Consider the following 136,687-nt stretch of genomic DNA (forward strand, 5'->3'; position numbering starts at 1 on the left):
AGACCTACAGGTGGTGTGGCCAAACCAAACTCGGGATAGGCTGCGATTGGGGTTGACTATTCAGGAGTCCTAGGGTGTTGCACTAGAGCACGGATCTCTCGCTTGAATTCGTCATGATCAGCTCGTAAGGCAGCGATTTGTTCCACAAGATCTTGCAGAACTCTAGAATCCATTGTGGCTAAAGGGGTCTTAGAATGAGTGAGAAGGTACTCCCTACCACTACAGGTTGGCATGCAAAGACTATACCGGTTGATGGTATGACATGCAATGCTATTGCCCAGTAGATACAACCCAAGAGGGGGGGTGAATTGGGTCTTTTAAAACTTTTCAACTACTTCTAAACTTTTTAATTAATTAAGCTAAGTTGTATAGATACACAGTGGAATTTAAACTTAGCAACAGTTTGATTCTAATCCGATGAAGATTAAAGCTATTAAGCAGCGGACTTAATAAACAATTAGTCTAGATTTTCCCAAGCAAGCATTTCAATACAATGAATCTTAATGCAGTTTTATTAAATAAAACTTGATTAAACATTTGAATATACTTGCAACTAAAGGATGCGCGGATAAAAGTTAAGCAAGCAATTCAAATAGATATTTATCTAAATAAGTAAGTGAGAAAATTAAACAATGAAAGAAAGCATCACAAACACAACAAACGTATAGTGGTTCGGTGTATCCCAGCACCTACATCCACTCCCCAAGACCTCTTGGGAATTTCACAATAATCCTTCAGATTACAGCCGGTTGTTTTACAAGCTTACAACCTAATTGTTATTTTCACGAGATTACAACGAACTCGGTCGGTTTTCACAGGCTCACTGACTAAAACCAACCGATTGTTTTTCCGGGGTAACAATCAAACCCGGTTGATTTTTCCCGGTTCACCAACCACAACCTTACACCGTTGGTTTTCCCTTTGGCTCACCAACAAATCTTAACCCCTTGATTCAATCCCTTGATTGAATCAAATTACAAGATATTAGAACAAGAGTTTAAAGCAAATACAAGCTTCTTAAACAAGCAGATATTACAAATATAAACAAATAGAGTAAAGAGAAGAAGCCCTCAAACAAGTTTTGTAGATGAAGGAACTCGGCTTTTTCTTTACTTGACCCTCTTCTGATTTCGTACGAGGTAGAGGATCACTGAGGCAGCACACAGTTGGAGAGGAAGCTTTTGGGATTCACTCGGATGCACTTCTTCTCTCTCTTTTGCTTTGAATGGCCCTTTTGTACTTTTGGGAGATTTCTCTTGAAATCTCTTTTCTATATATTTTCTCCCACTTCCTTACCATCTCTCCTTGCTCTTCCCTTGATTTTATAGCTTTCAATGGCGTGGGAGCAAAGATCTAGCCGTTAGAGACAAGAATATAGCCGTTTGACCCGTCTGCACATTCTGACAATATATCTGTTGGGATCAGAGTCGACTTGCACGATCTGGAGTCGACTCAGCTGTTACTGGAGTCGACTCGTGCTTTACTGGAGACGACTCGACCACTGTTCCAAATTTGAATTAAAGTGCATGCCTTGTCCTAGGGTCGACTCGGACCAAACTGGAGTCGACTCGCCAACAGCTGGAGACAACTTGGGCACTTAGGGGTCGGCTCGTTCTCAGGGCTCCAGAAATCCAACTTTATGTATTTTTCTCACGAGTCAACTCGGCCAAACTAGGAGTCGACTCGGGTGACTTGGGAGACGACTCTGGAACACCTGGAGTTGACTCGTTCACAGGGTCCCCGAAACTGATTCTCTGTCTCAGACTGCTTTCCTCCGGGAGTCGACTCGGACAAACTGGGAGTCGACTCGCCAAGCATCGGAGTCGACTCGCTAACAGGATCTAAAATCCATTGTTCTGTCTTTCTGTCTTTTTCTGCGAGAGTCCGCTCGTGAACAGTAAGAGTCGACTCGAGCACTGTTCCTTGAAACTCCAAAATGCCAGAGTCGACTCTGAACTTTCAGGAGTCGACTTGAGGACTGTTCTTTTGAATTTTTCTTGGAGTTTGCTCCTTCAACTTGAATCCTTTGAACTTGAACCTTGGGCCAATGAAGTGTGGCTTTTCTCCAACTTTTCTTGAGAGCTTTTGAGGCGTTCTTGTATTTTTCCAACTTGCTATGTTTCTTTCAAAACAAATTATCTTTTTTTCTTGCAACACAAATATTAGTAATTATACTTCAAGGTTTTGTGATCATCAAAATCAATCTTTGGGTCAGCAAACGCTACTAATGACTCTATCTGACCAACTGTGATGCAGGACAACCTACTAATGCAATCTACTATGAATTCTGAAATCAGCAATTTTTTACAAAAGTAACTTAAAATTAAATGTTACCAATTTGTACTTCGGATATTTCAGAATTAAGGTATGAAATTAGTCACTATAAAAAATTAGGTTGCAAGCACGTATTACGGTCGTTCTAATTCTAAAGTAATCTGATCGATGGATGTTGAGAAATATCCTGTCGCTAGGGTGTGCTAATTTAATATCTAGATTTAGATGGTGAATATGACGGTTGTGGTAGTATATGTTCTAGGTTTTGAAATTTAACAGGAAAGTAAGTTTGCAAATAGGACTGTCATGCAAGAGAACTAGAACATAATTAGATAAACAAGCCCAAAAGAAAGAAGAACCTGTTACCTGTGGTGGATGCAGTCTACCGAAAGCGTCCGTTGTAGAGTCTTGAGCACGAAGTTGGCGCCGGGCGAAACTAGCTGGAGCCGCGGACCTGGATCTGCAGCATAAGAGACTCTTGGGCTTCTGAAATGGACTGAAGAATGTGCTGGATTGGGCCTGAAACAGGGTCTGCGGCCAATTGGACTTGGGCCGCGCTCAAAGAAGCGTGTGTGCGGGCCTGGGCCGAGAGGGAATTGGACTAACAGCCTGCGGAAGACGAGCTGGAGTCGGCCGGTCGGCTCGGGTGTGACCTGATACTTGGCTGGCACACGGGAAAACGGGTATGGTTTCCCTAATCGCGGGTGAGAGGAGAGAGCGGGATGGGATCGGCTTGGACGAGGGCTTGGCGACGGGCACTGCAGGCGGTCCGCTCGGGGGAGGTAGCGCTCGGAGGAAGTCGTGGCCAAAAGGGGCGCTTGATGGGCTCGACAGCAGCAGGGAAGGCTGGCCGGTGTGGCGACACTGCTTGTCGGGGAGAACGACGATGGCTCGGTCACCGGAGGTCGAGCGGCGACGTCTCGGGGTGCTCAGAAGAGGCGGCGAAGCCGGAGGGCGCTCGGAGGAGGTGACGACGTTCCCGATGGGTGGACGGCGCAGCGGAAGAAGAAGCGGCGGCTGATCGGTACGATGAACAGAGGTAAAGGTTTTTCTTTTTTTTATCGCGTGCAAGGCACGTGCTACCCTTTTTTTTTGTGAACCCTCAAGGTTCGGGTTATTGGGTTCGGATTTTCGGTTGCAACCCGCTCCGATACCCGTGAGATCTAACACGTACAGATCACGTGCCTTTTTTTTGAATTTTTGGACCCGGGTTACCGGGTTGTGGGTAACGGGTTTAGGACTTACCCGTTACTTGATTTCGTCTTCAACCTCTCGACCGATTCGGGGGAGCGAGCCGGTCTCCTCGACGGCAGCTGCGGAACCGCCGAACGGAACGGTGACGGAGCAAGTGGCCGCGGTGCTGTGGTTGGCGGCGACAGGCGGCGGCCGAACACAGCGGCGGGTGGACCCTGCTTGTGTTCGGTGGCCAACGGTTGCTACGGCAGTTCCGAGGGACAGGGCCGAAAGAAGGGCGGCGATGCTCCTCTTCTTTTTGGCAACGAGAGTCGCACGTGGCCCATCAACATGCTCCGACGTCCGTGGTCGGGGTACAGCGTAGATCTCGTGCACCCACCGGAATCCTGGGATTCGGCGCTGCTCCGCCATACACCAGTGTGGTGCTTCTGTGGGAAGAGAAACAGCAGCCGGCGGTGAGACAGAGGAGGTGGAGCACGGCGAAGGTACTACGGGTGGTGGTGGCGTCGGCCGCGGTGATGAGTGGAAGGGGGGAGCAGCTGTAGGGGTTTCTTCTTTTTTGCTTTTGATCTTGGTGTTCCTTCCGGTGAGGTCGGAAAAGAGAGGCATGGGAAAGGGGTCTCTTTCCGACCCACAGCAGCCCAGAAAAGAGACGGTTTTGGCACAGAGACAAAACCAGATGCTCTGATACCAAGTTGATGCCGGACTGGGAGGGAGAAGTGGCTGCAACGGTGACGATTCACTCTTGGGATGACTGTTGTGGCTCTAAAATAGGGAACAGAGGAAGAGGGAGGAAGAACAAGAGGAGAAGAAAAGAGGAAGAGCAGCAGAGAGGAGAACAGGGAGAAGAGGAGAGGGTGAAGAGCGAGAAGGAGGTAGAGAGAAGAGGGAGACGTGGGGAAAAAATTCTTAATTCTTCATTAACCCTAATCATCATAAAAGTCCCCTATAAATAGGACCCAAATAAGAACAATTAAAATAAAAGCCCCTTACACAAAAATAATTTTCAATAAACCCAAAATACACAAATAAACTCTAAAACGTAAACAAGCCCAGAAATAAAATAAAATAAAATAAATATGCAAATAAGATGGTGGACTAGGCGGGGACATAATCAGCTCCGATGTTTCCATCATTAAACTTTTAATACAACCCAGTTAGATTCACACTGGATTTTTTTCCATGAGCTCAAACTGCCTATCAAACATGACAAACTCTGATAATATCAGACAAACTGCCTTGGAAGTTGGACAACTCTTAAACTCAAGGTGCCAATGTATTTTAGGCACAGCTGTCTTCTTTTTTTTTTTGTTGCTAAAATAGTTATTTTATACAACACGAGTATGAATACATCCAACAGAATCTACAAATAAAAGATTTCAGAATGCATCGGACAAGTCATCCTCACCAACCCATAGAATGCCTCTTGAGTGGCTCGCAATATACGCCGCCACTCAGTCTGCCGCCTCGTTAGCCTCACGATATACATGCATAGCCCGAAAAGTAATCCTCTCCCTCACCATCAACCATATATCACGAAGCAAAGGATGAAATCCTCCATCGCTGAGAGGGCCCTTCCGGACCCAGCCAATCACCGTGGCCGAATCGCCCTCCAGGAGGATGGAACTCGCTTGAAATACATGTCGCACATACCAAATCCCATCCAAGCCGCCCGCAGCTCTGCTCATAGGACCGAGGTGTCGAAGATCTAACAACCCCCTGCTGCACAGCTGTTTGTTTACCATTCACTGGCAGACCGAGATTCATGCACAAATCTTGGCATGCTGCCATCATAAAGTGCAGATCTCCATGTGCCTTTGAATGATAGATGCAAGATCGCATCCCCAAGACTTATCTTTTGAAGATGCAATGTATTGTGGAAATTTGCATACACCAGAGGTGACCGTAAACAAATGCAGTGAGGTGCATCTAGATGCTGGTGTGTTTCATAAGCAAGGAGCTGATAAGTTTGATCAAGTAAGCAATTGATTCTTTCCAGCTTTGATGATTCTTTTTTGTTGTCCACATAGTATTATTCTAATTTCTTTGTTTAAAATCGTTGTGCACTGAATGAATGAATCACTTTTTTTTTTAATAAAAAGAGATCCTAGATTTAAAAATGTATTAATGGTTGTTGCCGTTATTTAAACCTGGTTCTAGTTGCAATAACAATATAACATGAGACCACTTTGACAGATCCTTTTCAGTCGCACCAAAGAGCATTGGTTACATATGTCTCTTATTTGATCCATCCAGGCGCACCAAAGAGCAAATGAAGCTAATTTCCAGGAGGCTAAGTTTGAGAGCAGTGCGGGCCACAGCTGTAGAGGAAGATATCGTCGCACCAGACGAAGGGGAGGTTCGAACCGAGGCGGCAGCACGACGCAGCTCCTGCAGTTGTCAGGGCATGACTCCCTCCAATAGTCCAACCACCTGCATTCCGATTGGATGCAAAAGCGGTCATCGCAGCACGCCGGCGGCTTCTTCCCAACCCTCTCTCCAAAACCACGACGATAACCTGATCATGTCTTAGCGAAGGATGCAGGCTAATACGGTAATACCTCAAAGAGCTAGCTATTTCTCTCTGCTAAGATATTTTTTTATGTTATATATTTGGTCAATCATCAAAAATTTTATAAAATATTTGTTACGCCCAAAAATACTTTATCTCATTCTATCTAAAAAATTAAAATGTACTTCAGGAAAAAAACTTATCCCAATTTCCAGCCCATTAGAATAAACTTTTTCACGTCCTATATGAATTTATGAAAATTTTATTTTCATAAGAAAACTATTTTTTTTTTGTGTCTCTTTGTTGCTGAAAATTCTAAAAAATTATAAGATATTTCTCGAAATTTTTTATGAATATAATTTCCTCCCTTCTCTTCCTACGAACCCAACAAACAAATTTTAGTCCTTAGTCATAGAAAGGAAATGGTTATTGACGAGTATTAGCTTCCCAGGTACTTCGAAGAGGTCTAGATTGGACTCTTTTTGGGCTAAGGAGAGGCCTGCCTCTAAGACCAGGAGAGCCAGGAGCATCATAAGGTTGATGCACTTCATCACCTCTATGCCGTCCTGCTGTATCAAGTGTGGGGTAAGGTGTTCCATGGTTGAACTCCTTAAATAGGTGCGATGTCCATGGAAACGAAGTCATATCGACACGTGCGCTTCGTCTCTACTACGTTATGATTAACTCGTCGTCAGTCTTGTTACTACTGACTCATAATGAGTGTGCAAAGTTTCCTTTTAACTCGAAGGTGATCAAAAGCTCGCATCTCGTTTCTCCCCATTAAATTCGTATTTAATCCTATCGCTAACGTATCATATTTATGGATTAATCAAAGGCTGTCTTGTAATAAAGTATGTACTTACACTATCTTCTTGCACGCTCATGAATCGTGATATTTAGAAATTGATAACCATTGATTTCATCTCTCTCTCTCTCTCTCTCTCTCTCCCCCTATGTCAATCTAGTCTTTTACTTTCTCTCAGTCATTTCTCCTACAAATTAGATACAATCTCCTCTTTCAGCTGTCTCCCTCCTCCATGAAATTTTAACTAAAATTTGTAATGGCCGACGCCTTATTTTCCCTATGGTACATATCTTCATTGAATTTATCATGCTTTGAGCACTGGTTTATAATTTAAACTTAAAGGTATTATTTTCAAGTCTATACATGTTTGATAAATTCGAACCAAAGTTGTTAACAACACGGATATATAATAGATTTTGCCTAGATTATCTACAGCATGTATGATATTGTGCTTAGTGCCTTTACACTGTTCTGGCGTCGGTGATGTCTCGGTACACATATTCTCTTGGAGTGTGTCCTTTGTTAAGTTTGGATTGGACATCAACCAGTACCAATTTGTTCCTTTGAGTCTTTGGTTTGTAGCGAAGATATTTTTTAACAATATAATGGGCATATTTGAAAGGAAGAAACAAGGGTTCCCATGTTTAATGTTGTCCATAAAAATGTTAACGTACTCTAATTTTAGTTTGTTAACTTAAATCTTTCTAATATGTATGTTGTTGCACGTTCCGTTTAATTTAATAGATTTATTATTTAATTTGGTTTGTGTGAACTTTCCTGTAGGCTAATAACTGGCTAAAAGTTTTAAAAATTTAAAAATTTCAGATAACAGATTTTTTTATTAGAAGATAATATTTAACGGATTTTTTTAACTATTATTCTTAAAGAATAGTATTGTACGCTGGTGGAATTAAAACGTGGGGGCATCTGCGTTGCGTGGTCCACGCGTCGCGCCACGGCGGGGCCTGTGAAACTGGTGCCTGTGAGCTAACTCGCAGCGGCAGGTGTGCATGGGTCAGGCTGGAGTCTTTAATTAGAATTTTAAATATATAAAAATTCTAGTTAAAGACAAAAACTTGAAAAATTATATTTCTGGAGCATTCCAGAACTCAAGTGAGGGTAGAATGGTAAGTAATCTCAAAAAAATCTAAATGGGAAAAGAGAACAAGGAGCACCCATTCGTTTTTTTCATTTTGGATTGGGACGTATAGACGTGGTAATTTATGATCCGATATCTCAATTCGACATAAATGAGTTTGAGCTGTAAAAGGGTCAGCCTATCTAGATCTACTTATAAAAAAATTAAGTTCAAATTTAGATCTTTAACCCATTTAATAATTAAGTCGAATCGTAATTCAACTCATTTAATATATTATAAATCTGTTTAATCTATTTCTGACTTGTTTAACGTGACCAGCTTAATCTGTTTAATCTATTTAAATCTATTTAATTCGCTGAAAATTCATTTAATTTATCTAACCTTACTTGATCTGTTTAATAAATAGGTTATATGGGTCGAGATGGGTTATCTGTTTAATAAATAGATCTGATTCAAATATGAAATTTTGACTTGTTTAACAAATAGACCGGTTCGAGTTGATGAATTTTTGATCTGACGCACATTCAACGGGCACGTAAAGTCGGTCTCAAAATCTTTTTTATTATATATTAGTAAATTAGTAGGCAGTAGACACATATTAATAAAAGAATATAAATAACAAACTCTGTTTTGATATCAAGATGAATAGATATTATGGTCTCAGGAAACATTATGCATTCTCAAAGCCCGAAATAACGGTTAGAAAAAAATGTTTAAGGTGGGAAATGAGAAACAATAATAGAATAAATAAGAAATCTATCGGCAGGGCAGTAGCATTTCAAAAGAGCATGAAAATTATATTTTCATGCACATAGAGGTCTTAGGAGGGACTAGATAAGTCTCATGCACATAGAGGTATTAGGAGGGACTAGATAAGTTTCATGCACATAGAGGTATTAAGAGGGACTATCCCTATCTTTTTATCTCGATTCTCACCCTCACCTCTTCAGAGTGACTCTAACCATTCCCCAAAGTGGCAAGATGTAGGAAGTACCATATGAACCAAAGTTCGATCGTAAAACAAGTACTTGTTGGAACAAGCATCAGATTATAGAGAGTAGTGACGGCTGAATTGAAACGTCAGTTTACAAAGATCAATGATTGAAGTGGCATAAAGAACATCTACGCTAGGATGGAAAGCATCACACTAGCCATCCATCATGAGCATTGTTACGGGGGAATTTAGCCACCATGCCCCACGTGACCGGCACGCGCGCCCAGGAAGACTACGGCAGTCCCTTGATCCAGCAATCCGACCCCGAGTCGGATATCTTCGGCTCCGCAGCCCGACCCCGAGTCGGCTGCCCCTTGATCCAGCAATCCGACCCCGAGTCGGATATCTTCGGCTCCGCAGCCCGACCCCGAGTCGGCTGCCCCTTGATCCAGCAATCCGACCCCGAGTCGGATATCTTCGGCTCCGCAGCCCGACCCCGAGTCGGCTGCCCCTTGATCCAGCAATCCGACCCCGAGTCGGATATCTTCGGCTCCGCAGCCCGACCCCGAGTCGGCTGCCCCCTGATCCAGTCATCCGACCCCGAGTCAGCAATCTCTCGACAACAACAGACTGTTCCTCTGAGGCACGCCGCGGCCCCCTGCTCCACTACTCCCTGCAACGGCCGTATCCGGCGCTGCCCCACGATCCCCTGTAACAGCCGTACAAAGCGGAGCTCCACCATGCCCTGCCAGGGCCGTACCCAGCGCTGCCCCACGACGCCCTGTAACGGCCATGTCAGTGGCAGCCCCATCGTGCCACACGATGACGAATCCCCGGAAAAGCCCCCCAGCCTGATATATATGAGGCTGGGGGGGGAAGGGGGAGGGTAAGCAAAGGTTTTCCAGAGTATTCTCTTATCCGTTACTACTATCTCTCCTTCTCCTTCAATCTCCTCTGACTTGATCGTCGGAGGGCCCCCACTACCCCAGTGGTGGTGCGAGGCTTGCCTGCAGGTTTCCCGGTGGAAGGTGGAGCGCAATCAACCCAACTCCAAGGGAACCCCGTTCACACCGCTGTGCCAATCGTTCTCGGTTTGGACCACCAGCAACAGTTGGCGCTAGAGGAAGGGCCGGATCTCAGAGCGATCGTAATGGCACGACGAGGTGGTCGTGGAGCTTCCAATGCTTCCGGTCGCGGGGCCTCTCGCGCCACTGGCCGGGAGGCCGCTGCATCCCCAACACGCTCTCAGCAACACTCCACCGCCCCACCGCCCATTCAGATGGTCGAAGCCGCCCAGTTCGACCAGCTAACCCAGCAGGTTCGCACCCTCGCGGAGGCGGTGCAGAATCTGCAGGGTGCGATGTCCCGGGCGTCGCAGCAGGCTCAGGAGCCGCCGCTGCCTGAGCGTTCGCCTGTCCTCCTCAACCCGCGTTCCTTCCTCTCCCATGGGGAGGAGCGCCGACGCGAGGAGGATTCTCGAGCACGCTCCATTCTGCCGGGACCTTCCCACCGGAGCTGCGCGGGGTACGAGAGGCGGGCCCGGGCGCGTTCCCAGACCCCCCAGTCCTCGAGGAACCCGCGCTCCAGTCGATCCCCCTCTCGCCGCTCCTTGTCTCCCACCCACCGGTCGCGTTCCCTGGACCGGCGGGTGGACGATCTCCACCGACAACTCCAGGTCCTGAAGGGCCATTCCAAAGATCCCTTCGCCGACTTAGAGATCTCCTCCCAGCCGGCGCTCGCCTCGAGGATCCTGCGGACCCCGAATCCGCCGGGGTTCAAAATGCCGGCGATCGAGCCCTATGACGGGGCGGCGGACCCGCGGGATCACGTCGAGAGTTTCAGGACCCTTATGCTCCTCCACGGAGCATCAGATCCCCTTCTCTGCAAGGCTTTCCCGGCAACCCTCCGTGGCCCGGCGAGGGCATGGTTCGCCGGGCTGGAGGCTGACTCAATCCGGTCCTTCGACCAGTTCACTCGCCTCTTCATCACTCATTTCGCCGTCAGTAGCCGGCGGCGACTGGTCTCCGACTCCCTCTTTGATGTCCGGCAAAACGAGGGAGAAAGCCTGCGGGATTATCTTACCCGCTTCAACAGGGCTACGCTGGAGGTCCGGAACCTGAGTCAGGAGGTAGCTCTTTAGCCCTGAAGCGTGGCTTCCGGAAGGGTAGACTCACCTTCTCCCTGGACAAACGCCTGCCGCGGAGCTTCCCAGAGCTGTTGTCCCGGGCGAACCAGTATGCGGACGCCGAGGAGGCGGCCGCCCACCGGAGCAAGGAGGCCGCCGAGATCCCACAAAAGCTTGGGAAGAAAAGGCGGAAAGAGGCACGCCAGAGGAGGAGCCCGACGCCCCAGCGTCGGCGCAGAAGCCCGTCGCCGGCGAAGAACCACGGCGCCCCACGCCCTCGTTCTCCGCCCCGACGTTTCAACCGGTACACCCCTCTCCTGACTCCCCGGGCCCAGATCCTTATGGAGATCAAGGGGCGGGAGGACCTCCCGGCCCCGAGACAGATACGAAGGATCCCTGGAAAGAGGTCCTCCCGGGCGTACTGTGAGTACCACCGAGACCACGGCCACGACACAGAGGACTGCTTCCAGCTTCGGGACGAGATCGAGGCTCTTATCCGTCGGGGGCGTCTCGGTCGGTATGTGAGCGACCGACGTCCCCCCGCAGACCCGCGTCCGGCCGACCCGGCTCCTCCGGAGCCTCGGGAGCAGAATCGACCCGTTGCGGGCGTGATCCACACTATCACTGGGGGCTGCTTTCGGCCCGTGAGGAACGCAGGGGGCTCGACGGAAGCGTCAGGGACGGCCGTCGTAAAGAGGCAGAGGGTCGGCAATGTAATCACCTTTTCTGATGAGGATGTAAAGGGGGTTCAGACTCCCCACGATGACGCCATGGTGATCTCCCTCACTATGGCAAACTATGATGTAAGGCGTGTTCTTGTGGATAGTGGAAGCTCAGCTGATATTTTGTTTTACGAGGCCTTCCAAAAGATGAGCTTGTCCAGACAGTTGTTGCACAAAATGTCCACCCCCCTCGTAGGATTCACCGGTGACACTGTCCCGGCGGAAGGTGTCGTTGAGCTGCCTGTGACTGCGGGCGTCGCACCCGCAGAAGCCACGGTGCGACTCGGGTTCTTGGTCGTCCGTATCCCCTCGGCCTACAACGCTATCCTCGGGCGACCCGGGCTGAACGCCCTTCGCGCGGTGGTCTCCACGTACCACTTGCTCATGCGGTTCCCCACGGCGGTCGGGATCGGAGAGGTCCGAGGTGACCAACCGACCGCACGGCAATGTTTTCTAGCAACCCTTAAAGGGAAGAAGCCCGTGGAAGCCCTAAGCGTCGAGTCCCTTGATGCCAGAGACGAGGTGGCCTTGCGGCACGGGGAGCCGGCCGAGGGAGTGGTCGAAGTCCCCCTTGAGGAAGGCCGCCCCGACCGGGCGGTCCGGGTCGGCGCCAATCTCGACCCGGGAGCTCGGGCCCGGTTGGTGGAATTCCTCCGAGCCAATGCCGATGTATTTGCCTGGTCGGCGGCCGATGTACGTGGGATCGACCCGGAGGTCATTTCTCACGCCCTCAACGTCGACCCGACCCACCGACCAATAAAGCAGAAGAAGAGACACTGTGCCCCGGATCGGATCCGGGTGGTCGACCAGGAGGTAGACAAGCTCTTGGAGGCAGGATTCATAAGGGAGGTAAGCTACCCCGAGTGGCTGGCAAATGTTGTACTTGTCCGGAAGGCAAGCGGGAAGTGGAGGATGTGCATCGACTATACCGACCTGAACAAGGCGTGCCCGAAGGATAGCTTTCCGCTTTCGCGAATAGACCAACTGGTCGACGCGACTTCCGGATATCAGCTGCTGTCTTTCATGGACGCCTTCTCCGGTTACAACCAGATAATGATGGCCCCACAGGACGAGGAGAAAACTGCCTTTATAACAGACCGGGGGCTGTACTGCTACAAGGTAATGCCCTTCGGTCTGAAGAATGCTGGCGCCACTTACCAGCGCCTCGTCAATAAAATCTTCAAAGAGCAAATCGGCCGGAACATGGAGGTGTACGTGGACGATATGCTGGTGAAGAGCCGCCATGCAGACCAGCACATCGCGGATTTGGAGGAGACTTTCACCACCTTGCGGAAGTTTCGCATGAAGCTGAACCCAGCGAAGTGCGCCTTCGGCGCTTCGGCCGGGAGGTTCCTCGGTTTCATTGTCAACCAGCGGGGTATCGAAGCCAACCCAGACAAAATCAAGGCCATCCAAGGTATGTCCCCTCCGACCAAAGTAAAGGAGGTTCAGGAGCTCGCTGGAAGGGTCGCCGCGCTTGGACGATTTGTGGCAAAATCGGCCGAACGCTGCCAACCATTCTTCAAGGTGTTAAAACGCCCGAAAGACTTCCTCTGGACGGCCGAATGTCAAGCAGCATTCGACCAGCTCAAGGAATACCTGGCGTCTCCTCCCCTACTGTCCAAGCCGCAAGAAGGGGAGATGCTCTACCTCTATCTGGCGGTCTCCCCAACCGCGGTCAGTGCGGTGCTGGTTCGGGAAGAGGCAAAGCTCCAGAAGCCTGTGTACTACATCAGCCGGGTCCTACGGGATGCCGAGACGCGGTACACGAAGGCTGAAAAGATCGCCTTCGCGCTGCTGACCGCGACCAGGAGGCTTCGCCCCTATTTCCAAGCTCATTCGGTCACCCTCTTAACCGATCAACCACTACGGCAGGTCCTCAGCAACCCCGAGAATGCGGGACGACTGGTGAAGTGGGCAGTAGAACTCGGTGAGTTCGACATCCGCTACCAGCCTCGACCCGCCATCAAGGCCCAGGTGCTCGCAGACTTCCTCGCTGAGTGCACGGTGCAGGAGGCGGAACCTAGACCGCCGGAGACGCCCAGCCTCGACCTCCCGATTTGGACGCTTCACATCGATGGGTCGTCGAACCCCGAGGGTGGAGGGGCCGGGCTGGTCCTTACCAGTCCTGATGGAGTGATAGCCGAGTATGCCTTGAGGTTTGGATTTCCAGTGACCAACAACGAGGCGGAGTACGAGGCCCTAGTCACGGGACTCAAACTCACCAGAGAGCTCGGCATTCGGCGTTTGAAGGTCTTCACCGACTCCCAGCTGGTGGTCGGGCAGGTTCGTGGGGAGTTCGAGGCCCGGAGCCCGACCATGCAGAACTACGTCTGGAAGGTGCAAGCACTCATTCCCGACCCCGGCAGTGTCGACATTCAGCAGGTCCCCAGAAGCGAAAATGCCAGGGCCGACAGGTTGTCCCGCTTGGTGGGCACAGAGGCGCACAACTTGTCGAGGGCAATCTACCTGGAGACCCTGGATGCCCCGAGCATCGGCGAGGCTGGAGCGGTGATGGCGATTGATCCGGAGCCGTCTTGGATGGACCCGCTCGTCGCCTACCTCGCCGAAGGGATCCTCCCTGAAGACGAAGATCAAGCTCGGCGACTTGTCAAGAAGTCCGCCCACTACGTACTCTACGAAGGGAGGCTGTATCGGACCTCGTTCACCGCCCCCCTCTTAAGGTGCCTCCGCCCCTCGGAGGCGGCCTACGTCCTCGGCGAAGTCCATGAGGGCGTCTGCGGATCGCACTTGGGGGCTAGGTCCTTAGCGCACAAGATCATGAGGCAAGGCTATTATTGGCCTACCTTGTTGGAGGACTCGAAGGATCACGTACGGAAATGCGACGCCTGCCAGCGCCACGCCAATGTCCAGAGAGTCCCTTCTGTCCCCTTGGCACCAATCACCGCGCCCTGGCCCTTCGCACAGTGGGGAATGGATATCCTCGGACCATTCCCCGTCGCTTCAGCCCAGCGGAAATTTTTGATTGTTGCAATCGACTACTTCACCAAGTGGGTGGAGGCAGAGCCGCTGGCCACTATCACGGAGGCGCAAGTCCGGAAGTTCGTGAAGAAAAACATCATTGTCCGATTTGGGGTACCTCGGGTCCTCATCTCGGATAATGGTCGACAGTTCGACAACAAGCATTTCCGTGACTTCTGCGAGGAGTTCGGGATCGAGCATCGGTTCACATCTGTGTCGTATCCCCAAACCAACGGTGAGGCCGAGGTCACAAATCGGACAATCCTCCAAGGAATTAAGGCGCGAATCGGTCGGACGGGGCAAGCTTGGGTCGAAGAACTCGAGAATGTCCTTTGGGCGTATCGGACCACGCATCGGACCCCTACCGGGGAGACGCCTTTCAGCCTAACCTATGGCACGGAAGCGGTTGTTCCCGTGGAGCTCGGACTCCCCTCGCCCCGGGTCGCCGCGCACCGACCCGAGGCCAATTCGGAGCAACTCCGAGGGAACCTGGACCTCTTGAAAGAAGCAAGAGAAATGGCACAGGTTCGGATGGCGATGTATCAGCGGAGGGTGGCCCGATATTATAACTCCAAAGTCCGACCGAAACTTTTCAGAATCGGAGATCTGGTGCTAAGGCGAGCCAAAGCATCTCAACCCGCGGAAGGTGGGAAGCTGGCGCCAAATTGGAAAGGCCCGTATAGGGTTCGCTGGGTAAACCGACCTGGCTCCTACCAGTTGGAGGCCCTAGATGGTCGAGAAATTCCGAGGAGCTGGAATTCCGCTAACCTGCGGGTGTATCACCAGTAGAGCGACAAAGCCAGGAAGACAGTTCGAAAAATGTACAATTCTTTTCATTTCAATAATTTCTGGTTACAACGGTGTGTTCGTGTGATTACAAAGAATTCCCAGAGGGGAATTGGGGAGTAAAGAAAACAAGGAAGAGGTGGAGACTCCATGGAGCTGAAGATCTGGGACCCCGAACCCTCCATCCGAAGCAGCTGCAATCCCACCGGGCGTGGGTGCTTCTCCCCGGAGGCGCCATCCACGCCTCACGCAAAGGACGAAGAGCCGGCGCGGACGAAGAAGAAGTGGACGAAGGAGGAGTTCCCGCTGCCTCCAGAGAAACGCCACCTCCAAGGGATATTCCGGTCCTCCCCAGGAGAAGGGGAGGGAAGGAATACAAGGGAGAAGAGCGCGAGGAGGCGCGATCCCGGATGAAGCGTCTGGCGCAGAGCTCAATCGGGAGGCGGGGCTGAAAGGAGGGGGGATGTGATCCCGGATGAAACGCCTAGAGCGGAGTTCCGCCGGGGAGAACCTCCTTGTTGATCCCAGATGAAACGGCTAGTTGGCGGAAGTCGCGAGGGGCGCGCCTCCCGTTCCTCCGGCGGGGGTTTTCCAGCCACACGCCGGAGAGGAGGTCCACGATCCATGGTAACCTGAATAGCTCCGGCTTGGCAGGCTCCACCGCGCCTGCACTTATATTTATAGCCAAACTGTGGCCCTCCGGTCGTTCCGATGCGGGTGGCTCCAATAAAGGCGGGCGCACCGAATCCGGAGCCGTTCCAGCTCTCGAGGCGTATCCTCCCACTATCTCCTAAGCGTCGTTCTCCTTAATTGCATTCTTCATGCAGAACACTCCGGACGGTGTGCATCCCACGGCCCACGTATCTCCGCTCGCGCCCAGGCCGAATCCGCCTCGAAGAACGCGCGTATCGCGGCCGCTTAACTGACACTCCTTGCAAGCAGCAACTGGCGATCCGATTTCCCAGGTAACGCTTCAATTAGCATTTAATACCCTTCTGGTGTTCCCCAGACGACGCTTGGAGAAGAGGAGAAACACGATCGTAGCTGGCCACGGAGAAATCTCGTCGAGCGGCAAGCGACAGGCGCGTGACCAACGAGCGGAATTCCCCGAGGCTCGGCCCTCGGATGCCAGGCTAACCTGATGATCATCCCGGGAGCAGACTAGCCTGAAGCCCCGACCGGTCGCCTCGGCTTGCGCCAGCCTTGGCCGACCAACGAGCGGAATTCCCCGAGGCTCGGCCCTCGGATGCCAGGCTAACCCGATGATCATCCCGGGAGCAGACTAGCCTGAAGCCCCGACCGGTCGCCTCGGCTTGCGCCAGCCTTGGCCGACCAACGAGCGGAATTCCCCGAGGCTCGGCCCTCGGATGCCAGGCTAACCCGATGATCATCCCGGGAGCAGACTAGCCTGAAGCCCCGACCGGTCGCCTCGGCTTGCGCCAGCCTTGGCCGACCAACGAGCGGAATCTTCCGAGGCTCGGCCCTCGGATGCCAGGCTAACCCGATGATCATCCCGGGAGCAGACTAGCCTGAAGCCCCGACCGGTCGCCTCGGCTTGCGCCAGCCTTGGCCGACCAACGAGCGGAATTTCCCGAGGCTCGGCCCTCGGATGCCAGGCTAACCCGATGATCATCCCGAGAGCAGACTAGCCTGAAGCCCCGACCGGTCGCCTCGGCTTGCGCCAGCCTTGGCCGACCAACGAGCGGAATTCCCCGAGGCTCGGCCCTCGGATGCCAGGCTAACCCGATGATCATCCCGGGAGCAGACTAGCCTGAAGCCCCGACCGGTCGCCTCGGCTTGTGCCAGCCTTGGCCGACCAACGAGCGGAATTCTCCGAGGCTCGGCCCTCGGATGCCAGGCTAACCCGATGATCATCCCGGGAGCAGACTAGCCTGAAGCCCCGACCGGTCGCCTCGGCTTGCGCCAGCCTTGGCCGACCAACGAGCGGAATCTCCCGAGGCTCGGCCCTCGGATGCCAGGCTAACCCGATGATCATCCCGGGAGCAGACTAGCCTGAAGCCCCAACTGGTCGCCTCGGCTTGCGCCAGCCTTGGCCGACCAACGAGCGGAATTCCCCGAGGCTCGGCCCTCGGATGCCAGGCTAACCCGATAATCATCCCGGGAGCAGACTAGCCTGAAGCCCCGACCGGTCGCCTCGGCTTGCGCCAGCCTTGGCCGACCAACGAGCGGAATCTCCCGAGGCTCGGCCCTCAGATGCCAGGCTAATCCGATGATCATCCCGGGAGCAGACTAGCCTGAAGCCCCGACCGGTCGCCTCGGCTTGCGCCAGCCTTGGCCGACTAACGAGCGGAATTTCCTGAGGCCTAACCCTCGGATGCCTGGCTTAGCGCCGGAAGAATTTCCTGAGGCCTAACCCTCGGATGCCTGGCCTAGCGCCGGAAGAATTTCCTGAGGCCTAGCCCTCGGATGCCTGGCCTAGCGCCGGAGGAATTTCCTGAGGCCTAACCCTCGGATGCCTGGCCTAGCGCCGGAAGAATTTCCTGAGGCCTAACCCTCGGATGCCTGGCCTGGTGCCGGAAGAATTTCCTGAGGCCTAACCCTCGGATGCCTGGCCTAGCGCCGGAAGAATTTCCTGAGGCCTAACCCTCGGATGCCTGGCCTGGTGCCGGAAGAATTTCCTGAGGCCTAACCCTCGGATGCCTGGCCTAGCGCCGGAAGAATTTCCTGAGGCCTAGCCCTCGGATGCCTGGCCTAGCGCCGGAGGAATTTCCTGAGGCCTAACCCTCGGATGCCTGGCCTAGCGCCGGAAGAATTTCCTGAGGCCTAACCCTCGGATGCCTGGCCTAGCGCCGGAAGAATTTCCTGAGGCCTAACCCTCGGATGCCTGGCCTGGTGCCGGAAGAATTTCCTGAGGCCTAACCCTCGGATGCCTGGCCTAGCGCCGGAAGAATTTCCTGAGGCCTAACCCTCGGATGCCTGGCCTGGTGCCGGAAGAATTTCCTGAGGCCTAACCCTCGGATGCCTGGCCTAGCGCCGAAAGAATTTCCTGAGGCCTAGCCCTCGGATCCCTGGCCTAGCGCCGGAGGAATTTTCTGAGGCCTAACCCTCGGATGCCTGGCCTAGCGCCGGAAGAATTTTCTGAGGCCTAACCCTCGGATGCCTGGCCTAGTGCCGGAAGAATTTCCTGAGGCCTAACCCTCGGATGCCTGGCCTAGCGCCGGAAGAACTTCAAGAGTTAGGAGTCGGCGAGACGCTACCAAGAGTTAAAAAGAGGAAGGACGAAAGTGAAATGAAGAAACACTCTATTTGCATTAACTTTCATTGTTTCAGGGCCGAGACCCATACAACTTGGCAAAACGCCAACATACAAAGAAAAGGACAAAGAAAGGTACAGAGGGTCAGCTTGGAGGAACCCCTGGTCGGGAACGCCGGGCACGTCCGCAAGGGGTAGGGAGGCGGTTGGAAAATCAGCAGGCAATGGCGCCGGAGGGGAGTCGAGGAGGGAGACCCCACTCAGGTCAATCCCGGGGTATTTAGCCGACACCCTTGCCAAGCCTTCATCGAAGCCTAAGACAAAGGAGTCGGACCCCGCGTCCGACATGTCACGGACGAACTCATCAGACTGACGATAGGCCTGTACCGCCTCCGACATGTCACGGATGAACTCGGCGGACTGACGATAGGCCTGTACCGCCAGACACCCGATTTTCGCGCTCTTCTCGGCCAGCGCCGCCTCTGCTCGCTCCGTAATCTGAGCTTTTGCCTCCATGACCTTCGCCACAATCCGGTCGTCCGCCTCGGAGGAGACCCTCAGCAGATCAGCCCGAGCCTCCTTGTGCTTCGCCTCGGCAGCAATGCGAGCAGCCTCAGCCTCCTCCAGGCGCGAATGAAGCTCCTGGTCGCTCGCGCGGGACTCCTCCAAGACCGACTCCAATTCGCCCAGCTTGGCTTCAAGAGACCGGGTTCGGTTGCGGGCGTTGTCGGCTGACCGCTGGGCCTTCTCCCACCTCTCCCGGAAGTCGGCAGCCTTCCGGGACTGCTTTTCGGCCCGCTCCTCCGCCTTCCTGACCTCGCTTTCGAGACCAGAGGCAACCTTGAGTTGCTCCTGAGCCTCCAACAGTTGCCTCTCGAGGGCGGCGAAGCCGAGTGCCCGCTCTTCGGCCACCTGGAGCCTCGTCTCGAGGTCCCTGGTCGTCCTCCCCGCCGCAGCCTGACCTCCCTCCTCTACTGCTTTCAGTTGGCTCTCGGCCCTCGCCAGGAGCCTCGCCTGTTCCTCGTGGCTCTCCTCCAGACGAATCATGTACTGGGCGAGCTAAAAGATAGGAAAAATGAGAGCGTCAGACGGGGATCAATAGAGCTTGTGAGTGGCGGAAGCGACCAAAAGAACACTCACCGACATAAGACAGACGCAGCTGGCAGCCCCGACATCAGGGATCCTCATCTGCCGGACCTGCCTACGGTCCTTCTCCAGCTGCACCGTCTCGATGAGGTTTCGGGCGCCGGCGAAAGTGAAGGCCGACCCCGACTTCGCCCCGGAGCCGGACGGTGGTTCTACAGCCTTACACTTACCCATCGCTTGGGCAAGAGTCATGCTGACCGTGCTCGGGGCGGGGGCCGCTCCAGGAATCGACAGGGTCCCGCTCGGCCAGGGCCTCGGCGCGCCCCTCCTTCTCGTGTCATCCGAAGCCGACCGAGTCGAAGGCCGGGTTGGGGACCGATCGCGTCCAACCCGGCCGTCTCGGGCGCGCTCGGATGACACCTCCGGAATAACGGTAGTCTCATCACCGGAGGGCTGATACAGCGCCAACTGTCGGTCCGAGCCCGCGGCATCCCCCTGATCGGTGGGTCCGGACCCGTCTGTCGGCGTCGGAGTCGCCTGCTGGCGGGACTTCTTCGCCGGTGGGACCCCGCTCGGAGGAGTCCGTTTCTTCCTCCGGACCGCTTCCAGTAGGGACGTCCTACCAACAGCCATCGCCTTGTCCGACCGCATGACGTCGTCGATTTCTGCAAAAAGGACGAGATGGTCGGAGACTGAGAAGCTGATGGAAAGAAGAAACGAAAGAGGAGAAAAAAGCTAAAAAAGAAGTGGTGGCGGGCTCACGGTCAGCGGGGACCGAGCTCAGGCCGACGTTCACCAAGGTGTCCTCAGAAATAAGGCGAGACACCGGGAGGAGCCGGCCCTCGGCAACCAACCCCTTCAAGACGGCGACGCCATCGGATTCCTCCCTCGACAACCTCGATAGGTCGATCGGGGACTTCATCGGCGTCTCCGAGGTTGCCCTGATTCCCCAAGAGGGATCTACGTCAATGAAAAAGAAACGCTCCTTCCAGCCGTGAATGGAGGAAGGAGCCTCCTTGACGAGGCCGCACCCTCGCCGCGCCGCAAAGCACCACCACCCCCTGTCCTGGGGGTGGCCGTTCAGGCCGTAGCATTCCCAAAAGACATTCAGGGTGGCGGAAACCTCGTGCATGCGGCAGAGAACCTGGAAGGCCGTCAGGGCGCGCCATGAGTTCGGCACCAGTTGCGTCGGCGCCACTCTTAAACCCCGAAGCACCTGCACAACTAAGTCCGAGGGGGGAAAGCGGAACCCGGCCCGAAGGATGTCCTCGTTGATGGCGACCTTCCCTGGAGGAAGATGGGACATCCTCTCCTCAGGCCCCGGGAGCGTAACGTTGCAGGCTTCGGGAAGGTGGTACCGGGCCACGAACCTATCTAGGTCTTCGGGGACCAGATCCGACTGAATGCGGTCCGCTCTTACTTCGTCCATACCTAATGGCCAGTGGATCTACGGTCAGGACGGGGCCAAGAAGGGGGAAAGGACCGGAACGACTGAAGTACACTAATACGGAAGGAGAAAGTATGGAGAGCCCTAAATTGAAGAATGGGGCAACTCACCGGAAGGGAAGGAAGAACGGCTCCGAGAGCGTCAAAGGAGGAGCGAGCAAACAGTCCGACGGCAACGACAGCAGCGCAAGGGAGAAACTCGAAGATGCCTGCGAAGAGAAAAGCGGACGGGGGAGGGCCCCCGGTTAAATAGGCGGAAAGGCGGGTGACGCCTCGGTGACGCCAGAGGACGCCTGGCTGCCGAAGGATCGCTCGCGCCCCAAAGGCGAATCGACGCCATTAAGGAAGGATGTCCGCCGAAATCCGCAGACTGCCAGATCAGCGACAACCGCTATACGCCATAAAGGAGGCGGGGAGCTCGAAGCGCGCGCGCCTTTCCGAGGGATGGCGGCAATCTCGAAGCATCACTCCCTTCACCCGTTCCCCTCCTAGTTCCAGGCTCGGAAGTGGGGGGCTACTGTTACGGGGGAATTTAGCCACCATGCCCCACGTGACCGGCACGCGCGCCCAGGAAGACTACGGCAGTCCCTTGATCCAGCAATCCGACCCCGAGTCGGATATCTTCGGCTCCGCAGCCCGACCCCGAGTCGGCGCCCCTTGATCCAGCAATCCGACCCCGAGTCGGATATCTTCGGCTCCGCAGCCCGACCCCGAGTCGGCTGCCCCTTGATCCAGCAATCCGACCCCGAGTCGGATATCTTCGGCTCCGCAGCCCGACCCCGAGTCGGCTGCCCCTTGATCCAGCAATCCGACCCCGAGTCGGATATCTTCGGCTCCGCAGCCCGACCCCGAGTCGGCTGCCCCCTGATCCAGTCATCCGACCCCGAGTCAGCAATCTCTCGACAACAACAGACTGTTCCTCTGAGGCACGCCGCGGCCCCCTGCTCCACTACTCCCTGCAACGGCCGTATCCGGCGCTGCCCCACGATCCCCTGTAACAGCCGTACAAAGCGGAGCTCCACTATGCCCTGCCAGGGCCGTACCCAGCGCTGCCCCACGACGCCCTGTAACGGCCATGTCAGTGGCAGCCCCATCGTGCCACACGATGACGAATCCCCGGAAAAGCCCCCCAGCCTGATATATATGAGGCTGGGGGGGAAGGGGGAGGGTAAGCAAAGGTTTTCCAGAGTATTCTCTTATCCGTTACTACTATCTCTCCTTCTCCTTCAATCTCCTCTGACTTGATCGTCGGAGGGCCCCCACTACCCCAGTGGTGGTGCGAGGCTTGCCTGCAGGTTTCCCGGTGGAAGGTGGAGCGCAATCAACCCAACTCCAAGGGAACCCCGTTCACACCGCTGTGCCAATCGTTCTCGGTTTGGACCACCAGCAACAAGCATAATTTGGAGATCCAACCTCCTGCCGCCAAAATTTAACTTGATGGTGATGTTGATATGATAATAGCTGATAGGTCTACTTGGAGAGAAAAAGCTCTAACCTGCACAAAAGGAGAAGAATAGAGGAACGAAGGTTGCTAGAGCCGATCCGATGGGGAGGCCTCCGATGCCTAGGTCAATCAGAATTTTGGTGGAACATGAGAGGAGAAGAAGGTTTGAAGAGCACAGTAGCAAAGTAGAGGTATGTGCGACCTGAGATGCTTACCTAGGGCTACAAATGGGTCGGATCGGGTTGGGTCCCGAGTGACCCCGATCGGACCCATTTTCTTGTTTGGGTCCTAATTTTGGACCTAGATCTGACTCGGTCGAAAATTGGGTCAGGTCGGGTCCATGCTTACAAATTTTGACCCAATGGGTCATTCAGGTCGGGTCGGGTTCATGTATAACCCATACCTGACCCAAAAAATTCGGGTCCGGGCCGGGTCTAGATCAAAGAAGACTTTAGTAGAGAGAATGTTGTGCATATAAAATCTTGAAAACCATGATTAGATCTCAAGAAAAATGTGTAAACTAGATTAACTAAGAAAAATCACAGATTGATAGAAAATAAAATAAGTAGGCCCAAATGATGCTGTCACTCTCTAACTTTCGAGGCCCAAATGATGTTCTCCAAGTGTGGCACGTTGCCGAAAGGGGAAAGGGGGAGATCTACAGGGAACAACGTCCTCACTCCTCACCATCGTTGTCCCTAAGGAGCTCCTCCCCGCCAAGCTCAAGCTCAGGAATTTCGAGGCCCAAACGAGTCAAACCTCACCTCCTCGTCCTCTCCTCCTGGGTTTCTTCTCCCGCCCCTCATCCAAATCTCCCGACTATCCCCAACAACCCCCACCTCTCCCTATGAAAGGCCATCCTAGGTTCTTCGGTGTTTAGCATACTGAATTTTTTTTTTTTTTGAAAACCATGGCTGAACCTGATCGGGTTGCCTATGTACCCCGTCACAAGGGGGATCAAGCCCTACGTAGTTCTTTTTAAGTTTCAAAAACGCAGCGGAAAAATGAATCAAATAATTTAATTCATTCATGCTTACAAGATCAAATCTAGAAATCAGCACATTAAGAACACATAGGATTATGCCGGAATCGTTTAAACAATTATGCTAAAACTTTTATGCATGACTAACTATCAGATCTGAAACTTAAGAACTCTATTCCAATTAATCTCCGAATATCCATCGAATGGATTCTGGAGATATCTCCCTGAGGAGCCCCAAAAGAGGGTAAAACCTCGAAGAATCGGACCTAGACCTTGACACCATAGTAAATAATTAATGCTAGATTAATACCTTTTATGATGGATGAAAGTTGTGGATCTGATTCTTGACTTCGCAGCCATGCACACGAATGGCCTCCACGAGAAGTACACGCGAAGCCCTGAAGGATCTTCTTCCGCAACAGTGCTAGCAGCTGCAGAACACTTGAAAGCTGAAATCTGCTCGCCGGGATTCAATCAACTCTTGATCAATCGTCTTGAAGCAGATGGAGATGAGGTTTGTAAGAGAAGTAGAGGACTCAGATCTGATCTTGAATCTTCTAGATATTCACCCTGAAAATCCTATCTAAAATGGAGAAGAAGAGGAGGAGGAGGCGTGTGAGGAAGAAGGCTGCAATGGATGTATTTTCGGTGCCCATATTTGACCCCTTTTAATGGTCTCCGAATTTTTATTTAAAATTTGAAATTTATCTTCAGAAAATCTCCTTTAGTTGGCGCATGCAAAGAAATAGGAACAACCCAAATCAGATCTCAACCAAATCTGATTTAAATTCAAATTTTAAACACATGTGCAAGAGGGGAGGAATTTGAAATCCATGCAGCAGAATTTTCCTTCCTCTTGTTGCATATATTTCATTTGAAATTCGAATTTAAATGATTCAGAGGTTCACACGCCAGCTAGGAAAGTTATTTGATGTATAAAATCATTTAATATATTGCTTAATGTTTGAATTCAAATTCAAACAACAAACAATGTCGCCATGTGTCAAGCAATGGGTCCAAGCGCCATGCAATAATTTTGGTTCATTTAAAATTCATGAAATTCAGTTCCATGTCACTACTAATTTCCACATCATCTGAGCCTAATCCTCTTGGGTTGCACCTAATCAAATTTGGTCAAACCCAGATTAAAACAAAGCAATTTGGTTGAACCCAATCTAATCAGGTCAGACCCTGATTGAGCTCAAATTGAATCCAATTCAATTTTTGGCTCATCCAAACTCAATCAAATTGAATTAATTAATTTGTGTTGGACCTAATCCAATTAGGTCAATCCCCAATTAAGCGCAAATTAATTTAAAATTAATTTGATCAGCTTAAGTCCTTTTTGGTTCTGACCTAATCCAATCAGGTCAAAACTCTGATTGGGCCCAAAGTTGAATCCAATTCAATTTGGCTCATCCTTAGCACAATTACCCAATCAAATTTAGTTTATTAGTAATCTAATTACTAATTAATCCTCCAACAATTACTTTAATTATTTTATAAGATAATTTGCCAATCAAATTGACCAAATTATCCCTGAATGATTCTTAATCATTCATCAGCCTTCTTGATCAATCAGGAATCTTCTATGCGTGTGACTTCATAGGTTCGAACCTAAGCCGGTAGTATAGGAACGACTTCCTACACTAATCGATGTGACCATCTAGCAATGGTACCCGACGTCTGGATAGGCCGAATATATGCGAAGCAAATATTCTGGAACCCTAAACTATGGTTACTGTATAATTCAATCCCTTTGACTCCTAATGCCAGGATGACTTAGAGCTCACTGTCAACCCTATAATTAGTACATCCATTATGTGATTAACTTTAGATATCCCGTGACTCCTCACTGGGATTACCCTGGCCAAGGTTTTGCTAAATTAATCACAAAACATTATCTCCTGTTTTTAGGAGGGGTCAATTCCATCTTGACTCACAACTGACTACGCAAGTACTTGACTGCACCCAGTGACCTTCCGTCACTGAATTAGAAATTCAGGTAGTCCGGTATCAAAGTACAGTGAGTTGCTTGCTAGTCACAGGTTGCGGTCTCAGGTCAGAGGGCTAAACTTATACCCATATCCACTCGGAATATCTCTCGACAGTAGAGCGTTCCGAAATTGGTCACGTTCAGTGAAATGTACTCCTACACTTCACCTGTGTGGCATACCAGTGTCTCCACACTCCTTGGTTAAGAGGGCAACCAACGTATATGTCACATAACGACCTAATCTCGATAATGCTGTCATCCTAGTAACAACATATCATTTGGTCGCGAACAAGTTTAAGGACTCAAAGATAAATCCTCCTTTATCATAACATAAGTCCTAAGGACTTCATCATATAAGAGTTCATTTGAAGATGAAATGATGAATAATGCCAAATAACATTTTATTAATTTGTCAATTCATTTACAAAATTCAATCATCAATATGCCGACGATTGACATTTAGGATACAAATCCCAACACCCTCTCCCTCTCCCTCAAGTCCGACCTCGTTGCCCTCTTACAAGTTACAAGATAAGCCCCCCTCACTGGAACCTCCTCCCGGCCTATGCTAAAAAAAACTCCGGAGGAGGGACATACCTTAGGACGCCGAAGAATGGGGAGAGGGAGATCTATGGAATGGGATCCCAGGAGTCAGGAGATCTAGGGCACAAAAGCGGTCTTCTCGAGAAGTTCCTCCGCCGCAGCTCAAGATCTAGGGCATGAGAGCGAAAAAGGGATGAATTGAAAGTCGGAAGATATATAAAGCGGGCCTGCCGGCCTGCGGGTCTAAAAAAAAATCTAACCCAAAAAAATGGGTCGGGTCGGATCCAGATCGAGATTGGGTGGACCCCATCCGATCCGAAAAATAGAACGGGTCCAAATTTAGGACCCAAACCCGCGGGTCCTTCGAGTCAGATCGGGTCACGAGTCGACCCGACCCATTTATAGCCCTATGCTTACCTGGATAGGAGGTGGAGTTGTGTTAGGATTGGACACCGAAATTAGAGGAAGAGCTATAATGAATTTTCTTTATCTAGATCCCTAAATTGCGCAAAGCAGTAACTGGCCTTCCTAATCTCAATCCATCTAGAAATCAAATTGGTTTGGAATTGATCATCCAGTGTACCACATGTCAGGCTGTCAATGGGTGTCAGATCCGAACTACCTCACAACCTAATATAAATTAAGTTGGTTTAATGTAAATTGCTACCTCACAACCTAATGTAAATTAAGTTAATTGGTATTGTGTGGCTCATATAACACATTTAGCACCACTCATCATAGTTTAGATGTTAGGACATTAACAATCAATAGTGCTTATCGAACCATTAAATGGTATGGTACAATGCTTGTCCTAGACTATGCATGAACGCAGTGACCCGCAACCATGAGCGATGCATCTCGAAACAACGTAGAAGCCATGGGTCGGGTTATTTGTTTGATTACCCAATTTTAATGACCGTGTAGGCAACCTTATGGCCCCAAGGGAAAATGATGGCAGAGCAATTAACTCCGCTCCGAACAGTCACCTGGAGCTTTAAACTCCAAACTATTATGTATCTGAGAAGCAAATTAAGGCTCTATTGGGAGGAGCTTTTGGAGGGCCAAAAAGCACTTTTTGGCTATCGAAAAGTACTTTTAGATAAAAAATTGTGTTTGGTAAAATTTTCGGAAAGCTGTTTCAGCTTTTGCGGGAAGCTGAAAATAGCTTTTGGGGAGAAGCTCCAATTTGGAGTTTTTTGAAAATGCTGTTTTCAGCTTTGTTGGAAAGCTGTTTTTTGGACCAAAATACCCTCATTTAAATCATACTTTTTTCCCTAAAACCCTCATCCCGTCTCTTCCTCTCTCACTCATCCTCTCCCTCTCCCTCTCTATCTTCTTCTTCCTCTCAGCGTCGCCGCCTATGTTCCTTCTTCTTCTTCTTTTTTTTTGGGGGGGGAGCTCATGGCTGCCCACGGTGGCAGCCACCATTCCGGCCACCACCTATGGCCGGCGACCCCTCTATATTTCAATGAAATAAAATAATAAATAAATAAATAAATAAAATAAATAAATAAAAAAAATAATAAGTGAGTGACAAATAATTTGATCTAAATAAATAAATAAAAATATTAGTAATTATTTAACCAATTTTATCACCTAGCTAGAAAATTTGTTAGAGAGATAAATGGTCATTAGAAGGATAAAAAATTAATTTACACTAATAATTATAATATTTTATATATTTATTATTGTATTATACTATACATATAATATTATATTACATTATATCATAATACATTGATATGTTATGTTAAATAATTTAATATTATATTAAATTATTATTCTAAAATACATAATGTTATAGTACTATGTTATACTAACATTATATTATATTACATTAATATTATACTATATCATATATTTATGTATTAATACATATTATATTTTATTATGCTCTATTATATAATACTGGTAATGTCCTTTATGGTCATTTTATCACACAAAAGTAATTTCTCAGTTTGTCCAAACACATGTTAAAGTGTCACAGCACTTTAGAAATGTAGTTACCAAATAGCAAACAGCTTTTTATAAACGCTCTGCTTCAGACAGCTCTACTTCCAACAGCTCTACTTCCAAAAGCTCTACTACTAACAGCTTTCCCAAATAGGATCTAAGTGAATCATAGCATTCCCATATATATTGCAGACATCCGAATGCAAAACCAAATCAAAACTACTTTCCACGCAGAAAAACAAAGTTACACACACGCACGCACGCATCCTCTCCTCGAAGATCCGACCACATAAAAAACAATAAATAAATCATAGAAATACTATTAGTAATAGTAGTAATAGTAGCCGCAATGTATGTACACTTGCTTCAACTCTTTATAGCGTGAGTGATGAGTATGTATGTGTTGCTGGAAATTAGACCCGGGGGCCGCCGCGAAGCCGGGGAAGGAGGAGCTCCGCTGCTACAGGGGGCGGACGGCGGTGCGCCGGCCGGCGATGTCCTCCTGGAGGGTGTGAGTCCTGCAAAAAGCCGGTGGCCGGGCTCTCCGGCGCCGGCCCTCCGATGCTTAAGTCAGAGGGAGCCAATATGTGGAGAGAGCAGGGAAGAGAGTATATGGAGAAGACAGCAAGAACATTTGGATAAGATAAAGAAGACGAAGAGGATGATGTCCTCAATTGTGTCTGTGCTTCCCGGCGGATTCAGTCCCGGGGATCTGTTTCCGTTTTCGTTGTCCTCCTCCCCTTGGTTCTCCCAGGTTCCCTTTTATAGGAGGGGATTACATTACCTGGGAGGTAACCGGGGGATTTGTCCCTGTCTGTAATAATTGGGCACGATTTGGCCCATTTATGGCGTAGTGGAGAACGGGGCCGAATCAGACCGGAACCAGGGAGTTGTCACGGTCGATCGGACCTGTTGGAGTGGTTGAACCACCGGCCGTAGCGGGCCTGGGGTCTGTGGATGGTAAGTGCATTTATTACCGAATGAACCGGCGGTCAGGTAGAGCCATGCGCTCTGATGGTTCAGTGATCCGGAGATCGTCTTGGGCCGTGTTCATTAAATGCCTGAGTGCATCGGAGACTTGAGGGAGTCTCATGCATTAATGGCAGGTCGTGCCGAACGCCTGCGGAGATCTTATGCCTTGATGGCTTGGAGATAGTGGCAGGTCGCAAGCCGTAGGAGTTGTCAAGTCCCTTGGACTTTAGGCGGAAGTTGAACATTTGGTTAAGGCATCGGCTCGGCAAGGGTGCCGAGCCGAGCTGGTCGCCCAATGGGGCGCCCTGTGGCGGGGCTGCTTTGAGCACTCCTGGTCGGCGCCCTTTAGGCGAGCACCTTCTAGCAGAGCGCCTCGGCGCTGTCTTTGGTCGGCACTTTCTAACCGAGCAGCTTATTTTGGTTGGGCACCTCTTGGCGCGCACTCTGGTCGGCGCCCTCTAGTCGAGCGCCTTCCTGGTCGGCATCCTTTGGCCGAGCAGCTTTCTGGCCGGCACTCCTTGGCCGAGCAGCTTTCCGGTCGGCGCTCTTCGGCCGAGCGGCTTTCCGGTCGGCGTACTTCGGCCGAGCGCCTCCGTGGATGTATGACTTGGGGTTTTTCCCCCAACAGTATGTATATATTAATCATTGCTAGCTCTACCACCTTGGCTTGGGAGGTGAAGATGAGACTCCTTTTGGGGAAGGAAGCTCACTGCCAAGGCCAACAAAAGAGAGGCCACTTTGCTCATTATCAAAATTAGGCTTGAACTCTATTGTGCTTGTGCCTCGCTGCCACATACCGTTACATGCGAGGACTGTTATTTATTTGAAAATATAAAATTAAAACAATTTTTCTTTACAAAATATTAAATAGTATTATAATAAAAAATAAGATGTTATAATAGAAAAAAAAAGTTATCTTTGTATTATTATAAGAATAGTTACTTTTTCAACAAATATTTGCACACATAAATATCTTTAGAAAGGTGCCATAGCTCGGATGGTACCATCTCTCTTCCACTTAGACGAGCCAATGAGTTCAATTTTGATTGGAGCCAATCGTTTAAGAGTGGAATGAGTATAGGGTATACCGAAGATATGAATGTTACCCTCATAATCCAATAAAAAATTCTATTAAAATTTAAATTAAATATTTAAATTTTCAAAAAACAATATATGATGAACGTTGTTTGCATATATGACATAATGGTGTTGCCCCAACGGTTTGAGTTCAACAGTCAAAAAAAAAAAAAAAAAAAAAAAAAAAAGGGAGATACCACTGAGGTAGTAGCCTAGTGATTCCAAGTTCAAAACGCACGGACGTCGATTAAATTGTGGAGACCAGATGCTCCCTGCTCGGACATAGGGTCTGTAAGGGCGTATCACTCTGCTGGTAGCCTCGGTTGTGCCAAGTGTGACGTACTCGCACGTGGTATTCGTGCCGGAGTCCAGAGGGGTAACCGAGCCGAGCCCACGGATCGGAAGGGTATGAGTAAAACCGGCCGGGGCGCCCAACACACGGTCATTTATGCTAGCATCGAACATTCTCTTGATGGGGTAGGAGTCCAGTGGAGGCTGCTACGTGGGAATGGGCTTGTCCCTTCCTTCTCCTTTCCCTTTTTCCTAGCAAAAAAAAAAAGAAAAAAAAAGGAGATAATTTTTCCACATGCTTTTGATGCAATGGATATAGAGTAGTCAACTAACTTTCTTGTACACTTATTTGAATATTTATTCACTTTCTCTGACGATGGATTCCAGAAAAGGTGATTACTATTTTGTGCCGACTTTTCAAAGAGACCCTTTCTCTCGTCTCGGCGAGTCGGCGGTGAGAAGGAGAGCAAAAGTTTTTACTCTTTGACAAGATGGTTTGGAGCATGTGAGGACGAGTGTGTAATTTATGAAATAGTAATATTCTGTGCATGCAAGGCTCATACTATTGGAGGCCACAAAATGACATTCCTTGCACGGTGATGAGACATGAGATTCTAAACTATGAAGGCTTATTTGTTTCGTCCCTCTCAGTTTCTTAGTTGTATCATAGAAATCTAATATTATGGATGCGTCTAGCTACTCAAAATCTTGCACCTGGTGTATGGTATTTGGTATATGCCGTCCATGGATCTGTTACCTAGTCTATAGTAGCTTGGACATATTTTATGGCCATACGATCGTCAGCTATGTGCGCAGTTGATCATGAGCCAGGCTTAAACACAAAAAATATCAATTTTTAAATAGGCTAGATCTGAAGCTCGACTAAAATGAATACAGTTTAGACCCAAGGCTCACCACACAATCAACGCTAGCTAGGTGGGATACCATGTTGGGCCATGTTGTAGCAGTGCCACCTGTCCAATTCTAGCATCAAGAAAAAACACTTTTTTATTTTATTTATACTAGTCTAAGAAAAATACATCCGCATAAATTAAAAAATAAAATATAAAACAATAGAAAAAGATCTGATAATACACTCCAACAAAGTAGTTTACGTATAACTAGCTACACATGTCGCCATCCAATATGGCTACTGTTGTGGTTCAAATTTGGCCTGAGAGTGACCGTGCCGATGGAGTCGAGAAAGCCACCGGTGGTTGGAAGGGGAAGACAGGAGCCACCTCCTGCAGGACAGCCGCGGTGTTTCCGGTGAGGGTCCTCCGACGATCAAGTTAGAGTGGGATAAATTTTGTCCAGCTAAATATCCCTTAGAAGTTACCTGACCGAGCTATTTATAGCCTCGATGGAGTGGCACAGGTGGCAGAGGTACTGTCAGCCCTCATCATGAGGGGGCGTGGTTCTGAGCCGGATGGTGCGCAGCTTAGGCTGGCTGGTGGCGTACCATTTTTTAGAACGGTAGGATGTTGACAGTCACGGCAGGGTATGGCTGGAGTAGTTAAGGTACCGTCTGACTGTTGAAGGCCGGTTATGGAGACGTGATGCGGTAATGTTGTGGAGTACGACCATGTAGGTGGGCGCAGGCCCGCATATGGGCGCAATCGTTGGCGAAGCCGAGCTCGTCAAGTAGTTACGTCATGCATTTGTCGAGGTCGGCTTGGCGGGTGCTGGGAGTAGCTCGGCTTCCGGGCTCCAAGGTGTGTTTGCTGGAGCGCTCCGAGCTCGAGGGTCGGGGCGTACTACTGGGTTGGCGCCCCGAGCTTAATCGGGGCGGTCGACGATTGTCTGGAGGTACCCCGAGCTTGATCGAGGGAGTCGGCGAATATCTGGAGTTGGTGAAGCTTTCGGCGGAGTCCCGAGAATGAGCTAACCTTGGGCCGAAGCGAAGATTCAGCTGACTGTCGTTGATGTTTACTGGGCCGAAACTGGGCGGCTTTTTAGTTGTGGGCAGGACGATCTATTTTTTCCTCTATCATTTGCCCTCCACTTTCGAGGTCGGGCTGCCACGCAACTTGAACGATGGAAGTAGTCAGACTCTTGATCGTTGATCGTCTAGTGCTTCAGTTACATAGGCAAAAAGAGGTATGTGCTGAACCGGGTAAGCCTTGGCACATTCCTTAGCCGAGAGCTTGACGTTGGACTTGTGAGGTCTGAGCTGTCAAATTTTCTTGAGTAGAATCCATTGTGGAAATTTTCCAATGATCCACATGGGTGTTCCTTTTTGGGGGGGAGTACCTAGAGTTGGACGAGAAGGGTTTTGACTATTAATTCTCCATCCCCCGAAGCATTCCATCTGGCAGAACGTGAGAAGCCGGCCATTAATGCTCTTTTCTTCGAAGGGTCTCATCTGGCGGAACGCAAATCATCAATATTTCAAGCTCCGAAGCACCCTCCATAATGATCAGCATTTGTGGGGCGATTTGGGGAGATTTGTTAAGGCCATCTTATGGCTCGCCATGTGGCGAATCCCGGACCGTTTGATCATTTAGGTTGCCTGATCGGAGCCGCTGTGGTGGCCTATATAAGTCTGAAAAAGAGGTCCTAGGGTCGTTACTTGACCCTCCCTCTGCTCCTGATCTTCTTTCTTCTGCCGCCATTACTGGGGTGTTGGAGCTTTCTTCCGAGCATTCTTGGGAGCTTTCTACTGGCTTTTGAGCCACCCGTTGATTTCCTCTTCCGACGGACATTCTTCTTCTCTGCCCGTCCATCTCTTTCCAGCAAGCTTTCGGGTAGGCATTTTATCCCTCCTTTCGGTCGCTCGGAGAGTTTTTCGTCTTCTCCCCCCATTTTCCATAATCTTAAGACTGGGGCAATGGACTCGCCGACAAGGGCATCGATGTTCGATGTAGGTCCATCGCGAGCTCAGGCCTCTTCCGAGGTAGAAGAGGTCGGACTCGAGGTGGGCCCGAGCCCGTATGGAATTGGCTCACTCATGGGCGACGAAGATCTGGGCTCGATTCGAGCCGATTCTTCATTCCTCTGGAGTTCGTCGTCAAACTCCCGGACCTCGGGGGCCGAGTCACTAACCCACCTAACGGTTGGGTCGGAGTGTACGTAGATATACTCCAAGCAGGGCTGAGGTTTCCTCTGCATAGATTTGTGGGTGAGCTTCTGACGACGTATGGCCTGGTGCCTGCGCAGCTTGCCCCGAACTCATGGAGGCTAATTTTCAGCTTCCTCACCCTCTGCCTAGCACAAGGCTTGCCCCCCTTGGTAAATGTCTTCAAGGGTTGCTTCATATTAAAAGGCAACCCTGTAGATAAAGGGTGGTGGTACTTCTCCCCTCGAGGAGGCCGCAAGCTGTTTGGGAGCCTGCCTACTTCCATCCACGGATGGAAGAATAATTTTTTCTTTATCTTCTCTGAGCGGTCATGGGGATTTAATCCGACCTGTAGCTTTCCGCTGGCCTCAGTGAATAATAGCCTCCTATAGTGGTCGCAGTCCAAGCAGAAAATCTTAGATAGTTTGCTCGGACTGAAAGAAACTCCTCGGCTCCCCGACTTGCTCAACGAAGAGGCCTTGGTGAATTTTGGCTTAAGCCCGGCATGTTCCGAGGGTAAGAGTAATTTGATTTTTCCTTCTTTTCTTTTTATGTTGAGGATGCTGACAAGACTTTTTATCTTTAGATATTGCAGGGATGATCTTTAACACCAAGACGTTGATGGCCACATATAGAAGGAAGAGGGCCGCCCCCGAAGGGGTCCGGCCTGATGGGAGGCCGAAGAAGGCGAGAGCTGCACCTGGCCTCGAGATCGAGCGGGAAGAGCCCGAGGTTGCCGCCCCTGCTCTAGCTGGGCCTAGCCGAAGGCCTGCAGAAGCTGAAGTGCCCCAATCGACGGCTGGGGGAGATCTTCCCATCCAAGCAGCAGTCGCTCCGGTTGACCAAGTCCCGGAGATCGCTGCGACAACCCAGCCATCCAGACCAGATTCCAAGCTGGGGTGTGGGCCTGGGACTTCAGTCCCCCCCACAATTTCATTATGCACTAAGGTGGCAACCTTCTCCGAAGTTCCAGCCTTGGCGAGAATCAAGCCGATGCTTTCTGAGTCCGGCCGGGAACAACCACGGCGCCCATCTGAGGGTGATTCGACCCTCGAATCCGAAGAAGTTACTCGCGGGCTCGTGCGTAGCATCATGCTGCCGCGCGACCGTGTATTGATGGAGGAGGACCTTGGCGACCTCGTCCATCACGTTTATTCGGCGAGCATGCGGGCAAGTAATGCCGCTCTTCTATCCCTTGTTTGTTTCTTTTGTGGATGCTCAGTTTTTGCTGATATTTTTCTCTTTCTGTGTCAGTCTCTTCACGTGGTCGACATGTTGATATCAACTATGCTTGCCGACCGAGAGGAGCTAAAGGCGCTCAAGCAGAGGATGGAGCGTGAGCTCCGAGAACAGGAGGCCGAAGCCCGAGCAGCGTCTGCTGCGCAGCGTTAGCAGGAGGCTAAAAATCGAGCGGCCGTCACTGAACAGCAGCGGCGTGAGGCCGAGGAAAAAGCCGCCGCCGCCGCACAATGGCTTCGGAAGACCAAGAAGAAGGTTCGTGCTTCCGAGGCTGTAATAAAGGATAGGCTGGCTCAGATCGAAGTTATGGAGGCTGAGCATTCTCGGGCTCTTTCCTCCTTTGCAAGCTGCATCTCCGAGCTTGAAGCCGCTCTGGTTCGCCTTCAGGGCGAGGCGGAGGAGCGGGAGCTAAAGGTCGGGCGACTCGAGGGTTGGGTGGAATTGTCCGCCCGTGAGGCTGTTGAGAGGTTCCGTCAGTCATAGGAGTACCTCGCTAAGCTGGCGGAAGGGGCTGCTGCCGCTATGGTCCAAGGTTTCGGTTGTCTCCAAGTTCAGCAGTTTTGCTCCGAAGTCGACCTTAGCGGCCTTAAACCATACCTAATCGAAGCTGATGAGGCAGGTGAGGGTGCTGTGGATGCCACTACTGAGGCCAGGCCGGAGATTGCCCTCGAAGCTGCCAATAGGGTGGAATCATCAGTCGTTCTTGACACTGGCGCTGGAGCTAAAGCCGCCGAAGCAGGCAGGGATGGCGCTCCCAGGGTCGCAACCGAGTCGGAGGCCGCAGCTGACACTAATGTGGAGGTCGTCCATCTTGATTAATTTTTATTTTTATTCTTATAAGGTCGGTCGTTTAGGCTCTTTGTAATTCTTCCAACCTCGAGGTCGGGCCCCCCTTATATTCAGCCTTCGGCCTTTTCTATCAATAAAATTTCTTTTCTTTCAGCAAGTATTTGAGTTTGTTCTGCTCCACACTCGGATATCAAGATCTGAATTACGTAACCCAGATTCGGGCCTGTCTCGTATAGCAGGGGTTGCATTTAATACTTGTAGGGATCTCAAGGTTCGGTACACCCCCAATTTGAAAATAGACCTTATGTGAGGCGAGTTCGTAGCTCTTCACTCAATAGTGCGGGCCGCTTTAAACCTTGCCCAGGAGAGCGAGAACGGAGAAAGAAAGACAAACAATCATAAATTATCTTAAGGATAAAAGCCCGCCCGAGGGCTTTCGTTAACTCGGGAGCACGGGTGAGTTCGGGGATAAGCATCTACCTGAGAGCAGAAATCTACTCGAGGGCCGAGGCCGACTCGAGATTTAGAAATCCACCCGAGAGCCGAAGCCAACTCGAGAATAATAAGCTCGGGGATAAACATCTACCTGAGAGTAGAAATCAACTCGAGGGCTGAGGCCAACTCGAAACTTAGAAATCCACCCGAGGGCCGAAGCCAACTCGGGAATAATAAGCTCGGGGATAAGCATTTACCCAAGAGTAGAAATCCACTCCAGGGTCAAGGCCAACTCGAGACTTAGAAATCCACCCGAGGGCCGAAGCCAACTTGGGAATAATAAGCTCAGGGATAAACATCTACTGGATAGTAGAAATCCACTTGAGGGCCGAGGCCAACTCGAGACTTAGAAATCCACCCGAGGGCCGAAGCCAACTCGGAAATAATAAGCTCGGGGATAAACATCTATCCGAGAGTAGAAATTCACTTAAGGGTTGAGGCCAACTCAAGATTTAGAAATCCACCCGGAGGCCGAAGCCAACTCGGGAATAATAAGCTCAGGGATAAACATCTACCCGAGAGTAGAAGTCCACTCAAGGGTCGAGGCCAACTCGAGACTTAGAAATCCATCCAAGGGTCGAAACCAACACGAAAATAATAAACTCGGGGATAAATATCTATCCGAGAGTCTTGCGGACGGGGGTGCTATTCCTCGGCTCCCCATTGACTCCGCAAGGCATCTCGAGCCGAGCTCAAAGGATGACTTTGTAGATGCCCCCCACTCAGATCAGGGGCATGCTTGTAGAATCCTGTAGACGGAGGTGCTCTTCCTCAGCTCTCCGTTGATGCCACAAGGCATCCCGAGTCGAGCTCAAAGGATGACTTTGTAGATGCCCCCCCTCAAATCAGGGGCATGCTTGTAGAAACCTGCGGATGGGGGTGCTCTTCCTCGGCTCCCCGTTGACGCTGCAAGGAATTCCGAGCCGAGCTCAAAGGATGACTTTGTAAATGCCCCCCCACTTAGAACAGGGGCATGCTTGTAGAATCCTACGGATGGGGGTGCTCTTCCATGGCTCCCCATTGACGCCGCAGGGCATCCCGAGCCAAGCTCAAAGGATGACTTTGTAGATGGAACCTGCAGTTGCGAGACCCTTGGGCTCTCGCTAAGTCTTGCAGGGCAGCCCGAGGCAAGCTCCTAGGGCGATTTTATAAAGTCAGCATATAACTCGCGCTGCGAGGACATCAAATGAGCACCGAGCTTCCTAGGACACTTCATAGATGCCTTGGAAAAATTCTGGAAGATAACTTTATAAGATTACGATCTAAGGGAGAAAGCCCCAACCTGAAGAAGGCTAAGGTCTTTCCTCGAGGGAGTAATTTACATCTAGGATCACCAGCCTCGGGCCGGTGAGCGTGGCCTCTTCTCGATCCCTTGGGGCCAGGGCGGCATCAACGTGAGACTCATAGGCAGGGTATTAATAGTGCCCGCACTGGGGCGTTCGTCGTCGGGTCCGTCAGATGGTCCCAAAATCTGCCCATCAAGCTCCGCTCTGTTGGTTGATCCGCCAACGAACCGGCTCAGATGGCCTTGGCGGACGATCACTTCGATCTTATCATGGAGCTGATAGCAATCCTCCGTGTCGTGGCCGTGATCTCTATGGAAGCGGCAGTATTTGCCTAAACGCTTCCGTGACTTGGATGGTCGCATCTTCGGAGGAGATTGGAGGTAGCCGTAACCCTCAATTTCTGTGAGGATTTCGGCCCGGGAAGACGTAAGAGGAGTATACTCCTCAAAACTTCGGCGGGAGAGATATCTCCCAGACTTCCAAGAGGACCTGCTCCTCGACCGATGACACTCCTCACGGAGTTCCGCGACCTGATCCCAAAGCATTTGGATTTGTCGCCCTGCTTCCTCGACCTTCCTGTTGAGTTTAGTGATTGATGAAACTCCAGTTAGATGAAGGGTTTGAATGACCACGGCCAGGGTTTGGACTTGCTAGGCGAGCAAGTAAAACTGCTCTGGCTGGATTTGAGAGGTTTGGTCTGCAGGGATGTGCGATGTAGGAGGTGGGCTTTGGAGAGAGCAGTTGGGTGCTGATTCCCGACTGCTCGACGCGTTTAGGGCCCCTTGGCTCATTATCCTTGTGGCCACGACTCAGTCCCTTCCTCTAGCGTCAGAAATGTTGTGGTTCAAATTTGGCCTGAGGGTGACTGCGACGGTGGAGTCGAGGGAGCCGCCAGTGGTTGGAAGGGGAAGATGGGAGCCACCTCCTGTGCGACGGTCGCGGACCTGCACAAAGCCTCACCGGTGTTTTCGGTAAGGGCCCTCGGGCGATCAAGTTAGAGTAGGATAAATTTTGTCCAGCCAAAAGTCCCTTAGAAGTTACCTGACCGAGCTATTTATAGCCTCGGTGGAGTGGCCCAGGTGGCAAAGGTACTGTTAGCCCTCATTATGAGGGGCGTACCTCTGAGTCGGATGGCGCGCAGCTTAGGCTGGCTGGTGGCGTGTAGTACTGTTCGTTCTTGAGAATAGTAAGGTGTTGACAGTCACGGCAGGGTATGGCTGGAGTAGTCAAGGTGTCGTCTGACTGTGGAAGGCCGGTTATGGAGATGTGATGCGGTAATGTTGTGGAGTACCGCCACGTAGGTGGGCGCAGGCCCGCACATAGGCGCGGTCGTTGACAAAGCCGAGCTCGTCAAGTAGTCGCGTCATGCATTTGTTGAGATCGGCTTGGCGGGTGTTGGGAGTAACTCGGCTTCCGAGCTCCGAGGCGTGTTTGCTAGAGAGCTTCGAGGCGTGTTCGCTGGAGCGCTCCGAGCTCGAGGGTCGGGGCGTACTGCTGGGGTTGGCGCCCCGAGCTTGGTCGGGGCGGGTCAGCGATTGTCTGGAGGTACTCCGAGCTTGGTCGAGGGAGTCGGCGAATATCTGGAGTTGGTGAGCTTTCGGCAGAGTTCCGAGGACGAGCTGACCTTGGGCCGAAGCGAAAATTCAGCTGACTGTCGTTGATGTTTATTGGGCCGAAACTGGGCGGCCTTTTAGTTGTGGGCTGGACGATCCATTTTTTCCTCTATCAACTACCTTTCTCAAAAATATATATCACCTCATAAGAAAATAGAGCAGAAGCTATTCTCCAGCAATTATGTATTAATGGATGGGAAGCTGCATAATTTGTTGGATTTGATAACCACCTAATCACCGTCAACCAGTTCTTTTCAAGAATAATGTGGAAACTTTTTGATGCTTTATTGCACACATTAATCCTTCCTATATAGCCCACAACTCTATCATAGGAACTATTATTTCACAAAGTTCAACTCTATCTGCTGCCATTAATGCACCATTTAGACTTCTGATAACAAAATTGGGCCCCCAAAAATAATTAATGTATCATTTTGGTATGACTCATGAGACTGGCGCAATTCATAGCAGGTCTTGTTATAAGGCGCGGAGTCTTTTATGACATGCAAATTTATTTTTTATTTTTTATTTTTTTGTGCCGTTTAACCAAGATGGGGCATAGAAACGATGGTGTTTGCTGTCTTCAAGGTAAGAACTTGAGATTATTCCCAGAGATACCAGAGATGGCAATTTAATGCACTGCTCCCCTAGTATTTACATTATGAATTCTGACAAAATATGAATGATGGAGGACAGTTCAGTGATTTTTTAAGTAATTTTTCTGCAAGCAATGGAGGACATCAAACATAGTGAGGCTTGTCCAATTGGAGAGGAAAGCTTAACAAGATCAGCACCTAGATAGCTTGGTAAGCCATCGTCAGAAAGGGGCCGATCAGAAAGCCGATCAGAAAACAAATCAAGGTGGTGAATGATATGAAAACAGAAGTGGATAGTGTCATAGCTGATGTGGGTTCACCTGGAAGTTGGCCTGCAGTGGCCAGTGTCAATCGAGGGCTTCTTTTCGAGTTGGATATCCGACAAAGCAAGGCTGGTCGCCAATAATTGAAGAGTAGATAGAGACTGGACGAAGCTTTTTCACAAAGCCAGTCCCTTGGATGCGATGTTGGGTCATGGACAGGACAAGGATTTCTATCTTTGAAGTCAAGAAAATTTGAAAAGCCTCCACAGAAAAATGGCCACTCCTGATATCCCTTTGGTAACTACTGCCTTATCTTGGTAGAGCTAAAATTAGATCGGATACGGACATATCTAAAATTATATTTATTTTATTTAATAAATATAGATATGGATACAGATAGTCAGATGCAAAAATTCATATATATGTTTCTTTTAAATAGATACAAATATAAATCAGATTCCAAAAATATAGATATAAATCGAAGAATTAAACTTTATGATCATAGAATCAAATATATTACTAAGTAGATAGTATATCAAATTAATAGCATGTTATTATAGTCATTTGTTTTTTTAAAAAATTATAAATGCTATATAAAATTAAGTAAGATTACAAATAGAATTGGATATTTGGATACGGATCAGATTTTTTTTTTTATGGATATGGATGCTGAACAAATATGAAAATGGATGCAGATATTAGTCAGATAATCAAATTTCTATCCATATCCGCATTAGATTCGATATGAAAATGGATCCAGATAGATATTATTCAATCCACTTTCATCTCTATATCTTGAGCATGAATATGTATACGAGGTTCGCATGACATAAGTTTAAACTATTAATATAAATAACTACTTGTACAAAGACTAATGGTCAAACGGAAGTCAAAGGAAGGCCTTGTGCTAATTAATTCATACTCGTATCCGATGTACCCGTCAAACTAACGGTCATCAAGATAATTGGAGATACCCTCTCGGACACCTTGATGATTGTGCAGTTAAAATAGACAATTTCTGCATCGAGATTAGCGTTCAGTAAACGATGAAGTCGTTAGCGGGCCCATGTATAAATAATTATTTACGATCTATGCATAAATGCATATTCTCAAAGGAGTGGGATGGAGATAAAAAGGAGGTCAAGAGATTAGCACGGAGGTGAGTCCGATAGTGAAAGAATCAAAGAATTATTGTAGCCCAAGCAGTAGGATAAGAGTTTCTAGGGATATGTTCTGAAATATTTGGGTGTAATTACTTGAGAGATTAGAGATGAGCAAGTCCTCCTTCCTCCATTATCAAGCATGGTTTTCATGAAATTGTGGTTAGCAGCTCATAACCTTCTAATCACAGCTCAAATCAACTGTTAAATGTAATAGTCTGAGATTGTTGCACTACACATGGATAGGCCATAACAATCTGACCTACTTTTTTTTCCATATTTATTCTTTTTACTAGCCAAGTTCATCTTATACATGTATGCCATATTTAATTTTTCTACAATAATATATATATATATATATATATATATATATATATATATATTATTGTTGCGACAGATATAAAGAATAACAAAATAAGAAAAAGGAGGAAAAAAAACAAGAGTACACAATATTTATGTAGTTTGAACTATTGACCTATGTTTATGGACAGAGACAACACAAAAGTTTCACTATATTTAAAAAAAAATGAAGATTACAGAGTATAAAATTACTTCATAAATTCTAGCCCTCCAATATATCCGATATCTTTGATACTCAATTGTCTTCTTTCATTAGGATTATTAAAAATATATAATAGAGTAAATCGATTTAGACTCGAACCAATATTCTCATAAGAAATATATGCTCTTTTTGCTATGTTGATTTCACTCACATGATGTCTGGTTTTGAGTCCCCCATGCTCATTAGTAAGATCAGCCTTTGATGTTCACTCTATTTTTTATAATTTTTGATTATTGACATGTAGGACAGGAAAGATTACAACCAAACGTAGTTGCATCAATATCCAATAAGTATACCGGCTAAACTAGTTAACACTCTGAATATTTACATGTAGAATTAATTGACTTGCGAAACCGTGGGCGAAGATGGTGATTATAACTTTTGCTTTTGTTTTGGGTGATAATCTCTAATGCGTTGTTTAGATTGTCATTGTTTTTAAGTTTCTTAGCCTATAAAATAGAATATTAAACCACCTTCTGCTGTTTGACCTGGAAAAGTAGAGAAACATGACAAACGTGTGAGATCCTACAAACTCTCTTCCTTTCTTTCTACCGTGTCACATCGATTACATCTCTTAGACAAAAGGTCATAGCAAAAGCCATTGTTTTTCTATTATTTTTCTTTTTTCACACATGTATGATATTGTCATGCTGTTGATACTTGCTGCACCTCACCATATGATTGCAAATGTAATCACTCTTGACGTTATGATGATAGCTTGGATCTAAAGTTGTCTACGGTGGCAATCATGAACTTGTCTACGGGACATTTGGCTTGGCAGGGCTTCACCAGAGAACTGGATTTAGTTTTAGAATAACTTTATGGACTCATTTGGTTCAATTTTTTAATTAAAATATTAAAAAAAGAGCTAATATCTGATTATATGATGTCTGAAAAAGTAATTTTTAAATTTTTAATTGATTATGCAAAAGTTATACATTGGGAGAACTGTTGGTTATAGAGCTTTTGGAAGTATAGTTGTTGAAAGTAGAGCTTTTATAAAAAGTTGTTTGCTATTTGGTAACTAAATTTTTAAAGTGTTGTGGTACTTTAACATGTGTTTAATAAATAAACTGAGAAAGTACTTTTATATGACAAAATTATCATAAAGGACATTACATAGTATTATACAACAGAGCATAATAAAATATAACATATATTAATACATAAATATATAATACAGTCTAATATTACTGTAATGTAATATAATATTATTATAATATAGTAATATAACATTATATATTATTGTATAATAATTTAATATAATATTAAATTATTTAACATAACATATGAATGTATTATGATATAATGTAATATAATATTATATTTATAGTATAATACAATAATAAATGAACAAAATATTATAATTATTAGTGTACATTAATTTTTCATAATATAACATAATATTGAATTATTTAACATAACATATTAATGTATTATGATATAATATAATATAACATTATATTTATAATATAAAATAATAATAGAAAACAAGAATAGCTTTTCTTGTACGGAAGGGAATCTGATCCACGGCTAAAGTTCTTTGTTAGAGCTCCAACATATTTTTAAATTTATAAAGGGACAAAATATATAATTATTATATTTTATTATAGATATTTTGGTTAAAAAAAAAAGCTTTCCAACGAAGCTCAAAAATTTTTTTCGGAAAACTCCAAAATAGAGCTTCTCCAAAAAAACTATTTTTAGTTTTCTGAAAAAGCTAAAACAACTTTCCGAAATTTTTACCAAACACACTTTTTCATTCAAAAGTATGTTTCAAAGGCCAGAAAGTGTTTTTTGGGTCTCTAAAAGCTTTCCTAAATGGGACTTTATATTTAGTTGAACATTTACTTTTTGGATAAAATTATTTAAAATATATATTAAAATCATTAATAAAGAAAAAGATCTTACCACTATTTAGATAAAAGTTTAAGTATATTTTTGAAAAAAAAGTTACCTTAGTTTCTAGCCGATAGAACTTATATTTTTTTGTCCCATATGGAGTTTTTTTTATGAAATATAGAAATTTTAAAAAGCTACTTTCAATTTTTTTAAAAAAAACTTCAATCAAATATTAGATATTTTTTTAATTTTTCATTGATCCTCGTACTTCTTATACAATGATTACTTCTTAAAAAAATAATAAGAAAATTGTTGCAATACATGAGATCAACCATCGGTGTTGAGCTTTTGCGGATCTTTCTCCTACAAAGATGGGAGCCCAAGAGCATGTGATACTTGACATTGATCATGCATCTAATTCACCAAATAATTTATAGTTGATAGAAAGAAAGTCGCTATCAAAATCGAAAAGGACGCACTATTTTTTTAATAAACAAATATATTTTATAATACATGCACCACGTGGCCATGTTCGCTCCCAATCACAGCTGTTTGTTTTTTAGTCTATAACTTGGTGCTTGCCTATACCACCGTCGGTTGCGATTGGTGGCATGTACCGTCATGTGACGCGGACAGTGTATGGAATAAATCAAAACCTACCACCTATGGGCAAATTTCAGGTACTGGCGCTTGAGGCCGATACCTTTCCTTGAAAAGCCAATGGCTTTCCGGTTTGAGTCTGGCCTATCAAAATCTGCCACCTTCCGAAGGTTGCCAAGTGTAGTAATGTGTGGTCATTTGGCGAGCATCCATCCGTAGGGCTGTTAGCGAGCCGAGTTGAGCCCGAACCTGGGAGAGCTCGGCTCGGCTCGTTTCATAGAAGCTCGGGCTCGGGCTCAGACTCGAGCTCGGTAACGAGCTCTATATTGGGCTCGAGCTCGGGCTCGCTTGGCAAAGCAAAGGCCCGGACTTGAGCTCGTAGAGCTCGTAAAGCTCGTTTCAATTACAAGCTCCAGAACGAGCTCGAGCTCGGGCTCGTAATCGGGCTCGAGCTCGGGCTCGGGCTCGATAATAGGCTATTTTTCTTTATGTGATCAGATTTTTATGAATTATAGTGCTGAAATAAAATTTTTCAGTGGGAGACTAGAGCTCGTTTGGGCTCGTGAGCTGCTCGGGCTCGGGTGTAAACGAGCCTCATATTGGGCTCGGGCGGTCTAACGAGCCAAGCCCGAGCCGGACTTTTACCGAGCCGAGCCCGAGCCGAGCCCGAGCAGCTCGGCTCATTAACAGCCCTACCATCGGGTGCCAGCTAATTCGTTTCCTTCTTTTTAATTCCGTTAATGACCTGGCAAAATACCAAGATACAATTTTAATTAATCAATCAAGGGTGTTGGGGGCCCAGCACAGCAAATCCCTTGCAGTTTTGGCGTGCGCTGCTTCTGCTGACGCGGAGACGGAGGGTTTCTCCTTGTAGCAAAAGGCCACGATTTCCTCTCAGGTTCCGAACAGCAAACATTCCCGTAAGACAATCTTGACCGTTCATTTAAAATCGTGGGACAGTGTAGCAAAGAAGTTATATGGGGAGTCGCAAACGGCGGCGCCCAGAAATGGTACGGCTCTCTCCCTAATTTTTTTAAAAAATAAATTGATATAAATTATCCCAACACGTGCCGTGTCGTTTGCTTTTCATGATCATTATCTGGGTAACCAAATCTCATTAAACGCACGGTAAGCTTCGTGAAAAGATAAAAGGAAAACGGGGATCGAGGAGGCGTCGGCGTGAAGCGCCTCATGGTTTTGTTGGGAGGCCAATGGATCGTCCCTCTGCGAATGCTCCTGTAATCCTTCAATTCTCTTGATTTCTTGTTTTAGATTCGATTTCGTTGATTTTTTTAATGGGATTTTGGTGTTGTTGTCTATTTTTTTTGGGGGGGTGGGGGTTGCAGAGATCGAGTTTTTTGACGATTGGGGAGAGGCTATGCACGGCGTTCATCCCGTTCATAGCCATCGTGGAGGCGCTCATCTACGTCGTCACGGATTGCTTCGACCACCGTCCCCCGGCCGCCCTCGCCCGCATCTCTCGCAATAAGACCTTCCGCGACCTCGCCCGCCTCGCCGACGACTCCGGTTGCTGTACTTCTCCCCTTCCAATCTCTTCCCTTTGCTTTTCTCGACATCTGGATTCTTGAATCTTTAAAAAGTCGCTGAACTTTTCCGCATAAAATTGTGCGTAGTTACGGTGAACGAGGTGGAAGCGTTGTTCGAGCTGTACAAGAAGTTGAGCAGCTCCATCATTGACGACGGACTCATCCACAAGGCACTTTCTCTCTCTCCGTCTGTTTCGATTCTTACGATTCTTGATGAAATCTTGAATTATTTCGATGGGTTCTTGATCTATTGGGATTTTAAAGCCTTAAAGGCCAGATCTTGGGAAGCATGCTCGTGTTTTACATTTGAATGCGCTGGACCTTTAATCATCATCTCAGACTCAGAGATGAACAGATTCGGATCAAAAAGTGATGTCTTTTGCCTTGAAGGATTGTTGTTCGAAAATTTTGGTGTCTTTGTCCTACATTTTTTTGGGTGTTGATTTTTTACAACCAGAGCATTTTTCTCTGCAAACATTCTCATAAATCTGAAGTAATGCTTGATAGACGGATCTATAATGTGGATCTGGCTTCAGAAAGTTGTTTTCTTCTTATGCATAATGTTGGCTTGGTTCGGTTTTACATTTTCTTCATGGAGTTTGTCCATATTTTCGAGCCTTATACTTTTATAAGGTGCTACTGTCAAAGTATGCAGCGCATGCTTAGTAACATACCGACTGTCACGTACTGGATTTTTCTTTGTAGCTGATTTTTGAATTTGACATGCACTTTTTGGTGTATAGTACAGCGTGCCTAGCGTGCCCGTTTAAATAGAAACATTGCGTTTTTGGCTGAATGTCTATGTACCTTTCAGTGTTAAACAATGGACCTACGGTAGGTGATGCCATTTGTTGTGGATAATGTGGTGTGAAGGTTAACATTGTACAATTATTGTTCAGGCATAATTGTAGTCTTCTTTTTTTTTGCTTGGATTTTATGCAGTTGTTCAAAATGTGTAGGAAAAGATTTATAGTATGAGTATTTTTATACATGGGTTTCGCTGGATCATTCCTTCCATCTGGCTGCAGATAATGGTTTTTGTTATTTAGCAAAGGTGTTCAGATCAAGAAACAGCAACTACTAGAAAGTGTCCAGCCTCTCAGACAATTTGTCATGTATAGAAATATGGCAGTTGAGTTTTCATGTTAAAGATATTCTTAAAAATATTAGTTTCGAGGTTCGCTATCTCGTTATCGAATCCTGTACTGGTGCCATATTAGCACAGTATCGGTGCGGTACGGTACGGTACGAAATTTTTTTGGTATGCCGAGTGTCGGTACGCTACTCATACTGAGTACTGGTACCGAACTGGTAAGGTATGCTTGGTACCATCCGGTTCGGGCCAGCATACCATGATTAGTTCATTTGAAATTTAATCAATGCTATATATAATTAAATTTTCTTTTGAAAGACAAAAAACACATATTTCATTTCAAGAAAATTAGATAGCGATGATTAGAAGCAAAAGTAGACGTGGATGTACTGAAACAAAACATTATATTGACAATCATATATAACTTGCACTGATGCGAGGTTGCATAAGCATATACTAGGTGTTTCTATGTTCTTTATGATAATGCTTTGCAAATATAACTTGCAACTAAGAATTTCTCAAACAAATCAACGTTTTCTCTTGTTTGCTGCCATTATATTGTTCTATACTTTCCTGTAACAATCCTTCAATTGTTTCTGCAGGAAGAACTTCAGCTAGCACTTTTCAAGACTCCATCTGGCGAAAATCTTTTTCTTGATAGAGTAAGTGCGACACTATGGTTTTTACTTTTTGTCCACCATCTTATTTGCATCTGTTCAGGGTGTTAAGTTTATATTTTTTTTTGATCGTCTATTTATTGCCAGAAGTACATGTTCGGTAACCAACAGGATGCCTATACCCGAAACATCTAGTATGCTTTGCAATATAATATCACATAAGAGAGACAGATTCAAACATGATTTTACTCCTTAATATGCTATGGATCCCAAATGAGCAGGAGCAACCTACCAAAAGATTTCTTGCTTAAGTTTCATTTCTGCAACATGAACCATGATAACTTTACTGTAGTATGATGCTAGTATGTAATGTTTTTGTTTCCCCTTTTGCAGGTTTTTGATCTTTTTGATGAAAAGAAAAATGGTGTTATTGAATTTGAGGAGTTTATCCATGCACTCAGTGTCTTCCATCCAAATGCTCCTCTGGATGACAAAATTGACTGTAAGTTCTCATGGGTCCAAGAAGTGAAATTTTGGTGAAAACATGTATACATATATACTTTTTTGACTATGCGGTGCTATTTCCACCTTTTTGTTTCTTTTGCAGTTGTTTTCAGGTTATATGATTTGAGACAAACTGGGTACATTGAGCGTGAAGAAGTAAGCTGATTATTTGATAGAGTCTACAAATGCCTTGTTATTAATATAGATTTATTGTGTCTCATGTATGTCATGTTTTCTGACCATCCCTAGATGGGCAATGGCCTCTTCTTCTCTTTTTCTTGTGAGATTTTTGTTTTTTCATGAGATGATCTCCAACTGATTTTGTTTTCTGATGCATTTTAATGGGCCTGCCAATTAAATGTCTCCTTATTGTAGGGAAGCAGGGGCAGGTATAGCAAGTACTTACATGGAATGCTCAGGTCATTTTTCCTAGGGTTTACAGCATCAAGATCATTGCATTCTAGTGGCATCATTAAAGCGTCATTATTTTCTTGTTTAATGTTTTGGAGCATGCTTGCCACATGCGTTTCTTAACTAGTGATGTAATTTTAGGGAATATTATTGGGACACTAATATGATTAAGAGGAGATTTGGTGCACTGCAAAATCATAGTATTTTAATGACTGTATTTTGATTACAAATTCTGATTCTAAAAATTGGTTTGTGCAATATAAATAGTCGAAAAAGTCATGGAATTGCAAATTTTAGTTTTGAGTAAAATTTTCGAATTCATGTTTTTCTCTCCTTATTGTCTTGTCACTTTTCCATTTTTGAGCCTCCTCTTCTTAACAGCCCAACTTCTTCTGAAAAGCTAATTTCTCAATCTTTGAATAAAGTTGAATCTAGAAAAGGAATTTCTTTATGATTTCAACAAACCAGTTGCTGATATGCATTGCTGGAGACAAAAAGAGGCTAGTCGAAGTTAAGTATGCCCAGTCATTGCCAATATAAATAGTAAGAAAAGCACTGGTTTTCTTAGCCTTCCTCTGTTTCTAAATTGCCGCTACAGAATATTTAATTTTTATCAATATACTATTGAATGCCGTTAATGTATGTTATACACAATAGTAGTTTATTGAACATACGCCTAATTTGCTGACAAATTAAGAGTCCAGGCACTGTATAAAACAAGGACTTTTAGATGCCATAAACTAGTAGGATTTATCAACATGAAAGCCTCTTCAACTTTTAGTTGGTTAAGAATTTGGTGAAGATGTGAGACATATTTATTGCTGTAATCCTACTTATTGGCCTGTTTCCAAACATGTGAGGGTGAACTTGATGCAATTTTCGGATAATTTATTTCTTAAAATGCAAGTCTATGTTAGTGTGTCATATTGCAGTTACATAGAACGAGAATTCCATTAGAAAATTCATCAGTACACCTTGATGGGTAGTACATCTGGTTCCTTCCTATTGTTTATTTAGAGGGTAGTCTTTACCTATTTACTTATGTCAACATATCTAGATGTATGAAGATTACAGAGTTAAATAGAGAGGACGTGCATCTTTTGTTACAGATACTTTGCCATCGTGCTTGCTAAAAAACGTAATTTCTCCTGGCATTGTCATCCAAGGCACGTCTTCATCAAGCTCTCGAGCTCAGAGCCCAGTCCAGGGACTGAAGGGGACTAATAAGACTGAATAGACTGACCCTTCTTGGTTTCTCATGGGGTCAATAATGCGTCTCCCTCTTTTTGTGCTACTCCTATGGGAAGAAGATAAGAAAACGCGAAGCGTTCTCTTGGTTTCCCAAAAGGCAAATTAACGCATTTGAAGGTAACCGCCCTACGTACGTATAGTAGAAATACCCATCGGACCTGAAATTGATGTGAATGAGACATCCTATTCAGTCTTATTAGATATGTCATTGAAAGAAATCTGTTCTGTCGTTGAAAATTCGAGATTCCAATCCAAGCTGTTTTATGCTGATCCATATAAAAAGTATTTGCATTTAATTATTAAATGACTCATTCCTTTCTTCCAGATATTTTCACTTTATTTTGGTTTCCTTCATAGGTTAAGCAAATGGTGATTGCTATCATGATGGAGTCAAATATGAAATTGTCCGATGACCTTCTTGAAGCCATAATAGATAAGGCAAGCTTTTTCTAATTGCAATATTTCCTCTTCCTTTTTGTTTTACTTTCCAACTCTTTTTGAATTGTGACTCATTACTTGCTTCATTCTTGTCCAGACTTTTGCAGATGCTGATGCTGACAGCGATGGTAAAATTAACAAAGAGGAATGGCATGAGTTTGTCCTGCGACACCCTTCTCTTTTGAAGAATATGACTCTTCCTTATTTGAAGTATGAAATTGACTTCAAATGCTGCCTAGATCCGTATACTTTACTCTGAAACCTTTTTTTAACTTCGTATGCCCATTAGACTGGTCACAAGATTGGATTGGCATGTGAACATTCATATCATAGAAGTAGGTTTTTCATTAGTAGGATCAAATGGAAACTGCAGTTAGATTCTTTTGTGCATGCTTAAGATTTCCTTCAATAGAGCACACTGAGAATGAGTAAATATTTTTGCTTGGGTTATTTCAAGTTTCCTGTTTGACAGTTACATAGCTATTCAGTTTGCTGCATTGCTGTGATGTTCATATCCAACTGTTTGGCAACTTTGGTCAATGGATAGATGTGTGAAAATTGGAGTGTGTGAAAACATAGGGAGTCTATGTAACTCACCCAACGCCCCCCTCCCCCACAAAAAATAAAAAAAATTATAGGGAGTCTAGGTTGTCATTTAACTTCACCCTTGTAGTTGAAAAGATAAAGTTGGCGAATTTTGAGTGCCCTTGATGCAGGTTTTTGAAACCAGCTTCTTTGCTTAAAGTCGGTGTCACATAGGACTCTTGCAGTTTTAGGCTAAAATGGATTTCAAAGATTATTTATAATTTTGGTTCTAGTGGCTGCTCTTGAGTTCCAATTCTTGCTACTGTTTCTGCTTCATAGCTAGAATGACTTGGGTATCAGAGAATTTAAATATTTAGACCTTGGATATGTAATGAGCAAATGCTTCTTCCTGCAATTTGTTTAGTATTAAGAGATCATAATGATTTCTGTTCTTTCCAATTGTTACTTATATTCCCAAAATTTTGGTTGATTTTCATCTGCTGCAATAAAAATATGTAGATTTCTATGTATATGTACATAATGTAAATATGTACAAATATGTATCTTCATATATGCATGCATATATACAGCCTGTTTTGGAGATTCAGAGCATCTCTATCCTCAAATTATTCGATAGTGGAGTCCTTAAACTGGCAAACTGCTGTGCCCTTGACCCAATTAAATACAGAAACCATGACACATTTTTCATAGAACTATATCACTTAGAGACAAATTTGTATTTCCCTGCTTCAGAATCAAAATAAAAAGCAAATCCATACTTCAAACAATTGTCATGCTATATCTAAGTTCTCCCAAAAGTTGAGATATCCTCAAGTAGTTTGCAAATTTTTCATCTATGGTATTCTTCCTGATTTTGTCAAAACTTTAATGTGTAAAAATATGCCTTCTCAATCAACTGTGCTTTGTCTTTTGTTAATAATAGAGTAAGGTAACCCGTCAACATCTTATGTCCTTTTTAAAAGAAAATAATCTTAATGTAATTAGGATTTTCTCCGAAAGTTTGGTACAAATTTTTACCCCCAAAGCCGACACAAATCAGCAATTCAATCTGGCATTTAAATTTAATGACTCGTTTGACTGCTCTATTAATGATGTTTTTGAGAGTTATATGCTATACTTCTCATTTACTGTTGTTCCTTTTTCTCTGTCACAATACTGTTATTCCGTTTGCTAATTATGTTTATTCAGAAATGATGGCTGTAAAAGTGCTTTTCGGCATTAACATCATTCGCAACTGTCGGATATTCTTCTTTTTGATAGAACTGTCAGATATTCTTCTAAAGGTGCCTGTTGGTACTGTATGTTGGTTTCTGTTGATTTCTTGGGGAAATAACAATTCATGGCAGAAATGGGTTCATGATTTCATTCAGTATAGGGAACTTTATATTTACTCTAGCCTGGAAATTTGTATGTTTCATTGGCATTGGTACTATCAAGTTTTGCAGTGTAAAATTAGCTCGCCAGTATAAATAAAATGTCATTAATGAAAGAATATTTTACTGATGGTTGATATTTTTCCTCTCAGGGACATCACTACGGTGTTCCCCAGTTTTGTCTTCAACACTGAGGTGGAAGATTAAATCAAGGTTACACAAATCTTGGGTGCAACGAAGAGTATGGCTGACTGTCATGGTGGAAGGCGTTGGACGCCATCGAAGATGGGCTTTCACCCTCGATAAGCTATTAATAATAATCAAAGAACTGCCCTTTGGGAAGAGATATTGATGAGATCGGAGCAACGCACTGCTTATCTGTTCTAACCTGCAAGCTGCATGCGATACCAGCTTGTTTGCGCCACTCAAATTCTCTGGTCATGCACTGCCATGCTTGCGCCATTGGTTCTTCCGTAATGTACAGAATTCTATAATTCGTTGCTGTAATTTACAATTAGATGCCAATTCAATTATCATTGGTACATTATTTTGTTGCCTATTTCGCATAGCAAGGAGCTGAGAAGTTGAGGTAGCATTCGTGATGAGATTGGGGGAAGGTGTATCTGCAGATTGTGCTAGAAGTACTTTTTATTACGGATTTTGAGTTCCTCCAACCTCCCCTACAATCAGAAAAAATAATAATAATAAAAAAGGCTCTCCTGTCTCGGATTCAATTCTGGTGCCCAGGCTTTACGGTTGCCCTTTCCTGGTCATGTGTTTTATTTTCATCGGTTAACCTATGACCCTCGTAATGTGGAAGCATTAAGGGTCGTGGTGCTTGTTGCATCTTAGGAACATTAATCCATACATTAATTAGGAATAAGCTGCTTCTGGATAGAGTCGGATCTATGTTCTACCATTCTTGTTGCCCTTAGTCACTGCACGTCAGCCCATGTACGCTTCTACGTTTGGCATTACATTTTTTCAGGCATGATGGTAAATTCACAGCTCCCTATGTGATCTAAAGCAGTACTCATATTCTTTTCTCTAGTCGGATTTTTTTTTTTTGGTCATAATTTGTGATGGACATGTTTTTACGTTGCATTTATCAGCTTTGACAGAAAGTGAGGGAATGATATTTATCCAGAAATTAATGGAAAAAAGCTCAACTAGACAGGTTAAATATATCCAATCAAAAAATTGAGCTGTTTTGAAGAATAAATGAACAACTTGGGGACAATTCCGGGTTAAATATATCAAATTAGTAGTATCTGGTGACCTAACGATAAGAAAGATTAAGACAAGCTGGAGGGAATCCGGCCCAGCACTACCAACAAATTTATTTAATTGGAAACAAAGAAAGAGGCTTGTGGGTGCACGAATGGGCATTCCACGGCGACCCTGAGCTTTTGTTTTTTTTTAACTCCGAGAGAAAAAGAAAAGCTTGATAGATCTTGGAATTGGATCTTTTGCTGCTGCAACAAAGGAAGTCGAAGCGGGCCTTCTACTCCCCAACCCTTCTGCTCCTCCTCCTCTCATGGCGTCCTCCTCGTCGTCCAAGTCTTCTTCTACTGCTGCCTCCACTCCGCCTCCTCCCCCCCTTCCACCTGCAGCCAAGAAGGGCTTCTTCCGTCGCATCCTGCCGCTTTTCCTCGCCGCCAGTCTCGGCGTCGGAGGTCTGCCTTCCTCTTTTCATCTCCTTCTTTACCCTTTTATTCTTCACCTATTTTCTCGATCCTTTTCTTCTTTTATATTTAAATGATCTGGGCGTTTTTAACGTATCTTGCTCGTGTTTTGTTTTGTGACTCTGATCCATGTGAAAAGTGGGAGCTTTAATCCCTAGTTTTAGGTTACCCTCATCTCTCTGATTTGCATTAGGATCTTGTTAGGAGAGGAAGTATTTATCCTTTCTTCTAATTATTTGCCGTTTAGAACTCCATGATACTGTTTGTAATTTGATAATTTATCAATCTCTGAAGCTCTGATTATGATTCGGGTTTATTGTTGGTTTGGATATCAAAGAAAGTGGGGAGTTTTTTTTTTTTTTTTTGATTTTTCATATAATATATTGCATTGATGACTTACTCCTTTCTATAAATAAGTCATGATGGAGGCGCATGCGAGGGTTTTGAATCAATTTTTGAGAAACGGCAATTTTACAATCATGCAGTGTCAATCAGAACATGGTGCTAATTTGTTAGAACTGCAAAAAAAATCAAGCATGATCTCGAGGTTCAGCATTTCTGGAGCATGTATTTTAATCTGCCAGTGGAAGCTCAGATGTATTGGCAAGAACTTGTAATAAGATTTTAAGATGATGATACTGTTTTCTAAAATTGTGTGATAAATTGTTCCTGCACTTGAAAAGTAAAGAAAATTAATACAAGCGCGCTGTATATTTCTCCACTTTGAGATGAAGATTCTCGATGCGAGTCATCTCTTGAAACTTTTCATATTGTAGCTGTGTTCTGAATTCTAAACTGTAAAAGTTTAAAGCTCTCTTCTTGGAGTTTTTATATTTGGACTTGGTGTGTGGCAATCTTCATGATTTTGAGGTTATTTATATGTGCTTCATGGCATCCAAATAACCACCTCAAGCTTACTTGTGAATATGGAGGATCTTGGATTGTGTTTAAAATGGCTTATCTGATAATTGTGCTAAAAGGTGAAGCTGTTAGACATCACTTTGGGGATCATGAGAGGATCTATATGAAATGAGGCGTGAATTGGAGAGTGAGGCTTGTGCAAGTCATGCATCTAAACTTAGTCCCTGCCATTTATTGGAGGCATAGGCATTTCCCTTTACTTATTTTCACGAGCAAAAGAAGGAAAACATGATGATCTATAAAAAAAGATTATTTTGCATGGAATGAAGTGCAAAACTTTGGCTCAGGAAGATCTACTACTGTATACAGTTCAAGCTTTTCCCAGATTTTGTAACACATGATACTAGAGCCAAGCATAGAATCTTTTAGATTATTTGTTCCAATATTTCTGCAAGGTACAGACTACGGAGTGCTGGAATGTCACTATTTAAGGCTGAGCATGATATTCATGCGTAAACACAAAACTTATATCCTTTATATGTTCCTCTTTCTCATGATGTTTCTTGGTTCCTAAATGAATTTTTGGATCATTATGAATCTTAAAGCTTACTCCATACACCTTGCCTCATTGAAAATCTAAATATCTCACCTTTAAAGTATTGCTAGCATAGCCTTATCTTTCATTGTACGGATGACATTCTCATCTTGTTGTGGATCAGTGGCTCAGCCGCAATAAATTGCACTTTGATGTGTACCTGGATTTGTCTTGTATAAATATTGTGGTGATGGTCAGTATTGTTTGCAGGGCCATCTTTGAGTTAGCTAAGTCAACATGATTGTTTTGGTATTACCCGCGCCTTTCTTGGGCTTGTGCTTACAAGTTAGGGTTAATCATCAAGCAAATTGATATATATTCAGTGGAGTGAAAGTAGTATCTTTTGAATAGGTGAATCCATGCTGGCATAATCTATTCTCCTCTTTCCTACCCATTAATTGTCTCTGCTCTTTCCTTTGCTTCTTTGTCATCTTCTTGAAGCATCAAATATGTACTAGTGGAGTTCCACTCAACTCTGTAGAAAGGGACAAATAGAATGGAAAAATATTATTAGGAAAATCAGGTAATTGTTGGTAAAACCTTTTGCGTGTTCTTATTTGAGGCATCACAAAACTAGCACTTAGTTACAACTATTGATATGGAGCTCATAAGGCTATGCATGTGGATACTTTTAGTAGATTAGGAAGGTATACAAAAGATACAATGTAATAGTTGCAAGATATGTAATACTTGGAGAACATTGATTAGAGGTAAAGGCTCGGTTTATGAGTCAGCTAAGAAACTTCACTTCCCTATTTACTTCATGTTGGACAAACACAAAATTACTCTCTTAGTGATCTTAAGGTTTGAGAATTTGTTCGAAACAAAAATTTTGCCCCCAAAAGGTTCAGTTTTTAGCATATCAATTGAAGAGGAGGACCAAGAATGGGTATATTCCTCTGGTTGTGCTTTGGGATATCTCCATTAAAAAAAAGTAGATTAATCATAACATGTTATAGTAGGTATCAAATTTTATTATTGTGAAAAGGTAAGGTTTTATAGATCCTTAATTAAACTAAAAAAAAACAATATCTAGAATTCTGGACCATGCTTTGACAGGCACCATTTGAAGCTATGCTTATGTTAATATTTGAAAACTAAACCTTAACATTGCAGCATATATTAATATAATATCAATGTAAGTATACTGTCTGAATTTTATATTGTTGGCAGATGCGTAAGCTTGATAATTCAATAAAAGAATTAAATAATTCAAGAATTGTGTAACTTGAAGTGGAAATAGAAAGCAGTAAAAATCATTATTGGTTTTTTAACTTAAATTGTTTATTCATCCTGTCCCACCCAACATTTTTTTGGAAAGATGGGTTGTAATGTAAAACAGTAAAAACTTGTTTTAAATTAATGAAAACTTTAAAGCATAACTTCAAGCGTATACATTGAATTATCACTGGAGGAAATTTTTACTTAAGATCCATCAGAAAGGCTTGGAATTTCAAAGACTCTGCTGAAAACCACAATGTCATTATAAAGTTGGAGGTATAAATACTTTTAGTATCTTCTAAGTATTAGAAGTGGTTTCTGCCTTTTATTTTTTTCATTGGTAGCTGTATTTGTATTTGTTTTATGATGGAGATATATCAAAAATTAGAGTTGACAATCAGATCGCCTACATTCCAAATTGGCATTTTGAACTTGCAAAGTTATTTGGAATTTAATCATGTGACAAATTGGCATTTTTAACCTGCGTTTGGTACTCGCATGAGATTTGCTCGAACTATATATAAGGCTCAGAATGCAGATTTGATCCGACTTTTCAGGTTCCAGTCAAATGGGATTCGAATAGTTTCCAATCTTTTGACATCCGATATCTCATCAAACTTGATTTTGGATATGAGTTAAACTGAGAATATTATGAAATGGTATATTGAGACACCAACAATTTCACAATCTCTACTCCTCTCGCATTGCTCCAACCTACTCGGAGCTTCCTCCCTACCCACCCCCAACTCCTCCGAAAAGGGGGAACAAAGGAAGAACTATCAATCTCCCTCCCTACCTTGTATAGCCTTCTGTGAATTGGAAATCCCAACCCCCTCTTTGCCCTCCTTTGCCTACTCTGATTTTGGAGAGCTCACTTTTAGTCCCGCCCTCATCTTTTTCTCTACTCCCTCTCTTTGCGTTCTTCACCTCAACCTATCACAATTTGGAATTCTACCCATACGCCTGCCTCCCTCGCCTCCTTCCTCACTCATCATCCCTCTTCTACCTAACCCTGACCTGGCTGAATCCTGAACAGCCCCTCAAACCCGGTAAAAAAAAAAAATCAGTCTTCTTCCCCAGTCTCCATCCTACCCTGCTCCAACTTCTCTACCTTTCCCCATGCCCTAGACACAAATTGAAGCCAAATCCAATATGACTTGTTAGTAGAGTAAGATCAAGATTTTGATCGTTTGTTTCTTATTTAATTTGGAGTTTTCAAAGTATACTGGATCCATGTAAGATATGATCCATTGGCACCTATTGCAGGCATAGCCTAGAAAATTTGCTATCTTTGGTTGGTATTTTGGCATATGAAAGCAATGTTTTGATATAGCATAGGTTATGTAGCAGGTGCTTTAGGGGTTTTTGGCTTAATATTGTGGTTTATCTAGACGCATAAAGTGCGAATGCAGCGGGGGCAAGTGCTAAACTGTTTGGCTTATGTGTCATGGTTTTAATTCTTATGCCTGGCACCAAAGTTTAGGTCAGGGGTGACATTAGAAGTACCACCTGCTATTTATTATATAAGGTCAAGATGGCAACTCCAAAAATTAAGGGAATAAAAGTTTGCCTAGGAGATATCAGAGTCTTAGTTTTAGTCCGCTTCAGACCTTGGACTAGTGTTTAGATTCAGTCCTTTAGAGCCCCATAAGCAACAGCTTGAAATGCCTCAAGATGGCAACTCCAAAAATTAAGGGAATAAAAGTTTGGCATCGGAAATATCAGTCTTACTTTTGCTGTGCTTCATACCTCCAAGTAGTATTTGGATTCAGTCCTTTAGAGTCACATAAGCAACCAGTTTGAAATGCATGCCATTGAAAATACCTGGTCCAACCAACCAGGAAAAAAAAGAAGAATTCCTGGTCCGAGTTAAAAAGGGCAGAGAGCTAAGTCTGCTATACATCAGACGACTTCTGAAACTCTGTTCCTGACTCAGGACACCATATTTTAAATTAGCAGTACATGAAAATAGAGTTGCGCAAAATGTCCAATTTAATTCTCCATGGATTTATTGAAGATTAAACTTTCAATGCAACCCAGTTAGACTCACACTGGATTTTTTTTCCTTGAGCTCAAACTGCCTATCAAACATGACAAACTCTGATACATCTTTAAGGTCCATCTTTCTCTTTGTAGGGTGACCTAATTAGAGTGCCTTGGAAGTTGGACAACTCTTAAACTCAAGGTGCCAATGTATCTTAGGCACAGCTGTCTGTTTACCATTCACTGGCAGGCCGAGATTCATGCACAAATCTTGGCATGCTGCCATCATAAAGTGCAGATCTCCACATGCCTTTGAACGATAGATGCATGATCGCATCCCCAAGACTTATCTTTTGAAGCTACAATGTATTGTGGAAATTTACAAACACCAGAGGTGACGGTAAACAGGAATACTTGGTATATGAGGGTCAATACAGCCAATCCTGAAGGGTTGGGATGGTGCTAGGTGATTATGGTTATGGTTATGCATCGTGGAAGAAATGTGGTGAGCTGCATCTAGATGCTGGTGTGTTTCATAAGCAAGGAGATCTGATGAGTTTGATCAAGTAAGCATTGATTCTTTCGAGCTTTGATGATTCTTTTTTGTTGTCCTCATAGTATTATTCTAATTTCTTTGTTTAACATCTCAATACAACATGTACTTTACCTTTTTTTGGCTAATTTTAAAAGAGTGAAAATGAAACTTGTCTTATGCAGTATCAGTGGCAAACCACTCCTGTGACCTTTTAAAAACGTGTGTGAAGAGCTTAATGGATGTTTATCCTCATATCGGATGATCTAAAGTTGCCAATTACATAGTGATAAGTATTTCAAGACTAGCTTTGTTGTATATGAGTATGTGTGAATGTATTATGCATGCAAGTGGTTTTCACACTAGAAGAGCATCATTATTACTTTGAGCCAGATTTTGTTATATAGTTAGAACACAAGATGTCTGCAGGGTGAGGAAACGAACATATAAAATCTTCCTAATTTATTATTTCTGTTTAAGTTCAAGCAGCTTTCAACACTTATCAGCTTTCAACATTTTCGACATTTATCAGCCGAAGAGTTGATATGTGCAAAGTATTATTGTCATCGAAGAAAGTTATCTTTAGTTGGATGTTCTGATGAAAATTTTTTTTTGCTCAAAATTGTTTAGAAACGAACATCAGCTTCCATTATTTCAGATAATGGTGTTACATGTTCTCCAGCTTAACAATCCTGTAACATGCAGTATATGTTCTTGCAAGGACTTCAATGAAACAGCCAGCTGATAAGGATGAGGAAGTTCCTTCTTCTCAAGTAGTCAGCACAGACGCTCCAATTCCGGAGAACAAGTCGTCTGCTGAACCTCTTTTGACGCCCAAAAAGATGCTCCCTCCCATTCCAGAACATGAGCAACACGAGCTCTTCAAGTGGATTCTAGAAGAGAAGAGGAAAGTCAAGCCTAGTGATCCAGCCGAGAAGAAGAAAATTGATGAGGAAAAAGCTCTTCTCAAACAGTTTATTCGATCAAAATCAATCCCAAGCTTATAAGAACCTCATCTGTTAGACTGCATTTAGAGATTGCTGTGCTTGGATTTGATGTGAATGTGGTTTCTGTAGTGTTCAGTCGTCCTTATCTGTTATTTTAGCTATATCTTTACATACATCTAAATGGTTAAATAAGAAATGTATCGTTTAGTTAGATGATATATTCAGCAGGGCTCCGGCTCCTTGCTTTTCATACAAGAAAGTCATGTTCTGGTTGACCATCCTTGCTTTGAACTGTACTTTGTACAAGATTGTTTTCTTCTTGGAAAGTTGTTTAATATGGACGTTTCGATTGATTATTTTTTTGGGGCTTCAAGTTAGAGCTCTCTTCAGGCCATTTGCATCCAAAAGTATGATTGGTTTCTGGAATGAGATGAATTTGTGCAGCATGGAATAGGTGACCAGTTGGGGGTGATTGCTGGTGCTCGTCTCCTTGTGTTCGACTCAGTGGTATCCGACCATTATCTCTGGTTATCTTTTGGAGATCTTTGAAGACCTGTATTAGCAAATCTGTTTTCCTTTTAATTTGAAGTGATGAAAATTGTAAGGGGATCCTCCTTATTCTCTATGCGCTGTACATTGTTCTGACATAGAGTCAACAACTGGCTCTGAATGTAGGGTTATCTGGTGCTTTTCGTGTTGCAGTTTATCCCCTGCTACCATGATCTAATTGGTCGGTCGGTTTGCATGACAAGCCTTTTTCCCAATTTGATGGTTTCAGCAGACCCTCTGCACTCGGTAATGGGCAGACGCATGGTCCCATTGATGAACAGTTGCATGAATTATTCTTCATGGTGGTGGTCCATAAAAAAATAGCAGGAGAGATAAGTCAAGGATAAAAATTAGGGTACAACTTGCAGCATCACTTTGTGGATACTGCCGGCATCTCTGTTTCAACAGATCACTAGATCCAAGAATGGGTTTTTAGAGCAAGATGGACAGCGATTATTTACTTCCTGGGGGATTTCTATTCTACCAGTGCCTCACTAGGTTCCAAAAGGATCATCCTACATGAGAAGAATGATACAAAATTTGTCACGAACGATTCATTTCCTGCTCAAATGATATGGAGATTTTGTTTTTCAATGGTAGAAGCCTAAATAAAAAGAAGGGGGAAGATGAAATCAGTCACAGAAACCCTAGGAGAGGGGAGATCACAAGCAAGATCAGCCATAATTAATGTCTGCTGCTTGGTTACCCTCACCTGGAATATGCCTCAAAATGCCAATCCAGCAGCCTTGAGATGAGGCCCCATGGTTCACAAATAATGCTTGTTAGAGTGTGATGATGAACTGCTTTGCAGAAAAGAGGGGAAAAAATTGAGCTACAATTTTTACAAAGGAAGCTTGTAAAAATTGAGAAACAGTCCAATTTTTCTTCACTGAAAAATGACCTTATAACATTAAATACAAGTTGATGTAGCGACTTACATTTGCCTTGATGGATACGCTGAAAGGAAATGTTTGAGTTGCAACATGCCGGATACTGTCATGTTGCTCATCACTGGTGACTTTGTAAACACCTATGATAAATGAAAAGGATGCGCCACAAATCTAAATTTAGGTGCTGTACATCTAGAGAGGATGTGTTTTTTGAGAGAAAGGAAGGGTGACCCATCCATATCAGAATTAGCTAGGTCCAAAACACCTTGACACCTGAATCTGGACCTCAGCATCCTACATTAAGGGGTGCGACCAATGGATAATTCCTAGTTTCAAAACTTTACATGTATTGAACAGTAGAACTTCCACAGGCCAGATCAACCCTTTGGTATGAGGTCCACTTCAAAACATATATGCACTCAAGAGCAAGAGAACCTAGGACCACCTTATCGATGATGTGAATTCAGTATTTGTATTATTGATGGCAGTGACGACGGCATTTGCTCTTCGGGTATCCTTCTAATATACCAGGTTGTGACTCGGATGGAGCCAAATCTGAGGTGCGATCATAGCAGCACTAACGCACCAGATCCCATCAGGACAAAAACAACAATCTTGACACCAACTGTCAAACTTCAGTCACTTTGACCTGATGTTCCATAGTTAAGGGGGAGAGGGATGCTGAAGTGCAGGATTCAATAATAGAGTGCCCCCAACAAAGTGTAGCTTTCAAAACGGTCCAGGACAAAAGCTACATGACACTGTCCTGTGTAATGGGGGCCCATGCACACCCCCATCCTTCTCTCTCTCTCTCTCTCTCTAATCCAAGATGCCCATGAGTGATTCACACACCTAGTACGTATCTACGCTCGCAAATCATAGAAACCATACGTAGTTTCTTTTTTGATCCAGGAAAATTATTCTGTAACCATCAACAGGTAAGAAGCCAGGGGAAGGCCAGGCCAAAGACATGTCCATTAACTGATTCCTTTGCAATCTCTATGCACACTCTTCTCTGGTTTGTGACTCGACGTCTGGATGCCATTGTTTTAATTGCTACAGGCTATAGTCTTATAGCCCCAAAGGTTTATAGACTGTTTCCTGGATGAAGTAAGCATTAGGAAACTTCTAACTAAAATTTAAGTAAAATTGTTATAATGGAAGGCAAATAATAATGATAATGGTGGCCTTACTAAACGGCTAATTAGCTTCCATGCTTGCCGTGACAGTCAAATTTTTTTGCTATCAGCACTCAGCAGCAGAATAAATGTCAGAATTTCACCTCAGTATTTGCTTTCGGATTTTTTTTTTACCAGAACTCCTAATAAGTGTTTGTCAAACTGTTAACCTTATCAGATTTAATCAAAAGAAAGCATTTTATGTTACAAGTGACTTGGGTTTTGAACCTTGTCTCACCTGAATTTTGCTCGGATTCCTCCAATCCTGGATGTGAGAGAGGGAGTGGGGTTTTAGATCCATATAGGAACATTTGATCTGTGCAACCATGAAGATATTTTTCATAATACCATTACAAGATGAGCTAGCTGAGGACAGAAACTTCCAAAAAAATAAAAAAAAGGCCATGCACATCCACCTTATAGCTCATTAGCTAGTCAGCCACATTAGAAATATTTTCAAACATGAGTTAGGTCTTACATAAAAAGCCATATACTGTAAACATCTAGTGACCTTGTCATAAAAGCCATAGCTCGCCATTGTGTTCAACAAATGTGCATGTGGTTGTGTGAGATCACTCATATTATAACTCATCAAGGAATTTTGGTGGCTGCGTTCTTTGTAATCTCTTCTTTACGTCTTGTACCCTCTTCTTTCTTGAAGAAATTCGGGTGGCTTGCCAAGAAGAAGAAGAAGAAATTCTCTCTTCATCTCTCTCTCTAACCAAGAACTTGTCTTCAAAAGCTTAACACCTTACAAGCCTTCTTACGAAACAAACGTTGGTAAAATCATAGTAATTGGCTCGATTTAGCTTTTTTTCAGGGTTCACGAGAACTCCTCTCCTTCATTTGACTTATCTGCGTGCAGGCATTTGGCTCTTCAAATGATGGTTCCTTTTCAAAAACTTCAATTTCCCAATAGCGCACACATACACACACAGAGAGAGAGAGAGAGAGGACACACACACACACAGAGAGAGAGAGAGAGAGAGGCTGGCCGGTGACCACTCATTTTTGTTGGGACTGTGGAAGGGAAATCTGTAATGGATCGAGCAAAGCCGAGTCATGGGGCCAGTTCCTTTCCGCTAGCCTGCTCAAAGGCAAAGTGTTGGCTGTCCTTCGGCACACACGCGCGTGCACACACACACACACACAGAGAGAGAGAGAGAGAGAGATGCCTGCATGCAGTTCTCCAGTCCCCACGTCTCTACAATCCTCTAAATTTCTTGCCTAGATTTGGTTTTAGAAGACAAAAGAGTTTCTTGGCAACTTGGCACGCCTTCTGTTGTATTGTACCAGTCCCTGTTTTAACCATCCATTTGGTGTTATGCGGCGTCTCTTTCTTGCTGCAGAGAAGCCATGTGAATGCCATCCAACGGCACTCCTCTATTACTCCATTACCGTCTAAAAAGGATTTAGTGATATGCACTGATGTGGTCTCTCCTTCCCCTCTCTCTCTCTCTCTCTGTCTCTCTCTCTCTCTCTCACCCCATACTTCCTTATCTATTGGCTCTTCCTTTGATAGACGGAATCCATTCCCTTCTCCCCTTCCTCTCACATAAACCTGCTCTCTCCACCCCATGATTCCTAGTAATCTCAACCAATCCTCTCTCCCTCTTAAAAAGAGAAACCAAGATCAAAGTCACCTGCCAACCTCCACTCCAACAACCAATACTTCATACCCACGTCCAGTCTTCCTTGAAACCTCTATAGAAGATCAGGGAGCGAATTGTAGAGAGCCTCACGGGCATCAACAGCAACAACAAGAAAAGGTAAGGGACAGCATTATCTAGTTTGCAGTTCGCTTACAATTCGACTCGCCGATCGATCTCTTTATATCTTTTGCTTATTCTAGCCCAATGAGTTCGTGCTGATCGATGGATCAAGCGATTTCCTGCAATCGTTTTCGACCAACAACGATGACAAGAATGATAGAAGGGACCAATACGTTTGTGATGGATATCATCATCATGAGGATGGGCATGGATCGGTCAAGTGGATGCCTTCAAAGATGCGGTGGATGAGAAAGATGCTGGCTTGGGAGCAAACTGTCACGAGTAAACCAAGAAGCAGCATGAAAAATCTTGAAGAAAAAATACAGCAAAACCGAGACAGCATCAGAAATTTTCATAGTGGTACCATCAGAGTCTGCTCCAATTGCAGTACAACAAAGACACCTCTGTGGAGGAGCGGCCCCCAGGGTCCAAAGGTATTAATCCCTATCCATCCACATATCCACCTCCCTATCTCTATGGATATAGCTTCAAACGTTTTTATCTCTCACTTTTTTCCCTCTTAACAATTGTGCCCATGGCAGTCCCTTTGTAATGCCTGTGGAATAAGGCAAAGGAAAGCAAGACAAGCAGCCATGGTGGTGGCGGCAGCTGGTAGTGGGCTAGTTGCAATGAATACGCCTAGTAAGGTGCAAAAGGAGAAGAGAACAGACAGAGAGAGCACCATTTCTAACAAGAAGCGGTGCAAGATCAACACCACTAGAACTGCTCGGAAGAAACTTCAGATTGATGATATTATGATGAGTTTGAGCGATGATTCAGCTTTTCATCGTGTCTTCCCGCAGGATGAAAAGGAGGCAGCCATCTTGTTGATGGCTCTATCTTGTGGCCTCATTCATGGTTGAGCATTGCTTTCCTATATTTTTCTTTTTCCCTTTTGAATTTTATCCTTTGATCTATCTCACCTATTTTAAAACTATTGGCTCTCATAATTTTGCGATTCGAAAATGGCTGATGCCTATTTCAAAAAAAGAATGCGGCTAATATGTCTCATTGATTTTTTTTTTCTAAACTCTTTTACTCAGCATCGGCTACACTAGTCGTTTGTTCAATAGAGTATTAGTGTTTCACACGCAGGCAGGCTTCTCCAGCTTGTGCTTGCCACCAACCAATGGAAACATTATGGTAATTATTATATAATTAATAGAGTATCTTACAATTTATGAATAATTGATATAGATCGAACGTAAACATGATAAAAAGCCAAACATGTAAGTGGCCTCAAGAAAGAAACGGATCAATAATCTCATAGTTCATGAAGTGCAGCCTCTGAGATCGTTATTGGCTCCTCTACAGGTTCTTTTCTTGAGTACTTTTGATCAGACAACAACAGAATTTAATACTTTCAGTCAAAAAAAAAGAAAAAAAAGAGCAGAATTTAATGCCAGAACACCACCTGCTGAGAGTTCTGGCCCTGGACTTCAGCAAGCAGGAACAAGGGACATTTGGATATCGGGTTGCTAAGATCTGTTTGTGGCTGAAGTTGCTGATAGTGTTGTCAAGAAGCTACGAGAGATAAATGGACCAGATCGATGTCATGTTCAAGAATGGGCGTTGGGAACTTCCGGTCCGCCACGTGCTAATGAACCCTCAAGGAGCGCATCTGCATACTTTGAGTTAATGAACTCGTTTCTAGATAAGGCATGGAACAATAGAAACTCCTAAAGATATGATGTCGCAATGCTGACTTAGGCCTTGGAAGATACATGCACAAAAAAGATTTTAGAGAGCGAGAGAGTGTGTGTGAGAGAGAGAGAGAGGGGAGAGAGGAAACTAATTAGATATATTAGCTAGCCTTATGCAGAACAAATTGCAACTTAAGTAAAAAAATCATCATACATAAAAGTGGAAATTAGCACACAAGCTTTCCTCCAAAAACCATTTCCCCCTGCATTGCAACACTAATGTCATCGGGTTAAATACTTTTTTATTGATAGGATGGGTAGGTCATACTGCTCTAGTATGACTACATTCAATAAAGTAGAAAATAAGAAGATGACCTAGAAAGGGTGGGATAATCTCGCAGCTCTCCCAGAGGACACCACCAAAGTATTGGATAACAAAAGAGACGACCCAGTCAACAGTTCTGCTTATCTTCTGGTAGATATGAGCGGTCCGAAAAGCACCGCAGTCCATCGTCAACCTACGGATGTCTTGCAGTAGCAGATGTTCATCGCTAGCCCCGTGCTGGCCCTAAATCGACTCAATCACCATAACTGAACCTCCTTCAAGATGAATACAATCCACTCTCAAGATGAGCCTTGTATAGGCAATGCCCTCCTAGGCAGCCCTTAGTTCTGCTCCAAGAATGGAGGTATCATAAATGCGTCATCCCCTTCTTTCATTAATGAGCATCTGCTACTGCAGAAAAAGGTATCATCGGATTAAATACTCAACATATAGGTACGAACAGGTAGTTTTGTCTAGTATTATTGTTATCCATTTGTGAAAGAAGGTAAAGTGCATATACATGTTATCCAATTGTGCATGCATATGTATGTGCTTGTCAGCATGTATTCATGTGTATCGTATGTTTATCCGATACTACAAATTTTAGATTTATATGAGAAGAATAGGTAGAGGATGGTAACGAATATGAATTATAAATCTTGTCACTTACGAAGATGGCCTTATCACAGGATTATAGTGACTATAGCAATACATAAGTATGAGAGCAAGGTTTTAAACTGTGATATGGCTAAATGGCAAAAAAAAATGAGTTATGCATTTATTTGCAAAATAAACTTGAAGCTATGTTTGTAGAAATTAAATGATTTATGTATGCATGATTTGCTTTATGATATGTTTTTAATATACGTGCTATGAAATGCATACATTGGATTCATTGTTATTTTCTTTAAATGATGCATTGATATGAAAAACTCATGCTTGATCCGATAAGGTGGTACATGGTCACTTACTGAGCCACAAAACTTATATGCCTCTTTTTATTTTTATTTCAGATAAGTAAGGTTGCTAGGAGCGGGGAAGAGTAAAAGAAAATGGAGTTTGAAGCATAGTTACAAGAATTCATAGATATAGCTATACTAATAAATTTGGGTTGTAATCTTGCAAACTCAAGTACTTGTTTTAGATGCTCTGTATATGCTTCCTTTGATTTGCAAATAAAAATGATCAAATGTTATTTTGCTACATGAAAGAATTATTGTTATCATGGGCTTCGTGTTATTATGGGCAATACCCTACAGTAGCACGGCCGTGTCACGGGCCCGATCTTGGGTGTGACAAATCATGTCTGAATCTGGGTCGTGACACTAAGTCACTTTATTTTGATATGGAGGTAGATAATAGGAGATGATAATAGAGAATACTCAACTCATATATATTTATTTTATTCTATTACTTCTTGTTCGCTTACAAGATATCTCATTGTACAATATTATATAGTTATAAAATGGCTCTTGATATACTTCTTACATAAATGTACTAAAACATCTAAAAGTCACTATTAAATGGATACATGAATAGAACTTTAAAAGACACTATACTTGAAAACTCCAATAGACTTTCATAAGCATTCACTTTATCAAATGACTCAATCCATGTGACCTTTTACTTACCATGAACTTGAATTAGGCTATTGACTTTTTGGAGTCTTTGACCATACCAAATTGGATACTCTATATGATGCCATCTAGATTCTTAGTCTAATCAGAGAGAAGAGAGAATTTCTTTAACTCAGTTCGATTCTCTCAAAAGAAATTTAGAAGAAGATGGAAAAATTGCAAAAGTAAGTCTTAAGACCCCTTTTCTTTTATTGATAATCTAGAACAGAGGTATGCAGCCTATATATATTTATAATGGTGAGATTTGCCCTTTACACAAAGTAGGCCGGATTCCTCTTTCTGGTTCTAATAGATTTTTCTTTCATAAAATAGACATAATTAATATAAACAAACTTGAAAAAAACTAAAATTCTTCAGAAGGTTAATCTTGACTTCTACATCAATTTTGCCTTCTGTTGCTCCGCCTGATTCTTCTCAGATTGAAAAAAATATGCCTAATCAAAATCTTACCTAAAAAGAAAACTTTCGATTTGACTAGTCCGTTTCAGTCCCCAAATGATAAAATTTGGGCCTGATCTCTAGAGGCACTACACTCTAAAAGAGCATGGAATCATCATAGATCTCAAAAAGCTACCTAATTAAAAAAAGATAATCTCAATTAGACATCTTAGGACTAAATTATGACTTTCGAAAGTTTAGCTTGCGACTTAGCTTCTTGAAGTGGTAAATCTCGCTCATGAACCCTGTCTATCCTTATCTGTAGTTGCTAAAGTGGTCCACACCGAGTTCAGAGATCCTCTCGAATCAGTTCTAGATAATTAACTCAAGTAAGAATTGAGTTTATTTTCTAGAAGCTCCTTTTTTTTTCAATCGGCATGATAAATATGGTAATGATCTATTTGAATAACATTCATTCATCAAGTAGTTGGAGGCACTGATTAACTGCTAACTTCAAAATTCTTAAATTTCTTCACTTGGTCTTTGGATTCGTTATCATTTTCTAGAAATTAGACTGAAGCAAAGAAATTGAAAACATCATCAATTTTCGTTAGTTCAAATAAAAAGGATGAAGACTTGGATAGAACAACTCATTACTCCAAGCGCTGAATTGGTAGCTATTATTGACTATTATAACCAATTTTTCTAAGTGACAATACAGAATAGAAGCTGCAGCAATAGATTATTATGACCAATATACGAGTTGATTTGATGGTTAGGTATCTAGGAGGTTCTCATCATCTTTATTGGTTTCTTCTAAACTGACAGGTTGAATGACACCCTAACGGACCGAACAGTTCAAGATGTTCAAGCCAATGCCAAGTGCCACTACAGGAAAAGCAAAATTTTCCGACGCTCGAAAAAGCGTCAGAAAATTTTGATTCAATAACAAACTTTGCCGACTCCTCTAAAAGGCATCGATAAATCTTCAGAATCGACGACGCTTAAAAAGCGTTGTCAAAAGCCTGGACCTAAGACGACGCTTATAAGCGTCGTCGTAAGCCAAATTCCCTCACAACCGCTCGCCCCCCTCTCGATCGATGCCCTAGTTGCCCCTGCACCGACATCAATCCTTTAAAAATCTCTTCTCTTCTCTTCTCTCCTCTTCCTCATCTGAGGAGCTCTTCGACGTCGGCGTTCTTTTTCTTTTTGTTCTTCTTCTTTCTCGATCAAAAGCGAGCTTTTTGGAGGGGGGGATGCTTGGGGAGAGAGGGAGGGGCGGCGATACGGCGGTGGTGGCGGGCGAGCTGTGGGCCGACAAGGTGAGCGGCCATGGATGTAGGCAGATAAAGGCCAAGTTCGTGAGGTGGCATCACCGCCACCAGCCGACAAAGAACCTGTTAGGAATTGTATCCTAAGAGTCAATCGTCAGTGTCCTGATGATTGAATTTTGTAAATGAATTGATAAATTAATAAAGTGTTATTTGGCATTGTTCATCATTTCATTGTACATCTTCAAATGAACTCTTATATGATGAAGTCCTTAGGACTTGTTTTATGATAAAGGAGGATTTATCTTCAAGTCCTTAAATTTTTTTACGACCAAATGATTTGTTGTTAATAGGCGATAGCATTGTCGAGATTAGGTTGTTGTGAGACATATACGTTGGTTGTCGTCTTAACCAAAGAGTGTGGAGACACTGATATGTCGCACAGGTAAAGTGTAGGAGTACATTTCACTAAACGTGACCAATTTCGGAACACTCTACTTTCGAGAGATGTTCCAAGTGGATATCGGTATAAGTATCTCACAGATCTGAGATCACCACAGTGACTAGCAAGCAACTCACTGTACTTTGGTACCGGACTAGTAGAACTTCTAATTCTGGGACGGAAGGTTACTGGGTACAGTCAAATACTTACGAAATCAGTGCATGAGTCAAGATGAAATTGACCCCTCCTAAAAACAGGAGATAATGCTTTGTGTTCAATTTAGCAAAACCTTGACCAAGATAATCTTTGTGAAGAGTCACATGATTTCTAAAGTTGATCACATAGAGGATGTACTTATTACAGAGTTGACAGAACTCTGAAGTCATTCTGGCATTAGGAGTTAAAGGGATGAATTATACAGTAACCATAGTCCAGGATTCTAGAATATTTGCTTTGCATATATTCGGCCTATCCGGATATCGGGTACCATTGTTAGATGGTCAATTCGATTAGTACAAGAAGTTGTTCTTGTGCTGCCGGCTTAGGTTCGAACCTATAGGGTCACACGCATAGAAGTTTCTAGGTTGATCAAATGATTGATTGATGATTAAGAATCATTCAGAAATAATTTGGTCAATTCGATTGACAAATTATCCTAAGCAAAAGTTGCATTAATATAATTATTGAATTATTGGAGGGTTAATTATTAATTGGATTACTAATAAATTCAATTTGATTGAATTATTGGACTTTAATAAAGCCAAATTGAATTAGATTCAATTTGGGCTATATTAAGGTTTGACCTAATTCGATCGGGTTCGACCCAAGCCGATTGGGCATAACCTAATTGATCGGATTTGACCCAATTGGATTGGGCTTGACTCAAGTCAATTAAGAGTCTTAATTAATGAGGATTAAGAGTCCAAATAATCATAATTTATCTTGGAGAATAATTCCTAAAATTTAGGACCCTAGCTTTCTTTTTTGGAGAAGAAAGACACCTCATCCTTATCCCTAAAAGCAGTGGTGCCTATCCTCTTTATTTTTGGACAATTTATGGCATGACGAAAGAGGAGGCGTGGGCTATTTTTCAGAAAAATATGGCACCTCAAATCTTCCTAAAAAGATAGGAATCAAATCCTTAATTTGTAGGGACTGCATGGCGCATCAAGGAGGGTGGCGTGCAGCTGAAGTTTGGGGCACAATAACATCCTGATTTTTAGGGATTCTTGGCACAATATTAAAAGAAAATTTGTTCATCTATTAGGTACCGATTCACCAGAATTTTTTGAAAATTTTATCAGCCAAATTCGTTGACCAAAAGAGGTGTGAGGCGTGGGGGGTCTTTTGGCTATAAAAAGACCCCCACACCTAGGGTTTAAAATAGATGGTCTTTAGAAAGGGTTCTAAATTCTGAAAAAATTCTGAAAAAATTCTGAGAGCTAGCCACCTTCTCTTCTCCTTCTTCTCCTTCATCTCCATCCTTCATCCTCTTGAAGAAGAATTAAAAGTTGAGTGATTCGAGGGAAAAAAGTTCAGCCACTACAGCATCTCTGCACGAGCTAGCACTCCTGCAGTTGTGAATCTTCTTAGAGCTTCACGTGGACTATCCGCAGAGGCCGGACGCGTGTGCGGCTACACAAGGTGATCAAGGCATCATCAAAGTTTTCAAAACAAAAAGGTATGAGATCTGATCTCATTAAAAATTAAGATTAGAAATCAACTAGGTTGCTGAAATTCTACATGACTACATGTTAGACATAGAATCTCTGCCTACTTATTTAGGATAAATATTTAAAGTCCTGGATCTATTTTTGTTGTAGATATATGATCTCTAGCATGCATAGGAATTAAATAGTTTAATTCATGCTTCCGCTGTAAAATTTTTAAAAATATATGCATGCGACCACCAGGGTTCCCAACAGAACCAGTGTAGCTCCACTCTCGTCAAGCACATCAAGGCCCCCGTCCATCTCGTAAGTTTCATCTCCCCCCTCACTTTTTTCTCCTTTTCTCTGTTACATCACCTCTCGAGTGGACCCTTTGTGTTGAAAATGTCAAGAAAGGCGGGATCTTTCGTAGGTTTTCCATGGTTTCTTTGATGAATTTTAGGGATTTGATCTCTGACTGCAGTCTTTTTGGGGCCAGAAGCCATCACAAGAACCTAAGCTTGGGTGTTGTTTAGAAAACATAAGATATTACTCAACTTATTGGATCAATTTTTTTTCTCTGTGCCTGCAAACTTCTTCATTTCATAATTTTGAAGAAAGAAATCATTTTTTTCAAAAAAGACAAGACTCTTGCTCCAATTTATTAGAGATCCAGCAGCAAAGCCTTTTCCCTTTTGGCTATGTTCTTGGGATGCTTGTAGATTTAGAGCCTTCTTCGCTGTTTTAGTTGTTGTGATCTTTGATTATTTTTTGATTCTTCGGTAATAGGTGTGGTCGGAGATAAAGCGGGCCTCTTCCCTCTTGCCCTAAATCATAGAAAATATTTTTTTAAAAAAAAATTTAAGGCTAAAGCCGACGCTTATAAGCGTTGGCTTTGAGACTTTTAGCGATGTTTTTAAGCATTGCTAGAAAGCGTTGCTAAAAACCGACCTTTTACAATACTTTTCAAAAGCGTCGGAAAATTTTTTTTTCATTCAGGTATCGCCGACGCTTTGGCGGCGCTTTATATAGCATCGGGCAGATCTTATAAGCATCGGTAAAGGATGTAAAAAATGCAAGAAAAGATCACTTTTTATGTAGTGTGCTTGGTGCAAAGGATGACTAGATGCAGCCAAGTTTCAGAACAGAAATCTATCGAAGATATTTGGGGTGTGGCCTTGCAATCGTCTCATCCAATTTGATTGCTAGAGAGTCAGGAGATGAATGAGATTGGAAGTTGCAAATCCATACAATATGGATTGTTCCCATTTGCACACTCAGATGGATACCAGCTTGAGATCTACTAGTTTCATGATGCACATTTGGAACTTACCCTACAATGGGTTTAACGTTGGATTAAGATAGTTTAAAGAACTTTAGATCATTCTAGCAGAGCCTTGATTAGCCAAAATAACGACATGCGGTGTCTTTGGTCTATTTCTCTTGTCAACACCAATTGGCTACCACGGAGGGACAAAAGGTTCTGCAAACATTTGTCATCTCCTCTTGCAGATGTAAATGGCTTCTTGATCAATCCAATTATTGTATGCACTTCATGTGCAACAGTTATAAATAGCAGAAAACTTGGGGAGTTTAGTGAAAACTTGATATATTCAGATAGACAATGCAGAAAATATTGATATATTTCTATATTTATTCAAGTAAAAACACGTATTCGAGATGCCCCAACAACAACAGCAACAACAACAGCAGCAACAACAATAGTAGCAGCAATAGAGCAGTAGCAATAGCAGCAAACAGCAAAATGCATGCTTGCACTAAGTCCAACAACTTTGTATATCAATAAGAATCCATGAGTTTTTTAACAAGCTATGAATAATTGCTAAATAAACCAACCAATCATGAATAGTTAAATTATCTTTGATTAGTACAAAGAGAACATTTCTACCTACGATTACTCAAGCTCGCTAGTTTTTGAAACTCTTAAAATGCACTAAAAACCCTAATTAGTGTTTTAAGAAAAAAAATGAAATGCAACACAACAAACACCTCAAGAGCGAGATGGAATGCCAATCATAAGCTCTCAAGACAAAACTAAATAGATCTACCAATCATGTTTACAAGTGAAAAGAGAACAAATTTATTTTCCAGAAAGTACATCTCATGATAGATCTATGATATCACCAACTTGGTTCACTAGGTCCACTGATTGTAGATCATTTAACTCTTTTTAACCTCCTTTGCCACCATATCATGTCTTCCATTGATAAACATACCAAGGACTACATGCTTCTATAGGGAGAACTTGGTGGAAAAATTTGCCGTTTTTGCATTAGAGGACTAACATTTTGGTTTCTACAATGATGGTTTATTTGTATTTTTACTATACTATTAATGCCCTTGCCTAAAAGAATATGGCAGTAATCCTGCAAGTAAAATCTTACAACAAAAGGGGAATTCCTATAAAAATATAAAAAAGAAAAGCCCTTTCATGCAAAATTCCCTCTTACATGAAGCCGATAGCTCTGCAGCTGGGAGGAATAAATTAGTTTCTTTAAAAATCTGCTATCATTTTGTTAACACCATCAAAGCGGAGCAATGGGATATTCTGTAATTTAATACAGTGGAGCAGTCAAAGCAATGCAATGAGAGAGCTAAAGGATGGCATTCAAAACGGAGGAGTTTAAATAAAGAGGTGCATGCATTAGATTAAAGGAATCGCATGTGGGGGGCTCACTAACAAATTAAAGATGAGAGTTAAAGGTGGATTAAGATATATACTTTATTTGCGGATTGGGCGATGATTTGGGTGGAAAGAGAAGGAGAGGAGGGAAGCAGCCAACCAAAAGTTCCTTTTGATGATGATAGGGGGTGGATCAGGTCTTAAATTGAATGGGCCTCACATGTGTGCACGAGGTGAGCTGTTGCACTGTTGCACGAGTCAATCATACATCTACAGGAGTGGGGACTATTCAACCAATTTAAATGTAGCCTTGTACTTTAGCTTCAAAAACAAACTTCCATCCAACCCTTTACTTCTCTCTCTCTCTCTCTCTCTCTCTCTCAAAGTCTATGCAAAGATGGACAAGTTGCTGATGATGTGCATGGCAACAGTCATGGTGTTCATCACTGTGATGTTTTGTAAAAGTTGGAAGAAGAAGAGGATGAGAGGGAGAAGAAGAAGCCAACTCCCTCGAGGAAGCCTCGGATGGCCTTTTATTGGGGAGACGCTGGAATTCATGTCATGCGCATACTCACCTTGCCCTGAGAGGTTCATGGAAAAGCGTCGGATCATGTGAGTGCATACCATCGCCTTGCTCTTGTGATCTAAAAGAATATGACCTTTGTCTTCGGAATCCAAATTTGATCATTCGTTGTTGCTACTTAAAAAACAGTTTTTTGGTTCAAGTCTTTGCATAGAAAACCTTTTAAAACTTGCAACAATATCAAAACAGTATAGTTTTAACCATTTTTAATGTAGACCGACTTGTCCAGCAAGAACTTGGCCTATTGAAGAAAAAGAAAAAGAAAAAAAAATCAAATTAGAGAATTGTTTGTAGATCATCATTTTATTCTAAGTTTGAGTGTTTTGATTAAATGTTTAGGCATGGGAAAGTATTCAAGTCGCACATCTTTGGCAGCCCCACCATTGTGTCGACAGAGGCTGAGGTCAACAGGTTTATTCTACAGAGCGATGCAAGTATATTTGTGCCATCCTATCCAAAATCCCTTACTGAATTGATGGGAAAGTCCTCCATTCTGTCGATCAATGGTAGCCTGCAAAGGAGAGTTCATGGGCTCATTGGTGCCTTCCTCAAATCCCCAAGTCTTAAGGCTCAGATCACCCTCGACATGCATAACTATTTGAAGGCATCAATGGCCTGCTGGAAGGATGATCGGCTAATCTACATCCAAGATGAAACGAAACATGTTAGTCCATCAAAATATTAATTTCTTCTTCTTTTCCTCTTTTTCTGTCACTTGCTCTTAATTTCTAGGCACATGCAGACACCCACATGCACCAAATGAACTATGCCTTGGCTTAGAGAGTTCTGCAGCCTATGTGATTGAAAGAAATTTTTAAGCACAAACATTAGAAATAGTCCTGTCTGACAGCAAATATTTATGTTCATTGGCACTATTCTCCTTGGAGAACTCCTATGCCGATGAATTTTCGCAAGCCAAGTGATCTTTTCACCAGTTCTGAATTTTCATAAATTATTTAGAGATTGTCCCACAGCATGATCGTGGTTCATCAAGAAAATTAATGATGTTATTTTTTTTTTTCACAGTTGTTGCTATATTTGTTGTATCTGTCTCTCTCAAGCTTGCTACTTTCAAGTGCATTTATTTTATGGTAGGTAATCGGTGACTATGGTTACGGTAGAGCACGTTCTCCATATTTTTATAGTTGGGTAATCTTTAAGGCAAGTCCACATTTCAAGAATAGAATTGAATGATCATAAACTGAACCTCAGTTGAGCCTCCTTAATAGCTTCAATAGTAAACTATGTAGTTTTATCTCTCTAAAGATATATAGTCTAAGATCATAAACAGTACTCTTTAATGGATATGGAGGTTTATAGAAAGTGAAGTTTATATGAGTCCATGACTATCATAGTTGGTAGAGAAGTATTGGATTAAAGGTTCCTGCGGACATTCTCATCAGATGGTGTTCGAAGTACTGGTGAAAGGGTTGATAGGTCTTCAGCCAGGGGATGAGATGCAGTTTCTAAAGCAACAGTTCCGGGAATTTATTGCTGGTCTGATTTCTTTACCTGTGAAGCTACCTGGGACTAGACTCTACAGATCACTGCAGGCAGGTCCTTTCTGTTTAAAAACTAGTCAAGCCATGCATCATTTCTGGCCTTGGCTAACTGGAAGAATGTTTTAATTTAGGCCAAGAAGAGAATGGTAATGCTTGTGCGAAATATCATCCAAGATAAGAGAAGGAACAGAGGTTGCAACCCAAGAGATGTCATCGATGTGTTGCTCCATGATGCTAGCAATCAACTAACCGATGATCTTATATCAGACAATATTATCGATCTGATGATCCCTGGCGAGGATTCTGTGCCCATGCTCATGACGCTTGCAATAAAATACCTCAGCGACTGCCCTCTTGCTCTCCAACAGTTGGAGGTAAACTACACTCTATTCTCCTCTTAATTTTTTTCCCTTATAGCAAGAAGACTTCAGCTAATATTAGAATAAAAGGATTTAGAGTATATATACATTGTGATATGAGGTTCATATTCTTCAGTTCAGTTCGCCATGGAGTCATTCTATATTATTACATATGATACCAGTTTATACACAATAAGCGTTGTGACTTAGTTTGTGATGAAACAGGAAGAAAGCATGCAACTAAAGAGACGAAAATCTTTACTCGGGGAAGATTTGTGCTGGACTGACTACATGTCCTTAGCTTTCACGCAAAACGTAAGTTTATATGGACTGTTACATCAAAAGAAAGCATATGGCGACCATTACTGAGAAGTTAACTAGATGCACTGAGCATGCAGGTTATAATGGAGACACTGCGAATGGGAAACATCATCTTGGGCGTCATGCGCAAGGCCATGAAAGATGTGGCGATAAATGGGTACTTCATACCGAAGGGATGGTGCGTCTTTGCCTACTTTAGATCAGTTCACCTGGACGAGAACCACTATGGTGACCCTTATAGTTTCAACCCATGGAGGTGGAAGGTAAGACTTATTTAATTGTAGGTTTCTTACTGATGATCTATCAGCCCCTGTTTTGAACCACAAAGAAAAGGTGCATCTGCTTTGGCTCCATCTCATGCATCGCTTATTGGAGTTCCATATGTATCTCTCTTCTTTGGAACTTGCTACAGGATAAGGACATAGCGGCTTGTAGCTTTACTCCCTTTGGAGGTGGACAGAGGCTTTGCCCCGGGCTTGATCTGGCCAGGCTTAAGGCTTCCATCTTCCTTCACCACATGGTTACCAGTTTCACGTAAGGATAACCCCCAAGCTCATACTTGATCGCGCTTATTTTAATCACCATAAATGTGATGTGGAGTATCTGTATGTGTGACATTTGCAACATGGCATGCCTCACATGCACATTGTATCTAAACTTATCTACATATGCATGCATGCTGATCCATATGTAAGATAAATGCAATGTGGAGCGCATGCATGGTGCTCTAATACATGCAAGGTGTCGCATGTACAAGTTTATGAATTGTCCATGGATTACCCATGACTTCGTCTTTTGAGGAAAAAAATACTGATGACTTGATTATGGAATACTTGTGGATTGCATACTAATCATGCATGCTATTTGATGTGGGTCATGCTGGTGTCGTTGAACTCGAACTTTGCTGTTGCCCTCTTTTAATAGATTTTGTTTTCTTTCTTTCTTTCTTTCTTTCTTTTGACATGCATGCCAACCAACTATGCTACAGTTGTTGGCATAGACTTTATTTTCCTAAGAAAGAGGATAAATATTAAATAAATTTTAGTTTTTTGAAGTTGTTTCTTCTTCCAAATTCTGAATCCCTCTCTACTTTGCTGAATATATTATTCCTCAATGCTAAATTCCCACAGGTGGGTAGCTGAGGAGGACCACGTAGTCAACTTTCCGACAGTACGGATGAAGAATAAGATGCCTGTCAGAGTAGCAAGGAAGAAATCCTCCGCTGGCCAAGGTGAGAGATCCGGTTGTACCACTGTGGGAGAAAGGAAGCAAAGGATCCACATCCAATGCTTAGACAGTCAAAGGTTGTAGGTTTCTATGCATGTAAAGGTCGCCATCCTAGGTAAATAAGCAGGGAAATATGGGTACTGTGGGGGCCACAACCTATACAAATCAAATCCCTGCGTGTGAAACACTTAAACCTATAGATGCATCCACAACCTTGACCAAGAAAGTAATTGAGAAGTAGTCAAATGGTCCTGGTCTTTGACCAAGAAAGGGAGTCAGAAGCTTTTAGACTTCAAGTCCTCAAAGGGTTGGGCTCTAGGAGGATGCAGGCCCTAGAGGACAAAGGTTGGTAGGCCAACCCTAGGGAACTGCATTCACTGCACACTGCATGGCAGATAGAAGTGATATGAAGTCCGTGAAATAACTGAGCTTCTTCTTTTTCCACCTTTCTTCTTTTTATTCTATACAGATGTCATCAGTGTAATCAGACTGTAATAAGTGTGATTAGTAAGATGTGACTATCTAGATGTAACAACTGAAATGCAAGGAGAAGAAAATCCTCAGGATTTTATTTATAGCCTTGCAAGTTACGAGCAGCAACAACAGTCCATTTTATCTTGAGTAAAGCATTGCTTCTCTGATCTTTAGCTGGTGCGAATCTAATTGACCAAGAGAAGATGAACTTAAAAGAGCAAAGAAAAAGAAGAGAAAAAAAAAATGCAGTCACCATTCCAACATAACAAAATCAATAATTTATGCATTAACAAGTCAATTGACAATCATTAGTAGTTTAGTGCATGTCATGTATGGGGTGTTCATGTCAAACAAAACATCTCTAGTTGGCATTCTGAGCATCAGCTACAGATTGCCAAAGTTTAGCTTGAATCAAGAAAGTCCCTAGGAGCAAATTTAAGTGCATGTAGAATCAATGCACATAAAAGTAGGAATCAAGAACGACTAGATGCGTCTATATTGGTGTTTCATTTTTTTTTTTTTTTTTTTTTTCAGGGTTGGGGGTGGAGGGAGGAGGCGGAGGGGGTTATACTAATATATAGTCATAATAAATAATATAAATCTAATGCACTTGACAATGGTACAATGAGATAAATACAGCATAAAAATTTCAGAAGAAAAAACTACGAAAGACATATTTCATTTCACCTAAGAAAGGTTTAACAAAAAGCAAAAGAAAATGGAAAAAATGATTGGGAAGGATATAAATTGTCATGAAGCAAGTAAGCACACATGCAAGAATGAGATTTCAAAGCAATATCAGACCCTAGTTCTAGGACAGGAATGGACTGCATGGCCTCTTCAAAGCAATATATTAATTGCGTTTGCAATTAAGTATTCTAATTAAAGAACAAAGATGCAGCTTTTATCATTTAGAGTGGACCCAAATTCTTTTCAGGATGCCTTTTGAAAGATTATTTTCCGAGTCATGAATCAAGAAAAGGTTTATTATACCATACCACATCTAGAACCTCGGTTCTTTCGAGAATTTGTGCCACTTTTTGATACATACAAGATTAAACCATGAATCATACCAATCAAATTACTTTTTTAAAATTTTTATTTTCATAAAAATATTAGTCAAAATAAAAGCATCAACATAAATCAAAATTAAAAGAATCTTCAAATACCATCCAATCAAAAAAAATTTAAATAGAAAACACAACATGAAAGTGGGTAGTCAGTATTGGTGTAAGATCTATTTTCATGTTCTGATTTTTTTCATTTCTTTGGAAAAATCTTATGAATCAAATAAGCAAGTCTGTGCAAGTCCTCATTATCCTTGTTGGCCCCAGAATCCATGATCATTGGCTTGTATTGATCCAATTGCATACATCCCATAGGCAAACTGACATATGGATGGAATGTGGGTTAGGCCATCAATCATTTGATTGCAAGGTTTTCTATTTTTGGGAGGTTGTGGGCCCTGCCATTATAACTTCTGGCATCAGAATAATAAAAAGCATCCAAAAGAGAAGCAGACCAAACACCTAACCAGTGCAGCCAATCTCACCCCAGTTCAAGAACAGTCCTCTCGGAGGATTCAGAACCAAGACTCAAAACTTTAGGCATTGGAACCATCAATACTACGGTCGGGTCTGCTGCAGAAGGGGTGGGTGGCATCACCACTGTGGCTCGAGTCACATATGTCCTATTTGAGGTCATGCAGCAACTGTAGTATCTAATGCTTTTTTTTTCGAGGCACCAAAGCCACGGGTTTTCTGGATCTCGCTTCACCTGGTGCAACAATCAGCTTGGAAATGCTAGAGTGTGGGAGCGGATTGATAGAGCACTTGCTTCCCCAGATTGGATTCAGCGATTTCCATCTTATCAGGTCAGTCATCTAGCCCGTATTGCATCTGATCACTGCCCTCTTTTGATTTCCACAGTGTCGGGGTCCACACATAGCAGCCCTTTCCGCTTCGAGAAGCTATGGCTGTCATACCCCCAGTCTTGGGATGTGGTTAGGGAGGCTTGGGGTATGCCAGTGCGAGGTGATGCTATGCAGAGGGTGTCGCGTCGGCTGGAGCTCACCAAACGGCGCCTTCGCCGATGGAACCGTGAGGTCGTCGGCAATGTTTTTCGGAGGTTAGAAGTCGTGGAGGCTCAGATATCGGAGTTCCAGGGGCGGGAGGATCGTGGAGAGGAGCTCACGGCGGAGGATATGGCGGGCTTACGACGATCGCTAGCTACCCATCATTCTTTGCTTCGCCAGCAGGAGATCCTTTGGAGACAGAAATCTAGAGTACAGTGGGTTCAGGATGGTGATCGGAATACCAGGTTCTTCCACCGGTCGACAGTCATTAGAAGGCAGAGGAACATGATTCGCTCCTTGCGGATTGGGGCAGGGCAGCGAGTTGAGGAGGATGCTGCAGTGAGACAGGTGTTAGTGGAGTTCTTTAGATCGAGGTGGATGGAGGATGATGGTTCATATGTTACAGATCACCTTCCCAGGCCGAGGGCTAGTATCGGGGAGACAGAGAATGCAGCTTTGATTCGACCCGTGTCAGAGATGGAGGTGAAGGAGGCACTATAGAGTCTTGCTGAGGATAAGGCCCCTGGGCCGGATGGATTCCCACCCTTTTTCTTTCGGAGGTATTGGCACATCATTCAGAGGGGCGTGGTGGAGGCAGTACAGCTTTATTTTAGTCGGTCGGTGATGGCAGATGAGTGGAAGGCCACCTTTATTACATTGATACCGAAGCGTCTGGATGCGTCAGAGCCGAGTCATTATAGACCCATCAGCTTATGTACTACATTGTACAAGGTGGTCGCGAGGATCTTAGTGGGGAGGATGAAGGATTTGTTACCGAGGATCATCAGCCAGGAGCAGGGAGCCTTTGTGGGCGGGAGGAGTATTTCTGATAACATTCTGCTAGCTCAGGAGCTGATGGGGGACCTAGTGCGTGCCTCGAGGAGACGATGTTTGATGGCTGTGAAGCTGGACATGGAGCGTGCCTATGACCGGATACGGTGGGATTTTCTTCGGCGGGCGCTGGAGAGCTTTGGTTTCCACCAGATATGGATTGACTGGATTTTGGGATGTGTGCTGAGGCCCAGCTTCTCTATTTTGATTAATGGCACGCCATCGCCTTTCTTTCGAGCGACTATGGGTCTGCGCCAGGGATGTCCACTATCCCCGTATCTCTTTATTATTTGCTCTGATGTACTCTCTCGTGCTTTGCATGCTGCTTGTGGGAACCGGGAGTTGGTCGCCTATAGTCCAGCTCCTGGTATCCCCATTTCTCATCTATTGTTTGCAGATGACTGCCTTTTGCTCACTCGGGCGAGAGAGACTGATGCGAGAGCCCTCCGGAGGGTCTTGACAGAGTATTGCGAGATGTCTGGGCAGAGAGTCAATTTCCAAAAATCAACCATACACTTCAGTCCGAGCACGGAGCGGAGGGTGCGACGGGAGGTCAGGGCGATCCTAGGGATGCAGGAGGAGGAGGGGGCCCTGGTTTACCTGGGGGTCCCCATTACAGGGAGGAGGCTGCGGGTGGCGGAGTGCTCTACTTTGGTGCAGAGGGTGCGGAGCAGACTCGAGGGTTGGAGAGCGTCCTCTCTCTCTATGATGGGCAGATTGACGTTGATCAGGTCAGTTCTATGCTCTATGCCTATTTATCTGATGGCACACACTGTTGTGCCGAAGACGGTACTGGAGGAGATTGAGAGGCTCATGAGGAGGTTCTTATGGGGCTCATGTGGGGGAAGTCGCGGAGTACATTTGATGGCCTGGGAGAGGGTATGTCTGTCACTGCGGGAGGGTGGCTTAGGGGTGCAGTCACTCCAGGTGCGGCGCGAGGCTTTACTGGCACGACGGGCCGTGCAGGTCGTTTTGGAGCCACAGGGCTTTTGGAGCCGGATCATGATAGCTCGATACGGTGGTGCGGGACTTACTGCACAGGCGGTAGGGGGCCGTAGGTTTTCCTTTATATGGCGAGAGATTGGGCGGCACTTGCCGATGGCCCTGGCTCATACTAGATGGTTGATTGGCGACGGCCGGAGTATTGATGTGACTGAGGACCCATGGGTGGACGCGCTCCCATTGAGATTATGGCCGACGATGTTTAGTGGATCGGGGGCAGAGGGACTCCGGGTTTCCGACCTTCTCAGGCCGGGGGCGGCAGAGTGGGATGGTGCTAGGCTTGACCAGCTGTTCGGAGAGCATTTGGCAGAGCGAGTTCGGGCACTTCCCATTCCGGTTTCTGCAGGTCCGGATGTCAGGGTCTGGAGTACTACTTGCAGAGCGAGTGTCGGGGTTGGTGATGTCTCCCGAGTCATTCAGCGGGAGTCAGTGCCAGGCCTAGATTGTGGCTGGGTGTGGAGGGTGGGGCTACACCAGAGGACTGCTCTTTTCCTCTGGAAGGTGGCTTGGGAGTGCGTGCCGACGTGTTCAGTGCTGAGCAGACGAGGAGTGAGCCTCTCTCCTCTATGTCCGGATTGTGGGGAGGACGAGTCAGTGGAGCATGCCCTTTTCCATTGCGCTCGGGCGCGGGATGCTTGGAGGCTGACTGGGATTCCGGAGGATGCATGGAGTCGGAGGGACTGTTTTCTGGAGTGGGTTCAGCGATGGGCGGGCACCCCTCTGATGCGCAGCATGGCTATTCGGGCAGCTTGTACAGCTTATCAGATATGGCTGGCCAGGAATGCCCGTGTCTTTGGCGAGGGTAGGCCGGCACCGCGTTTTGTGATGGAGCGGGCCAGTGCTCAGGCAGCAGAGATTATTCATGTAGACTTAGCCCATAGACCTTTGATAGCTCGGGACATCTGGGGCCCCCACTCTGCTTCGGCAGCTTCACATAGGGTATTTTTTACCTGGGAGCCCCCACCCCCGAGTTTCCTCAAGGTCAATTTTGATGGCTCAGTCCTGGATGGAGGTAGGAGAGGAGGGGCTGGTTTTGTTATCAGGGGGCCGAGCTCTGGTGTGTTGGTGGCAGGGGGATGTCAGATTTTTGATACTTCGGTCCCTGGGGCAGAGCTGCGGGCAGCCTGGATGGGTATGTGCTACGTGCGGCGTGTGCTTCGGGCGACTTCAGTCCTGTTAGAGGGTGACTCCGCTACTGTGATCAGTTGGGTCCGAAAGGGCCCGTGCAGCCATGGGGGTGTTCACCCTCTGATCCGTGATATTTGGGATATGGTGAGGGAGATTAGTTTCCAGGCTATGCATGTATATCGCGAGGCCAATGGGGCGGCCGATTGGGTGGCGGCATTTGTTGCGAGCCACTCAGGAGGTACCCTATGGTCAGGCGAGTATGAGTTGCCCGGAGCTCTTCGGAGCATTTTGTCTTCTCTCTATTGGGTGTATTCGTACCCGAGTTGTATGAAATGCCCGTTTCATAAAAAAAAAAAAAAAAAAAAAAAAAAAAAAAAAAAAAAAAAAGCCACGCGTGGTCGTCGTAGACCCCGTTCATGGCTTTAAGAATTCATGGTCAGCTTCTGTGTCAGAAGACTTTAGCCAAAGCTTTTAGGATAACATTTTTCGCTGGCAGGAAGTTGGACGCCAGCTTAATTGAGATTGCAAGACGTGGGATCAATCTCACCTTCCATCTTATTTTCTTCTTCGTCTTTATTATTTTTAAAGGCACACCACTTGCATAGCTGCATTTATATTGTTGATTGTAAAAAGTGATTGCTACGTTAAAAAATAAAAAAAATGACTTATACATACATAAATAAATAAATATACATCCATACACCCAACATGTATATATATATATACATTTGTATGTGTACCCACACATCATATATTCTAGTGGTTTCTAATATATACATCATATAAATACAAAAATAGATAGTTTTTGCTGTGCTATTATGCTAAAATATAGTAAAGCATTTAGATTAAAAATCCATCTTATTAATCATAATTTATATCAGATCATATATATATATATATATATATATATATATATATATATATATATATATATATATATATATATATATATATATATATATATATATATATTGACCATAGCAAAATATTATCTTATATCATTTTAGCTATTCATTTTTGTATTCATTTGATGCATGGATGAGACATCGCCAAAACACACTGATTTTTGATTTGTAAGAACTTTTAGTGGTATCGATCATAATCAATAATGTAAATTTTTAATTTGAATGTATCTTAGACGAGAAGATCTCCTCTCCTCTCAAGAGTATCAAGGTCTCCCATATATACATATGGGGATCTTTAATTTGGATGAATCTCTAGAGTAGATTTTCTTTCTTCTTGAGTGGAGCAAAGACCACCTCATATATGTATATATGTATATATATATGACCACATTTATCATCACTTTGATTACCTAAATCAGCACGAGATGTTGACGTCAAAGATACAATCCCCCCTTGTGCAGTATATTTGTTTTCATAGTTTCGTTTCATGTGGTTGTCGATTGAATTGGTTCTCTAGTTGAAATTTTCAAAATTTTTGTCTTCCTTCGCTTGTTCCTGTAGCTTTACCTCATTGGCCAGTGTATTTGGAGTGACCTAGCAAATAAAACAAAATAGAACCGTGCTAAACCTATTCATGAGCAGAGACAAGATGGCATTCCTGGCGAAGGACACAACCCGGTCCCACTGAACACTGTATAGCTTCAGAATGACGAAATCCCCTAAAAAAGATAAATGACATGGAGAAAAGAGCTAGTACAGCAGCAAAAGGGTGAAGACCGGCGAAATCAGAAATAGTTCCTTGGCTGATTGATAGCAATTAGATCAGTTGAAGCTAACCTTGGGTTTCTTGCTTGCTTTTGAAGACTACTAGTAGCCGTAGGAAATGCAGTGTTAACATCAACACCTACCAGAGATCTATCTTGAGAGCAACTTGACAACCACCTGAGGATCGTCCTTCAGTGGTACCCTCGCATGGAGCCAAAGTTGGTGGCCCTAAACAGTCTTGATTCGTCGTCATTCTCGCTGTATGTCCATGAGCCTTCTAGCTAGATGATTTATCTCTGATTCCATCTTGAGTTAGTTGTCCTGGTGATGACCTGCATCAGCCTAGACTCTTCAGGTATTGGAATAGCTGATGCTCAGAGTGAGGCAGTGACAACCAATCCTAAGCCCTGTCTATCAGCAGCTGCCTTTGTTTATATACTAAAACTTTGATCCAAATCCTGTTTCAGGTTGCACTATTCAAAGCATTTGTGATGCGATACCAAGCACCGAATAAATGTGAAGAACAGAGAATAATGGACAGTGAAATCTTAATCGCACAGAGGGAACAAAGATGCAGCATATGTAACAGTGCCACTTAAAAGGTGAATGTTAAAATCATAGTAAACATATTAGTGAACTTAAAACACATTAAAAGATGAGGTTGAATTTGGTACTTAAACTGTGTACATCATATGCCATCACAGCAAATATCATGGAATGGAACTGTCCAGTGGCTGCAAAGGCAGCTAGGATCTGTCTTTGTAATTCTAGTTTGAGTGGGGTTTTACGTGCCTCTCAGTGAGGTGGCGCATGGATAGATATCCTTGCTCAGGACAGCGACGATGACTGCAAAATTCTTGATTCATTTACTCTTACCAGGGGCAATATATTGCAAAGCCGAGCGAAGCCATTATGAAGCTTAAACACATCTTCATAGTTATCACCTCCTAACATATTCATCTCTTAACTTGTGGACGCCATGAAACTGGCATCTTGAACCATCAGTCTGTGTCGCCGGAAGGATGAGCTTGATTCCAACCATGCTTCTTTCCTTTTTTCTTATCTTTTATTAGGCAGAATTACTAAATTTTTAACCACCTGACAGAAGAGACAAAGCTTCCCAATCAAATGAGAATTTGCCTGCCTAACAACATCCCTGATCGCAACAAGATTATAATAACTTCCAAGTCAGTCTTTGTAAGGACTCATGAGGACATGTATTTAGTCTCACATCGACATGTATTTAGTCTCACATCGATTATTCGCCAAGACGATCTTGATACTTATACAAGACTAAAGAACTCAAAATATATACCTTCCGGCTAGTCATTTTGGACCTGCTTGTTACAAATGGCATCAGAATGAACTCGGTTCATAGCCTATGTGAACTAGAAAACACTATAGCACGGGTTCATGGAAGCTGACCACGGGCCGATCACGGTGCTTGTGATTAGATTTGAATCTTTAGCCTGACGGCTTGAATGGAAAAAATATATGAGGACCTGTACGAATGTATTCAATCTACATCGATTATTTGGCGAGAAGATTTTGGATACTTATACAGAACTAAGAAACCAAAAAAAAATACCTTTCGGCTAGTTATTTTAGATAAAATCTTGAATTATTACGGTCTTTCTTTGTTATCCCAAGTAATGACATTGCTTAAGTCACCTTTCAAACTAGTCTTGTAATGGGAACAAGGTTTTGCTCTCTTAGAATTTCCCAAGGGCATCAACCTCTGCTTCAGCTGAAGGACATATACTAGCAAATTCTACAACAGGATTGCGTAGTTACGACGCAAATGCTGAGAGAGCCAGAGTGACCTTCTGAACCATGAGAGCATATGTTGCCCCAAAGACTGAAGATTGCACATTGCATCGCGGACCAACCTTAATACATGACATATCAAAATGGAACATTTTTTCTCTCAACCAAACCATCTGCTGATGGAACATTACGAACTAGACATTTGGAAGTTCCTCTCATAGAATCAGTCAAGAGATTAACTGGCTTAATTTTGCCCCGAAAGCAACTCCAAATTTCTCCTTCCGATTTTCCAACAACATCTCTATAATGTTTGAATTTGTAATTCCTTAGGTAAGTTACCCAGATGTGCTTCACGTCAAAGGATGGTATCCACAAGGTAACAAGGGAGTACCCAGAGTAAAATCCAACAGACCAAGTAACATCACAAGCAACTGAATCAGATAGTGAAATGAATGAAGTTGATATATAATTTGTCACAATTTCAATAAATCGTACTAGTACACAAGAAGATGATTTTGATTTTTTTTTTTGCTTTTTCCCATAATTTGCATCTCATGATATCGGTATAGATAATCGTCCAACAAAAGAAATTCATGCAAATTGAAGCTCAGGTGCTAAAAAAATGCACCAGAAACAGGATAGTTACAAAACATCTGAAGGTCCAGAATGCAATAATAGAATCTTTAATAAGAAGTGATATAAACTTCCTGGAAGATGTTAGGAAGAGTAGAAAGCTCACACATTTCCTCCTATAAATGTCTGAACAAACTTTTAAATGATGCTTCAGCTAGATCTCACATGAATTCACTAGAAGCACCTCATTACTTGTGTCTACACTCAAAAGATTTGGAAAGCAAACACGCTGTTTTATCCCCTGTATAAAACCTTCCAATCCACATAGATCCCTTCGTATAGTAGAACTAAGATAGCTCCTACCAAATCCACATCTCTACTCACCCTTCTCTCCCTTCCCCCTTAGGGGCTGTTTCAATTTTTCTACGGGATCAGGTTGAATATCCTGTAGAAATCAGGTTTGTTTGTCCATCTAGCTTACATTTTCTAAGAGCTTGTCCAAACCCAGCCTAGATCCTACCCTTTGGGCTGCAGAAAGAAAAAAAAAAGATCCATGGAGGTCTTTTTTTCCCTCCCATAGGATTTGGGCTAGGTGGTATTTAGTTGATACATAACCATACTTAAATAGCAGCCCAATCCATGAAACCTACAGGATTTTCAGCCCGACCCTCTAGGAATATCCAAAGAGGCCATTACTAGAGAGCATAACCTTATTGTAGCCCCTTCTCTCTCTCTCACACACACACACATGTTCAGCATATGGTGCTCCTTTGATCCCCAATTTTCTTCTAGAAGAATTGAATTTTCTCTAGTTCAGTTACCACTTCTGCAGGCATAGAGAGTGATATTCAGGTTAAAGCTTAGCACAGAAACTAGATTCCTGCCAAAAAAGGGATTATCTCATTCAACCTCAAATTCCTTTCCAATCTTTCGACTGCCGAGGTTGACGTTGAAGTGAAAATAGGAAAATCTAGGCCCACTTTTTTTTTGAACAATCAAGCCCTTGAAAGACCTTGCCAAATAGATTACTCATTCTCTCTGTGTCAACCCCTAACTTAACAATAAGAAATGTTCAGCTCAAGTTCAGGACATCGTTCAAGTGACAGAATAATTCCCTACCTGTTTAGAGAGAACCCCCATCATTCTGTATTTATAGACTATAGAATCAGTAAGGCATAAGTTCAGTCCAGTCACTCAAACCAGTGACAAGACATCCAGCATTCTAATTATATTCATCAAGCATAGTAGTTCCAACTGTTCGTACAAGCTTGGTATGAATCCCTAAGCTGGCAAGTAACATATGAACTTTTTTCTAACTGTAACAATGTACATTCAAGCCATTTGTACAAAAATACAGGCCACTTACCGAGCAGCTATATTCTCATACACTTCAACAAGACCATTAGACTTGGATTATTATTAAATGGTATTTGACCAATCTCAGAATTTTATGGGTTATACAAAAGCCCCAAGCTCCAGCTTCACTAGTATGGAACTCCTCTAAAGGAATTAAATTTTAGATTGCATCAAGATTCAAGAAGAGCATGTGGTCCAGTTGTGCTATAAAAAAATAACAAGCCATAAATGTCAGGTCATATAATTATAAATGCTATGATGTTTTCAATATTCTATGCAGTTTCTAGAATCACATCAGTAAAATTTGCTTCCTATACAATGGTATGTAAGTATATGCATCTTTGTGACCCATAAATCAGAAATAACCTATAACTGCTAATGACTTCACAATATAGGAATTATGCACTTATTTACAGAGATCAGCTGGTCCCCACATGAAAGCAAGAAAGGCAGTGATTGCTAACTGTGCATAACTGGAAATGTGATATCGGACTTCTTGTTGTGTATATATTTATGCGGCGAACAATAGGCATATCCAAGGCTCTTCCCTAAGGTTTAGGACAAATCCGGTTCACCACAGAATGCATCAGGCTCAAATGACCTTGCAGAAGCATCATTGTATACTCCAGCTACAGCTCGTTCCCCAACATCTTCTGATGGATTTCTTGAGTTCTCAATGTTGATGAAAAGAAGAACACAGACCACTAAGGACACTGCCAGACCTACTAACGTAAGCTTGACTCTGCTTAGCACAGGCTTCACCTGAAGTATGAGAAACATATAATATACCAAAATGGATTTGCTAAACAGATAATAAAGAGTCTTCAAAACATTCCTTTAAACTTGTTGCTTGGAATACAGATAAACATTCTCAGATCACATGCCACATTAAACTAGACTGTTATGGCTATGGTTCCCTAAGAGATCATGTAATTGTAAGAAATGATAGGAATCATTAGGACGTTGACTTATGGGCCCCACTAAATGCACCTGACATGCACTGTTCTGCCAAGTGCCATCAATACTTAGAAGCAACATACAAAGATGTAATGTGTAGTACAGCGATCTTTGACATACTTAACCAGACATCAACCACATTCAGCTTTGTCAAAAGTCAAAGCAAATGGAAAACCAACCTGCTTCATAAGTTGAACCTACCTTTATCAAGAGAACTAAATAACCGAAGTGCATGTGGAGGATCTGATGTGCGCTACATACATAATGACAAAGAAAACCAAGCAAAAATGCTTTCAAACTGGATCTTAATTGTGAATGAACTTACAGAAAATGAACCCAAAAGACGATCACGAGCTAAAACTTCTGGAGTCTTCACCCAAATCTGTTGAAAAAAATAAAATCATATTACTTCTTTATATATGTCTTCATTCTATTTCTTTGTATTGGTTTTATCCAATCTGCTGACTTGTTTCCAGTTTGTACTGCATGCACAGATCCACAATACATATATATACATATATATATATATATATATATATATATATATATATATATATATATATATATATATATATATATATACATATATATACATATACATATATATATATATACATACATACATACATACATATATACATACATACATACATACATATATATACATACATATATACATACATATATACATACATATATATACATACATATATATACATATACATATATATATATACATACATACATACATACATATATACATACATACATACATACATATATATACATACATATATACATACATATATATACATACATATATACATACATACATACATACATACATATACATACATACATATATATATATATATATATATATATATATATATATATATATATATAACATGTAAATTAGTAGTATAAATGTAGAATTCTTTGAGCAACTTCTTTTGTCGGACTATGATGCTCTTACTGGGGAAATAGTGGATGGAAAAGAAAACTTTTTTTTCAAGAAAAAGAAAAGATAAAGCACAATTTGTGGGTTTATGTTGAATATATTAAGTTATTTAACTGTTAACTAAACCATTTAATCTTAGTGAATTTTCAAAGGAAATAAGCATGTATAATATGGACCTACACCTATCAGTAGGATAGCACATAAGTGGTGCTTGCTTGGAGCCCATGGGTGAATTACATGCCAGACAAACCATTTTGATGCTCATGTAATTCATGACCAAGTGACTTAGGCAGTGCCAAATTAAAGCCTAGCAGCAACAGGAACTCCTTCATGATATTGGTTGGAGGCAAAGTAAACTAGCTAGCAAAGTTGAGAAAGAGCAAATGGACAAGAGCACAAGGTAATGTCGAAGTACTAGGGTAAAGCCATTTGTTTTATAATACAGATAGCTAGGTCCCTGGATCTTTCAGACACTTAAACGGAAAGGATGTGATTCAAGTGCACTTCAATAAATGTGGATCTCATTCCAAGTGGACATGAAAGATATTTCAACAACAAGGGCACATCAATTATAAGATAGTTGGACCATGAAAGGTCCACCATGCTCCTCTTTAGATACTTTCACCGCCCTCTATTCATAAGTAAATCAATAACATTAATATCTCCTACTTAGAGTCTTGGCACCTCCTCTTACGAACCCAATCCTACTAAATGGAAATACTAACAAAATTCACCTCCGAAGTACCCATATTTTCATTCTCAAATTTAGACAACTTCTAGCTGGATATTCTATGCACGGCGTTGCACCCACTCGAAATATTGTCATTGTTCTTAAATATGTTTCATAGTACCACCTCACCCCACTTGATGAATTATCTTGCATATCTAACAATATTATATAAAGATTAACATTAAGTAAATTGATATTTTGCAAATTAGTTTTATATCATTTATCAAATTCATAAATCATGCTTTTCTTACATAGCACCGTAAGGTAAATACCTTGGATACTACCTCAAAATGTTTTGGACCACCTCAAGTAATTGACCCCTAAGCGCTCGTGCATCCTAATTATTTGAGAACATTAGCTTTGCTAGCACAAGGTCGCACTTTAACCTACTAATTGACTCCAAAGCTCTCATGACTCCCGAATTTTTGAACATTAGTTTTACCAAAACAGCACACCTTTATTTATTTTTCAAAAACTATGATGGGAGAGGCTTGGCCAAAATCAGGTGGGGACAGGATTCCAAACTAGGGTTCCAGTATCAACACGAACATCCAGTGACTTTACCAATGGAGCCAGTTGACATGCCCTACCAAACTGCACCTTAACCTCACCAGCTCCTGATTCAAGCCAATAAGATTCATAGCAATCATAGCATCAGATTGCCGATCAGACTCCTCATCCGCCTCCCCCTCGCTCAGGTCCTCCCCCAAAAGTCCGAGCTTATATCTGGTATAATGAGTAGATCATCAACACTGTCTTTTTTCCTCACATACTCTGACATTCATATGCTCGTCAATAGGACACAAGTTTCAATTCTCAGTAATTTTATCTTCTCTCTACAAGGCAACCATGCCAAGCACGTTCACTTGCTCATGTGTTGACATCGAATTTAAAAAATCTTGCACAATTACTACAGTGGAGAATTCTTGATCAAAACTGTCTTCCCTACAAGATTCTGTCCTGATTAAATAAGGTTATATTGTTGCAGTTGCAGTGCATGATATTATAAGCATTCTTTGAAAAATATTCTGAAACATAGTGAGATCCAATTGCTGCACAACCCCTGATTTTTAGATTCACCATATACAACATTTTCCTCATTTTCGAGACATTACCCTAAAATCATAGATATTATTACTGTGCCACCACTGTTTCATAGGTTCACTATGAGCAGTTTGTTCTACAGTAAAATTGAACTTCCTGGCCAAAGTTTGAGATTGAGAAATTGACAACGTGAATTGAACATGGCTGTCCATGTATTCGATCAAAATCCAATATCTTTCAAAGAAACTCTAATTCAAATAAATCTTACCTGACCATCGTACCACCCCGTCTCCTCATCTGCAACACATTAAAAACCGGAATTTATTTGAAAATTTAATTGATAAGAAATTGGAAGTAGAAAAGAAAAAAAAATAGTTACATTCGACCGTGGCACTGAGCAATCGGTTGCCGACATAGGCCCAGCCGAGGTACATCCGGACCACGGCAAGCGTGACGGCGAGGAGGCCAGCGAACACGGTGCCAAGGGCGGAGAGGAGGCCGTCGACCTCAGGGTCGGCGACGGCTCGCGTGCCGAAGGCGGCCACGGGGAGGCCGACGAAGAGGGCGAAGGAGACGCCGGTGAGGGCGAGGCGGGAGCAGTAGTCCCGGAGGTCGGCGGCGGCCCAGGAGAACGGGAAGGAGGTAGAGAGCGCCTGATACTCGTTCACCGGCTGCTGCTCCAGCGGCACGGGGCACTCCGTCTCCGGCGGGCTCCCGTTCCGGAAGGAAGACGCGGAGCAGGCGGAAATCGGAGAGAAATGAGATTGGGAATCACTCCTCTTTCTCCTTCTTCTAGGGTTAGGGTTAGCGTTGGGGTTTGGAGATGGAGTGGGGAATTTGGGGATAGCGAGGGGGCAGAGGAAGACAGATGAGGCCAGGGACGAAGCCATGAGGGAAAGCTCAAGAAACCGGGAACCAACGGTTCTCTTTCCCTGGCCCTTTGGGCTTTCATCCATCTTAATAAGGAACTCTGTTAACTCAGGGATCTCTTCGTAATTAAACTTTAGTTCGGGCTCCGTCAGTAATTTAGTTTTTTTTTTTTTTTACAACGGTGGCTCACCTCCGATCGATATAAATGCGGCCAATAAAATTAGAAAATAAAAAGCTACAAAAAGGGTATGGCACAGACTCGTGATCTATTTAAATAAAATTTTTCAAATTATGGGCAGCAAAAAAGACAACCCAGTCAGCAACACAGTTTGCCTCCTGATAAATATGTGTGGCTAGATAGAAGCCACACTCCTTTAGTAGGCGGCGGATATCGTGAAGCAGCGGCTGCTCCTCAGTCATGCATCCTCGACCCTGGACTAACTCGATGACTATAGTCAAGTCCAAGTCATTTGCTTTTCAGATGCTTCATGCGGAGACTACACAGAGGTTGCAGTCTATGAATCCATACGTAATTAAACATCCGCTTAGGGACTTGCAAATAATTTCCTTTGTCTTTTGCACTTCGATCACTACCACAGTGGTCGGCCGCCTACACACCACGTAGTCCCCCTGCCTCCTTTGCGTCTGCCCTTGGAATGATAAATGCCGCCTCGACCGGATATAAACAATGCCGAGTAGATTTGATGTTCGGCACACTTAAAATTTCTTTATCCAAGATCGAGATTACTGGCTGCAGCTTATCTCGATGTTTCCACAAGAAGGATGTTTGTCTCTTCCTCAGAATCCTTGAACCAACCAAGGAATTACTGGCTACAGCTTATCGTTTGGTTTGTCCAAGTTGAATCAACACACATGAGATACACAATGAGAGGAAGACTTGCTGATTTGATTCTAAAAGAAAGAAGGACAAAAACAATCTAAGGAGGAATTGGTTTATCCCAACCTTAGCCTAAGCTCGAAGGCCAATTACAATAGGCACTAGGTCTCCCAAGCCTTTGCGGCCGACTCACACTCTAGGTGGATAAAAACAAGACTTCCAAGATACCTTCCTTGATACTATCCTATGCCTTATGTAGGCTTTTACATGGACACATGCAGAATTCTAAAATAACTCAAATTTAAATTTGAAATTCAAATTCAAAGAAAAGATGGAGAGCAACGCGTGGCATGGGATGTGGCTTGATTTGCGTTGGGCGTAATCAATGGGCGTTGGTTGCTGTTGTTGTATGGATTGTAAAATTCAAATTCAAAATTTGAATTCAAATAAAGGCCGGTTGGTTGGGCGCATGGGGTGGTTGCTGCTGGATTTAATTCGCCAAGTTGGCGCGGCGTAATCCTCGGCTTTAATTGCTGCGGTGCTTTATGGCTGCAAAATTTGAATTCAAATTCGAATTTAGGCAGCTGTTAGGGGCTGAATGCGGGTGAGGCGAAAATCTGGGAGTGGTCCATGGTGGGATTTGCGGAGGTTCTCAACATTCCCCCTCTCTTGAAGGACACCCTTGTCCTCAAGGGTGAAACGCGGGTACTACTGAGCTATTTCATCATAATCTTCCCAAGTTGTTTCCTCCTGAGGAACTTCGTTCCATTAGATCAAAATTTGCCATGTTTTCGTTCTTTCTCTTCCTTTTTTCCAAATACGGTACTTGAGAGCTTCCTTGGGCTGCAACAACAATCTTCCTTCTTCATCAAATATGGGTAACTCGTGTCCTATCATTGATGGGTCACCAACTCTTTTCTTCAGCCATGAAATATGGAAAATCGGGTGCAGCTATGAGGTGGATGGCACATCTAACCGATAAGCAACTCTCCCAATTTTTTTCAATATTTTGTAGGGTCCATAGTATCCATAGTATCACTTAGATAGTTTGTAGCTGAACCTCTTCTTTAATGATCTTTGCTAGGTTGGTTGGAGCTTCAAATATACACAATCTCTGGGTGCAAATTCCACATCTCTCCGCCTTTGATCATGGTACCTCTTCATCCTTTCTTGTGATCTCTTGAGTTCTCTTTTTACATTTGTCAATACTTCATCCCTCGTGATCAACTCCTTCTCTACTTCTTCATTCTTGGTTGTGCCCACCTCATAGCGAGTTAGTGTGGGAGGAGGTTGCCCATATACTAACTCAAAAAGACTCTTCTTAGTGGAGGCTTGGTTCGAAGTATTTTACCAATATTCAGCCCATACTAAGTACTCCTTCCATCTGGTTTATTGTTCATGACAATAGCACCAAAGGTATTGCTCTAGGGTTTGATTGATTACCTCTGTTTGTCCATCGGTTTGCGGATGATAGGATGAGCTTGCCTTTGATTTGCTTCCTTGTAGTGTGAACAACTCTTTCCACAATGTGCTCATGAAAATTTTATCTCTATCCAACACACTTCTCCTTTCGGTCCGACCGGCCACCGCTATCGAGGGCCATGGCCATTGCTGCTGCGGGGGGTTGTGATTGCTGTCGCTGCTACGGTTGCCGAAGGTCGCCGCTATGGGGGAGTGGCCGGCCATGATGCTCGCTGTCTCTCGCCCCACTCTCCCTCTTGTCTCTCTTATTTTCTCTCTTTTTCTCTCCCTCATGTTTCTTTCTTTATCTCTCTAGATATTTTATGGACTAGTGGAGGTCCAGATATCTAGGTAAACCTAGGTTGACAAGGTGGACCCTAAGAGGTGTCTTGGGCTGGCATTGTACAACCAGAGTTCCGAGCACGCAATGTTAAGATTTAATATCGTTTCTTCCACAATTTTATACCTTTGATTATGATTGTTATAGCTCTAATGGTTAGGCATGATCTCGTAGTGGGACAATTGTATGGGCAAGAAGGTGTTGAGCATACCACGTTGCCCTAAAGTTCATAGATTGAGGAGTGGATCGATGTACTTAGTGTTTGAGTTTGTCATCGGTGGAGGTAAAAAGTTTTGTATATATGTGCGAATCCCATAAGACCTCATACGTCTATAGTGAGGCAAACGGAGCTGCTGATTGGGTGGCTTTCTATGCAGCCCATCATTTCGATGGCTTCGTTTGGGTGGATCGTGGGTTTGTACGAGTGCTTTTATGTAGTATTATGTTTTCTGATTTTTTTGGCCGTATTAATATTTATAGTGTATGAGCCGCTACTGTATAGGAAAAAAAAAAAAAAAAAAAAAAAAAAAAAAAAAAAAAAAAAAAAAAAAAAAAAAAAAAAGGAGGAGGAGGAGGAGGAGGAGGAGCAAGAAAGAAAGAAAAGAAAAGAGCATAAATCAGGCCATGTTCTAAAATATCTTGCTAGATGTATTCGAAGATCACAGGCTTTCGCATCTAGCGTACATCAGCGCATCGTGGCAGTAACGGTCAACGTCATACGTACAGATATTAAAGGCTTTTGTCAGGACTGATGGCCAATAAATATCAGGTCGGGGTCCTTTCCAACGTACATGTTCAGCTTTCCAATCACTACCTTTCATAATTGGGCCCAATGGCAATGACCGGATAAGGTCTACTACGATATATCACGAGATGCAGTTGTTTTAGGTACTGGATGGGCTCCATAGAATCACGGTCATCACATTAATCATAGATGGGCCATGGTTGCAGGTGTAGCCCCGGTCAGTCCATGTATTCCTAACTCGAATCATGATCACGCTTACTTCTATCTGTTATCTACAATCTCCACCGTTTCATCTAAGGCCTGGGTCCACCGTTTGAATGAACCCTCCTCTGAAATACTTCGTAATATTTTTGTCATATTATTTGATATTTATTACCTGTTGCCCAACGAAATAATTTGTGCAGGGGCCCAGAATTCTCATATACTGTCTATCGAAGTTATCTGTGGTATCCGTATCGAAAGTCTTTCATCGTCCTAATCCCTTCATGGGAAGAATTCTTCTTTCTCATCTGTCAAGAAATAAATATTAAAAGAAAGGCTTTAATATTTCAAGGAAAAAAGGGTAAGCAGCACTCTGATCCCCTCTGTTTTCTTCTTCTTCTTTGATTCTTTTTTGATTTTTAAGAGAAAAGAAAGAGCGACAGGGAATGAAATTAGATTTATGGCTTAAACTCCCAATAAAAGTGTAATAAGAAGGAAATGCAGCTGTAATAATCAAAATCTCATCCAAGATCCATCCAGGGCATGCACAAATCCTCACATAATTCTTTCATTTAAATCTTGGTGTTGTCGCCAAGTTGAGAGTCCAAATTAATTTAAATTTAATTATAAACACTACAATCAGCTCTTGGTCAACTCAAATGGGCTCGTATTGTAGTATTTCTAATTTCGCATTGGTCGTGCAATAGATTTTCTCCAATATTATTTCTAACAACTCAAGATTTCATCTCAAAAAACTAACTAAAAGATATTATTTAGATTTTTTAGTCATGTATAATTATTTAAGATCTATTTAGCGCATAGCCGATATGGGACTAAACACACGTTCGCATGGATTGCTGCAATAACTTAAAATTACTTTGCCCAAAAATTTTTAAAAACATTCACCAAAACAAAAAAAAGGAAGCAAAAATCTTCAAAGACATCTGTTGCGGAAAACACCGGATCCAGATGGCGAACAGAACGACGCATAGAATTGAGAGAAGAATAGGAAGAGAAATTGAACACAGGAATTTACGTGGTTCGGCAATGTGCCTACGTCCACGGGAGCGAAACGGCCGTAACTTTCACTATCTCTCAAATAACAAGGGTTACAAGATATTTATAGATAAACCCTAACCCTAGAGTCCCAATCCCTATCAGCATCTCTGGTAAAATAAAATACTACATAATTATCCCAAAGATAAACATATCCCGTCGCTTCACTTCGCTCCGTTAGAATACCAGTGTCCCACTCAAATAAGAATACCACTTAATATGAGCCACTTATTCTAACAATCTCCACCTTGGCGAATATTCATCCCTTAGGAGAAAAATAACTTGGGACACCACCTGATGCTAATCAGTTGGAACACATCCTCTCTAACACCTAGAGATGTTAACTAAGCCCAAACTGTTGCCCAAAAGGACAACCCAAGAGAGGGGGGGGTGAATTGGGTTTTAAGTAATTATTGCAATTAAAAAAACTTTGTAGGTAACTAATTAAAACTTATTGCAAGTGGATTAATTAGTTTACTATATGCAGTGAATGAAGGGAATGGAAGAGACAATGAAACAATCACAAACACAAGAGATTTTATAGTGGTTCGGAGCTAACCCTTGCTCCTACGTCCACTCCCCAAGCTTCACTTGGGAGTTCACTATAATCCCTCGGATTACAGCCGGTTGTTTTACAAGCTCACAACCCAACTTGTTGTTTTACGAGATCACAACAAACTCGACCGGTTTTCACAGGCTCATCGACTAGAACCACCCGATTGTTTTTCCGGGATCACAATCGAACCCTTACACCGTTGGTTTTAACTTCGGCTCACCAACAAACCTCAACAACCTTGATTCAATCCCCTGATTGAATCAAGTAACAAGAAAACAGTTTGTAAAGAGTACAGAAAAAGCTTCTTAAAAGGCAAATATGAACAATGTAAATAATGTAGAGTTAGAAGCCCTCAAACAGATTTGGGAAGAGGAAGAAGGGGCCACTCCCATTACTGTTTCCTCGATGGTTATTCTGGATATAACCAAGTCCCTATCGCACGTGAGGATCCAGAGAAAACCACATTCACCAATCCTTATGGCACTTTTGCCTATCGTCGCATGCCTTTTGGGCTATGCAATGCACCAGCTACATTCCAACGGTGTATGATGAGTATTTTCTCCGACATGGTGGAGAAATTTTTAGAAGTTTTCATGGATGATTTTTCTGTATTTGGATCCAATTTTGATGAATATCTGCACCACTTGACACTTGTTGTAGAACGCTGTAAAGAGAAAAACTTAGTTCTTAACTGGAAGAAGTGTCATTTCATAGTAGAATCACGAATTGTTTTAGGACACATTGTGTCACAAAGGGGAATTGAGATGGATAAGTCCAAAGTAGAATTAATTGCTAAATTGCCACCTCCTAAGACTATTAGGGAAATTCGATCATTTTTAGGGCATGCGGGTTTTTACCGCCGCTTTATCAAGAATTTTAGCAAAATATCAAAACCCTTATGTGATTTGTTGGCCAAAGATACTGTTTTCAATTTTTCACCAACTTGTGTAACTGCTTTCGAAAGACTGAAGTCTGAACTGACCTCAGCACCCATCATAAGGTGTCCTGATTGGAGTCGTCCTTTTGAAATCATGTGTGATGCATCCGATTATGCCATAGGTGCTGTCTTAGGTCAGCGAGTAGAGAAGCTTCTCCATGTTATTCATTATGCAAGCAAAACTCTGAATGACGCCCAACTCAACTATTCCACCACTGAAAAAGAATTGTTGGCAATTGTTTTTGCCCTAGATAAATTTCGTCCCTACCTGATAGGATCTAAGGTTCTTGTTTATTCCGATCATGCCGCCCTTAAGTACCTTCTCACAAAGAAGGATGCTAAGACAAGGCTCATTCGTTGGATCCTATTGCTCCAGGAATTTGATCTCGAAATTCGAGATAAAAAGGGATCTGAAAATGTAGTAGCTGACCACTTGTCCAGACTGATTGTTGAGTCATCTGCAGAATCATTACCTGTATCCGAAACTTTTCCGGATGAACAACTAATGATGATTACCCATACCAATGTTCCATGGTACGCTGACATAGTCAACTACCTCGTTACTGAACAAATGCCTAGCTCTTGAACCAAACAGGAGCAATTTCGCTTCCTAGCTCGTGTGAAGTGGTATTTTTGGGATGAACCATACCTATTTAAATATTGCCCTGATCAGATCATCCGATGGTGTATCCCTGAATACGAACAAAGGAAAGTCCTTTCCTTCTGTCATGACCACGCTTGTGGTGGTCATTTCAGTGATAAAAAGATGGCTGCAAAGGTTTTGCAGTGCGGATTTTATTGGCCTACACTATTTCATGACTCACAGGAGTATTGTAAAGAATGTGACCGATGTCAAAGACTAGAAAAAATTTCAAGAAAAAATGAGATGCCCCTGAACCCAATCTTAATTGTAGAAATCTTTGATGTTTGGGGTATTGATTTTATGGGTCCTTTTCCCATGTCATTTGGGCACCAGTACATACTCCTAGCTGTTGACTATGTGTCCAAGTGGATTGAGGCTATCGCGTGTAAGACCAATGATCACAAAGTAGTGATCAAGTTTCTTAAGGAGTCTGTCTTCGCTCGCTTTGGCACCCCTCGTGCTATCATTAGTGATGGGGGGAAACATTTTTGCAATAGAATTTTTAAAGCCCTTGCGAGGAAGTACAACATCACCCACAAGGTCGGTACACCATATCATCCACAAACAAGTGGACAAGTTGAGATTTCCAACAGAGAAATCAAGACCATCCTTAAAAAAACTGTCAATCCATCTCGAAAGGATTGGTCCCTTAGGTTAACAGATGCATTGTGGGCATATCGAACGGCCTACAAAACACCAATTGGAATGTCCCCATATAGGATTGTCTATGGCAAGGCTTGCCATTTACCTGTCGAGTTAGAACACAAGGCGTATTGGGCAATCAAACGCCTAAATTTCGATCTCGACAAGGCAGGAGAACATAGAAAGCTTCAGCTCGACGAGCTTGATGAAATTAGAAACGATGCTTACGAGTATGTCAAGAAGTACAAGGATCGCATGAAAGTCATGCATGATAAAATGATTACTCGTAAAGAGTTTTACCAAGGACAAAAAGTTCTCTTATATGATTCTCGATTACATCTATTCCCTGGAAAACTTAAATCTCGCTGGACTGGCCCATACACAGTAGAGAAAGTGCACCCGCATGGTGCAGTGGTAATATGCAATACCAAGGATGGTAGGTTCTTTCAAGTCAATGGACATCGTTTAAAACCATACCTTGAGTATCTGAATCCAGAAGTCGAGGAGATACTTCTGACTGACCCTGTCTATTATGAGTAAATCGGAATTGTCTGGCTGAAGACATAAAACTTAGCGCTCTTGGGAGGCAACCCAACATGTAAATATCTTCTAATTAAATAATAATAATAATAATAATAATAATAATCAATAAATTACTAACATGCAGGTTTGGGGGATTTTGCCCCAATTTTCAATTTACCTACCCATATCAGGTAACTTCTCCTCTGTCCTCTTACTGCTTTAATTTTTCTTTAACATTGAGGATAATGTTAGATTTAGGTTTAGGGGTATTTTTAAGCATTTGGAATTTTAAATATAAAAAAAAAGTTTTTAGTTAAAATTTTTGAAATTTTTTTTTTTTACAACACACAAGGTATATAAAATCTAAGAGCCCAATGACTAGTCGGAAGTAGTGCAAAGTGAGTTCTTTTTATTAAATTCCTTTTAGTGAGTTGTAAGCTAATTAGTGCTTTGAATTTCACAACACATCTGGCCTGCATTCTCTAAGGTATAGGTTCGACATTGTGTTGAGAATATGGTAGCAACCTCGAATCCTGATGAACCATCCTTTTCTAATCCAAAAAAAAAAAAACTATTTGGTGGATTTAGTCAGGTACATCGAAAAGGGCTACCTATTGTCAAAGGTTAGCGGGCTTGTGATGAGGAACCCGAGCATAGGTCCGTAGGGGAGTCTTGATGCTCGACACCTCATGCCAACTGGTGTGAGAATTGTCGACTAATTGCTCGCTATATGGAGGAATCATCACAGGAGTAAAAGTGCACAATATAAACATTTTCATGTTTCAAAAAAAAAAAAAAAAAGGTTAAAAAAAAATGTATTTTGACCTTAAGAAAGACAATAGTGTAAAAGCCGTCGTTGCAAAAATTCGAGTAAACTAGAATATTACAGATAAAGCCCATGAGGTATTAAAGTAAACATCCACAACTCTCGAAATCCTGCAGAAAAGATAATTTTGAATCAGCAAATAGGTCTTGTCCGACCAATTCTTGGAAACTACTAATATTAGCGATATTTTGGAGATCCAAAACCTTAGCTTGTGCATGGTCCAAACTTCACTAAGCACTCAAGTATAAATAAGTCTTACAACTCCCTAACGGAGAACTTAATGACTTCAACTTAAATTGCATACTAACCTAGAATTTGGGCTACTTAGTAATTAAAACCTTGTGTGCTTTTGAAATTCTTATCAGTTATGTACTTGAAATTAGACTTTCATTTCACAAACCAAATTTTATTTTGGGATTGAAGTTTGTGGGTAATTTCACTGCAAATCCTCACGAGACAACACTCGTCCACTAGGGTAACCTAGGGGTTTAACGGCTTGTTGCACGTGCTAAGTGCAATCGTAATGCTCTACGAAAGTGAGTATTTATCTTAGTTTATGTATATTTATATATATATAATAAATAGAACTTTTGCACTCCCATTTTATCATTGTCGCACTAAATTGCTAGAGACTAGCAATAAGCTGGTTGGGGGGTGTGATGAGAGCACAAAAGTGCAATCGTCAGACCATCTTAATTAGTATTTTAGCTAATTATTAATAATAGAATTAACTAATTAATGTTTTATTTGTGCAAGTAGCCCAATCAGCTCGTTCCCCACATTGTGCCAGCATCCACGCCGTCCATCAGATCACCATCATCTTCAGCCTTCAATCCCAACGCCCCAAGCCACGTCATCTTCCGCGATCCATTCCAGCAGCCGGTAATCCAGATCCCACGATCAGCAGCCGTCCGTTTCAAGGAGTCCCAGCTCCTTCCCAAATCAAGCTGAAGCCCCATCCCAGCCGTTTGTGGTCCTCGTTCCTTCTCCATTTGAGCATTCCGGGCAAGTTCCAGCATCCTCCCCTCTTCCGGATTCAAGCCGTTCGCATCCCGCTCTTGGCCCAAAGAAGGAAGTTCACAGCCTCCCAAATCAGCGACTCCCCTCACGCGTCCGTGACCTTCTACTCCGCATCCAAGCATCCGTGCCAGCAGCACCCGAGGAAGGAAGCCAGCATCCCCACCTTTCGCTTCAGCTCCCAGCGATCCCGCGTCCGTGAAGGAAGCCCCAGCATCCTTCCTCTTCCGCGTGTGATCCCGATGATCATGCTCCCAGCCATCCGTGCCTTCCTTCCTTGCATCCACGATCAGCCCCTCCTCCGCATTCATCTCCCTCCCAGCAAGGCAGATCCCAGGCGCCCATCAGTCCATGATCGGCTCCTCCGGCTTCAGCCCCTCCTCCGCGCTCATCATCCACGGATCCACCTCCCGAAATCCCACCGTGCCAGCAGCTTCCGCATCAGGCGTCCGGCGATCCCGCGTCCGTGGCCAACATCCCGGATGACTCGTGATTCCTCCCCAAATGAAGCGACCCCGCGGCTATAAGAGGAGAAGGAGGAAGAGTAGGGGGGTGTGCTCGGTGGAGGCTAAGAACCAGGGAGGAGGGAGGCCATCGGTTGGGGTGGAGGCCAAGAGTGGAGAGGGCTCGGTTGGTTCAAAAGAAAAACAGAGGAGCTCTGTTTTTGGGGAAGAAGAAAGAAAAAAAAAAGAAAAGAGGAAATTAGTAGTTCACCGTGGGAGAGAGAGAGAGGAAAGAGAAGTGATTTTTTTTCCTTTGTTTTCTTTGCAAAATAGGAGGAGTATTAGGCCTCTAATCTCCACTTTTATTTGTAATCAATTTTCTTTTTATGAAATCAAGCAAAATTTCTTTCATGCAATCCCTATTCTAGGTTCAAGTTAATTTCTATTTTTTTTAATACAATCTTTTAATTCTTCTTTGATGCAATACATTAAATTTTCTTTTATGCAATTTATGTTCTAGGCTTTTGATCTTCTTAGCACTTGTTTTCATCCATTTTAATTTATGCAAAAACTTTCTTTTGAATAGTTAAACATTTCATGAATTTATAAATGCTCTTTGATTTCTAAGTACTTATTTTTTTTATTATTATTTTTAAATAAAAAAATATTCTCTGGTAGACTAGAGAATCCATCAACATCCTCAAAATAATGTTATCCTTTTATCATTCAAAAATCGATTTCAAATCCGAGTGAACGTTCTAATTTTTATGCAACTCCAATTGCCTCCCTGTGGATCGACCTCTTACAACCGCTATTCTTCGAGTAGGAAAGGTAAGAGTAGAATTAAATTTAACTTTTGTTCGTCGGTCCTAACAACGATCTGTCTAGCGTATTTTTAGGTAGACAGAAATCGGACGAACATGTTTATTTTGGATTCCTTGACTTGATTCGTGCCCTCGTGGGTCACTTCAAGTCTGTCCCATATCTCTTTTGCAGAACTGCAAGTAGAGACTCTATTGAATTCATTACGGTCTAAGGCACAATAAAGCACATTCATTGCTTTGGCATTTAGTTGTGCCTTCCTTCTATCATTGTCATCCCAATCTTTTTCAAGCTTGGGAATAGTAATGTTATCTACAAAAATAGAAGGCATGTATGGTCCATTAACTATGATACTCCAAATCTCATAGTCTTGGGCTTGGATAAATATTTTTATCCTAGCCTTCCAATATGCATAGTCGGTTCCATTGAAGAATGGAGGCCTATTGGTGGATTGTCCCTCAATAAGTGAAGATCCAAAAGGGGTTGTCATTTTGATCTTTTACTCTTTTGATAGAAGAGCTCCTACTCTGATACCACTTGTTGCCCAAAAGGACAACCTAAGAGGGGGGGTGAATTGGGTTTTAAGTAATTATTGCAATTAAAAAAACTTTGTGAGTAACTAATTAAAACTTATTGCAAGTAGATTAATTAGTTTACTATATGCAGTGAATGAAGGGAATGGAAGAGACAATGAAACAATCACAAAGACAAGAGATTTTATAGTGGTTCGGAGCTAACCCTTGCTCCTACGTCCACTCCCCAAGCTTCACTTGGGAGTTCACTATAATTTCTCGGATTACAGCCGGTTGTTTTACAAGCTCACAACCCAACTTGTTGTTTTACGAGATCACAATGAACTCGGTCGGTTTTCACAGGTTCACCGACTAGAACCACCCGATTGTTTTTCTGGGATCACAATCGAACCCTTACACCGTTGGTTTTAACTTCGGCTCACCAACAAACCTCAACAACCTTGATTCAATCCCTTGATTGAATCAAATAATAAAAAAACAGTTTGTAAAGAGTACAGAAAAAGCTTCTTAAAAGGCAAATATGAACAATGTAAATAATGTAGAGTTAGAAGCCCTCAAACAGATTTTGAAAGAGGAAGAAGGGGCTTCTCGAACTCTGAGTCTCCTCTTTGAATGCACTAATGATCTGATGTCAGAGGAGAGCCTTTAATGCGAAGGAAACGTTTGTTGGATGGAGTTCAATGCGCTTTTTCCTTCTTTCTCTTGTATTTACTCTTAAGAGCCTTTGGTAGGTGGAAATCCCTTTTTGTTTGAATGGAATAGCTCACTTGATGTCTACTACTGTTTACTCTGGCTATTTAAGCATTCCACTTTGAAAACTAGCCGTTAGACACCTTTTTGTGGCCGTTCTGCACACTCTGCAACTCCTGACAGTGTATCCGTTGGGGTCGGAGTGGACTCGCTCGATCTGGAGTCGACTCGGCTGTTGCTGGAGTCGACTCACACTTTACTGGAGACGACTCGCCCACTGTTCAGGATTTGAATTAAAGTGCTGTCCCGTTTTGGAGTCGACTCGGCCAACCCTGGAGTCGACTCGCCAATATCTGGAGATGACTCGGCCCTCCAGAGACGACTCGTTCTCAGGGTTTCAGAGATCTATTTTTCTGTATTTCTTTCTCGAGTCGACTCGGATCATCTTGGAGTCAACTCGGCTCTCAGAGCCCGAAAACTGATCCTCTGTGTTTGGAGTTGAACTGCCTCTGAGTCGACTCGAATTTTGTTGGGGTCGACTCGGCTGACTTGGGAGTCGACTCGAGAGTACTTGGAGTCGGCTCGGCTCTCAGGATCTGAAAACTGTTTCTCTGTGTTTTGAGTTGAACTGCCTCGGAGTCGACTCAGATTTTGTTGGGATCGACTCGGCTGACTTGGGAGTCGACTCGGGGGTACTTGGAGTCGGCTCGGCTCTCAGAATCCGAAAACTGATCCTCTGTGTTTTGGCTTGAACTGCCTTCTAGTCTTGCTTTCCTCTGAGAGTCGACTCGTACTTAATTAGGAGTCGACTCGCCAAACTTCGGAGTCGACTCGCCAAACTTTGGAGTCGACTCGTAACCTTCTGGAGTCGACTCGGTTGCAGGGTCTGAAATATATTGTTCTGTCTTTCTTCTGTTACCCTTTGGAGTCGACTCGGAAATGTCGGGAGTCGACTCGGCAACCATCGGAGTCGACTCGAACCCTTCTGGAGTCGACTCGCTGACAGGGTCTGAAAATCAACTTTCTATTTTTCTGTCAGTTCTCAGTCGGAGTCGACTCGTAGTGTACCGGAGTCGACTCGAGCATGTGCCAGAGCTTCTGAAACACTTAGAGTCGACTCATAATCTTCCGAAGTCAACTCGAGCTTCAGACTTTGGTTCAAACTGATTTCCATACTTAGCCAAAATGTATTGAACCAAAGCTAGAGACACTTAAACATAAATTCACAAATATTTGGCTGAAACACTAGATTGAATTCATTAGTATAAGATATACTCAAATGTTTTGAGCTTATCAAAATCAAATAAGGTTATAATCAATCACTCCACACAAGCAATGTTTGAACTTGTCTGCAGTAACGGATTTTGTTAGCATGCTTGCTGCATTTTTAGAGGTGTGAACTTTCTCGAACAATATGTCACCAGAAGAAATCAACTTCCTGATCTTGTGATACCTCACATCTATGTGCTTGGTTCTCGCATGATACACCTGGTTCTTCACCAAATAAATCACACTCTGACTGTCACAATGCAACTGAACTCCACCTTGTTGAACACCCAGCTCCTTGACTAATCCCGTCAACCACAATGCTTCCTTGGCAGTCTCGGCCACTGCCATATACTCTGACTCAGTCGTAGATAGTGCAACTAGAGACTGAACCATGGATCTCCAACTGATAGGCCCTCCTGCAAGAGCGAATACATAGCTTGTAGTCGACCTCCTGTCATCCAAGTCTCCTGCATAATCTGCATCAACATACCCCACGACTGAAGGATCATCCTACTGTCTAACAAACATGATACCTTGGTCTGTAGTACCCCTCAAGTATTTGAAAATCTACTTGACTGCATCTCAATGCTGTCTCCCTGTATTAGCCATAAACTTGCTCACTGCACTAATGCATGTGCCAAATCCGGCCTAGTACAAACCATAGCATACATCAGACATTTCACTGCACTGGCATATGAAACCTTTGACATGTCTTTAATTTTTTTCTCTGTCTTCGGGCACTGTGAGGTAGATAATCTAAAGTGATTCGCTAAAGGTGTGCTCACTGGCTTTGCATTACCCATGCTGAACCTCTTCAACATCTTTTGTATATAATTACCTTGAGATAATCACGATTTTCTGAAATCTCTGTCCCTACGAATCTTCATCCCAAGAATCTTCTTGGCCGCGCCTAAATCCTTCATGTCAAACTCTCTACTCAACAAAGTCTTCAACTTGTTGACTTCATTCATACTCTTCGCAGCAATCAACATATCATCCACCTAAAGTAACAGAAAAATAAAAGAACCATCATCAAGGCTCCTCACATAAACACGACGGTCATACTCACATCTCCTGTAGCCAATCCGAATCACAGAGAGTCAAAATGCTTATACCCCTACCTTGGAGACTGCTTCAGCCCATAAAGTGACTTCTTCAATTTACAGACTAAGTGCTCCTGTCCAGATTCTGAAAACCCTTCTGGCTGCTGCATGTAAATCTGCTCCTCCAACTCACCATGAAGAAAAGTTGTCTTTACATCCATCTGCTCTAACTCCATATCGTAGTGTGCTACCAATGCCAACACTACCCTGATGGAAGTGTGTCTGACCATTGGGGAAAAAATCTCATTATAGTAAATTTTAGCTCTCTGTGAGTATCCCTTTGCTACCAGACATGCCTTGAACTTTTCTCCTTCTTTTTCTGATACTGCTTCCTTTTTCTTGAACACCCACTTGCATCCTATTGCTCTCTTCCCCTCCGAAAGCTCCACCAACTCCCATGTCTGATTTGTATTCATAGATTCTATCTCTTCCATCATAGCACCCATCCATCTACTCTTCTCCTGATTGTGAACTACCTCCTGAAAAGTAGTAGGATCTCCACTGCTAGTGATTAATGCATAAGAAACCAAATCTTCGAAACCATACTAGTTGGTGGCTTAATAGTACGCTTGGGTCTGTCTGTGATTATATTATGTTGCTCTTGATCGGCTGAGATAGAAGTCTCTGTTGCCCAAATAGACAACCCAAGAGGAGGGGGTGAATTGGGTTATGAATAAAGACTTTGGTTTCTTTTCGAAATATCAAATAAGTTTATGAAAGCTTTCTTGATTTTAATCTAAGTGATAAATCTTAACTCTAAAGAAAGTAATGGAAATGAGATACCCACAGAACTACAACACAAACACAACAAGTTTTATAATGGTTCGGAGCCAACCCTGCTTCTACGTCCACTCCCCAAATCCTTTTGAAAATTCCACTGTAATCTTTCTGAATACAGTTAGTTATTTTACAAGCTCACAACCTAACTTATTGTTTTCACGATATCACAACGAACTCAGTCAGTTTTCACAGGATCACCGACTACAACCAAAACTAATTGTTTTACCCCGGATTACAATCTAACCCAGTTGGTTTTTTCTGATTCACCAACTACAACCTATCTTGCTGGTTTTATACTGGTTCACCAACTAACCTTGTTCCCCTGAATTCAATCCCCTAATTGAATCAAGTATAATAACAGAATATAAAAGATATAAAGTTACAGCACAATAAAAATAATATTAAAGGGAAGAAGCTTTCAAATAGATTTTATGTTGAAGTAGGATGTGGCTTCTTCTCTTCTGAATCCTCTCTTGAATATGCTGGTGGTTGAGGATCAGTTAATCCAGCCTTGAAAGAGAGGAGTACTTCTGGATTTGATGTTGGGATAATTACTCCTCTTTTTGCTTTGAGAAAGGCTTCAATCCTTTTTGGTGGATGTAAACTTGAATACTCTTGTTAACCCCCTAATGAATTTTGATGAATACAAAACACTAGAGTAAAATTCCATTATATCTTAACAATTCAATTGAGAAATTCATGTGTTTTATTTAGAATATTGTTAAGAAATGTCTAGGCAAGTTTTCATAATTTTTATGAATTTATTGAAGAATATTTTGAGCTAAAGAAAAAGTTCAGGGACAGCCGAGACGTCTCCTGATAGTTTCAGAGACGTCTCTGGCACAAGCAGGAAGAACTGGCACACTTGGAGACGTCCCCGGCTCCTGTCGAGTCGTCCCCGCGTTAGCGGAGTCGACTCTCTCAGTAGCGGAGTCGACTCTCTCAGTGGCGGCAGAAAGACGCTTTTCAAGGGATATGCGTGAGACGTCCCCGCTGTACGCGGAGTCGTCCCCACAAGCAGAAAGGAGACTTCCCGAGTCGTCCCTAAGATGGCGGAGACGGCTCTCTCAGGGTTTTCCAGAGAGTGGTTTTTTCGGTGATAAGGAAGCGGAGTCGACCCTGAGAAAGCGGAGTCGTCCCCACGCATAAAGTGCAGACAAGCGGAGACATCCCCTGAAAGAGCGGAGTCGACTCTCTCAGGGAATTCCAGAGGACATGATTTTCGGAGATAAAGAAGCGGAGTCGTCCCCAAAGCAGCGGAGTCGTCCCCACTCAAAAAGCGCTAACACGCCGAGACGTCCCCGTAAAGTGCCGAGTCGACCCCAAATAAAGTAAAAAGTAAAATCCTATAGGCGAGACGTCTCTCGTTGTAGCGGAGACGTCCCCGGAGCGCCTGGGACGCGACTGACAGCTTTTCAGGTTTGATTTGAATTTCAAATCTTCTCTACTTTATCTCTAACGGCTATATTTGCTTTTTGGGCTATAAAAGGGAGCTCTTAAGTGCTTCTCAACAACTCTTAACCAACCAAAAGCAAAATCATTCAAGAGAGAAGTTAGAAAGAAAAGCTCAAGGGAGTGAGTGCATTCAAGAAAGGAAATCAAGTGCTTACAAGTCTCCCAAGCGATTTCAAGCTCAACCACTCTCGTGTGCTCGGGATTCAAAGCTCACACCCAACCCTACGCGTCCCACATCGGAAGAATCAACATCTCCCATGCTTCCAACGGCAAAAAGATTCTTCCGGGTTTCATTGTTCATAAGTGCTATATTTGCTTTCTAGAGCTTTTATATCCTTTTGTACACTCTTTTATTGTGGTGCTTGTTCCAGTCAAGGGACTTGGAACAAGGGAAAGGGCGTCCCAAGCCTAAGAGAAATTGGGGGTTTTGGGTTTGTTGTGAGCCCGGTGTAAAACAACGAGTTGGGTAGTGAACTCGCAAAACTACCGTACTGTAATCTTGGATTATAGTGGAAATTCCCAAGGCGCTTTGGGGAGTGGATGTAGGAGCGGTGAAGGCTCCGAACCACTATAAAACCGTGTGTTTGTGGTTGTCTCTTCTTATCGCTTTATCTTTGCTTTAGTTCATATATTTGCGTGTTTTATTTTTAAATTAGTCAAAAAGTTTTAAAACACTCAATTCACCCCCCTCTTGGGTGACCATCTCTGGGCAACAAGTGGTATCAGAGCGGGTGCTCTTATATTCCTTGAAAGACCTAACCGTCTTAGCCAAAGATCTAGATGGCAACACCCTTTAACAATGTTCCAGCCGAGGGGCAAGCAACCAATAGACCTCCACTCTTCAATGGGACAAATTATACCTATTGGAAGACTAGAATGAGAATCTTCATTCAAGCACAAGACTATGCCTTGTGGAGGGTTATAGTCAAGGGACCACAAGAACCATCACATGTGGTCAATGGCATTCGAGTTCCCAAACCTGAGGAGGATTGGGATGAGAATGATGATAGGATGGCTCAACTCAATTCTAGAGCCATGAACTCATTATTTTGTTCCTTAGATGTAAATGAGTTTAATAGAGTCTCCACATGTACTTCCGCTAAGAAAATATGGGATAGGCTTGAAGTTACCCACGAGGGTACAAATCAAGTCAAAGAGTCCAAAGTGAACATTCTAGTTCACAAGTATGAATTGTTTAAGATGGAACCTAGTGAAACCATCACATGCATGTTTACACGTTTTACCGAAATTATTAATGGCCTAAAAAGCTTGGGCAAATCTTACACTAACCCCGAACTTGTGAGTAAAATTCTCAGGTCACTGCCAAAAGCATGGGAAGCAAAGGTCACGGCGATTGTAGAAGCCAAAGACCTCAACACCTTGGGGCTAGAACAACTCTTGGGCTCATTGATGACGCATGAGCTCACGATGAAGCAGCATGAAGAAGAGCTGCCAAAGAAAAGGACAATCGCACTCAAGGCCACCTCAGATGTATGTGAAGAAGAGAGCAGTGAGAGTGAAGAAGAAAGTCAAGATGAGGACTTGGGTTTGATAGTAAGGAAATTTAAAAAATTCATGAGAAGAAAGAAACCATTCCCAAGAAAGAAATTTGGAAGGAGAAATGATTGGGAGAAAGAAAAGGAAAAAGAAAGAGACCCAATCGTATGCTATGACTGCAAGAGACCGGGACATATTCGTTCCGAATGCCCTCAACAAAAGAAGCACTTTGGAAAGAAGAAGAAGAAGGCATTGAAGGCAACATGGGATGATAGTGACACATCATCCTCCGAAGAAGAGAAGGAAGAGACCGCCAATCTATGCTTCATGGCGTTCGAAGATGACGAGGTATGTCAAAACCCAACTATAAATTTTACTTTAGAAGAATTATATGATGCTTTTCAAGAACTTATGGGTGATTGTAGTATGTTGGGAGCAAAGAATAAAGAATTAAAAGCCTCCAATCAAAAACTAAAGGAAAACATTGAAAACCTATTAATTGAGAAGGAGAGCGTCAAAAATATGAACACTACTAACCTAGAAATCGAAAATTCAAGGCTTAGCACTGAAAATGTAAAGGCAAAAACACTAATCAAGGAATTAAATCTAAAAGTAAATTCCCTACTCAAGAATAATACCTCACTTGCGCAAACTGTTGAATCTCTTAAAAAGGATATGGAAGAACTAGTTAAAGAAAATGTGAATCTTAAGAATGAGATACATAAGTACAAGCCAATTGTTGAAAAATTCACACAAAGCTCTGAAAAATTAAATCTTATTCTTTCAAATCAAAGAGCTGTTTTCAATAAAGCCGGATTAGGATATAAAACTAATAAGCAACAAAAGTATCTAAAGAATTTCTTTGTAAAAGCAAAAAATGTAAAAACTGAAAAACCAACATGCTTTCTTTGTGGAAAGATTGGACATAAAGCCTACTCTTGTATTCAAAGAAAAATTCAAACTAACAAGAGTACATTTGTAAAAGCTAAAAACATAACTAAAACATGGGTGCCTAAAGGAACCAACTACACTAACCACGAAGGATCCAAGAAAACTTGGGTACCTAAGAGCTTCACATGATCATTTTGCAGGTATGCCTTGCAGCCGGGAATAAAAGGAGAATGTGGTATCTTGATAGTGGCTGCTCAAGGCATATGACCGGTGACAAGAGTCTCTTCGTCACCTTGGAATCGAAAGAAGGAGGGTTAGTCACATTTGGAGACAATGCTAAAGGCCGAATTATTGGTGTTGGTAAAATCTCCATATCACCCTCCTCATTTATTGATAATGTATTGTTGGTTAATGGACTAAAACATAATTTGTTAAGTATAAGTCAATTTTGTGACAAGAAATTTAAAGTATCATTTGAATCATCACTATGCATAATTAGTAGTCCATTTGACAATGAGGTCATTCTCACAGGACATAGGCATGGAAATGTTTACATGGTAGATCTTGATGATCTCACCATGAAGGATGGCCAATGTCTTGTAGCTATGAATCCCAAAGTCAATGAGACTAGTTGGTTATGGCATCGTAGGTTAGGGCATGCTAGCATGGATTTAATTTCTAAATTGATTACAAAGGATCTAGTCAAAGGACTACCGAACATAGACTTTGAAAAGAATAAAATTTGTGCGGCATGTCAATTAGGAAAACAAACAAGAAGTTCTTTCAAGTCTAAGAACATAGTCTCAACATCAAAACCCTTAGAACTAATTCACATGGATTTGTTTGGACCCACTAGAACTGCTAGTCTAGGGGGTAAGAAATTTGGTCTTGTCATTGTTGATGATTTTTCACGTTTTACATGGGTTTCATTTCTTGCACACAAAGATGAGTCCTTTTCCGCTTTTATCAAGTTTCATAATAAGGTTTCAAATGAACTTAATCTTAAACTAAAAGCAATTAGGAGTGATCATGGTACCGAGTTTGAAAATCAACACTTTGAAAAGTTTTGTGACGAAAATGGTATCAATCACAACTTCTCGGCACCTAGGACACCCCAACAAAATGGGGTGGTAGAAAGGAAGAATCGCACACTAGCAGATATGGCTCGTACCATGTTGTGCGAATCGGATCTACCAAAGTATTTTTGGGCTGAAGCAATAAATACCTCATGTTATATTTTAAATCGTGCTTTAGTTAGATCCATCTTAAAGAAAACACCGTATGAATTGATGAAAGGTAAGAAACCAAATATAAGTTATTTTCATGTTTTCAGTTGTCGATGCTTTATTTTGAACAATGGAAAGGACAATCTCAGTAAATTTAGTGCTAAATCAGATGAGGGGATCTTCTTAGGTTATTCCTCATCTAGTAGAGCATACAGGGTCTTCAACAAGAGAACTCTCGTTGTTGAAGAATCCATTCATGTTGTGTTTGATGAAACTAATGGAGATTCTTCTAGAAAAGAAGAAGATGGTGATGCAGGTATACTTGAAGACGGGATCAAGAAATTCTCCATACAAGACAAACAACATGAGGATGAGATCAAAGAGGATACAAATCAGCAAGATGAAGAAGATCAACCTCCATCAAGAAATCAAGATCTTCCTAAAGAATGGAGGTATGCACATGGTCATCCAAAGGATCTAATCCTTGGTGATCCTTCACAAGGTATAAGAACTAGATCCTCTTTAAGAAACACTAGTAATTATCTTGCTTTCGTTTCACAAATAGAGCCTAAATCACTAGAAGAAGCTGAAAAAGATGATAATTGGATGAATGCTATGCAAGAGGAATTAAACCAATTCGAAAGAAATGAAGTTTGGACTCTAATGAAAAGACCCCCTAATGTTTCAATTATAGGCACCAAATGGGTATATAGAAATAAACTAGATGAAGATGGGATAGTAATAAGAAACAAAGCTAGGCTAGTGGCCAAAGGATATAATCAGGAGGAAGGAATAGATTTTGATGAAACTTTTGCTCCTGTTGCTAGGTTAGAGGCTATTAGACTGCTTTTAGCATATGCATGCTTCATGAATTTTAAACTCTATCAAATGGATGTAAAAAGTGCATTCTTAAATGGCTACATAATGGAGGAAGTTTATGTAGGACAACCTCCAGGTTTCGAAAATCACTTACATCCAAATTATGTGTATAAATTGCATAAAGCATTGTATGGACTTAAGCAAGCTCCTAGGGCATGGTATGAAAGATTAAGTAATTTCCTAATTGAGAACAAATTTAAGAGAGGAAATGTAGACAAAACCCTCTTTATTAAAAGAAAAGGAAATGACTTATTGCTTGTACAAATTTATGTGGATGACATAATTTTTGGTGCTACTAATGATAGTCTCTGTCAAGAGTTTGCCAAGCTTATGCAGGGAGAATTTGAAATGAGCATGATGGGCGAGCTCAACTTCTTCCTTGGGCTACAAATAAAACAATCAGAGGAAGGCATCTTCATCAGTCAGTCCAAATACATCAAGGAAATGCTGGAAAAATTCAAGATGAAGGATGCAAAGGAAATCAGCACACCCATGGGCTCAAGTTGCAAGCTTGACAAAGATGAAAAAGGTAAAAGTATAGACTGCAAATTGTACAGAGGTATGATAGGCTCTCTATTTTACCTTACTGCTAGTAGACCAGATATATTATTCAGTGTTTGTGTGTGTGCTAGATACCAAGCATGTCCTAAGGAATCACACTTGCAAGCTGTTAAAAGAATTTTTAGATATCTAGTAGGGACATCTTATATAGGCTTATGGTATTCTAAACAATCTGATATAAATTTAACTGCTTATTCTGATGCTGATTTTGCTGGGTGCAAACTCGACAGAAAAAGCACAAGTGGCACTTGTCAATTCTTGGGTGCCAATTTGGTTTCTTGGTTTAGCAAGAAACAAAATTCAGTTGCCTTGTCCACAACTGAGGCTGAGTACATTGCAGCTGGAAGCTGTTGTGCCCAAGTTCTTTGGATTAAGCAACAACTTGAAGACTTCGGTATTAAAATGGACAATGTACCAATTAAGTGTGATAATACAAGTGCAATCAACTTAACAAAAAATCCTGTCCAACACTCTAAGTCAAAGCATATAGAGATTAGGCATCATTTTATTAGGGATCATGTGCTGAAAAATGATGTGATGATTGAATATGTATGTACTGAAAATCAATTAGCTGATATCTTTACAAAGCCCCTTTGTAAAGACAGATTCAATTTCTTAAGGAATGCTTTGAGCTTGTATGATCCTAGCAAATGAATTGAACTTGTATTGCATTGCTTTGCTACTCGAACTAGTAATCCACCTCAAGGCAAACATAAGTGAAAGCATGAATTCATCTAAACTAAATGACGAACTGGTTGACTTTCCGGAGGATGGTTACCCTCCCTTGGACTCTTCATGGAGATATTTTCAGAGCCTATTTCATAGGTATTCGAAATTTGGTCAAACGTTCCTTATTTCAATATTAATAATTCAAAAATCATTATCAAATTATTATAGGATGTATCATTGAGGGGGAGGATCACAAACAAATTCACTCTAAGTTTATCAAAAGAGATCATATTGATTGGGGTGATTAAACAAAAAAAAGGGAGAAGATAGAATACAGTCTGAAATTTTTCAGTGCCGGAGACGTCTCTGGCAAATCGCAGAGACGTCCCCCCAAGCGGAGACGTCTCACCTTAGTCGCGGAGACGTCTCGGGGACCGAATGAGGCCTTTTTAAATAGGTCGAAATCGCTCGAGCCGACTCGAGCTTTCTCCCTCATTTCCGACCAAAACGGAAAGCCATAGCCTCCATTTGCTCTCCACCTCAAATCCTAGCCTCCATTTGCCCTAAATCACAAACCCTAGCATCCATGGCACCAAAGAAAGCTAGGACGACCCGTGGGAAGCGACCTAGAGTAGCGGGCGACGGTGAGGAACGGCGGGAAGAACCCTCCGCACCTTCTCCTCCGGTTGCTCCGCCAACCACAACGATTTCCTGTGCAAATCGCACAGTCACAACCGGTAGGTACATAGATTTTGCATTTTTAGATCATGAGGGGTTCTCTATTGGAGAGAGACTCCGAGCCCAAGGGTGGGAGCATCTTTGCACCCTCAATACCTCGACCTACCCCGGCCTTGTTAGAGAAATGTTTAGTGATATGGCTTTAGGGGACTTAGGGTTCACCGCACATGTCCGAGGGACATTAGTAGAAATTAATGAGGACATCTTATCCACTGTTTTGCAAATCCCTAGGGACGGCGAGGCTCCAACCTCACATCCCCAAAGGGAAGTAGCTCTAAACTTAATTTTAGGAAGAGAGGACTGCGGCCCTCTTGATGTTGTCAACTCCCAGGACCTAAATGCAGAGATGAGACTCCTTTTAAGCATTGTCAACCGGGTCCTATTTCCTAAAACCGGTCGCTTCGATTTTGTTTCGGAGCGAGACTTAGTTATAATGCATCACATCCTACTAGGGATTCCTCTAAACCTTCCTAGACTCATGCTAAATTACATTGCCCTATGTCATAGGTATTCTAGATTTAGTATACCCTATGGCATGATCTTTACCTTAATCTTCAAACACTTCAAGGTTTCCATTCCATCAAATGAACCTGCAAAGCCCTTAAGAAACACCGACTATTACAATGAGGGCTCAATGAGAAGAATGGAATTTCACAAGATAGATGGGTCTTGGGTCAAGGTTCCAAAAAGAAAAGCACAAACCATAGAGGCTGAGATCCCACATCATGAGTCTGACCATCACTCTCCTCCACTTAGCAACATGGACATCCCTGATATTCCCTCCAGCTCAGCTGGACCTTCCACATCCATGCCACCACCTCCTCCAGTCAATGGGCCCTCCTTCCTATCAGAGGAGCAGATGCACACCTTAGCATCTGTTATTTGTCAGCAGATGAGGGAGGAGATGAGATCCATGATGTCTGCAGAGCTGGCCCCCATCAGACAAGAGCTGCAGGAAATTAAGGCTCAAATTGAAGCCCAAGAGCAACAAATAGTTGGGGTGGGTTGTTGCCCAAGGTGACAAGCCAAGAGGGGGGGGGGTGAATTGGTTTCTTCTTAACTTTAGTGCTTTTAAATCTTTCTTAGTTAAATGCGATGGATGCTTTCTTAGGTTATTAGAGTGAGTTAAACTAATGCAAGAATAGAAAGTAAAGCAAGAGAGAATGAAAGCACAAACACAATCCAAACACAACAATATATAGTGGTTCGGTGCTCTCCTTAGCACCTACGTCCACTCCCCAAGCGTACCCTTGGGAATTCACTATAATCTCGCAGATTACAGTTGGATTGTTTTCCGGGCTCACAATCCAAAAACCTTGTTGGTTTTACGGGATCACCAACGAACCTATACAACTTTGGTTTTCCGGGTTCACCAAAAACCTTGTTGGTTTTGCGGGCTCACCAACGAACCTTTACAACTTTGGTTTTCCGAGTTTACCAAAAACCTTTGTTGGTTTTGCGGGCTCACCAACGAACCTTTACAAAGTATTCAAACAAATGAAAAGAAAAGATTTAAACTCCTAAATGAGCATATAGAACAATATGAGCAATGAAGAAGAGTTAGAAAGAAATTATCGCTTTGAAGTCGCTTGGCTCTTCTTTGTCAAGGAAGCTTCACTCTTCAATGGGGGAAGGAGCTCTTGATGCCTCTTTGAATCTGCTCAATCCCTTTCTTTGATTTTTGAATGAAGTTCTTGATGAAGAAGATTAGGGCACTTTTGTATTCTTGTGTATTCTTTGATAGACCTCTCAAAAGATATAACTCTCTGATGAATAGTGCCCCTTTAAATAGCCTCCCACCTTCTTTGGTCAAGCCCCAATGGTTAGAATTCAAAAACTAGCCGTTACTGACCTTGGGAAGGACAAAAAGTACATCTGCAGAACTATCCGTTACTGTTCAGCCCGTGTTTGGGTCGGCTTAACCTGTCCTTGGGTCGACCCAACTTGGCCTTGGGTCGACTCAAACATTCCTTGGGTCGACCCTCTCAGAGAACACAGAAACATGAATTTCAAACTTCCTTCACTTGGGTCGACCCAACCATTCTTTGGGTCGACTCAAAGTTCACTTGGGTCGACTCAACTTCTTCTTGGGTCGACCCTCTCAGTAATTCCAGAGAGCCATTTTCTGTCTGTCTTTCTGTCTTCCATTTGGGTCGACCCTCTCAGGGTTTGGGTCGACTCAAAGTTCACTTGGGTCGACTCAACTTCTTCTTGGGTCGACCCTCTCAGTAATTCCAGAGAACCATTTTCTGTCTGTCTTTCTGTCTTGCCTTTGGGTCGACCCTCTCAGGGTTTGGGTCGACTCAAGCTTGGGTCGACTCAACCACTGTGTGGGTCGACCCTCTCAGTAAATCCAGAGAGCATTTTTTCTTTGCATTTTGAGGTTCTTTGGAGGTTGGGTCGACTCATGCCTACCTTGGGTCGACCCAACTCACTGTTCATTTGTGCTGTTTTTGCAGGAGTGTGCCAGATGATTCCTTTAAGTCCCGGGGTCGACCCAATCAACCTATGGGTCGACTCAATTCACACTTTGCTGCATTCTCAAGATTAGATCCATCCAAATGAACAAGACCATATATATATTTTCAATTAAGCATATGTACTGAGAGTAATGAACTTATAAATGAAGTATCAATTTAACTTATAGCATGCTTTGGATAATTGTTTGTTAATCATCAAAATAACACTATCATCCTCAATCTCCCCCTTTTTGATGATTACAAAATAAAGAGTATAAGCCTATTGATACTTGTCTTTAAAATCAGTTTATAAGAGGGATTAAATTTCTGAATTTCAGCTTTTCATATATACTTGTGAAATCTCCCCCTTTATCATCCAAAAGTTGCCAATTTGACTTTTTGAATGGCTCCCCCTTTCATTTATAATTCATTAGCAATGAAACTTCAAAAATTTATGAGTTTCAGCTTATGTATCGGGGTGCGAGAGGAGCGTGCCAAATTCTGAATTTATATGTGCCAAATTCTGAAACTTGATAGAAATTTTTGATTTTGTGATTTTCATTGTTGCAAATTGTTCCCCCTTAGATATATAAGCTTTCTTATATGATTTTCAATTTGTTTGCCCATTTATTTCTCTTTTCTTTTCATAACTTCTTTACTCACTCTTTCTCACAAAAGTAATACTCTTTCTTCTCAAATGAAATACTCTTTCTTTTCTTAGAGTGAATACTTTATCTTTTCGTCTCCCCCTTTATATACTCTTTCCTTCTCTTCTCCTTTATATACTCTTTCCTCTTCTCCCTTTATATACCCTTTCCTTCATAACTTCTTTTATATACTCTTTCCTCTTCTCTTCTCCCCCTTTTTGTCATCATCAAAAACATAGATATGGGAAAAGATGCAATAACGAACAAACTTCAAACTTCATTGATCAAAATAGGAACATTTTCATATATTAATGCTCAAAACGATGAAAAGTACAATGTTCCACAATCAAGATTTAAAGGTATAAGGGAAAGACAAGATACATAAGGGAAAAAGCAAGATACATATAAGAAAAGGCAAGATACATATGAGAACTAGATTTCTAGCCTAGGCTCTAAACATAAATGCTAAAATCAGCCTAGGGAGAATCTAATGGCTGGGATCTAGTCCTCATCCGCCTAGCATAAGTGGCGAGGGGAGGTCGAGCCTGGTGAGACTGGGTCTGGCGTGGAGCACGTCGAGCTGGATGACTCTGTGCCGATATCTCTGACTCAGCAGCCTGTGGCACAGAAGGTCCATGTGTCTCTCTCTCTCTCCTGAGTGCTCCAATCTGCTGCCTCAGATCACTGATATCAGCAGACATGACATCCAAGCGGGCGTCCAATCGGCTCGTGAGCCCGTCAGTAATAGTCCTCGCCTGAGCTGACATGAGCTCTGTCATCCTGCTCCAGAAGTCATCCGTATCTGTCGGAGGAGCAGATGACGATGGTCCAGCCTCTGAGGGTGCAGTAGGATGATCCATAGGCTCCTCATCCTCACCCTCTGGTGCCTCTCCCTCTGGTGCTTCACCCTGAATGCCTGCACCAGTATGTATCCACTGCCCGTTCACTTTCTCATAACCCATGCGTATGAGTGACCGTGCAGTGTACGTGTCTGTGGGTTGCAGATTCTTGAATGCTTCCTCCTCGAGAGGTAACCCATGCTGACGGAAGATCAATGTAAGTATCATGCCATAAGGCAATGATACCCTGTTGCTGCTTATTACCTTTCTCATTTGCCTCAATATCATGGCCGGAAGATTTAGGGGAATCCCCCTAATCATGCACTCCATAACTGCAAGATCTCGTTCTGAGATGAGATCGAATCTCCCGATCTTCGGAAATAAAATTCTATTTATCATATTAAGCAACAACCTCATCTCGGCGGAAAGAGAACTAGCTATTACCTTCTGAGAGAAATCGAAGTTCTCATTTTCCATGATCAGCTGAAGAGCTCTCATTTTGTTATCTGATCTTTCCGGAATAGCTCCCGTGCAAGGTAGGTGTAGAAGCTCACTCAAGCTCTCCTCGGATACACGGATCCGAACCCCTCTAACATCTGAAACAAGCCCTCCCATACCAGTCTTGAGGAAGGCGTAGAACTCTTGGACTAACCCGGGGTATATCACCACATCAAGGGAGCAAAGATACTCCCATCCTTGTCTTTGGATCCATTCCCAAATTCGAAATCCTTCTTGGTTGAAAAACTCCGAATGGATCCTTCTTCCGGTAGTAACCGGCCTCCCCGCAAATCTTGCAAGGAGCACTGAGGGGGAAGGAGGAGGAGGGACCTCCGCACGTGCCTCACGTGGTGGAGACACGGGAGAAGGCTCGGTAGGGCGCCTTTCCTCTTGTTGGACTCGGCTCACTCTTCCGGATCTTTTGGCTACGGCTCGTTTGGGACCCATTTCTCCAAGATCTTAAAGAAATCTACTGTTTGGAGGAGTCTAGTGGAGATTGGAGAGTGGGGACAAGGATTTTCGGAAGAAGACAAAGGGCAAACAGTGCCCTAGATGAGCTCTCGGGCCCCCTTTTAACAGTGGGGTCCCGACGTTGGGTCGACTCAAGAATTTTCTTGGGTCGACTCAACGTTGGGTCGACCCTTGTTCTGGGTTGGGTCGACCCAAGTGCAGAACTTGGTTTTCTCTCCCTTTTTGCTTCTAAAAAGTTTTCCTCGCTTTTAATCCTTATAAGCTCCTTATGGGACATTGATACATGAGTAAGAAATTTATAGACAACAAATTTGACTCATGTTTCATGGGATTTTTGAAGTTAGAAGAATGTATCATGAGACTACTAACTTCCTTTCATATTCATTCAATAAAAGGATCACATATACCTAATTCCCTTCTGAGCATACAGAATCTATCTTCACTCAGTGGTTTTGTGAATATATCGGCCAATTGTTTTTCCGTGCATATATGCTCAATGCATACATTTCCATTTTGCACATGATCCCTAATGAAATGGTACCTTATTTCTATGTGTTTGGCCTTAGAGTGCTGAACTGGATTTTTAGTGAGATTGATAGCACTCGTATTGTCACACTTAATAGGAATATTTTCTAGTTTAACACCATAGTCCTCTAGTTGTTGCTTGAGCCATAATACTTGAGCACAACAACTACCAGCAGCTATGTATTCAGCTTCGGCTGTGGATAGTGCTACTGAATTCTGCTTTTTACTAAACCATGATACTAAATTGTTTCCTAAGAATTGGCATGTGCCACTTGTGCTCTTTCTATCTAATTTGCATCCGGCAAAATCTGCATCTGAGTATGCAAGCAAATCTAGACATGAGTCTCTCGAGTACCATAATCCAATGGTGGTGGTTCCTCTTAAATATCTAAGGATCCTCTTAACTGCACTTAAATGTGACTCCTTAGGATCCGATTGATATCTAGCACATATCCCTACACTAAATACAATGTCGGGTCTACTAGCCGTAAGATAGAGCAAGGATCCAATTAGTCCTCTATAGAGCTTAATATCTACACTTTTTCCTTTTTCATCCTTGTCTAGCTTATTAGTGGGATTCATTGGAGTGCCAATTCCCTTATGATTTTCATTACCAAACTTCTTCAGTATTTCCCTTGTATACTTAGTTTGATGAATGAAAATACCTTCTTTGGTTTGTTTGATTTGTAATCCTAAAAAGAAGCTTAATTCTCCCATCAAACTCATCTCAAATTCTCCATGCATTAAATCAGCAAATTCTTTGCATAGAGTATCGTTAGTGGCACCAAAGATTATGTCATCTACATATATTTGTACCACTAGTAGATTTTTGTCCTTTCTTTTGAGAAATAGAGTTTTATCTACATTTCCTCTACAAAAGTCATTATCAATGAGAAACTTACTTAGTCTATCATACCAAGCCCTAGGTGCTTGCTTTAATCCATATAATGCCTTATGCAATTTAAACACATGATTTGGCAATTCATGATTTTCAAATCCTGGAGGTTGTTCTACATATACTTCCTCTTCAATAATACCATTTAAAAATGCACTCTTCACATCCATTTGATATAATTTAAAGTCCATAAAGCATGCAAATGCTAGAAGTAATCTTATAGCTTCTAATCTAGCTACAGGAGCAAATATCTCATCATAATCTATTCCTTCTTCCTGATTGTATCCTTTAGCTACAAGTCTAGCCTTATTTCTTATAACTACTCCATTTTCATCTAATTTATTTCTAAATACCCATTTTGTTCCAATTACTGAATTATGCTTTGGTCTTTCAGTTAATGTCCATACATTACTTCTTTTAAATTGATTTAATTCCTCTTGCATGGCATTTATCCAGTTAGTATCTTTTTCAGCTTCTTCATAAGTTTTAGGTTCTAATTGTGAAACAAAAGCAAGATAATCATTTAAATTCCTAAGAGAAGATCGAGTTCTTACCCCTTGAGATGGATCACCAATAATTAAGTCTTTGGGATGTCCATGTGCATACCTCCATTCTTTTGGCACGTCTTGGGGTTGTGGTGGCACGCAATCTTCTCCCTTATCTTGATTTGGCACGTCATCTATATTCAACTTTTCAAAGTCTATAATTCCTGTATCATCATCAACAATACTTTCTTTCCTAGCAGACTCACTATCAGACTCATCAAATATAATATTGACCGACTCTTCCACTACTAAGGTTCTTTTGTTGAATACTCTGTATGCCTTGCTAGATGTGGAGTATCCTAAGAAGATACCTTCATCTGACTTGGCATCAAATTTACTTAAGTCCTCCTTGCCATTATTTAAGATAAAACATCTACATCCAAATACTTTAAAATATTTTGCAGTTGGTTTCCTATTGTTCCAAAGTTCATAAGGAGTTTTCTTAGTTATAGGTCGTATTAAGACTCGATTTAGAATATGGCAAGAAGTGTTTATAGCTTCAGCCCAAAAGTACTTTGGAAGATTTGACTCACACAACATTGTGCGTGCCATTTCTGCCAATGTCCTATTTTTCCTTTCAACAACCCCATTTTGTTGAGGCGTTCTAGGTGCTGAAAATTGATGTGATATTCCATTTTTAGTGCAGAATTCCTCGAAGTGTTGATTTTCAAATTCCGTGCCATGATCACTTCGAATTGCTACCAATGTGAGTTTCTTTTCATTTATGATTTTATTGTATAGTTTCAAAAATTCTGAAAATGCTTCATTCTTATGTGCCAAAAATAAAACCCATGTGTACCTTGAAAAATCATCTACAATAACTAGTCCATACTTCTTCCCTCCTAGACTTGTAGTTCTAGTAGGTCCAAATAAATCCATATGTATGAGTTCAAATGGTCTAGTTGTTGAGACTACATTTTTCGATTTGAAGGATGACTTAGTTTGTTTTTCCAATGAACATGGTCCACATATTTTGTCTTTTTCAAAAGTCAATTTTGGCACATCTTTTATTAACTTCTTCTTAACTAGTTTTGATATTAATTCCATACTAGCATGTCCTAGTCTTCGATGCCAAAGCCAACTAGTTTCATTTTTCTTTTCTTCATTAGTAATTAAGCATAAACCATTTTTCTTGCCTAATTCTTGAAGATCTACTAAATAAATATTCCTTTGCCTTTGTCCTACAAGTACAATACTATTATCTTTAGAATTTGTGATTATACATACAGATGCTTCAAATGTAACTTTAAATCCTTTATCACAAAACTGACTTATGCTAAGAAGATTATGTTTCAAACCTTTAACTAATAAGACATTTTCTATAAAAACAGATGGAGCAATGAAAATTTTACCCTTTCCAATGATATACCCTTTACCATTATCTCCATAGGTTACTACTCCACCATTCTTTGGTTCTAAGGTGACAAATTGATCTTCGTCACCAGTCATGTGTCTTGAACAGCCGCTATCTAGATACCAACGTTTTTCAACTTTGTCAGCTGCAAGACACACCTGCAATCAAAATTAAGAAGAAACTTTAGGTACCCAAACTAAGTTGGGTCCTTTAGGGTTAGTACTCCATGTTCCTTTTGGAACCCAAACTTTTTTGAATTTTATCTTTTGATTATTACTTGATTTGTTTTGACTAGACTTTCTAAAGTTACATTCATATGCTCTATGTCCTAACTTATTGCAATAATAACAAGTAATATTTTCATTTTTAGCTTTTACAAAAATATTCTTTAATAATTTTTGTTTCCTATTTGTTTTATATCCTAAACCGGCCTTATCATATACAGCTTTTTGGCTATCAAGAATCAAATTTAATTTGGTAGAACTAAGAGTAAATTTATCTACCAAAGTTTTATATTTTTCAGCATCTTCTTTTAACTTAATATTTTCAGCAATTAAGTTCTTGGTTTCATTTTCAAGTTTCCTACTTAATGTTTCGTAGTTATGAGACAGTTTTATCTTATCTTTAATGAGAGATTGATTTTCTTCTTTTAGAGCTTTGTTTTTATTAATTACTTTCTTGTGTTCTTCCATGAGTTCTAAAAATGCATCATGTAATTCATCAACAGTAAAATCACAGTCAAGTTCAGAATCTACCTCATCGTCATTGGCTATATGACATATTTGGGCCGTGTCTTGATGATCTTCGTCCTCCGAACTTGATTCCTCACTCTCACTCCAATCGGCCATAAAATTCTTCTTTTTCAATTTTCTTGCCATCCACTTCAAATCTGGGCAATCTATCTTATAATGCCCGGGTTTGTTACACTCATAGCAAATGGGAGTTTCTTTCTCCTTTTCTTTGTCCTTACCCTTTTCTTTGCTTGAGTTACCTTTAATGAAGGGCTTCTTTTTATGGAATCTATTCTTACCTCTCATGAATTTTCTGAATTTTCTCCCAAGCACTGCCATCCCTTCTTCATCAATATCTTCATCATCATTTGAATCTTCCGATTCAGTTTGTTGTCTAGGGGTGGTAGTCTTTAGGGCAATAGGCTTTCTCCTCTTGACCTCATCTTCTGAATTTTGCCTCATTGTCAACTCATAGGTCATGAGTGATCCTAGAAGCTCCTCTAACTGCAGTGTGTTGAGGTCCTTTGCTTCTTGAATAGCGGTTACCTTGACCTCCCAATTCCTTGGTAGAGACCTGAGAATTTTACGCACCAAATCAGAGTTAGAATAAGACTTTCCTAAACTCTTAAGCCCATTTATAATATCAGTAAAACGAGTAAACATATCAGTTATAGACTCAGTAGATTCCATTTTAAACAGTTCATACTTGTGTACTAATATGTTTATCTTAGACTCCTTAACTTGATTGGTCCCTTCATGTGTGACCTCAAGTCTATCCCAAATTTCTTTGGCGGTGGTGCAAGTGGATATTCTATTAAATTCATTTACATCTAAAGAGCAGTAAAGTATATTTACAGCTTTTGCATTTAACTGTGCTAATCTTCTATCATTTTCATTCCAATCCATTTCTGGTTTGGGTATGATAGTGCCCTCTATGTTAAGTGTGGGTGTGTGAGGTCCTCTAGTGATGATTTGCCATAGTTCATAATCTGAAGCTTGAATGAATATCCTCATTCTGGCTTTCCAATATGTGTAGTTTGTGCCATTAAATAGAGGAGGTCTATTTGTGGATTGTCCCTCACTCATTGCACATCCCACTTGGGTTGTCATGATCTTTAACTCTTGATTGTTAGATCAATGAGTACTATTAGAGCACCTTGCTCTGATACCACTTGTTGCCTAAGGTGACAAGCCAAGAGGGGGGGGGGGTGAATTGGTTTCTTCTTAACTTTAGTGCTTTTAAATCTTTCTTAGTTAAATGCGATGGATGCTTTCTTAGGTTATTAGAGTGAGTTAAACTAATGCAAGAATAGAAAGTAAAGCAAGAGAGAATGAAAGCACAAACACAATCCAAACACAACAATATATAGTGGTTCGGTGCTCTCCTTAGCACCTACGTCCACTCCCCAAGCGTACCCTTGGGAATTCACTATAATCTCGCGGATTACAGTTGGATTGTTTTCCGGGCTCACAATCCAAAAACCTTGTTGGTTTTACGGGATCACCAACGAACCTATACAACTTTGGTTTTCCGGGTTCACCAAAAACCTTGTTGGTTTTGCGGGCTCACCAACAAACCTTTACAACTTTGGTTTTCCGGGTTTACCAAAAACCTTTGTTGGTTTTGCGGGCTCACCAACGAACCTTTACAAAGTATTCAAACAAATGAAAAGAAAAGATTTAAACTCCTAAATGAGCATATAGAACAATATGAGCAATGAAGAAGAGTTAGAAAGAAATTATCGCTTTGAAGTCGCTTGGCTCTTCTTTGTCAAGGAAGCTTCACTCTTCAATGGGGGAAGGAGCTCTTGATGCCTCTTTGAATCTGCTCAATTCCTTTCTTTGATTTTTGAATGAAGCTCTTGATGAAGAAGATTAGGGCATTTTTGTATTCTTGTGTATTCTTTGATAGACCTCTCAAAAGATATAACTCTCTGATGAATAGTGCCCCTTTAAATAGCCTCCCACCTTCTTTGGTCAAGCCCCAATGGTTAGAATTCAAAAACTAGCCGTTACTGACCTTGGGAAGGACAAAAAGTACATCTGCAGAACTATCCGTTACTGTTCAGCCCGTGTTTGGGTCGGCTCAACCTGTCCTTGGGTCGACCCAACTTGGCCTTGGGTCGACTCAAACATTCCTTGGGTCGACCCTCTCAGAGAACACAGAAACATGAATTTCAAACTTCCTTCACTTGGGTCGACCCAACCATTCTTTGGGTCGACTCAAAGTTCACTTGGGTCGACTCAACTTCTTCTTGGGTCGACCCTCTCAGTAATTCCAGAGAGCCATTTTCTGTCTGTCTTTCTGTCTTCCATTTGGGTCGACCCTCTCAGGGTTTGGGTCGACTCAAAGTTCACTTGGGTCGACTCAACTTCTTCTTGGGTCGACCCTCTCAGTAATTCCAGAGAACCATTTTCTGTCTGTCTTTCTGTCTTGCCTTTGGGTCGACCCTCTCAGGGTTTGGGTCGACTCAAGCTTGGGTCGACTCAACCACTGTGTGGGTCGACCCTCTCAGTAAATCCAGAGAGCATTTTTCCTTTGCATTTTGAGGTTCTTTGGAGGTTGGGTCGACTCATGCCTACCTTGGGTCGACCCAACTCACTGTTCATTTGTGCTGTTTTTGCAGGAGTGTGCCAGATGATTCCTTTAAGTCCCGGGGTCGACCCAATCAACCTATGGGTCGACTCAATTCACACTTTGCTGCATTCTCAAGATTAGATCCATCCAAATGAACAAGACCATATATATATTTTCAATTAAGCATATGTACTGAGAGTAATGAACTTATAAATGAAGTATCAATTTAACTTATAGCATGCTTTGGATAATTGTTTGTTAATCATCAAAATAACACTATCATCCTCATGGGTACCACCCAAACCTGCAGATCATTAGAGCTCAAGGACAGCTTGAAGGCCATTTCCAAGAGCCTCAAAGAGTTGACAAAGCCAGATGGCAATGTGGGCACCTTAGTTGCCCAACTTAGAGGCAGAATTGAGATGGCAACCTTAGAGTTTGAAGCACTTGTGGCAGGTTTCCACAAGTCACAGGGAGATCACTTTAAGACCCTCATGGATTCTATCAATGGTTTCATAGATGCAGCCTGTAAGGCTTATGCACAAAGTACAACTGGTAGGCCCCATGAGCAACGACGCCGATGATGGATATCCTGTAGGATCTTCTTTTTGTAAATCCTAGGCCATTTTGAAACACTTTTGTATTAGAAATCAATACTTGTAATGATTTCTTCTTTTGACTATGTACTGACTTCAAAGATCTACAATGACATATGAATGAATACAATTTCTTTTGAAAACCTTGTGTACATTGCCAATTCTGTGTATGTGTTTCTGTGATTGTGTATGTGATTGTGTGATATGCCATAAAAATCCTACCACATACCTTGAGTATTCAAATTTGATACAAAGAAACAATGCACATAAAACAGGGGGAGCACACCTTGAATATGCTGAATTTTACTAAAAAGGATAATTTGTCCCCTTCATGTTGATGACAAAAAGGGGGAGTAGATATTTGTATATTGAAAGGGGGAGTAGAAATTAGATATTGTATATTGAAAGGGGGAGTAGACATGGATATTGAATATGGAATGCAAATTTTTTAATCATACTCCAAAGTTGATTTAGAAAAGATAAAATTGAAGAATATTGATTTTAAGATAATTGCCCTTCTGGAAAAGAAAGGGGGAGTCAAAAAGAATCTAGCTTTCAATTATCTTCAGCATCAATATTTCATTCTAACTTGATTCAAATTCAGTTCATATGATAAAATCATTTAAGAACTATAAAGATCAATCTTATGCACAAGGAAAGAACTGAAAATTGAATATTTTGAGTGATGCACATTGTATCTAGTTCAAATCAAAACATTATACTTGTATATCTGATCAATACTGTGTATATGTTTAAATTTCAAATTTTGCATATACTCAGTGTTTTGTCATCATCAAAAAGGGGGAGATTGTTAACCCCCTAATGGATTTTGATGAATACAAAACACTAGAGTAAAATTCCATTATATCTTAACAATTCAATTGAGAAATTCATGTGTTTTATTTAGAATATTGTTAAGAAATGTCTAGGCAAGTTCCCATAATTTTTATGAATTTATTGAAGAATATTTTGAGCTAAAGAAAAAGTTCAGGGACAGCCGAGACGTCTCCTGATAGTTTCAGAGACGTCTCTGGCACAAGCAGGAAGAACTGGCACACTTGGAGACGTCCCCGGCTCCTGTCGAGTCGTCCCCGCGTTAGCGGAGTCGACTCTCTCAGTAGCGGAGTCGACTCTCTCAGTGGCGGCAGAAAGACGCTTTTCAAGGGATATGCGCGAGACGTCCCCGCTGTACGCGGAGTCGTCCCCGCAAGCAGAAAGGAGACTTCCCGAGTCGTCCCTAAGATGGCGGAGACGGCTCTCTCAGGGTTTTCCAGAGAATGGTTTTTTCGGTGATAAGGAAGCGGAGTCGACCCTGAGAAAGCGGAGTCGTCCCCACGCATAAAGTGCAGACAAGCGGAGACGTCCCCTGAAAGAGCGGAGTCGACTCTCTCAGGGAATTCCAGAGGACATGATTTTCGGAGATAAAGAAGCGGAGTCGTCCCCAAAGCAGCGGAGTCGTCCCCACTCAAAAAGCGCTAACACGCCGAGACGTCCCCGTAAAGTGCCGAGTCGACCCCAGATAAAGTAAAAAGTAAAATCCTATAGGCGAGACGTCTCTCGTTGTAGCGGAGACGTCCCCGGAGCGCCTGGGACGCGACTGACAGCTTTTCAGGTTTGATTTGAATTTCAAATCTTCTCTACTTTATCTCTAACGGCTATATTTGCTTTTTGGGCTATAAAAGGGAGCTCTTAAGTGCTTCTCAACAACTCTTAACCAACCAAAAGCAAAATCATTCAAGAGAGAAGTTAGAAAGAAAAGCTCAAGGGAGTGAGTGCATTCAAGAAAGGAAATCAAGTGCTTACAAGTCTCCCAAGCGATTTCAAGCTCAACCACTCTCGTGTGCTCGGGATTCAAAGCTCACACCCAACCCTACGCGTCCCACATCGGAAGAATCAACATCTCCCACGCTTCCAACGGCAAAAAGATTCTTCCGGGTTTCATTGTTCATAAGTGCTATATTTGCTTTCTAGAGCTTTTATATCCTTTTGTACACTCTTTTATTGTGGTGCTTGTTCCAGTCAAGGGACTTGGAACAAGGGAAAGGGCGTCCCAAGCCTAAGAGAAATTGGGGGTTTTGGGTTTGTTGTGAGCCCGGTGTAAAACAACGAGTTGGGTAGTGAACTCGCAAAACTACCGTACTGTAATCTTGGATTATAGTGGAAATTCCCAAGGCGCTTTGGGGAGTGGATGTAGGAGCGGTGAAGGCTCCGAACCACTATAAAACCGTGTGTTTGTGGTTGTCTCTTCTTATCGCTTTATCTTTGCTTTAGTTCATATATTTGTGTGTTTTATTTTTAAATTAGCCAAAAAGTTTTAAAACACCCAATTCACCCCCCTCTTGGGTGACCATCTCTGGGCAACAACTCTTTTAATGGATACTTTGTTCTCGTCTCCTTTCTCCTTTTAAACACGTTTCAGAGTCTTTCTTTTTGAAAACTAGCCGTTACAAAAGGTGAAAGAGCCATTCTGACTCAACTGTGTAACCTGATAATATGACCATTAAGATTAGAGTCGACTCGCGCGACTTGGAGACGGCTCGACTGTGGTTGGAGTCGACTCATGTTCTTCAGGTGACGACTCCCTCACTTTATCTTTTAAAAGTACTTACCCGACAGTCCTCCAGGAGTCGGCTCGTGACATTTCGGAGTCGACTCTCCACAAGCAGGAGACGGCTCACATCTTTCAAGCATCGGCTCGATCTCAGAGTGCCAAAAACTAATCTTTCTATCTTTTCTTATTGGAGTCGACTCGCGTCATCTTGTGTCGGGTCACCAAAAGTTGGAGGCGGCTCGCGGTCTTTAGGAGTTGATTTGATCTCAATGAGGTAGAAAAAAACACTCTTCTGTCTTTCTTTTTGGAGTCGACTCGGTAACGGTTGGAGTCGACTCGATATCAGTTAGATTGATAAATAGATCTTCTGTCTTTTTGTTGGAGTCAACTCGGTATCATGCGGAGTCGACTTGATATCAGTCGGGTTGAAATGAGTCTTCTGTCTTTTCTTTGGGGTCGACTCAATCTCAGGTGGAGTCGACTTGCGCTCTGAACTCGGTAATTCTGCTTTTAGCCAATCTATCCAGAGTCGACTCGCCCAATCTGGATGTCGATTCGAGGTCGTGCTAGATAAAATCTTTTATGCCGGAGTCGACTCGAGTGCAGGTCAAGGTAAAAATGGTTCCAAACATTATAATAACTGGTCTCAATAATCCTTAACCATTTTCTAAGTTATCCTAATGTATATAGCAATATATTCCCTAAAAAACACTCATTTGAATTCATTAGTATAATATGAAATATACTCAAGTGTTTTGGGCTCATCAAAATCAAATCAAGAAACAACAATCACTTAACAGTTTCTATATCCTGAACATTATTCTCCTTAACAGAACTCTCTAACTCCACCTGCACCACTTGCTTATTGCTGCTGCAACTTTCTGGCATCTGCTACTCTTCTTCTTAAGTACTTTTCAATATAGCTTTCTCATCAAAAACCACATCTCTGCTGATCACCACCTTGTGTTGCCTTCAGATCCCAAAGCTTGTATCCTTTCACCCCTTTCTAATACCCCAGAAAGATACACTGTCTAGACTTCGGGTCTAGCTTTGACCTCTCCTCACTAAGAATATGCACATAGGTAGGACATCCAAATACTTTCCTCATTACCTGTCCATACCTTCTGCAACCTTACCATCTAGTGCTACCCTCGGTAACCTGTTAATCAAGAAGCATGTCATATTCACTACCTCTGCCCAGAAGTTCTTTGCAAGCTCTACATTTAACCTAAGACACCGTGCTTTTTCAGCTATAGTCCTGTTCGTCGTTTCCACCACACCATTCTGCTAAGGTGTCTTGCGTACTGTGAAGTGTCTCTTAATCCCATGCTGCTCACAAAACTCTATGAACTTTGAATCTGTGTACTCAATCTCATTGTCTGACCTGAGGCATTTGACCTTTCTTCCTGTCTGATTCTCTACTTCAGCTTTCCACAACTTGAACTTGGCAAACGTTTCTGACTTGTGCTGCATGAAGTACACCCAAATCTTTCTGAAGAAATCATCAATAAAAGTTACGAAATATGTATGTCCACCCCGTGATGCTACTCTGACTGGTCCCCAAACATCTGCATGAACATAGTTAAGAATACCCTCTGTCTTGTGCGTGGAAGTCCTAAATTGAACCCTGTTCTGTTTTCCAAGAACACAATACTTGCATAAATCCAGTTTGCAAGTTTTAACACCCTTCAGGAGATTTCTTTTATGCAGTTCCAGCATACCACATCCACTCATATGACCCAAACACACATGCCACAAGACTGTATTATCAGACTCAGACTCTACAGTAGCAACTCCACCTACAACAGTAGTCCCTATCAACCTGTAGATGTTCCCTGCTACTTTTTGCCCTTTCATCACTGTCATAGCACATCTACTAACATTTATTACTCCACCTTGAGACTTGTAACAAAACCCGTTAGAGTCTAAGGTACCCAATGAAATTAGATTCTTTCTCAAATCTGGAACATGTCTAACATTACACAACGTTCTAACCACACCATCAAACATAGTATCTGATATTCCCTATTCCAATGACTTTGCAAGATGCATCATTCCCATCAAATTAGAATCAGAATTAACTAACATGTAGGTGTCAAACCAATTTTCATAGGGCGTCATGTGATAAGAACATGCTGAATCCAGAATCCAAGAATCCGCGAGATAATCTGAACTACATGAAACTGAAAGTGTATCACCGTCACTGCTATTTGTGTCTTCTTTCACTATATTTGCAGACTTGAACCCTTCAGATCTGTTGTCATCTTTATCCTTCTTTCTTTCAGAACAATTTCGCTTTATGTGACCCTATTTTCCACACTTGTAGCACGTTATGCTCTTCTTTTTTTTGAATTTAGATCGAGATTTACTACGATTTGATCCATTCCTTGTGTTGCTTCTTCCACGCTCCTCATTACCCTTCGCCACTAAGCCTTCTTCCTGAGAACACTCAGCACTGGCTTTCTTCCTCTGATGAAAACCTAACAAGGCTCCAATGACGTCCTCTAACTCTAGGGTCTCCTTTCCCCACGTTAGAGTTGTAACCAAATTTTCATTTGCAGGAGAAGCGAGTAAATAATACAATAACATCAACGTTTTGTCTTCGTCTTCGAACTTCACATCAACTCGTTGCAGATCACTGATAATCTGATTGAACACGTTGATATGTTGACTTAAATCAGCACCCTCTGCCATCTTAAGATCGTACAGTTTCTGCTTAAGATAGAGCTTGCTCATCAATGACTTGGACATATACCGACTCTCTAATTTTGACCAAATTGCCATCGGCGATTCCTCGTCCATGACATGATACATCACGTCATCAGCCAGACAAAATCGTATATTTGAAACAGCCTTCGCCTCCAATTCCTTCCACTCTGCATCACCAATGTCATTTGGTTTCTTTCCGTACAGGGCCTTTACCATACCCTGCGATACTAACAGATCTTTCACCCTCCTCTACCATAGCCCGAAATTTTCAGTTCCATCAAACTTTATCACATCGAAATTTGCAGAAGACATCCCTGCAATTTTTATCTTTTTGCAAAATAAAATAGAAAAATAGGATCTGATTAAAAATAAAAAATACCAAATAATGCTCATGTTCTCCGGATTAGAATGTGGGCAAGATATGGTCGGAAAACTCCTTTTCCTTCGGATCAGACGCGCGGTAACGGCACACATGGAGTCGGCGCCCTCCTCTCCTTTGGATCCTGCCACATGAGGCAGAGATCCTCTCCTCCCTTCTGACACACGGTTGCGGTGGAAATGCACGGGATCAAGTGCGCAGCGGCGGCGTGGGACGGCGAGTGCGGAACACACGGGGAGTTCTCTCCTTCCTTCCATGCGGAAGCCGCCGCAAACAAGGAACCACCACAGGGAGAAGAAACTTGGGTTTCGGTTTTGGGAAGAAGACGCCTTGGGAGAAACAACCCACCACGTGAAGCAAACCTCCCACGGCTTGGAGCAACCCCTCCTGTGAAACAGAACGCCCGAAAAAGAAACCACTGGACCTTCGTTCCTTCTCTCACGCTCCTTCCTCTGTTCTTCTTCTCGTTTTGGGAAGAGAGGACACCCAAAAAATATGAGCCCTCCACGTGAAGCAAAGTTTTTCCCTTCACGTGAAGCAGAAATCACCCATAGCACCGTGGGGATTTCGTTTTGGGAAGAAGACACCCAAAAAACCCACGCAGGGAGAAACGATGTTTTCGGCTTGGGAGAAGACGAGACGCCCTCTGATCTCCCCACGTGAAGAACACCGCCCACGGTCGCAGGAAATAACACCTGAGCTCTTATTACCAGTTGTTGCGGAAAATATAGGATCCAGACAGCAAACAGAACAATGCATAGAATTGAGAGAAGAAGAGGAAGAAAAATTGAACACAGAGATTTACGTGGTTCGGCAATGTGCCTACGTCCACGGGAGCGAAACGGCCGTAACTTTCATTATCTCTCAAATAACAAGAGTTACAAAATATTTATAAATAAACCCTAACCCTAGAGTCCCAATCCCTATCAGCATCCCTGGTAAAATAAAACATACATAATAATTCCAAAGATAAACATATCACGTCGCTTCGATCCGCTCCGTTAGAATACCAGTATTCACTCAAATAAGAATACCACTTAATAGGAGCTACTTATTCTAGCAACGTCACTATATCCCAACTAGAGAAAATCTGTATTGCTTTAGACACAATCTGCATGACCTCCTTTCTTCCGTCCGATCGCAATCCAATAGGATTTAGCATATTGACAGTTAGTCTTTGCATGGTGGTCAAAGAGAACCTTCCCTTTCTCTTTATTCTTGACGGCAAGTCACATGAAAGCTTTAAGCATTTCAGGTACTACAACGACCTTCCAAATAGTAGGGGTAATGCGATATATCACTCCACCATGGTTAAATAAATCTACAGTATGATTTCACTTGGCATGCTTCTCGCTCGTAGGAGGAATGAGAATAAAAAAAAAATCATGTTTTTCCAATTTGCGATGCATATGCAAAAAAAATAGTATATTCCCATATGACATTATTCAATTAAGTTGTAGAATTTTCTTTTCTTTCTTTTTTTTTTTTTGCCTAAAACGAATATTTCATATATTACGAATACAGATACATCCAATAAAGTCAGAAAATAATAAATTTTGAAATGCTCTAAACAATTCTGTCTAAAATTTTTTTTTATATTACTCTAGATTTTTTTTTAATGAGTTTTGTCAAGAAACATAATCACTATCTTACATCATTTGCGACCATTTAATATGGTTACTCCGAGAAGAATTCTCCAACATAGCAGAAAAAAAGAACAAAAAATCTATGGTATATACACCTAAAAAGAAGATGATCGAAATACTCTTATGTAAGATCCACGGGCTAACAAGCGAGCGAGCAATGGTCGATATCGACCAAACCAAAACCTAAGTCCACCGTAGAATTATATTTAACTCTCCTTGTTTTTTTTTATTTCTAAGAAAAAGTAATATAAAACACGTGAGGCGAGCATCCAACCACCCCCGCCTGCAGCGACGCGTTTACATTTTGCGGTTAAACAACGCCGCAGGGGGATTGAGAATGCCCCCTGAGTGCGGGGCATGCGGAGCCGATGAGTCGGTGGACCATGCACTGTTTCAGTGCACATGGGCGAGGACGGCGTGGCGTGCGGCGGGGCTGCTATGGGAGAGTTGGTCTCGGGGGATCAATTCTTACGGACCATCCGTTAGTGGTCGGCCAACCCATTGACACGCCAAGAGGCAGTTAGAGCGTCCTGCATAGCATACCAGATATGGCTGGCAAGGAATGCTCGAACC

At 42.7% G+C, this 136,687-nt stretch overlaps 7 protein-coding genes across 12 annotated transcripts; 6 read left to right on the forward strand and 1 right to left on the reverse strand.

Annotated features, from left to right (window-relative positions):
- Positions 1 to 45,019: 45,019 nt before the first annotated feature.
- LOC103712856 (calcineurin B-like protein 9) lies at positions 45,020 to 52,265 on the forward strand. 2 transcript variants are annotated; one of them, XM_008799542.6, is made up of 9 exons: positions 45,020 to 45,178; positions 45,287 to 45,473; positions 45,575 to 45,657; positions 47,183 to 47,242; positions 47,591 to 47,699; positions 47,805 to 47,857; positions 49,721 to 49,801; positions 49,899 to 50,011; positions 51,873 to 52,265. In XM_008799542.6, exons 1-9 carry the CDS (start codon positions 45,152 to 45,154, stop codon positions 51,925 to 51,927), a joined length of 768 nt encoding a protein of 255 aa, XP_008797764.2. In that variant the 5' UTR covers positions 45,020 to 45,151; the 3' UTR covers positions 51,928 to 52,265. The 2 variants fall into 2 exon arrangements, with proteins under 2 accessions (XP_008797764.2, XP_008797765.2); XM_008799543.6 differs by having other exon boundaries at positions 45,287 to 45,467.
- Positions 52,266 to 53,114: 849 nt separating this feature from the next.
- Positions 53,115 to 59,900, forward strand: LOC103712855 (uncharacterized). Its single transcript, XM_008799541.5, has 2 exons — positions 53,115 to 53,396; positions 59,303 to 59,900. Exons 1-2 carry the CDS (start codon positions 53,258 to 53,260, stop codon positions 59,602 to 59,604), a joined length of 441 nt encoding a protein of 146 aa, XP_008797763.3. The 5' UTR covers positions 53,115 to 53,257; the 3' UTR covers positions 59,605 to 59,900.
- Positions 59,901 to 64,169: 4,269 nt separating this feature from the next.
- Positions 64,170 to 64,796, forward strand: LOC103712854 (putative GATA transcription factor 22). Its single transcript, XM_008799539.5, has 2 exons — positions 64,170 to 64,367; positions 64,476 to 64,796. The coding sequence occupies exons 1-2, from the start codon at positions 64,170 to 64,172 to the stop codon at positions 64,794 to 64,796; spliced, it is 519 nt and encodes a 172-aa protein (XP_008797761.5).
- Positions 64,797 to 74,009: 9,213 nt separating this feature from the next.
- LOC103712873 (cytochrome P450 90D2-like) lies at positions 74,010 to 78,489 on the forward strand. Its single transcript, XM_008799565.6, has 8 exons — positions 74,010 to 74,534; positions 74,845 to 75,169; positions 75,909 to 76,058; positions 76,139 to 76,381; positions 76,592 to 76,681; positions 76,765 to 76,950; positions 77,100 to 77,221; positions 77,818 to 78,489. The coding sequence occupies exons 1-8, from the start codon at positions 74,098 to 74,100 to the stop codon at positions 77,996 to 77,998; spliced, it is 1,734 nt and encodes a 577-aa protein (XP_008797787.3). The 5' UTR covers positions 74,010 to 74,097; the 3' UTR covers positions 77,999 to 78,489.
- Positions 78,160 to 80,963, forward strand: LOC149768837 (uncharacterized). The gene is made up of 2 exons (XM_089928643.1): positions 78,160 to 78,259; positions 80,317 to 80,963. Exons 1-2 carry the CDS (start codon positions 78,160 to 78,162, stop codon positions 80,961 to 80,963), a joined length of 747 nt encoding a protein of 248 aa, XP_089784769.1.
- A 123-nt stretch (positions 80,964 to 81,086) lies between these two features.
- On the forward strand, positions 81,087 to 83,943 carry LOC149768838 (uncharacterized). Its single transcript, XM_089928645.1, has 2 exons — positions 81,087 to 83,234; positions 83,920 to 83,943. The coding sequence occupies exons 1-2, from the start codon at positions 81,087 to 81,089 to the stop codon at positions 83,941 to 83,943; spliced, it is 2,172 nt and encodes a 723-aa protein (XP_089784771.1).
- Positions 83,944 to 84,479: 536 nt separating this feature from the next.
- LOC103712853 (YCF36, putative (DUF1230)) lies at positions 84,480 to 93,452 on the reverse strand. Of its 5 annotated transcripts, none has more exons than XM_026806849.4 (4): positions 92,861 to 93,452; positions 92,750 to 92,778; positions 90,072 to 90,128; positions 84,480 to 85,425 (listed from the first exon to the last, which is right to left on the reverse strand). In XM_026806849.4, exons 1-4 carry the CDS (start codon positions 93,435 to 93,437, stop codon positions 85,384 to 85,386), a joined length of 705 nt encoding a protein of 234 aa, XP_026662650.3. In that variant the 5' UTR covers positions 93,438 to 93,452; the 3' UTR covers positions 84,480 to 85,383. The 5 variants fall into 5 exon arrangements, with proteins under 5 accessions (XP_026662650.3, XP_026662652.3, XP_026662651.3 ...); XM_026806851.4 differs by lacking the exon at positions 84,480 to 85,425 and adding an exon at positions 85,497 to 85,551; XM_026806850.4 differs by lacking the exon at positions 84,480 to 85,425 and adding an exon at positions 87,305 to 88,993.
- Between the last annotated feature and the right edge of the window lie 43,235 nt (positions 93,453 to 136,687).

This window comes from Phoenix dactylifera, chromosome 1 (assembly GCF_051530095.1).
Source record: "Phoenix dactylifera cultivar Ajwa chromosome 1, Ajwa_hap1_PhDact_Kaust_v1.1, whole genome shotgun sequence".
Classification (NCBI taxonomy): Eukaryota; Viridiplantae; Streptophyta; class Magnoliopsida; order Arecales; family Arecaceae; genus Phoenix; species Phoenix dactylifera.

Coding starts and splice junctions, on each gene's coding strand:
- LOC103712856 (XM_008799542.6), top strand. CDS start 45,152: ATGGATCGTCCCTCTGCGAATGCTCCT. Junction 45,474..45,574: donor CGCCGACGACTCCGGTTGCT/GTACTTCTCCCC, acceptor AATTGTGCGTAG/TTACGGTGAACGAGGTGGAA. Junction 47,700..47,804: donor TCTGGATGACAAAATTGACT/GTAAGTTCTCAT, acceptor TTTCTTTTGCAG/TTGTTTTCAGGTTATATGAT.
- LOC103712855 (XM_008799541.5), top strand. CDS start 53,258: ATGGCGTCCTCCTCGTCGTCCAAGTCTTCTTCTACTGCTGCCTCCACT. Junction 53,397..59,302: donor CGCCAGTCTCGGCGTCGGAG/GTCTGCCTTCCT, acceptor TGTAACATGCAG/TATATGTTCTTGCAAGGACT.
- LOC103712854 (XM_008799539.5), top strand. CDS start 64,170: ATGCGGTGGATGAGAAAGATGCTGGCTTGGGAGCAAACTGTCACGAGT. Junction 64,368..64,475: donor GCGGCCCCCAGGGTCCAAAG/GTATTAATCCCT, acceptor TGCCCATGGCAG/TCCCTTTGTAATGCCTGTGG.
- LOC103712873 (XM_008799565.6), top strand. CDS start 74,098: ATGATGATAGGGGGTGGATCAGGTCTTAAATTGAATGGGCCTCACATG. Junction 76,059..76,138: donor GACTCTACAGATCACTGCAG/GCAGGTCCTTTC, acceptor GTTTTAATTTAG/GCCAAGAAGAGAATGGTAAT. Junction 76,382..76,591: donor TTGCTCTCCAACAGTTGGAG/GTAAACTACACT, acceptor GTGATGAAACAG/GAAGAAAGCATGCAACTAAA.
- LOC149768837 (XM_089928643.1), top strand. CDS start 78,160: ATGGTCCTGGTCTTTGACCAAGAAAGGGAGTCAGAAGCTTTTAGACTT. Junction 78,260..80,316: donor GCAGGCCCTAGAGGACAAAG/GTTGGTAGGCCA, acceptor TGATTTCCACAG/TGTCGGGGTCCACACATAGC.
- LOC149768838 (XM_089928645.1), top strand. CDS start 81,087: ATGGCAGATGAGTGGAAGGCCACCTTTATTACATTGATACCGAAGCGT. Junction 83,235..83,919: donor CTTCGGCAGCTTCACATAGG/GTATTTTTTACC, acceptor TTTCGCTGGCAG/GAAGTTGGACGCCAGCTTAA.
- LOC103712853 (XM_008799535.5), bottom strand. CDS start 93,437: ATGGATGAAAGCCCAAAGGGCCAGGGAAAGAGAACCGTTGGTTCCCGG. Junction 92,779..92,860: donor GCTCAGTGCCACGGTCGAAT/GTAACTATTTTT, acceptor AATGTGTTGCAG/ATGAGGAGACGGGGTGGTAC. Junction 89,552..90,071: donor GTCTTTTGGGTTCATTTTCT/GTAAGTTCATTC, acceptor CTCATACTTCAG/GTGAAGCCTGTGCTAAGCAG.